This window comes from Medicago sativa, chromosome 5, assembly GCF_051527215.1.
Source record: "Medicago sativa cultivar Bolivia chromosome 5, Bolivia_mono, whole genome shotgun sequence".
In the NCBI taxonomy this organism is placed as follows: domain Eukaryota; kingdom Viridiplantae; phylum Streptophyta; class Magnoliopsida; order Fabales; family Fabaceae; genus Medicago; species Medicago sativa.
The window spans coordinates 51257699-51384645 of NC_140753.1; the positions used below are offsets into that span (position 1 = coordinate 51257699).

At 32.6% G+C, this 126947-nt stretch overlaps 7 protein-coding genes and 3 long non-coding RNA genes across 14 annotated transcripts; 1 reads left to right on the forward strand and 9 right to left on the reverse strand.

Annotated features, from left to right (window-relative positions):
- Positions 1–8746: 8746 nt before the first annotated feature.
- LOC146922801 (transcription factor bHLH143-like) lies at positions 8747–12402 on the reverse strand. Its single transcript, XM_085715596.1, has 4 exons — positions 12288–12402; positions 11105–11710; positions 10842–11005; positions 8747–10734 (listed from the first exon to the last, which is right to left on the reverse strand). Exon 4 carries the CDS (start codon positions 10715–10717, stop codon positions 9578–9580), a length of 1140 nt encoding a protein of 379 aa, XP_085571722.1. The 5' UTR covers positions 10718–10734; positions 10842–11005; positions 11105–11710; positions 12288–12402; the 3' UTR covers positions 8747–9577.
- Positions 12403–14255: 1853 nt separating this feature from the next.
- Positions 14256–15034, reverse strand: LOC146922802 (uncharacterized). The gene is made up of 2 exons (XR_015012587.1): positions 14526–15034; positions 14256–14444 (listed from the first exon to the last, which is right to left on the reverse strand). It is a non-coding gene; the product is annotated as an uncharacterized LOC146922802 (long non-coding RNA).
- Positions 15035–47032: 31998 nt separating this feature from the next.
- Positions 47033–48679, reverse strand: LOC146922803 (cell number regulator 6-like). The gene is made up of 4 exons (XM_085711613.1): positions 48651–48679; positions 47806–47918; positions 47477–47589; positions 47033–47230 (listed from the first exon to the last, which is right to left on the reverse strand). Exons 1-4 carry the CDS (start codon positions 48677–48679, stop codon positions 47033–47035), a joined length of 453 nt encoding a protein of 150 aa, XP_085567739.1.
- Positions 48680–51348: 2669 nt separating this feature from the next.
- Positions 51349–54588, reverse strand: LOC146922804 (cyclin-D4-1-like). The gene is made up of 6 exons (XM_085710858.1): positions 54138–54588; positions 53545–53631; positions 53351–53449; positions 52242–52443; positions 52033–52163; positions 51349–51907 (listed from the first exon to the last, which is right to left on the reverse strand). The coding sequence occupies exons 1-6, from the start codon at positions 54426–54428 to the stop codon at positions 51659–51661; spliced, it is 1059 nt and encodes a 352-aa protein (XP_085566984.1). The 5' UTR covers positions 54429–54588; the 3' UTR covers positions 51349–51658.
- An 11285-nt stretch (positions 54589–65873) lies between these two features.
- LOC146922805 (uncharacterized) lies at positions 65874–68081 on the reverse strand. Of its 2 annotated transcripts, none has more exons than XR_015012589.1 (7): positions 67944–68081; positions 67751–67840; positions 67321–67377; positions 67045–67080; positions 66723–66930; positions 66527–66626; positions 65874–66357 (listed from the first exon to the last, which is right to left on the reverse strand). It is a non-coding gene; the product is annotated as an uncharacterized LOC146922805 (long non-coding RNA). The 2 variants fall into 2 exon arrangements; XR_015012590.1 differs by having other exon boundaries at positions 67915–68053.
- Positions 65996–66893, reverse strand: LOC146922806 (65-kDa microtubule-associated protein 1-like). The gene is made up of 4 exons (XM_085711614.1): positions 66796–66893; positions 66527–66689; positions 66202–66357; positions 65996–66118 (listed from the first exon to the last, which is right to left on the reverse strand). The coding sequence occupies exons 1-4, from the start codon at positions 66891–66893 to the stop codon at positions 65996–65998; spliced, it is 540 nt and encodes a 179-aa protein (XP_085567740.1).
- A 168-nt stretch (positions 68082–68249) lies between the features above and the next one.
- Positions 68250–70948, reverse strand: LOC146922807 (putative metal-nicotianamine transporter YSL4). 3 transcript variants are annotated; one of them, XR_015012588.1, is made up of 7 exons: positions 70781–70802; positions 70582–70603; positions 70370–70465; positions 70225–70277; positions 69451–69489; positions 69225–69255; positions 68279–68385 (listed from the first exon to the last, which is right to left on the reverse strand). XR_015012588.1 is itself a non-coding variant. In XM_085715598.1 (6 exons), the coding sequence occupies exons 1-6, from the start codon at positions 70804–70806 to the stop codon at positions 68360–68362; spliced, it is 324 nt and encodes a 107-aa protein (XP_085571724.1). In that variant the 5' UTR covers positions 70807–70948; the 3' UTR covers positions 68250–68359. The 3 variants fall into 3 exon arrangements, 2 of the variants coding, with proteins under 2 accessions (XP_085571724.1, XP_085571723.1); XM_085715598.1 differs by lacking the exon at positions 70225–70277 and having other exon boundaries at positions 68250–68385; positions 69225–69339; positions 70781–70948; XM_085715597.1 differs by lacking the exon at positions 70225–70277 and having other exon boundaries at positions 68250–68385; positions 69225–69339; positions 70582–70654; positions 70781–70948.
- Positions 70949–81894: 10946 nt separating this feature from the next.
- Positions 81895–82560, reverse strand: LOC146922808 (uncharacterized). The gene is made up of 2 exons (XR_015010873.1): positions 82436–82560; positions 81895–82329 (listed from the first exon to the last, which is right to left on the reverse strand). It is a non-coding gene; the product is annotated as an uncharacterized LOC146922808 (long non-coding RNA).
- Positions 82561–87200: 4640 nt separating this feature from the next.
- Positions 87201–103865, reverse strand: LOC146922809 (Chaperone DnaJ-domain superfamily protein). The gene is made up of 5 exons (XM_085715600.1): positions 103694–103865; positions 103530–103607; positions 103359–103434; positions 88021–88094; positions 87201–87566 (listed from the first exon to the last, which is right to left on the reverse strand). The coding sequence occupies exons 1-5, from the start codon at positions 103823–103825 to the stop codon at positions 87495–87497; spliced, it is 432 nt and encodes a 143-aa protein (XP_085571726.1). The 5' UTR covers positions 103826–103865; the 3' UTR covers positions 87201–87494.
- Positions 103866–110872: 7007 nt separating this feature from the next.
- Positions 110873–120876, forward strand: PGI1 (phosphoglucose isomerase 1). 2 transcript variants are annotated; one of them, XM_085715602.1, is made up of 14 exons: positions 110873–111609; positions 112686–112808; positions 113845–113943; positions 114304–114387; positions 114773–114916; positions 114993–115058; positions 116835–116903; positions 117013–117120; positions 117513–117565; positions 117655–117793; positions 117930–118086; positions 118291–118369; positions 120151–120217; positions 120312–120876. In XM_085715602.1, exons 1-14 carry the CDS (start codon positions 111079–111081, stop codon positions 120369–120371), a joined length of 1779 nt encoding a protein of 592 aa, XP_085571728.1. In that variant the 5' UTR covers positions 110873–111078; the 3' UTR covers positions 120372–120876. The 2 variants fall into 2 exon arrangements, with proteins under 2 accessions (XP_085571728.1, XP_085571727.1); XM_085715601.1 differs by having other exon boundaries at positions 120367–120876.
- Positions 120877–126947: the final 6071 nt, after the last annotated feature.

Genomic DNA, 126947 nt, shown 5'->3' on the forward strand with positions numbered 1-126947 from the left:
TTGAGTGGTCATAGTACCATATTGATAGTTTGGAGAACTTAAAGGTTAGAATGGTGGAAACACCATATTTGAGTGGTCTTAGCACCATAATAGAATGGTAATAATACCATATTAAAGTGGTTTCAGTATTAAAGAGTGATCTTAGTACCATATTTAAAGGTGTAATTCTCGAACGGTTTTCTACAGTGCAGTAGTTAACCGCACAGTTGTAGCTGGGATTGTTTTATCCTGGAGGCGGCGTGGTTGATAGTCTACCTTGCACAATTTTGGATAGTGCCACGAAACGTCTTAAAGAGAGCGACCTGGTCGTGACTCAACCTAGTAACAACTTCGGTAGATAATAGAATTTGGAAATCCAAATACAACAGTTTGGAAATCCAAAAAACAACAACAACAACAACAACAACACAACCGATCCAAAGAAGAAAGAAGTTTCTAAAAAAATTTGAAATATAAAACCCAGAAACTTTGTTTATAAATCAAATAAAATACAACCCATTTCCACTAAACCGAAACTGTAATGATTATATAATCCGAAAAGTGTCTTTTTTACTCAAAAATTTGTCATTTCTGAAGTGTTTGACACTTTTCGGGTTATATAATCCGAAGTGTCTCAGTATAGAGACTGAAAGTTTTTTTTTTTACTGAGAAATATATATGGTATGAATTTGATATAAACATGCATGTGTGATCGTATAAAATAAATATTTTAATAAAGATGATAAGAAACAACACAAGTTTCAAACATTAAATTTAAAGCAAAAATTATCCAAAGGTTACAAACCAAATGTTCCAACATAAAATTGTAGAAATGGGGGAAGTTACTGTTTTCATTTTATATATATAGAAAGGTTTCGTATTTTAGAATACAAAGTCGTTTCGGATTCTAAAATTCGAAGGACATTTTTTGAAAGAAAAAAAATAGGATGCACGAAAACCTCGTAGGGTGAACAAAGTAATAGTCGACCGCAAGTGAATCACCCCCTGTCTCTTGTACGATTTAGATCATGCACAATGTCCAAACTAACTGTTTGGTGTCAAGAAGCCATCTTCATTTCATTCTTCACTATGCATCTTTTTTTTTTAATCAAAAGGGCAGCAGATGGTGAACCAACTGCAACACCCTATATATATATATATATATATATATATATATATATATATATATATATATTGAAAATAAACAAGAACAAAAGGAGAGGGAGGACAAGGACCAAGACCCTATTCATTGATAAAAGCTAACCAAAACAAGAGAGGAAAATGCCAAACCAAAAATGAGAATAAAAAGAAGAAAATAAAAAGCAAAGAACCCAAAGGTAAAACAAAAGAAAACAAGAACCCAAAGGTAAAACAAAAGAAAATAAAAAACAAAAGAGTCTTCGAGTTAATCAGGCAACCTAGCCCTAGATCGGGTATTGGGAACATAAAAACCCTTCTTTAAATTCTTTTTTGTTGCCTTTGAAACCACTTCAATAAAGGGCTCCTATGTAGCAGCAGAACGATTCCTCAAATAACTGATAACAACCGCTCTCTCTTCCTCATCAGTATAAACCCGTTGAGGCCCATTGTTTATATCACCTTCAAAAATACTAACATAAAATCTCCATGTCGTGGGCGACATTGAGATTTAAATTATCATCAGTGACAATATCATTCGATTTTGTTGCTGCATCACTCGTAGCTGAATCGGATGAGCTGGATCCAAAGACCTCGTGAATAGCCTTTTTAGAGCATTCTTCGGTAGAAACACTCAAATTCTTGTTACCTTAGGCACCCATGTCATCTGGATGTAAGGTATCAATACTTACAACTTTTCCATCAACAATGGTTTTCAGTTCAGTATTATCTACGAATCCCAAAAGAGGATTATTATCAACACATGTTTCAGTATGTTTCCGTAGTATTATAAACTGGTTCCTTTGCCAAATCTTACTTTTGAACATGACTAGATTTATTACCCAAATGTTTATGCTTCTCATTAGTGTCCAATTTCTCTTGATCCACTTTAACAAGTTTGCAAGACGAAAAGCTATGACCAATGGTACAACAATGCGAACAAAAAAGAGGTAGGTTGTCATAAACAACTTGAACAAGAAAAGCACAACCTTCTCTTTCAACCCATAATTTATGTCTGATTTTCGCAGAAAAATCAATGTCAATTAGAACTCTTGCAAAATGTCCAAAAGATCTATCTAGAGGACACTTACTTGTCACATCATCCAAAGTTATTGGTGATCCGAGACAGCTCGCAATTGCAAAGATAATATTAGGAATCCAATATTCCTGAGGTAATTCTAGTAAACGAACCCAACATTGCACTGTTGTTTGCTTGTGATTGTTCGGATTAAAATCAGGAAACTAAGCAAATAGTTTGAAAAAGTTAGGCTTTAGGCTCCAGGAAAGCACAACACGAACATGTTGGACATCCTCAATAGAAGAGAAAACAAATTCATAAAAACCTCTTCCTAAAGAAACAATACTCCATTTACTTAAAGGCTTCCGGAGAGTATTCAATTTAGCACCCAAGTCTTCAAGTTTTATGGGAGAGTCTCCTTTAGAGAGAATCACTATGCATCTCTACAATCTAAATTCTTGCAAAGTCATTCCTTTTGATCACAATTGTGCATCTTTTATTTTCAAAGCAGGGCCTAAATTCATGCATGATAAGCACCACGTTCCTTAACCAATCCTTAACATAACCAGCATGTATACCATGTTCCATGATCCGAATCTTCCAACACAAAATCCCAAGCAAAAATCACTTATAGCCAACAGGAAGCCAGTCCCCCAATTGAACAACTATATACTCTCGCACGAAGACGTATTGTTCTGACCCCATAGTCAGCTAAGTATACCATTTTAGCATATCCCAACAACACAAGAAACCTTTGCCCTACCTTACCACACCAAACTCAAAAATTTCTCAAGTCAAGGCATGCCATAGGATTCTTACACCATTGAGTAATTTGATAGTTAAATATTTTGACTTTGTTTCGAACAATTTCTATGATGTTGTTTTTATTTCCTCCACCACGTTATGCAACTGTAATTTAATTGCACTATTAAAGATGGTGTTACCATAAAAACAGGCAAATGCATTTTTATTATAAAGTTACGGTAATAGAATTAACTAATACTTGTCCATAAGATACCCTAAAGCTATGGTTTCAATTTAAACATCTAAATGAACCATGTATCAACTTCAACACTAATATTAATTTATCAAACAAATCATCTATTAATTAAGTTGAAGTGTAACATTTTTTATCAAACCATAGTATGTATGCACTTGAAAAATACCTGAAGCCTGGAAGGAGCATTTGATACATTAGAGATTGTTCCTTCATGTTGAACGAACATATGTGTTCCTACTTCCTTGCAGATTACAAGTCAAGCTTTGGGAAGATTGAGTCAGGGCAGCCACGTGGTACAGTGAAGGACAGACGTGTTCAATACAAGTGACCTTGGTTGAATACGTGTGACTTTCCATGTGTTACATACCAAATTGGATTCTATGCTGTAATTTATTTTCCGCATTCACATAGTCATAACTTTAATAGCCGTCTGATCTTGATCACATTATTTAGAAAACACATACTGTATTTTATTTTTATTATATAATTTCTAAAATACCAAACTTAAAGATGGATCCTCCGATCATTATCAAATGGTCATCGATGTGCGACTGTGTGACCTCACCAATTGAAACAAATCATGGTTCGTTACATACTTGCAAAAGTTGAGTGTTTCTTTTCCCGTCTGAAATGTTGTAGGGTGTTTTTAATGTGTTTTCTCAACTTTTGAATTATATAATCTAAAATGTTTTAGTGAGCGCGAGAATCTAGTAGAATGAGACAAGACGATGTTTTTTTTCCCAAACTACCATCAATGAAAATTTTGATTCAACTTGAAAAAAAATACATTTTGCTTCTACCCTCTCAATTATATAAAAAATACATTTGTTATACTTACAGGTATTTTTGGAAGTTCATAGTATTTGTGGGAGTAGAGGTATAAGTGTAGGGTATGGAGTAGACTTTTCATATTTTTTTGTCGAAAAGTAAAAAAATATCTTTCAATGTTAGTCTTGGCGTGGTGATTAAAAACTGGGGTCTAATACAAGTGACTTTGTGTGTGAGTGTTGTACAATGTTTAAATTTTGAAACAATATTCTTCTTCTGTTGTCTTCTTAATAATAGAGAAAGAGGAAGAGAGAGAACTTCACAGTTGTTTATCCTCTTTAATATGTGACTATGGATAGAATTTATATGGCATGTGTTTTCTATATATTGTTGTGCTAACTATTGCAGACTATGATACAACTGGTGGGATGAAAACTTGCAATGGATGTCTGCATTGCAGCTAAAAAATGCATATTTTACAGAGGCAAATGCTAACATACAACTTATATGAAGTGTTGACCCTTAGAAGTTCTGAACAAATATATTATACTTTTTGGTGAATAAAAGCATCAAATTTAAATTGATCACAGGTACGAAACATATACAAAAGCATATAAGCAAGATTTAAGGTAATATAACTGAAACTTCAAAAAAAAAAAATCTTGAACATAATAAATATAAAAAAAAACTCATAAACTCATCATACTTAAAATGTCATTAGCACTAGCAGGCTTAGATTTTTTCTGGAGGTTGTTAATCTGCATATACTTTTTCACTTACATTTACTTTAGCCAGTTGGAGGCAAACTTATACTTTTTCCATATAAAGACACATTGTATCAACATTCATTGAAGTGATTCAACCTACAGAAATAGCAAAATGACAACAAGCAAATACCACTCACTTTCTTTCATTCTTTAACAATTTCTTCAATAAAATATATCTAAGAGAAAACAAATGGCAACCGAAATTATTTAATTGTCCTTGTCCCCAAATTTGTAGCCAACATTTCCCCAAATTGGTTCTATTTTGTTGTAGTGTGGATACAAAACAAAGAGAACCAAAAACCTTCGAATCTTGAAGGTTATACACAATTTGATACAATAACTTATAAGGAGTTAGGTTATTAATAGAAGATGACGAAAGAGACGGATCCACCGTATGGATGAGTGTGGCTATAAATCAGAATATTAACCAATAATTTTTTTAATATACTAAACTCAAACAATTAAAAATATTTACGTTTCCATGCATGGCCTAACAGCGGGTGTTACTTTCCCTAAAGCATGTGTCCTGGGTTCAACTTCGCTTCAGTTCATAACAATTTCTTTTTTAAATATTAAGATAAAAAAAATTAAATCATTCATAAAAGTGGGTGGGTTATAAGGAATTGAACTTGATACACAAGGGTTCAATGGACACGCCAAAGCTATTTGGATGTAGTGTTTAACATGTCAAAATTTTACTTCATTAATATATAGTTTCTTTGAAACTTTAGCCACGCCAAAATCAAAAGTTTAGGTCCGTCCCTGGATGAAGTTAACCTATTTATTATATGACTTGCATGTTGGACATCACACACGACCAATATATTTTTGGAAGATTATTGTGAAATAATAAGGACAAGAAGTTTTCCTTTCCACAACAGAGTTTTGGTGTGGTGTTTCAGCACGAGAAGTTTGATGGATTATATGAAATTTCGCATATATATATATATATATATATATATATATATATATATATATATATATATATATATATATATATATTCACTTCCATTGTCAGACCTAACATTTTAAATATTCGTGTTAAATAGAGATTTAGCAAAAATAATAAAATAATGCATCAATTTTCTGTTTTCAGACTTGGTTTTCATAAGATAAAGCATGTATGTTTGGTATAATCATCAACAATTGTTAAAATATATCTATGACCATGAACAGAAGTTATGGACAAGGTTCCCCATATATCAATTTGAATTAAATCAAAAACAAGATTAAAAAGAGGTAAGCTGATAGAGAATGATGAAGAATAATATGGAAGACTCTAGAATACTAGAGAATAATGTGGAAGTCTCTAGAACACTAAAGAATAATATATAAGTCTCTAGAATACTAGGGAATAATAAGGAAGCTACTAGACACTACTAAATAAGCACTAGGGAAGTCTTCACTTTTCTAGATTTTTCTGGTCTTATGTACTAGAGTATCCATATCTCTAGACTTTTCTTTGTTTCTAGATATTTCTAGTTTGTAATGGAGAGCCTTTCTAGAGTAGTATAAATAGGCTCACCACCAAGTGTTTAGGCATATTCAAGATACTCAAGCATTAAGCATTCAAATAATAATATCTTTCTTTGAGAATATTAGAGAGTTTCTCTATTTTCTCTACCTTCCCTTTTGACCCTAAGCCATAAGCAGTCTATATTGTTTAGCAATATAACAAAAATAACAAAACTTTATTAGAACTATAATTCACATATGGGAAATTTTTACAAATATGACCAAGGACATTGTTTGAGGGATGCCCTAGTCTAAGATGCCAAAGATCAAAGAGTAAATGGCAGTTTCACTATTGTGAACATTTAGTTTTGGTTCTTGGAGATGATATAAGCACCCAAAACTTTTTTAACAGAAATGATGTTCAAGGTAAACTCAGGAATATATAAAAGATTGAAAAGCTGAAAAACTTTGTTAAAAATAACAGTTCCTGAATATTAAGCTAAAACATCATTTCCATTGGGTAAAGTAACATGAAGAGGTATTATTTCATAAAAGGTTTCAAAATTATTAGCATTTCTAGTGACATGGTCTGTGGTCACTAGCACCAGTATCAAGAATTCAAAGAGTAGAATTACCTAAAACAGAATTTTGTTGACAAGGATGAAACCGTGTGAAATGATGTAGCAATACATCTTAGAAACATGGTCATTTAATTTATTAAAATGATGTTGCAACACATCATTAGAAACCTGTGTGAAATGTTGTTGTAATCCAAACAGTGTTTAGAAATTATTATTTTTTAAGAAGCTAAAATGGAATATATTATCCAGAAACTTGGTCCTTCAAGCACAAGACGTGTCAGGGAAGAGCTAAGTGAAGTATGTTACATCAGGTTACCAAAAAGAAATTAAGTGATATAGCCACATAGCACACGCTAAAAAACACAAAAGAGAGACTGAGTATAATTATGAACTCCCGAACATAAAAGGGGGTTAAGCTACCACATGTGCTAATTAAAAGCAAAATTAGGATTGTTTGGCTTCCACCGGAAGGATTGTAGCTTAGTTTTATCTACAAGCTAATTAATAGAACACCCCCTATGTTGGAAAACACTAGCATTCATGCGCCAAATAATCCAACCACAAGAAAACCATATCAAATAAAAAACATAACAAATGTTCTTAGAAGCCACTTAGTGATCGGAATTCAAGAATGTTATCCTTGACATGAGCCGACTTTACTGAAACCAGTTTGAGATTGTAAATTTCATATCAAATTTGACCAAAAAAGTCGCAAGTCAAAAACAAATGATTAAGATTCTCTTGTGAGCCGCATCCACCTGAGCACAAACATATTTGGTTGGAGTACCCTTTTCCTGATTAAGTTGCCGATTGTTGGAAGTCGATTGTGTAATAAGCGAAGTGTTTAGAAATCTTAAAAAATGTTATAAAAGAATAAATATATAATGTTAAATAATAAAAAAACATTTTATGCTATCTTCAAATTTTTAAGATTGGTATATACAGTAGATTAGTTTAAGTAGGAATTAGACTTTACAATTAAAATTGGAATTATTGTTAAAAGAGATATATATATATATATATATATATATATATATATATATATATATATATTTAAAGTCGTCTGATGCGCCTCTGATAAAATTATCTCTAGCGAAAAGAATCTATGACAAAATGTTAATTGTATCACTATGATTTAAAACCATGAAAATAATTTATTTATTTTTGAAGGAAAATAATTTTTTATCCATTATCCATGGTAATATGAAATTTACTCTAGCAAAGATATGTTTGGTTCGATACCATAACTAATTATAAATTTCAGACAAAGGTAATTGTTCATCCAACCTGTCAGATCCTACGGTAGATTAGGAAAAAAAAAATCAAAAAGTTACTTAAGAGAGTTACATAAACATTTACAATATTTTTATGCTAAAATTAACAATTATAATCTTTCTTAATTTAAGAATATTTGTTAACATTTTAAATAATTATTGTATTTTTCAGAGGAAGTAATTCTTGTTAGAAACTTGAAAATCAGCAGCCAAAAAAAGAACAAAAATTCTAAATAAAAAACTTCAAATATATTTTTTTAATATGTAATGCATATATGTCACTAAAGTTCAGTTGACTTGACCACATGTTAAGGAGGGGAAAAAATGAATGAATATCTCTCAAGTCCTCTTTCTGTAATTAACCCAAAAAAGTGAAGAAAGAAAACATTCAAACTAATACCAACAAACAATTGCATGCTTCCCATTCTCATGCACTGTAGAAAAAAATCACAATTGAGTTTGAATTCAATTAAACAAACTGTACAAGATTCTTTCTTCTATTTGATACCTACCGTGACTATTGACTACTCACCACAACCACGCCCCATGCCTTTCTCTCTCTTTGTGCTCACAAATGTCATACACAAATAATTCAACCATGTGGTCCCATTATGTCCTTATCTAGCACAAGATAGTACTTTCATACACACAAGTAAGAAAATTCATATTCATCTAAATAAAGAACTAGTAAATATTTAACCATACATCATTTTCTCATATAATAAATACGTGCATGCGATATAAATACATAAGCAAAAGGACAACAGTAACATCAACCACATTAAATTACATCCAACCAAGATATCATAAGTACCAGTAGTCCATACACCAAATTACAATACACACTAAACAAAAAACATACAACAAAAGAAAAAGAAAAAGAAAAACCAGTGTTTTTCCAAACATTACTGCACCAATAAATAAGCATCCATGAAGTGAATGAAAAGGGTCCCCTCAACATCAACATAAAGTTGTCTCAGTCTTCTTCTCACAAAAGGGAAATAAGGTGCAAGTGCTTAATAGCCTTAGGTAGTGATTGATAAATTGCACACATGAGGGAAAAAAGTAAACCCACAAAAGGATTGAACATGACAAGGATACAAAAAGAGGTAGTGAAGTTGGGTCCCATGACAGCCAAGAGATTAGGCGTGCACTCTTGTTTTTTGAGGGATACACTTTGGAACAACTATAGTCTTCTCATTCAAAACAGCTCATATCCCATGCTATTGCGTTAGTGCTACTTTCTCTAACCCCTAAGTTATGGACTTAATCATTCATTTTTTCCTTTTTTGTGCCATAATTTGGTGAGTAGGAGTGTGTGAGTATTTCCCTCTTTCTTCATACATACATAACACACAAGTTGCATAAAAAAACAGCTTAATTTTATGTTCCAAATTAACTGAAGAAGTTCTCATAAGGTTGTTTGTGGAATTTTCAGTGTTTGAGGCTCTCAAAAATGTTGATTTCAGAAACCACACTTCAGAACTTTTGCTGAAAACTTCTTCTGATAAAACATGAACATAACTTGTTTATTCTTGCTAAAACATGAACATATAAGTATTAAGTAATAATGTAGGTGGCCTGATATTCTCCATAATTTACAAGGCATTGAGTCCAAGAGCCCTAGCCTTGAGTTTCAAAGAATTCAAGCAATGTATGGCCTCATCCAGAAGCTGAATTGGTTCCTTGTCCTTACCATTTGGAACTATGCATTGCAGAATGCTTAGAACATTCTGAATCTTTTCCTTTCTCATCTTCTTATGGCCTGTTAAGGAACCCATTTCACGTGACCCTCTGCCGTAATTGCTGCCTGAGCACCTTGATTCTGCATCATCATCATCAACACCACGATTAAGGTCAAAGGGTCTGTTTTGTTTTAGAGAGCTTGCAGTGTCCATAAACTGCAGATCAACATCACTATAAGCCATATCGAATAGCTTACGTTTCTTTGTTTTGCCAGGGGAGGAGCTAGCAACTTCTTCTGCGGTTCCTCCAATTCTGAAAGGTTGCTGGTTAACATGAGTGGTCATTGTACTGGGTGAATGCCCTGTGCTGGTAACTTCATCATCCTCAGTAGAATAACCATCGCTGTCTGAGTAAAGCAATGCATTGATTTCCTCCGTATCTTCGTGCATCTCACTTTCAATCTCAGTTCCTTGATTATCATTTTCATCAACTTTATAATCAAAAGTTGGTCCAACTCCAATCACATGATTCACATCTCTCCTTAAGGAAGGTTCGTTATTACCATTCAAATTGCTACAACCATGCAATTTTGAATCCCACGAACCAAGACACTCAACAGGGCTCCCAAATTTTGAACTATAAATAACAGTTGTTTGATCACCCGTTTGATCAACGACCAAAAATTGTTTCTGAGGGAACCCCAATTCTCCATTGGGTGCAATTTCCTCCTTAAAACCCTTCAAATGACTAATGGGAGGGAGTTTCTCCTCCGAAGTGAAGTTTGGAGGACTCGTAAAACCCTGACGAAATCGAGGCAAACAATAAAACCAACCGTGAGGTTCATTAGAATTTCCTAACTGCACATGAGGTGATGCAGAGGATCCATAAGCTGGTGCTGCCTCATTCCTCGGTATCATATTCATATTGACACCCGGGTTCATAGCTGCAGAAGCAGGCTTCCTTATCTCAAAGGGAGCACAATAGGAACTAAAATTGGGTGATTGCAAATTAAATTGCACCTGAGGCGTCCAGGATCCACAATTTTCTCCCATTCAACCAAAACAATCACCTACACAATGTAAAAACATATACATTAACATAAAAAAACAAATGAAGGTAAAGTTATAAACACATTTCAATGAAAGAACAAGAAATTAACAAATGCAATATATATACCTTACGAAAAACTGATTCAAACACCAAGAGCTATCTCTTACTATTGGTTTCTCTTACACCAACAATGATTAAAACAAACTAAAACCACCGGATTAACCCAAAAAGAGCAAAGGAAAACTAAACAATTACGTTACAGGTTTAAGTAATTGACGGAAATATTCAGCCTGCAAAACATTCGAAATCAAAAATTTGATTAGAACATTTGAAACATTACAAAACCAAAAAATAAAAAACCAATTATACTCGATGATTGATTCACAAACCTGGCATTCTCTGAGAGGTTGAAAGCATGCTATAACTCTAACTATAATGGTTGCGCACCCTGCCGTTCCATTTTCGTGTTTCAAAGCCCGAAATTTGGTTTGACTAGCTGCTTGGCACACCATAACTACTTTCCAACCCTTCAAATATAGAACAGCCCAAATGTTCCAAACACAACAAATAGATTCACAGAAACCTCAAACTCTCCCAAACCAGTTGAAACAGATCTTGAAAAGAATTCAACAAAACACAAAAAACCGATACGAAAAGGGCGACTAAAAATGCTACGAAAATGAACAGAATAGGTTCAAACAAAGTGGTGTGGCTAAATTTTCAGCTGATTTGGCGAACATAACAAGGAACAACAACAAAAAAATTGGATCCCATTGAGGTAAATTATAAATATCAAAAGTGTGAGAAGATTTAATGGGTTAAAGGATTGAAATTTCTGTAAGCTACAGAATCACTTTGCAATAGAGATTCAAAGAAATAACTTTTCTGTATACATCAATAGATAAACTAAACCACCACCGCATGCTGTTTTATCCTTATCCTCAAAGATTAAGCCACAACCACTACTCCTTTCAGGTGAAACCCCTTTAATATTCCTGCAATCAAACTTTGATATTAGAGATCTAACTATTTTCACATATTAACAGCTTCAAATTCAGTCTAAAGCATACCAAAATGATGAAAAAAATTATCTTTCTGCTTTGATTCACTTGAAAAAATTACCTTTCTACTTTCATTGACTGAATCTATCTTTTGCAAAACAAACTCTTTCTAAACAAGGCAAAATCTAGGGTTCATTCTAAATCTAGGATATATATTTAGTGATAGTAGAAAAATCAGAGTAAAAACGTGAATTTTAAAAAGGAAAAACAAGTTGCAATGAAAAATGAATTTTTTTTTTCTTCAGAAATATCACATGAAAATTTAAGAGATAAATAACTCAGGAATTGATGAAAATATTGACATATAAAGTAAAAGAACATTGAAAGTTTCAAAGGAAACAAATTTGCACTCTAGATCTCAGGTAATAAACTAGATTCAGTTGAAAAAAAATATTTTTACCAAATTTAGAAAGAAAAAACAAGTACAAGACAAATAAAGAACACATGAATTGAAAACATGACATATATTGAACACAAAGAAGAGCATGAAGTTAAGGAAACAAGAACTTACAAGGTAAGTGTTTGAAGAGAGCGAGAAAGCTAGAGAGAGAAAGAGAGAGAGAGTAGTTGAGTTTGAGGGAGCAAGCGTGATTTGAGTACAGTCAAAGTGGAAAGTGTGTGTCTGTAACCAAGAAGAGAGTGGAAGAGTTGAATTATATAGAGAGAAGGAAATGCATTGACACATATACCCTCGATTGAAGTGGATCAAAATAATTATTACAGTATTTAATTGAAAGGGAAAAAGTGTGAAAAATTAATTGATGATTTGTATTATGAAAAAAAAAAAAATGATTTTGAGTCGATTGATTTTTAGATGAAATTGAGTTGGTGATATATGTAAGGTTTAACCCAATCGACAAAAGTTGATATTGTTAAGTTGGAACTTGGAAGTATTTACTCGGGTTTAAATTAAAAACTTTGTAGTTGTGTGTGAATTTCACATGATGATTTTTTGTGTATTAATACTATGATAAAAAGTCCTAATAATCAGAGGTTTGATCAAGAGATAAGTAAATTATATCAATATATATAGATGTTCAAATAGTGATTATTGCTTCTTCTACTAAATACTCTCTCTGTTTCAAAATGAGTGTCGCTTTAGCCAAAAAAATTTGTTTCAAAATGAATGTCGCTTTACATTTCCAATACAACTTTAATTTTTTTCTTCCGACTTTACCCTCAATAAATACTCCAACTTTTCTCTCACACAATTTCCAATGCAAATTTGTGTTTGTCTTTTTCTTATAAAGTAAAGGGCAGTTTAGTAAAAATGTTATATCCAATTATTATTTCATCAGATTTCTCACTACAAGAAACATTACATTTTGCCAGGGGCAAAATCCCTGGCAAAAGGACAGAATCCCTGGCAAACTGGACGTTTGTGAGGGAATTTCCCAGGGGCACAAGCACTCGCAAAAGCGCTCGTCGCTAACCCTTTGCCAGGGGTTACACCCCTGGGAAAAAAACGAGGGGCTCAACCCCTGGTATATGGCCTGGCTTTTTCCCTGTCATAACCCCTGGCAAACTCCCTCACTTTTTTCTGCAACTAACTAACGCATTGACTGACGCACTGACTGACTGATGGTAGGTCAAATCAAATCAGCAAAAAACCAGGGATTTGTGAGGGGTTTAACCCCTGGCAAAGTGTATATTATTTTTTTAAAAAAAATGTTTTATTTATAAAAACGAATATTTTATCAATTCATTAAATATTATAAAAATAATTTTAATTAATAAATTGTATTTAAATTAATTAAAAAATCGATTTTTTTTCAAATTTATTTTTGAAATACAATTAAATGTTTCAAAAATCATTTTAATTTATAAAATACATTTTAAACAAAATTTAAAATTAATTTTATAATACAATTAAATGCTTATAAATAAAACAATATCACACTTAATAATATTAAGTCTAATTAATAGGCATGAATAACGATAAAATAAAATTTTACGCACAAAAAATAAAATAAAATTTTACGTACAATGATTAGTTTTTAATTAATAATTAAGTATTTTTATTTTCCTTGGCTTTGATTAGTATTTAATTTATAAACTGGTTTTAAAACAGTATCGAAATTAATTTTTTGTCTTAACAGTACCGAAATGTTCTTAGAAAAATAAACAGGTTCTATTTTTCTTAAGAAAAAGTTGCTATTTTTCTTTAAAAAAATTACAGTTTATTATTAAACATCAAAACATATATAATTTCTACAAATAATTTAATCTAACAATATATTTCCAAAAAACAATAACATATACATATTTCCTTAAAAAAATAACATATACATATTATACCAATACATGCATTTAAAATTCAAAATCATAAATAAAAATTACAGAGATAATAATATGATATTTTTCTCTAATTGCAATATTTTTCACTAACATAAACTAATTTATTACCTAAAATCCAAAATATATTTGCAGGAAAAAAAAACAGATCTACCAAGCAAAAAATTATAACATCATATACATAAAAAATAAACAATATCATATATTTAATAACAATAACAAATCCAAAAAAATCATCTACAACAACCAGCATGTATAACAACATTATTTTGAAGTAAGAAACTACTAACTTGTTGGGACTTGACAAATAACAGATCCAGAGAACAAGCTGCTTATAGCAAGGATCTACACAGGAGGTGGTATAACTTTGACACTGATACAAATGAAATTAAAAATATTAGTGGAGTAGTAACAAAATATAGAAACATGAAAATATAAGTTAAAAGAGTTTTACCAAATTTAAGAGGTTTAGTGTTGCTGGAGAAGAGTAGTTTATATGAGATAATGAGATGAAATTTTTTCTAAGTGTTAACTGCAAATGAGCACCGGTGCATGCTTATATAGGGCAAAAAAAAAGCCAAGGGTAATACGACGGAGTGCCCCTCGCATTTTGCAGTTTGCATAGCTTTTTCAGTTTTCTGCAAGCACCGGTCAACTCATCTGCAAAAAGCAGAGATTCCATCCCATCCCAGGGCCTGGCCGTCGCATTTTCCCTGGCATATTGCATGCACTAGTCAAATCATCTGCATTTTGCAGAGATTCTTGTCTCCCAATTTGAATTCAATGTGGCGCCAAAAAAAAAACCAGGGATAGGCTGCATAAAGTGAGGGATTTGGCCCTGGTTTTCTTCATAGGGTCCCACGTCTTTTCCCAGCAGTTCTCCTTGGCATTTTCCCTGGCAAATTTGCCAGGGGTTTCAAACCCTTGTCAAAATCCCTGGCAAAATGTAATGTTTCTTGTAGTGGATCTTAATCTGTGTGCCAACACCTAAAACGACACTCATTTTGAAACGGAGGGAGTAAAAGACAATTGTTTTGATGGTAAAGTTGTATGTTAAAATATATTTACTCTATTTGTGTTTTAATTTTTTTTCATATATTTAAGTAAAATTAAGTTGAGTAATATTTTTTAGTGTAAATGTCATGTTCACAATTAAAGGTAAATTATAGCTTCGTGTTAGAATCGATCCTAAAGAAAAAAGACAATTCTTTTCAAACATATTTAGTGGTGGAGTCAGAAAAAAAAACTTGGGTGGGGGCATTAAAATAAATTATAATATATAAACACAAATTATAGCATGAAGATAAAATGATGGAGTTTGACTAAAAAACTAGGGTGGATACGTAGATAATTACATATTTTACAACTACTCTAAATTATGAAGAAAAAAAATTGTACAATACAACTGTTAACTGAGATAATTTTTAGTTGACAAGACAACATGTGGGAGATTTGAAACTCATCCAAATTTGAAGGTCAATAAACCTCTGCTAACATGTCAAGTATAAGCATCACATAAATCATCTATGCCACTTTTGAAACCCCCGAAAATTAAAATCGTTGAAAAATTGTTTAAAGTCTCGCAAAATAGATCTATAATTGTATTATTTAAATTTTTCAGGTGGACCATGACACCACTTTGTAGAAATTTGAATCAACCAAAATCTAAAACCGACACAAAATTGTATAAAATCTCATAAAATAAATCTATGATCGTTAATTTTTTATTTTTTCGAGTGGGTCATGGTCCACCCTAGCCCATGAAGGGCGCCTCTGAACACATCTAAACATAACAAAATTAATTTTACATATTTGAAATTATATTTTCACAACCAAACGTAAAAAACTTACATGTAGTCTCAATCTAGTGCTGACAAAAAAAATGAATTCATGTATGTTGGTCTCTTAGAAAAAAAAAACTAACGCTAATATTTTGACAACAAAAGGTTGCCCGTAGACAAATACTACTATCCATCTATGTTTTTATTTTTTAATATTTCTTTTCTTCATCTTGGTTGCATGTTGGACTGAAAATTGAGACGTTCTTATAAAAAGTTGATAGGTTGTCATAGCTGAGGCCACCAATCAATAGCGCTCAAACTAGTAAATGTATGATCCATATGGCTACTATCATCAAATCAATGAAATGCGAGTGATGTAGAAGAAACAAAGGTATGAGTTGTTTGTGTTGTGATTTAGGGAATTTTTTTTAGATCATTGATGTCATTAGCTTATTCACTTATGAGATACTAAATGCAATTGTCTTATTTTCTTGGGGATTTCTAGGGGACTAACATTTCCCTTCCCTTCAATTTACATATGACATACCAAATACGGTTAACGACATGTAATTCATTTAACAATCCATGTTATCACTTAACAGAGATCCATCGTAGATTTTGATTCAAGTAACAGTGAAATAACAAGTATTCTAGAATACTGGTTAAAGAAGTAAATATAATAAAATTATATAAAATTTTGTATAGTCAACATCTTAAAAGTATATAAAAAAAAAATCAATACAATTCTTTTTGTTTTCTTAACAAATGTTGAAGTATTAGTTAGCATTACATTTTTTGTAATAGTCTAAAAATTGCATCTTTTTTAAGGACTACATGTTCTATATTTTTGTGAGGACCGTATTGAGATTTAACTCAAAATAAATACAAGGACTAAATAATTAAATGAATTAGAAGTGTGTTATCCATATCATGATTTAAGATGAATAAGTAAGGTGTCTAAGGTTTGAACATTAGCTTCTAAATATATTATGAATGTCTCTACCAATTGAGTTACATTTATGGAAACATCTATACATTATTTTTATTACGTTACAAATTGTATTTATATTTAGAAATTTGACTTCGTTAAATCATAAGAGTCTTGCATGAATTTGGTAAAATCCATACGATGCACGTTTATTTGTGTGTTTGTTATTTCCTTATAATGTGTGATCATCTAGTAAATATTATCTAGTTATTGGCTTGAAATCTTGGAGCGCACACCTACTTAAATTATCATATTTGTTCTTCTCGATATCAATTTGGATGGACTAGATTAGTCTATTAAAAAAATATGTATTTCTTTCTCGTCACGTTTTCTCGATCATTTTGCATTCTCTTAATCCTTTTTTATTTTAAAATAAAAGAGTTGTGTTACTTAATAAAATCTATAGTAATTTAAATAGGTTTTAAAAATAAAATAAGTGAATAGAAGAAATTAAACTTACAGGAATCTATATTTAAAGACCACATTGTGATTAAATTAAATATTTGAGATAAAAAGGAGTAAATAAAAAGAGAATTGTGAGTGAGTGTTGTGGAAGGTTGATTCATGATTCATACGTGCCCGTGTGTGAGGGCAGGAGTGCACGCAAGCTATTAAGTGTACAATCATGAACCACACAGTAGCCAAAACTTAAGGTTAAGTTTAATGGAAAATAATAATAATTCTCTCTTTTTCTTTCTTTTTCTCTCTCACACACATACTAATAATAATAATATATTTCTTTTGTGTGGCCCCCGTGGGTGGTTGTATCATGATTCTTGTGAATGGTTTGTTTTTTGCTTTGGGGTCAATGAACACTCACTTGCACTATGTGCATTTTTTGACCTAACCATGTTCATTGGTTCAAACCAAACCCTAAGGTATGGTTTAAATTTGGTTTGCCTTGTCTCCGTTCCCCTGGACGAATCTACATCTTACCCAACCTGAAATGAAATCTCATCATCGTATGTATATAGCTGGTTGTAAGTTAAGCACAAGTACATGTTTTGAGAAATTCTTCTAATTGTGTCCCAGTGAATGTGGGTAGGTAAATTTTGTAAGATCTATATCTGACTTAGGTTAAAAATGTTAAGGTCTGAAATTTTATTTAAAATTTTACTTCACAACTTTTAACAAAAACATGCACCTTTACTTACTTTTTGTAAAAACTAATAAATAAGTCAATTAGATTAAGTTTTATTTTTGAGATTTACTATGCTATTTTAGAATTTTTGATTTTATATAACCTTCTATTTAAGTTATGTTTTTTTTTTATTTAAGTTATGTTTTATAATAAAAAAATTGAATTTATCAAACATTTATATCGGTCAATATTTTTAAATTATATAAAAGATCAATAACGATTTACTAAAAAAAATCAATAATAATAATTGAAAGTAAAATACAAAATTTAATATAATAATAGTAATGGTAAAAAAGATATTTTATTTACTCAAGTAGATGAATCTAGTAGACTTAAAAAAACTTGAATGTTGTTAAAAAAAAACTTTGAAATGTAAGAATCTTAAATTTTTTGAGGGAGAGGTATGTCATTCATTGCAGTCATATTCGAATCAATAAATTAGTTTATACAGTTACACACAAACGATATTTAGTTCACACTAAAAAATATATATTTGTCTAGATGTAAAAGACTTTTTTTTATAGTATGTACTATGTAGTGTGGTCTATTTTTTATTTTTTTTAAATGTTGATTTTCTCTATTTATAAAAAGGCATGGTCCAAACATGATATAGGCTATGTCATAGACCTATATCGGTATAGTTGAACTATCTCCGCAAGAAATATTTATTTGGTCACAAACTCAAATAAAATATGTCTGAGCACACTCACAAAGTAACACAATTTAAAGAGAAACTAATTAAATGGTGTTAAATGAAGTGATTAAATTACCTTTCTTTCAATTTTTTACTTTGTGTGTATGTGTCTAAATATTTTTTATTTGGTCACTTTTAAAGTTTAGAGACCATGAAATAAGTTCAGGCACTAAATAGACCAATTAATAGACTAAATTTAATAGACTAAATTGAACTTTTAATGGAAACTTGCAATATCATCTTTTTCAGTTTGGTGGGTTAGGAGGGTTCTCCAATAACTTTGGTTTGACCTTAAATATCATTTGGATTTTCTGTGCTTTGAGTCGTATGGAAGGAGGGAAGTGGGAGGATTTTTCAACACAAGGTTGATCTCCTTCAATCTTTAAGCGAAAAAATCAAGTTTCAGATTTATTGATCGTTAAAATCGTATTATGTTTTGTTCAATTTTAATTATCTTTTTTAAAGGCCGAATCTTTTGTCATGTTTAACGACAGTTTTTAAATTTTTCTCCTTTGTTTCTATTTTTGTAATGTGAATTTCATTGTTGTTAAGTTTCTTTTTGATAATTTCATAATTACTTCGATTTTCTTCACACTTGCCACTCTATAAATCAAATCAACATCAAGCCATGCAATATACACTTATCCATATATGGTATAGCAAAACCTTAATATAGTTTCAAAATAGATAGGTTATATAATTGTTGCCTTTTCTCTTTTTAATGCTTGACATATAAAGCTAACCTTTGTTTGCAAAATTGAGCCCTAAAAGCAACATACAATCGTTTTGAGGTGATTACTCAAAAGAAAAAAATCGTTTTGAGGTGTGAATTAAGTACAAGAATAGATAGATAGAAAGAAAAATTGCAAAAACACGAACATATATAGAAGTGGAGAAGGTGATGGGACTACAAGATGAAAAAAGAGTATCTAATGTTTCACATGAACATTAATAATTTGTAGCTTGACCATTCAACCCAGGAATTATATGGACTTAAATTAGGGACCCACCCAGCAGCAATTGTGAATCATATCCAAAGCTCACTCCACCTGATGGTCTATCTCTCCTTGTTAACCATTGATGGCCTAACTTTAGGTTATGGAACTTCGTGGTAAAAAGCTTTGTAGGAATTGGTCCCACCTCATAGTACCATTATACTTTCTAATTTCTACTCCCTCCGTCCCGGAATAACTGACCTATTTTCTAAAAAAAAGTGTCCCAAAATAACTGACTCATTTCAATTTTCAATACAACTTTCATCATTCCCAATACAATATAACACTAAATAATACTACTTTTATCATTTTCAATACAATATATTCCACTTTCCCCTTTATTTATACACTTTTCTTAATTTGTGTGAAAAATCAAAGTAGGTCAATTAAACCGGGACGGAGGGAGTATTGATTGTGATATATACTGATGCACCTAAAACATTATCAAAATAACTTCATATTCTAAAAAGAATAAACATTGTTTTAGAATTTGTTTTAGAAGTGCCTTTATTATTTTAGAATTTGTTTTAGAATATAACATTGTTTTAGGAGTAATGTGTTTCGGGCTCTGGCTACCGTACGAGACCTTTATAGGTCTCTCACGGGGCAAGACTTTGTTAATTTTTTTTTTGTTGCAAATTGATTTTGAACCATTGGATTTGCTTTTGTTAAGTAAATGGTAGGGATTGATCTAAAAGTTCCCAAAAGTTGGCCTGTTAAAATCTGTATTATTGTTAAACATTGTGTAATTTGTACTTCATTTAAAAAGGGTGATTTAGTCAATAAACCAAAAATACAGATGAAAAGCACAGTGGATTTGGATGTTGTGGAAAGCCATTGAAATGAAGGGATTTACACCATATGTACTGAAAAAATTAAGACCGTATTTTAAAAACGTTATTAATAATTTGTCCTTATATTTATTAAAAAAAATTATCCTTATGTTGTAATCTGCATTATTGAAACTAGAGAAAAGACAAATCTGCATTATTGAAACTAGAGAAAAGACACACACTTGAGTGTTCGTCTTTTCGTTTTTTATTACGCTAAATGCGTGTAAATTATGAACGGTATTTTATACTAAATATTTGTGACTTTCAAATTGTAACAAATACAAAAATGTAACAAACACAAAAAACCATGTTTATCTCTTTCAATAACAACAATAATCTACTAACAATATATGAAAGTTGAAATACAACAAAATTTCTTAATCGTCCTCTTTAAAATTCATTATCTCCTTAATTTTATGGGTATAATGGTCTTTTTGCAAAATTTAATTTATTTTTTTAAAAAATTATATTAATTATGGATAATCTATACTATATCTACTAACAATATATGAAAGTTGAAATACAACAAAATTTCTTAATCGTCCTCTTTAAAATTCATTATCTCCTTAATTTTATGGGTATAATGGTCTTTTTGCAAAATTTAATTTATTTTTTTAAAAAATTATATTAATTATGGATAATCTATACTATATATAAAGAAAACTATCCCTTTCAGCTCTTTTGGGTTGGATTTTTCTTTCCAAAATGCCCTTGATTTTTAATACAAATAACATATGTAACAAATAGATAAGAATAAATTTAAATATTAAAATAAAAGTGTAACAAACACAAATGTACAATTTTTCCTTTATCATTTAAAAAGTGTAACAAACTAGATGATTGTATCTATACTTATTTTTTCATTATCCCAATTATATTGTTAAACAATTTTTCCTATACTATACTAGCGAAAAGACGGGCACGTGCGCTAAAATTTGTAAATTATGAACTATGTTTTTTTTTATGAAATTTTGATTTTGATTAAAACAAAAAAAATATAAATGTTGCTTTCTAGTTATAAAAAACCAAATTAAACATGATTATCTATTTCAATAACACCAACAGCAATCTTTATTATAGAAAAAGTTGTTTAAGGATATAATTGGGATAATAAAAAATTAAGTATAAATATACTCATTTAGTTTGTTACACTTTTTTAAATGATAAAAAAAAAAGACAGATGTATATATTTATATCGTGTTTGTTACATTTTTTTATATTTAAATTTATTCTTGTTTATTTGGTACATGTGTTATTTGTATTGAAAATTGAAGGCATTTTTTGAAAGAAAAATCCAGCCAAAAGTGCTGAAAGATGTAATTTTCTTTATATATAGTATAGATATAAAGAAAACTATCTCTTTCAACTTTTTGGGTTGGTGCTCTCAAAAAAAAAAAAACTCTTTTGGGTAATCTTTTTCTTTCCAAAAATGATCTTGATTTTTAATACAAATAACACATGTAACAAATAGATAAGAATAAATTTAAATACACAAATGTCCAGTTTTTTCCTTTATCATTTAAAAAGTGTAACAAACTAGATGATTGTATCTATCCTTACTTTTTCATTATCTCAATTATACTCTTAAACAATTTTTTTTTTAGTTCCTGGTCCGTTCTGGTTCCTGGTTTCTCATATCGACTTAGTTCAATTATATCTAAGTTCACTGACAAATCAAACTCACTTGTTACCCTAACAATCATAAATCAAATTAAAATCAAACTTCCGTTCTTTGAGAATCTTACGAGAAATAACTTTCATTTTCTTAAAATCTTCTAAAGACTATATTTCATTCTTTGATAATCTTCTAAAGACTAACTTTCGTTCATTTAGAATCTTTTAAAGACTAACTTCCGTTCTTTGAGAATATTCCGAATACTAACTTCCGTTTGTTTAGAAACTTCAAAAGACTAACTTCCGTTGTTTCAGAATCTTCTAAAGACTAACTTCCGTTCCTTTAGAATCTTCTGAAGATTAACTTCAGTTCTTTGAAAATCTTCAAAAGACTTACTTCCGTTCTTTTAGAATATCCTGAATACTAACTTCCGTTCTTTAAGAATATTCTAAAAACTAAGTTCCATTCTTTAAGAATATCTTGAATACTAACTTCCGTTCTTTTAGAATCTTCTAAAGACTAACTTCCGTCCTTTGAGAATCTTCTAAAGAATATCTTTCTTTCTTTGTGAATCTTTTAAAGACTAACTTTCATTATTTGAGAATCTTCTAAAGAATAACTTCCGTTTCTCTGAGAATCTTCTAAAAACTATCTTTCATTATTTGAGAATTTTCTAAAGACTACTTCCATTTCTTTGAGAATATCCCGAATACATTTTTATTTTGTTTTACAATTATTGAAAAATATATGCACAATATTTAGATTATTGATAATTGTTTGTTATGGGAGAGAGATAAAGTGTGTTACAAATATAAGAATTTGTTTAAGAAGAAGAGAGTGACTAACAATTGTTTGTTATAAGGAAATATAACATATTAAATTTTTTGGACAGAGAAAATGTGTGAAAAAAATAAAAATTTATTGGTGGATTAATACGAGAGTATAATAGAAAGAAAACGTGGAAAAATACGTTTTCTTAATTTTGTGTTACTATTCCAAAATGACACTTAAAAAAAATGGAGGACTTAATATATAATAAACTAAGAGTTAATTTATTTTTATCCGAACTAGTTAATATATTAATATTATTAATAGTTGGAAATAATTAACATTTTGAACAAGCCAAGAAAAAGAGGAAAGGTGCTGAATAGGAATTACCTAAATTGACCTTTGCATTCAATCCGTGAATATAATTCTTACAATACTCATTACCACTAGAGCAGCTAATCTTAGTAAATTAACCTAGCAACGTAAAAAAAAAAAAAAAAAAAAGGGTCATAATGCATCATGTACCGTAGGAGACCCATTGATGTAGCGCACGGGAAACGGCGCCTGTGTTTCGAGGATACTCGTTAACATTACTTTTATTATCATTTATAATGCCAAGACACAAGAAAGTCGACAATAAATACATACATTGTTTTAGAATGGTTTTTGTCTATATCTTGGTTTTAGGAAGTCGACAATAAATTATTTGAAGGAAATAATTTTGTGTGCTGATTAGCTTGCTAAAACTAATTTTTATGGATCACAATTTGAAAATTGCTAAAATTGCTTCTTTTTAAGGCTTTATCCTTATTTTGTTTTCATTTTTTTCTTCTTGATAAAAAAATTCTTTGTTAGTTCGAAAAAAATATTTCAAGAATCTTGCATCTCATTCACTACCCAAAACCATTCTTGCTTTCAATTGTTTCTCCGGAGATATTTGGTTCTAAGTCTAGCATCTCTCTTGCCATGATTAAAGTATAACACACAAGGTCTTCATAGTCACACTCCTTTGGTGCAACAATATTTCCCATTTCTCTTTCGCTTACCAGATAGCCAGGAGTCACTATTGGTTATCTTCCTCTAATCTCATTGGTGGAAAACTCCACCTAGATTGAGTTTTCTCCACCATGGCTTCATCGTAGAAAGCCTTGGCAAGTCAACTTCAAAAATCGTACATCCATTATGCCTCTTAATACTTATTAACTTACAAAACTTGTGAAAATTCTCTAAAACAAACTCCATATTATTATCAGTCTTTAACGTTTTAGTTTAGTTCCATTACCTTGCAAAACTTGTTTAGTTAGTTCAATTAAACCCCTTTTACTAACATCCCCCGACCTCAAATCCCATAGCTTAGTTCTATCATGTGAATCATGACTAGCTACTAATGCAAAATCAATAATAGTATAACCATCTAATAATCCACACATTTGGCACATTTTTCCTATTATTTTTACATTATGCAAAATTTCGATTATCACATGCTTGATATATAGTGTCATAGCTTAATTCATAAAATATTCTTATTGATAATAAATTTTGTTTAAGTTCGGGAGCATATCCCACATCATGTAAAAGGAACTCATGCTCGTCAAACATTATAAGGCTAACTTCTTTCAAAAAAAAAAAAAACATTATAAGGCTAACTAAACACATACCTTAAAGTTTAAACCTTATAAGTTTTGTTGTTTCCGAGGTGAAAAAATATTATATATAATTATATTTTTTTGACAAAATTATATATAATTATATGTTTCCTCACTTATTTAATAAGAACATGAGAGAACATGGTTATATAATATGTCAAATTCTTAAGCGCTTAAGTGTTAAGTCGTTTTAAGAGGACTCGAGCTAATTATATAATTATATTTTATTATATAACAATACCTTCAAGTAGAGAATTGTTTGTCAAATTATAATTCATTCTCTACTTGAAGGTATTGTTATATTAATTATTTAATTAATTCAATTATAATTTGACATAAGTTTTTCATTTTGAAATTTATAAAAATATAGATTATGGTCAACTATTATTACCAAACACTAATTTTTTTTAGCAACATCAAACACTAATTATTAATGAATTGTTTGTTGGTCTTTGTTTTTTAATGAACCATGATGACACCGATGAGTCAGACAATTCTATTATACTTAATGAAAGATCATTCTCCTTAGTCGTTTAAGTACAATTGTCTTAATAGACGGTTAATCATAGCGTGAAAACCTAAATGACATAGAGCGTAGTCATCTTCTCATATCTGCACTCTCATTAGCCATATCTCCATACTCTTAAATGAAATAATAAATCGAACTTTTTATTTATTTATGTCTCCTTTGTTCTTTCACCACGGAACAATGTCAAAATGAAACCTTAACTAGGATTATAGTGAGAAAAAAAGAGCTTAACTAGGATGATGAATAAAATAATAAAAAAGAGAAAGCATATATATATATATATACTGTGAAGCGACAGGGTATGGTACCACTCGCACTAAGAAAATTACAAAGGTTGTGTAACCCATGATTTTATCACCTGAAAGAAATCTTTGATGAAAGTTTTAATGTTTAGCCAGATCACTAGATACAAATTATAGCATATCATCAATAACAAAGAAAGAACAAGAGATTGTGTACCTTTGAATTAGGTTGATGAGGATAACCGTAGACAACGCCGACAACTATGAGAGGGGTAACTACCCTCATTCCGTCTAGCTCTAGGTTTTCACCAATATTCAGAATAATTAACCATCTAATGGGATGACGTTTAAATAGCTAAACAGCTGAGGGCAGGGACCTCTCATTGGGCTTATCTAAATGGTCCAACCCATCACGGTCCATTTAGTTACAAAAGCCCAATCACTCAAATTCATCATATAATTAGTGCTTAACACAATAGACCATAATTTATATTATGACACCGACTTATAATAATTGATTATTGTCAATCCATAATTGATTAATTAAATAATTAATCCAACAATCTCCCACTTGGATGACAATACTCAATTACTGAAAGAATAAAAAATTCACTTGTCATAAAGAATTTAAAATTTAAAATTACATGTATGGTCAAAGCAATAATCATTCAAAAGAGAAGTAAGCTTTAATGCTGCAGAAATTGAATCCGATAGGGAAAACAAATCATACAGATCAAAGACTCACTTTTCTAACAAATGATGAATCTATGGTGACACGTTTGAATTAAAAAGAATATGTCACTAAATAGCCCAAGCATTTTAAAAAATGCTGTAACAAACTCCCACTAACCCAAAATAACATAGACTTAATCAAATCATTATGAGTTACAATACTCATATATATAAGTCTGTGGTTAGTGGTTCTGCCAATGAGTTTTCAATATTACAGAAGTCATATATCCACATAGGTACACGAATAGTAATTACTTATAGGGATAACCTATTAAGAGAGTGTAATTACATATAGTCAAAATCAATAAATGTTCTACGACATTCAATTAATCCAAGTTTTATAAAAAAACGTGACTATGAAAATCCATAAAAGCAAAATAGGAAATTCAATAATCCCCAAATTGGATTAACATAGACACTTAGTTTAAAGAAAAAAATGTGGATTAATGTGGCCACTAGAATGTCAATAACAAAAGAACATTTATGATTATCTCAAATTATAAGTACCACAAAAACACAATATCATACTCGATAGGAGTATTGATATTATACATTGTACTTACTATTTATGACCTCATAAAATGTGGAATGTTGGTAAAACAGAAGCACAATGTATATTTGCATGCCAAGAAATTATTGTGCATATTCCAACAAAATTGACTTAAGCATCCAATTATGATGCTCATTGAGATCGATAGAATTTTAACATATATCTCAATATAATAGAATGAGACTAAAGTTTAAAGTCTCTTAAGCTATGCCATATTTTATAGTGTGCACAAGAGTATATGGCAATAACAACAATAATATTGTGTACACATTTCTCTTGATCTCACATATATATATAAACAAGAGTGAGATTTCTCATTTGAGCTCATAATATATAATATTGTGTACACACTCCCACTGATCCCACATATATATAAACAAGAGTAAGTGGAATTCTCATTAGTGATCACTGATACAAAATATTATAATAATGTAATATTCAACAGTGGGATACTCAATTACTAGTGCAAGATCATCAACATAAGTGGTTATATAATTTTAGCCAATAGAGTTTCATGAACTCAACCACATATTTTGCACATGAGCATAGCAGAATTATTAACACAAGTGGTAACTCAAGGATAATATAAAACCCCTTAAATACATATTTTATCAATGGCAGATATCATCAAGAATTGGGTTTCATAGTTAACCACATATTCTGCATTTACAATTAAGGAGAACGTAAATTTTCATTTAAGAATTTTATAACACAAGATCTCCTTTTCACAATTAAAATTCCACAGAATTTTATAAACATAGTAACCGTTATATGACAGAGTATGATGATTATATAAAAATTTATCATCATATGAGTGAGATGAGTCTCTAAAAATAGGATATAAGACTCTGTTCACAATTTTAATAACTCACTCAAAACTCAAACGCTACAATTATACTTACACAAATTTGAGAGACAATTAGGTTACACGCAGCGGAAATACACGAGACTTATATGTTATTATCATTGAGGATATAAGAGAAAATATTCATAAGCTTCTATAAGTATTAAAGAATAGCAATAGCATAATTAATATCCTCAATATAAGTCTCTACAATAATTTCATATCTGAAAATATGAAACAAATAAATATATTTGTTTATGAGATATAGTTAGTTGACATGTAGAATTTTCCTCACTCGTTGAAGAATGATAGTGAAACTATCTTACCCACAAAAGGATGATTGTGTTAAGTAATGTCATACCGATAGGGTATGTCCATCACGTTACACAATACATAGCAATGATTCTCCCACTTGATAGAGAACTAATCATGATAGTTGAATTAAAAGTTTGAAAATATTTTAAATAAAATATTCAACTATTTCTCTATCACAAAATGATATGTTAAGTAACGTCACACCGATAGGGTATGTCCGTCACTCACATAACAAAGGGATAGTAGCAATCCAAAATATTTATATATATAAAAAAAAATCACATATAGTTATAAATTTAATTCAAAATATAATAATATTGGATTGCAAAATTTATACAATTTTCTACATGTCTTTTAACAAAATAACTTACTTATATTAATCTCATTCAAGGATCTTAACGATAATAAGTAAGAACTATATCATCATAATGTACCATTCTTATGTCTTGCAAAATTTTAAACATTGATAGAGTATTCTAATTATAATTGACATAAGTATAAACATTTTAGGTACATTGAATAATAACAATTATATTAATAACAACACACCGATAGGGTATGACTGTTACCAATATAATGCTAATCTATTTAACAAAATTTGCATAATTGTACCCACGATAGGTGAGATTACAATTATACAAATAAATAATGTTTATGCTTAAGAGAATATGATACAATAATATCATGCATAAACAATTATACTTAAATTTACTCAACTTCGGTCATATTCAAATGATAGAAAAATGTGCGTAACAATATTTTAAAATAGCACATCATGAATATGACTTTAGAATTTCTATTATATGAAGTAGTATAATAACAAAAGTTTTTATTTGAAATACAAGTGTGTCAAATAGTTTTCTAATATATCCAGAATAAAACTCTTAGAATAAAATTTTTCAATACTCCCACATAAATACAAAATTGAGTATTATAGTAAGAAAATAGTATATAACAAAAGAGTTCTGTTTAGAATATTCTGGAAAAAGGATTTAATTTCTATAGGATATCATAATTGCACAACAAAAGAGAAGAAGAACTAAATTTCTTCATATGTGCAATAATAAGCAATAAGTCACAAGAGGATAAAATAATTAAATAACAACTTACCTCGCAGAGTGTGACATTCATCCTTATACTTAGAGCCAATGCCTTTTGATGACTTAACGAGAATATCTTATAATATAGTCATCTCAAAATATTCATCAATGGAGAATAAGCAATTGTAAATAAACATATGTGAGACTCTAATTATAAATCAATATGATTTATATAAGAATTCAGATGTAAGGATGATAAATATTTTCAAAATTGCCTCAATTCTTAATAAGTTGTTCTGATAATAGTTAACAGATAAACAACAAAGAGGCTTACAAATTTTAATTCATCATTACAATTTTAGCATAAAAAAAATGCAACCACGCCTCATTCATAGTTCAACATAATTGTGATCCAAATATTTAATTGCGACAAGACACATAATTAGATAGTTAATGGCGTTTGTCACAAAATTTAGAGTAATAAATTAAGGGTCTGGATTAGAGAGTATAGCAGAAAACATAATGTATATTAAAGAGAAATATGTCAATTTTAGATTCAATTAATATAAATGACATATATAATATACAACTTACTATACTCTTTTGAAAACAAAATATTATTAAGACCCTTTAAATCAATTTGTGACAAGAATCAGGCACAAGTGTCTAAGTTCAAATATGTCGCCAAAAGAATGATCAATTAGTGAACTTTGGATTTTTATGCTAAGACAATATGAATTAAAGAATATATTAAATTCAATATATTTGGCATTAGAATTAATAAAATTGAACCTTCTAAAAATTCACAATAGTTTAAGCTCAAATATTGAGAATACATGATTTGAAATAAATTATTCTCAATTTAATTGATATCTAATCCTTACAAGATTTGACAAAATTTTGAAATTCATGCATCAAAAATACAATATCAACAATTCTCAAAATATATTAGTTTATACAAGATATTTGAGACAAGAATATAAGACTGAGTTTAAAGATTCTTCACAATACTAACACTTTAAAAGAATAATTTACATAAGTGTTATATTTTAGACTCAAATCTAAAGAATGCATGATTTAAAAGAACATATGATTCTCATATCAATTTACATAAAAAAAATTAGAGATTTCAAAAGTAATTTAAATCCCAAATTTTAAGGGTATAAAATAAATCAAATCTTCTGAATATTTTGGGCACAAGATAAATTATATTTATATCCCAAAATAATATAATATAATATTTACTAGTTAATTAGGGATGTAAAATTCCTTATTGACACATCAATCTCAAGTTTGAGGGGGTAAAATTTCGCATAAATGTCAATCAAGAGTAAGGAATATTCATGTAATTTTCACACAACAAAAAATGTGAGAATATAATTTACTTATCGCCAAATAATATCATATAAAATATCCACATGCATCAAACTATTCCAAATTTATACCAAAACAATCAAAAATTATAATAATAATTATTTGGCATAAAATATAAAATAAAAAATGGAATTTATAGAAAGCATACGCGCGTGCCAGACGCACACGTAATCTGTCGATTTTTTTTTTGTGCGCGCGTGCTATTCACGCGCAGGGCATCTTCTTTGCCCGTTAGGATGAAGCAGGGCGAGATTGACCCGCGATGGCAGACATCGACATACAACGATCGCACATGGGTTTGGTATCGATCTTAGAAGCCCTTGTTCAATTTCATAAAATACTTAAGCCAACAGTGAGAAACAAATCGAGGGTTTTTAAAAAAAAAAATTTATAAACATGAAGGTTAGATTTCTCATGAATCCGGCAACGTATTATTGGGATTCAAAGGTTTGATCGCCGAACAGATATAATATTGGCAACACGAAAATACAGTTGGCTTACGACAAGATGTTATTCATATACCAATTTTAGCATTCAGATTGAGAATTAAAGCTAACAAGGAAAACACACCCACAAAGGATCGGTTGAATTGTGTTTTTCTGGAAAGAGTCGCAACATGCTTTCTTTGAAAGGTTTTAAAACAATTAGAAGCACGTATCATTAAAAAAACATTTACTGTCATATACTCCAAACATTTATTCAAAGAATAGCTATAAAAGAATGATTATAATGAACCCCGAATCAGATACAGAAGTATAGGTTCATACGATTCAACCAAAATTACTTTCGTTGACAGATTGATAGCTACTCAATATTAAATCAAACAATAGCCATAAAATGTATCTATTGGCTCTGATACCAATTGATGAAAGTTTTAATGTTTAGCCAGATCACTAGATACAAATTATAGCATATCATCAATAACAAAGAAAGAACAAGAGATTGTGTACCTTTGAATTAGGTTGATGAGGATAACCGTAGACAACGCCGACAACTATGAGAGGGGTAACTACCCTCATTCCGTCTAGCTCTAGGTTTTCACCAATATTCAGAATAATTAACCATCTAATGGGATGACGTTTAAATAGCTAAACAGCTGAGGGCAGGGACCTCTCATTGGGCTTATCTAAATGGTCCAACCCATCACGGTCCATTTAGTTACAAAAGCCCAATCACTCAAATTCATCATATAATTAGTGCTTAACACAATAGACCATAATTTATATTATGACACCGACTTATAATAATTGATTATTGTCAATCCATAATTGATTAATTAAATAATTAATCCAACAATCTTATGCTCAGAGAAGAAAATCTCTAGGTACCCAATAAAAAAGGCACTCTAAGAGCATCTACAATGGTAGTTCCCTAACAAGGACTCCTTAAATGGACCCCACGTGACACATCATTTATTTATAATTTTTTAATAAAAGTACCTATTAAGGACTCAATGACTCCAATGACAATACATTAATAAGGACTCCAATGAAAAATATTTAAATATGTCCCACTATCTTTACATATTAAACAAAAATAATTTATCTATTACTCATTTTTACAAGTGGGACCAAGTAGTACACATTTTATTACTTCTTTATGCAAGTGGGACCAAGTAGTACACATTTTATTACTTCTTTATGTAAGTGGGACCAAACAGTACACATTTTATTACTTTTTTAAACGTGGGACCCGTTAGTTACTCAGGAGAGAGAGGGTCCTTATATAGTTACCCGTTCCTTAACGGGGACTCAATTTTTCTTCCTCCAATGGAGGGTCCTTAACGGGGAGTGGTCCTTGTTAAGTAAGGACCCCCCATTGGAGATGCTCTAACCTTATTAAATTGATAAGATTAATTAAGCATACCTCATGTCATGCCCTTTTGTTTGGAGTGAAGGGAACACTCAACGAGCCCAATCAAGTTCTTCCCTTTCATCTCTATCCTATTGGATTGGGTCTAACTTTTTGGTGGCACTAAACATTTGCACTAAACAACTTTGACATATTATTAAGTTAATCAATAAATAAAACATTTTCTTTTGCACGTCTATGTGTTATTTTATCATCATGGTCACTTTTTTCAATTTTTAATTAGGTGATTTGTTTGTTGTGGGATTAGTGGATAACCTAACTAATAACAAATCCCCGTGTTGTAGCTCAAAGCTAGCTTCATGGTCACAGTCCACTAACTAAGAGGAAGAAGAAAGGGACATCACTGCATGAATCATCAATATACATCACTTGCCTAAGTTAACATCTAGCGTGCGTGGACCCCTTCATTTTGTAGGATGTACGTAAGCGTTAAGCATATATAAATTCATTTTCTGTCTTCTTTACTCTTCATTTTTGTTTTCCTAAATCGTGTCAATGTGATGATATTCTACACATTAATACGTACATACTTTATACAGCGGCAAAGCTTGCGAAAAATTTATGCATGGGCCAACTATAAAGAAGAATTTTTTTGAAAACAGACATATTAAATTTAAGGATAAAATATATTTTTAGTCCCATAAATTATAATTTTTTAGGTTTACTCCTTAAAAAAATTATTCATTCTCAGTTTTTTAAAATTTTACAAAAAAAGTGTTTTTAGTCTTGAATTTAATTAACAAAAAATTAAGGACTAAAATTAACAAATCTTAGAAACTTAACATAAAAATCGCTATTTTAAAACCTTGGGCAAAATGCATTTGAAGAACTCAAGTTCATCAATAACTGCCTGTTTAATAATAGATTAATAATGTCTTTTCAAATATAAATAAGTTATTTGCAAGAAACTCATTGTCCATTTAATTTGTCTATGACTATTGTCATGATAATTTTTATTGTTGAAAAAGGTTTCTCTATTGTTGTTATTGAGACCGAAAGTATCAAACCAATACAAATAAATCTATCAATTTTGTAGTAGTTTTTTTACTTTATTATTTATGCTAACTTTTGCAACTAACTTGTTTGGGGTAGCTCAATATTTATTATTTGGGGTAGCCGAATATAAATACATACCGACTAATTCAATAATAATATTTTTTTGGCTACCCCGTATGAAGGGCTACGCCCCTGACTTTATACCAAAAAATCGCATTGATACATACTTGTTTTTGTACTCCATCTCTACTTAAATATAGAGAAATGATATTTGTACAACTACTTTTTGACAACTCTTTAAACAACCCTCTCTCTCATACTCACATGTGTTTTTTGTTCTCTCTCTTCTTCTTTCTCTCTCCATTGTTTTTGTCCAATCACAAGAGGAGAAAATTGGTTGTCATCAAAGTTGTCTAATTTGGGTTGTACAAATATCACTCCTCTAAATATATGAGTCTGAAAAATTCATATATTCGATTAATATATGTATCAGTTAAATACATTGGCCCACCTCTTAAAAACAATATATTTAAGTGTGATTAATATTTTCTCTCAAAAAAAAAAGTGTGATTAATATTTATCAAATGCATAACGCAATTATTTAGTATTTCCCCTCAATAATAAAATGAGTTAAAGAGGAAAAATAGATTAAAAAAAAGGTTTAACTCTATCATTGAGTGGTAAAGACAATAGAGTTTTTTTTTGAAGAAGCTAAGCAAAATTTTATTAAAGAAACAGACAGCTTCTCAAGCACAAGGTGTGCTAAAGAAACCGACCACAATAATTACAACAAAGTTAGGCCACGACAAGCCGAATCAGCGAAAAAGAAATTACACAATTGCTTGAATACAGCTTAATGGATTTAACCTCCAATAGGGATAATCAAAATCGAACAAAACATAGTGCGATTTCAACCACCAAAACGTTTGGAGCTTCTCTTTTTCTGCAAGAGCCGCAAGTTGATCGGACTTGTTGTTGTAAAGACAATAGAGTTAAATAAAGACTAATATTTGTTGTTGTAAAGACAATAGAGTTAAATAAAGACTAATATAACTTTTTTTTTTTTGAAGGAAAAGACTAATATAACTTGTTTTGTCTTTATTTGTTTTTTTTTCTCGCTGATCCAATTTTTTTATCTTTGATTTGAAAAGTTGCCGACTATGTAATTGGAATTGTGTTGGTCCTATAAAAAAATTATCCACAAGAGTTAATATAATTAATCAATAGAGTTCAATTTTAATACATTGTTTTAAACAAAAAATTGGATGGTGAAAAGTCGCACATCAAATATATAAGTCTACAATTTTTTAAGGATCAAATTCTAGTGTATTTTCTTATATATTTTTGTATGGTGGTTTATAGTTAAAAATACAATTTTGCGGCTATAACATATTTTGATAAAACTATGGATTTGAAGAAATCATGAGTAGTTTAATTACAATCATACAAAAAAATATAATAAAATTCATCTAAGTTTTTCTAATTGTGAAATGTGATATGTGAGGGTCTATACCGCGTTAAATTTGTGCCGTTTTTGGTGCCACAAAGTGTTTCTCAAATTAAAAATGCTCTTTATTTTCTCGTAGTTCAAATCGCATTAAGAATCCCAAATTTGTAAAAGAAATCAAAAATATCATTTAAAAATATAAATTATTTAAAAAACCATTTAAAAATAAATAAATAAATAAATAAAAGTAGTAGAAAAATAGTAGCAGAGAGAAGGATAAGAGAATGATAATAGAGACTCGAGAGAAATTAGATAAAATTATATATAAAAGAGAGAGAGAGGATAATAGTAATAAGAAGGGAGTTTTTAGAGAGAAGTGAAAGAAAAAGTTTAAAGAGGAGGATAAAAGTGAGAAATGAAGAAAAATGAGTATAATGAAGTGTGATATAAATAGGAAATGTGTACAACTCTTCATTTCCTCTCTCTAAACTCCGAACTCTCTGACCTCTCTCTAAGCTTTCGAGATCACTGCCTCGCCTCCCTTCCACTAAAAAATTTGCCTTTCAATGTTGATATGATACTCGTGGTGGTGGTGGTGCGATGAGGTCCTTCATTTGCACCATCTTTTTAGCGTTTAACCCGCTCTGGATCGGTTAACTCCCTCAAATATGTTTTGTATAATTTTTTTTCTTCTCAAATTTGCTCACGATTTTCTTTTCTATTTTCATGGTTCACAATTTTACAATTTGATCCGCATTTTTTGGGTTTTGGAGTTCGACTTAGTTTACAGGTTGGATTCACATGTAAGCGATCACAAAATCCACCATATAAAAATTTCATGTCAGAAAAAGCCTTCACAAAGTTTATGTGGTTTATTTAAACCGCAAATTAACAATAATTTTGAATTTTAGAATTTTTAAGGGCTTATTCGTCAGTAATTTGTAAGGGATTTTTTTACCAATAATTTGTGAGAACCTTATGCAGCCACAAATCCTTTTCAAGTTGGTCATTGTTTACACCTAAAAATAATTATCATATTAGTCGACATTGAAAGTTAGGGGGATTGAGCTTTAGGTGAGGAAACATCCCAACCAATGGAAGGTTAGGCGAATTCTTAGACATCCGAGCGAGAGAAGCTTATTCCTTCTCGAGTCCAATAACTAATTATGTGGGCCGTAAATACCTTAGAGGGATTATACAATGATGCACAAAATCTCTGTTCTATGTTTTTAGCACAACTAACCGCGAAGAGGGATGAGAGAAGAAGATCGTTCGTGGTTGGACAAGATCGTCGCAACGAGGGAAACTCATGCATTGCCTGTAAAACTAGCCTAGCAAAAGTTTTACATTGTAGGACACTATAGTTTATGTCATTTGGCTAGACATTGTCCAGTGTAATTAGACACATCAAATCTAACACAACCTATTTCACTGATTTTTTTTTCTTCATATCTTGATCAGTCTACCTTTATCCATTTTTTAATGCATATTTTAGTGTTGCTCAAAAACTAAAAAATAATCGTACCCAACATTTTTATTCGAGGAGTTTGGGAAATCATAATTGAGGGATAAAGTGCCTCTCTCAATGTTAATCACATGAAGACAAGTGTATCAAATTTAAGGATATCAGCCAAATCTCGATTAAATTCTTACTCCATCAACGGTCACAAATAAGTATATTTGTTGTAGTGTGTCATGCTTTAGTGTGTCTCTGCAAAGTTCGTTCAAAGGATTATATCTTGATGATTTAATTAGTTCTCTTTAAAGCAGTCCCATTCTCAAAATGAAGAACCGTCCTACCCCCCATATCCTTATGTTCATAACTTGCTCTTGCTCCATATATAGCTCTTAATCACAAGACACGATACGATAGATATTAATATGTGTATATGTTATTTTTAAATGAAAGATCCAAGGATAATATTACTCCACTACTCTTTTTTAATTGCACAGTTCTAACTGATCAAATACATGATGTTTCATGAAGAAGACTTAGGGTGTAATTTGCTCTCTTTTTTTTGGAAGGGTCATTACCTACTAAGATGTAGTTGAGTTTGGTGGGGGGGAGAGTGTGGGACATGTAACAATGGAGCCATTTGGTTGTGGATTCTCCAACAAACATATTCACGCTTGGAAAGCTCACTCCATCCACCATTCAGCACTATAAAGCTTCTTCATTTTTTTTTCCTTTTTGAAAATTCCACAAACCAATGCAAAGGTAGACCATAAGGAAAAGGGCAAACCATTCTTCCGTGTTTTCCTTCCTTTATTTTTATTTATTGATCATTCATAATATACTAAACACCACCCACTTTTATAAGTGCCCTTTGGGCCCGGAGGCATGCCCTGACCCTGGTGGTGACCGGAGCCGAACCCACCTAAACTTTTTGTAACCAAAAAAAAAAACACCACCCACTTTTTTAGACTTTTATATCCCACCCAAAAATCTTATTTTTATGATGCCCACAATCACATTTTCTTTCCCTTCAAAGAAAATGATTGATTATAACTTGCAACACTCTTGGTATAAAAAAAAAAGGACCAATTTCATCATTAAATTTCTCTTTAACGCATAACTAGTAGCCGGATGAAAGGGTAATTGAGTGATTATATGTTAGGTTTTGTTGTACTTTATTGGTTCTCTTTTTAGCACTCTCCATTTAATTTTCAATAATAGATATGCTAAATGGGAAATAAGGAAATCATCATCGATTAAAATGACATTAAAAACTATTTTATAGTCATCATAAAGTAAATATAAACTTCGTCTTTTAAAATTACCTGGTCAAACTCTTACCATTGAGTCGACATATCATAAACAAATTCATTAATTTTTCTCATTTAGATCATATGGTGTTTTCTATAACTCAATAAACTATGATAAAGCATTTTTTAACAATCATAATTAGAGTTTTTAACCTTAATTATACTCTAAGATACCTCTATGACTTTAACCTTATATACTTGTGAGTCTAATTCTCAATTCCAACTTAGTCACATTTATTATTTGTTCAAAGAATTTAATGACGAAAGTCACATAAAATAAGTATTAAGAAGTAGGAAATTATAAATTTGAACTTGCACCCTAACTTATCAAATGTCTCGTGCAACCGAACTTACATAGCAGTTTAGTCACATTTTATGATTCTCAATCTACTCAAAAAGCATATTTAATTTGTAGATAAATAAACAACCTTAGTTCCTCATCTATAAACTCAAGTGTGATAATTGAGTCAAAATCTCTTTTGAAAAACACATGTTTCCACGCCATTATACATTTACATATCCCGGTACCTTCTTATTTAAAGTAGTAAATGGCATTTGTCTTTCTTGATGCTTGAAATGCATCATATTGCGAAAAGTGCAAATGAACATAAACATTTGTGCGTACACACCTAGCTATGTCCCTTAAATAGTACTCCTTAAAACTTCCCATTTAGCATATCTATTATTGGAAATTAAATGGAGAGGTGCTTTGACAAGGTAATCTTAAAACTTCGATGTTATAAGGGCATGCAATTACTTAACATCTCTTCCACCATGAGTGAGTCTAATTAAGTGGTGGGAAATATTCATTTTTGAGAGGAATCATGTGCTTCTTGACGTATTGGAGTACAATGGTGGTTTTAATTATGCCAGCTCCAACTTCGTTACTTCGATAATGTAACACACACTATACATCAAGCATAATCTTGGCATGACAACCTTCAATAGTGATTCCAGACGTGTAACCGTAATGTGCAATTCTAAGCATTATGGACGCATGATTGAAGCACTGCCTTGTTTTTGTGTGTCTTTGTTTACCCTAATGAAATCATTTTTTAAAAAAATTAATTTTTTGGAGAAGCTAATCAAAATATTTTCTCATTTGTAGGGTTTTTTTAGATTATCATTTTTTTAAAAAATGTTACCATTGGATGAAATCTTCTAAAAGTAATTATTTTATTTAAAAATGTGATTTTTCACAACAAAAAAGAATTGTAGCAAACAACTTTTTTTCTCTCTAACCAATATTTTAAAGACACTTTTTAGGATTTTTCTTAAATTAAGATGAATTAGTGATATTCTAAAAGTTTATTCATTTTATAATAAATTTCAAAAAAGATAATTATAATTTTTTATTACACGTGCGATAAACTACTTTATGCAATGCGGTGGATGAATATAATGTACTGTGGAACTCATATAATAAGGGTGTTATTAATTATAGCAATGTGTTTGAATAAGTAGTGGAGAACACATTATGTCTCAGGTATTAATGACCAAAGACTTCACCGTGTGCCCATTTCTTTGCAATAATATGAGCATGCATTGTCAATTGACTTGATTCCATTAATAATTTCCTACGAAACCTGCTTCTACACTACTCTACCTTCCCTTTTACTTAGGGTTTTTCAAAGCTTAAACATGAATGGCATCATTAACCTTACCGTCTATTTCTACAAAAGCGATAGTTTAGTTCCCCATTACACGCTTAAAGTTAGGTTAACTTTTTTACTTTCACTTATACAACAAAGTCAAAATTATCCACCTGAGATAGTGTTGTGATTATAGTAGTAGCACACAAAAGTTACAATCAAAGAGTAAGTCCTAATATCAATAAAGTGTGGCACAGGGATCAATGATCTTGGTCTCTAAAGTATTACTCCCTCCGTTTCAAAATGAGTGTCGTTTTAGGTGTTTACACACATATTAAGAGATGCAATGATTAAAAGAAAGAGAATGATTATTTTACCAAATTATCCTTATTAACTATTGATTGGTTTTAAAAGTAATACTTTAGAAGTAGTGTGCAGAGTATTAATTGGAGGGTATAATTGAAAAGAAAAAGTTATTATTGCATTGGAAACTGAAAGCGACACTCATTTTGAAACAAATTTTTTTGGCTAAAGCGACACTCATTTTGAAACGGAGGGAGTACTACTACAAGAGTACTCCCTCCGTCCCTAAATAGATGACCTAGTTGACAATATACATTATTGACTTGACATACTTTGACCATATTTTTCTTAGTGGCTTTTGTCTAGTAACTTAGTGGCATTTGACCATATTTTTCTACTAATTCACAAAGATAAATAATATCATGTAAGATGTTGTTGGATTCGTCTCAATGAATACTCCCTCCGGTCCTAAATATAAGCAAATTTGACTTTTTAGATTCATTCAATTAATGATGTATGTAGTCCATAATATGAACCACATACATCATTAATTGAATGAACCTAAAAAGTTAAATTTGCTTATATTTAGGACCGGAGGGAGTATTTTTAAAATATTAAATTTTCATAATTTTTTTTAGTAGAGAATCGAAGATATCAAAGATAAAACATATGCATTGGTACGTGTGTCAGAGTCAACTATGTCATCTATTAAGGGACGGAAAAAGTATATTAGATAAGAGGACATGTTTAATGGATTTTATTTATCTCACAGGATTGGTCTTCAATAGTTGCACATGAAAATACATTGAGTTACCTAAACAAAGGAAAGCCCTAATACTGCCAGAGAGATTTCCGCGTGGGGTTATTTTTCACAAGTGTTTTGTGCTAATATAGGTACGTGTTCGTGTTCAATTCTAAACACTTCAATCAATAAAATAATATTGATGAGACATGTGTTTATTTAAGCAACTAAACATTTTGTTTTGTGATGCATGTTAGAGACTTTGTAGCGTGCTCCTTTTAAAATCTTAGTTTAAATCATCTCGGTGTTAATTTTTTGGGTTAGTCGATACAAAACATTATTCTGACTTTAATTGGGGTCTTTGCTAATGGATTGTGAAATTGGTCATCCGAATTAAACAATTCTTAAGAGGAACATCAAGTTTAAAAATAAAGAAAATAAAAAAATACAATCAAACGAAGGAAAAAGATACAAAGCAAGGACCCATCATTCTTGCATTCCGTTTGGAGCAACCTTCGAAGGATTTAGGATTATTCAAAAAGAAAATGCTTAAATTCTACCTTTGGTAGTTTCATCGTTAGGATTTAAAATTTATTTAATTTTCTCCTACAAACCAGCTCAAATGCAAACCCCTTAATTTTATAAATATTATTACTTGACGACGTATGTGATACACTTTCTGAAAGTTCCATCCAGCATGCAAGGTCACAGGAAAATATATTTTCGAGGTGAGTGAGTTTTCTACACGTAATTATTTTTATGTTTATACCTATAAGGAAACATTTTTTTACTCTATGAGTTAGCGTTAGTCCTATAAGATTGAAGTGTGGATGCATAAATCAAAGAACTAAAATCGTTTAAAGCATGTAAATGCGGTCATTTGCTATACGATATATGTCGTTTGTAACGATCTTACTATGACCCACCAACGATTACATCCATAGTTTTATAAATATGTTCTTTCACAATCTTCTATTTAAAACACGTCTTGTTATGAGATCAAGAACAAAGAGAAAAATGAATGTAACTGAATCTATTAAATGAATTGATATGAGTTCAAGTTACTTACAAGAATCATATATATAGAAACGGAAAGCTAACCGGTAAACTTGTCTAGCAAGTTATTGGTTGTAACTAACGAAAACTAACTATATTAATGTAGCGTGTTTGTGATCTTGAGATGGTGATCATTATCAATTGTCCATGTGACTTGCTAGCTATAACCGGTTGAATAGTAGAAGCACATGTATCTTGTATTATCCCCTCGCAAGCTGAAGCTTGTAAAGTAAAAACTTTGTGAAGAAATCATCTAGTTGTTCTTGAGAAGTAACGGAAAGAAGTATTAAGATGCCTGCTTGGACCTTGTCACGCACAAGGTGAAAATCAATTTCCAAATGCTTTGTACGTTCATGGAAAACGGGGTAAGCAACAATATGCAAGGCGCTCTGGCTATCACAATATATCACAAGAGTTTTAGAGGAAGTGATATAAAAGTCCCTTCAATAAGTAAAGTAGCCATTGAAGTTCACAAGTTGCGGCACCAAGAACATGACGTCACTCACTTGATGCTAGTAATTGAGCACCTAATGTTAGGGCAACCTGCCCAATCAACATCTGAAAACCCTTGAAGATGTAGAGAAGATGAGCTAGGGAAAGAAGATGCCACGTGCGAGAGCTTGTTTGAGATACATGAGGACTCTACAAGCAGCCTTGAAATGAACTTGTGCTGGAGAAGCAAGGAATTGGCTAAGTTGTTGAACAATGAAAGTGATATTTGGACGTGTTGTAGCAAGGTATAACAAGTGGCCAATAAGTCTTCTATGTGATGAAACATAAGTAAAAGCTAGCCCATTGTCCCGATGAAGTTTGATGGAAAGATCAATAGGTGTATTAACGGGTTTATAGGTCAAATGTTCACTATCCGATAATAAATGTTCACCCTTTTTTATTTATTTGATCGTCAAAGTGCTCGTATATACCTTCAACTTCAACCTTAATGGATCATTGTTTCACGACAACCATCATTCTTTAGGGAGTTTTTTTTTCTTCTGCCCTCCATGTGAAAATAATTGATAGGACTACCTCTTGTTGAAAAATAATGATGCAAGTGCCCTTGTTCTCCCTATCAATTGGCGAACATCACTTTCTTTTTCTTTTTTTTTTTTTAAAAAAAATTCTTCTGTTTGATGTTTGATTTGGCGAGCAGCCATTTTCTTGTTTACTTTTTTTTTATCATGTTTGTTGTTGGTTTTAACGAACAACCTTTTCATTGTTTTTTTTCGTTTTGTTTTATTGTTTTTTTAAAATAATTTCTTTTATTTTTTGATTGAATGACAAAAGTTATTAAAAATTCACACACAAGTTGTTGGCGTTTGAATCTCAGTCACAGCGTCCGATTTAGCAATTTTTTAATTATATGCAGGCTTTTGTTCAGTACAAATCAATATGATATTGTATTATATATGCAGCGGTCACGACGTCTCGGCATTTTTGTCTATCAACCAAAATATAAAATAAATTATAAAAAATATAAACAATGAAAAAAATCAAAAAATAAAAAGGAAAAAGGTTGTTAGCCAAGCAACAACAAACATAAAATAATAATAATAATAAATATAGTCCCATCAAGAGCATGTTCGCCAAACCAAACATCAAACATAAATTTTTTTTTTAAAAAAAGACAGTGTTCGCCAAATGATACCAAGAACAAGGGCAGAAGCATCATTATTTTCAACAAGGGGTAGTCCCATCAATTTTTTTCACATGGAGGGCAGAAGAAAAAAAATTTCTTAGGACACCGGTTAAAAAACAAGTATGGTAGTATTACATTTAAAGTTGTACAGTCAAATTCTCAAAATTTAAAAAAATGTCATTTTCAACTTAAAACTTTTTTATTTAACTTCCTTAGCCAATACTCGAACATTGGTTAATACGACCTTAGTATAATAATATAATTTTGTTGTAGTAATGTGTTTTTGCAAAGTTTTTTGTTGTTGTAAATTACTAATACCGATCGCATTCATATAAAATAATGTGATTATGACAAAATAACATGGTTCTACTCACCGGAAAATCTTAGAAATCCCGACCACAAAATCTCTGGCACAGTAAGTAACAGCAGACTTTAGTAGCAAAAAAGTCGCACACGCGGATTCAGCAAAACCTTTTTAATTAACAAAACACGCCGTCTTATGTACAATCTCTAGGTACAAACACTGTAATTTAACAATTGGTTGCATTAGTTTAATTTCATTTCACATGGGGTTTGATTTTCTTTGTATATTTTAAATAAAGTCAATAGATAATAAAGATGTATAAATGTTTGAATACAACAATGCAGAATTGATTAAACAAACTGAATGTTGCTTGGATATTTTTTATCAAAATTGTTTTTGAATATATAATTACTAAAATGGACATAGCTAAATTCAAGTAAATGTGCATAGTTGAATGTATATGTAGATCAATATTAAATGTAGATATATTATTTAATTTAAATAAATAAATTTTCTATATATTAATTTAAAACATAATAAATATGATCATTAAACTAATTTTTTTTACAAAATATTTGTTCAAATATCTTATAAATATATTTAAGTTAAATAATACTATAGCTAGTTGCCAAAAACGATAAAATATAGCGTAAAAGAAAGGTAAAAGAAAAAATACAGTAAATCTGAATGGAGACACCGTAAAAGAAAATCTAAAATTTGGTAACTCGTGATCATAAACATTTTTTTTTCGGGGGCTAATTTGGTTCGTTAAGTTATCTGATTAAATTTGGTTCATCAAATTAATTACAAAGCAAAAAGAAGGAGAATTGATAAAGGGCAATAAAGGAAAATAATAGGTTGTAATAATCAAAATATAAAATTTAATGTAGAATTGATTTTAGGAAAGCCAAAAGCTAGAAATTATAGTTTTAAGGAGAATTGCTTTTGGAGGATAGAAGTAATTCTGAAAAGTCAAACCAAACAACATTGAAAACTCAATTTCCACTTTTGAGGTTTGTAGAAGTGGTTCTTTTTGCCTCCTAAAAAAATCCTTTTTGCCTCCTAAAAAAATCATTTCTCTTATATTTAAGTCCATCAAATGCATGTACACTTTATTTATTTATAGTAAATTAGTGATACATGTTTTTTTTTCTTCATTTCCTATATAAAATCCTTTGACAATTGTATACGAGAATCGAGAAGAGAAGCCCATGAGTTTCTGTTGCGGCAATAAATACGATCGCAACGAGTCATAGCAAGAAAGGCACGCTTGTAAGATGTGATAAGCGTGAAAACTAAGAACTGAAAAAGTGTCCAAAAAAAGGATGTGAGAAGCATGTTATGGTTTCTTGTTCCCAAGTTCGTAGTTTCTGGTTATGTCTATCTACTACCAGTCTAGCAATGGAAGATCTGTGGCAATGCCAAGCATGTTGTAGATTTTATTTGCGCATGCACTTGTGCACGCTTTGGCTCGTGCATCCACAAAACCAAAGTCACCTTAATATTAATTTAATATTTGAGTCAAACTCAAACTATAGTTAAATGACGCAACTAGGCTTAGGATAACCTTGTGTTGTTTTTTTCATGCAAAACGCAACGTAAACGTGCCACCCGAAATGTTTCTGTCGTTTTTGTACAGTAACTGACCATGGTGCGCGTGTGTAAGGTTTTACCCAAAGCGATGGGAAATGCAATTGGAATTTGACACGTGGATATTTGTCTAACTACTACTATCACAGAGTTATAGCCGCCACGCCAGTGGCGTGCTTCCGCTGACTTCTTCCCCCCGTTTTTTTTGATATATGAATTTTTTACAATACATTTTTGTCGTGTGTTATATTCCACATTAGATACAAAAGTGAAGGTTGAACACTTTATAAGTGAGATGACTCGTAAATATACTGCTTTAAGGTTTTGGGTAAGAGTGTGATGTGTCTCTCACTAATGTGGTTGCACTAACCTCAATGTGGACGGTCCCCTGAACTTTCCTCATGACCGAACAATGGTATCAGAGCTCCGGTTCGACAAATGGTACGACCAAAACAGACGGTCCATTGCGGAGAAACCAGCAACGAAGGTATAAGTTCCTTGTGTCGGTCCGTTGCGGAGAAGTCAGCAACGACGATACAGGCAAGTAAGAGCTTCCGCTTGATGAGGGAGGAACATGATGAATAGATGGACTCGCACTTGAGGGGTTCTGTGCAAGTGTGAGTAATTATGTTCCACATCGAATATAAAAGTGAAGGTGGAACACTTTATAAGTGAGAGGATCCATAAACCTATTTCCTTAAGGTTTTGGGTAAGAGTGTGGTGTCTCTCTCGGTTGTTCTAACCTCGATGTGGACGGTCTCCCGAGCTCCCTCATGACTCAACAATTTTTGTATTCTTTTTTGTTTAAAAATTAATAATAAGAATACTTTTCTATCTCATTATGATTTTTGTTGAAAAAGATTAAAATGTAATATATGATCAAACAACCTTGCTTTTCCAACTGAAGACGTTAAAGAAAAGTTAAGGAAAATGTATCATATATAAGAGAGAGAGTAAAAATATAATGTAAGTATGAAATTTTTTTTCTTCATAAAATGGTTGTACAAATATCATTTCTTTATGCAAAAAAGCTTGAAAGTAACATTACAAAGCACATCATAAACACAATAGAGGATTGAGTCACCATATGTGATAGTGAAAAAACAAAGTGAGCGTGTTACGTCTTCAGCCACCAAAAATCGATCATGGGTTTGTCTTGTCAATCTGCATTTCAGCGTGATTTAAGTCACATTGTGTTTAACACCTACATGAGTTAAGTCACAGTGAGGATATTTTCTTCAGTTTGTATGAAAGTGATCAAATCTTGATGGGAGAAGAGCATTTTTTTGTTAATATCCCCTCCCTTTGTGGCATTTTCATTTGAGATATCAACAACTAACATGGTTCAAATGTAAACCAGAATACAGCATGCACTTAATTGTTGGACTTGAACCCAAATTTAGATGTTTTGGGCTTGGGGTCTGAATATATTCCTAACAATGAATAATCAATGAGGGATACTTTTTAGGCCCCCCTATATCTCTTTAGGCCCCTAAAAATTACAAAATTAGCCTTTGTTGTGTGTACTGTAGATAGATTCCAAACCATCCTGTAGCTACATACTGGAGGATCATTTTCATATAGAAAGATTAGTTTCTATGTGTATTAGAAAATATTTTATTTATGATAACAACAAAGCGTTATTCTACTAAGTGGAGTTTGATGGATAAATCAAATTACCCATGTGATATTCAATTAAAAGTTCTAATTAATGTAAATAATTCTTTGGTTATTCAATCAGGATTTTGAAGACTTTTAAAAAGTACAACAAAAATCGATGGATATTCATTCACAGTGTGTTTTTGTTCTTTGTTGTCCTCTCTCAACATGTTTTTACAATCGAGCATTTCAATTGTTTAAGCCTTTCTTACTTCAAAAAAAAATTTGTTTAAGCCTTTCTTTTCATCTTGACTGTATTACAACTCTCATCAAAATTATCTTTTTTATAATACATCAAATAACACATTCATTTATTCAAAAAAAAATAACACAAATTATTTTTTCATACCTCGCATTATCATTCAAAATCCAAATTATAAAATCGTGATATTAACCAGTCTTTAAAAAAGTCCCTTAAAAAAAACAAGGTCTTTAAAAAAAAAAATCTTAAAAGTCTATTCATTCCTAAAATGTCTTTTAAAATTCTCAAGATTTTATTACCAAAATACAAGTCTTTCAAAATCTCAATCCAATACACCATTCTAGTATCATAAAATTAAATTGTGTATTTTAAACGTTAACTATAATTCCGCCGTGCGCGTAATGAAATTTAACAATGTCATCAGCATTGTACTTGGACAACTCAATTATCACCAAACATGATCCTTTTTCAAAAATTAAGAACTTCAGACAATGTTATAGTTCTTAATCTCTAGTGGCTGAACATTATACATAGGGACATTATCATTTGATCCATTTGCAATAGTCAGACCCAATGTAGTCAACTTACAAAAGTGGCTACAAATAGTGGGAAAAGACTCATTTGGCAACACTAAAGATGAAATACTCATAAATGAAAGACTCATTTGTAATAAAAAAATTAGCCCATAAATTGCAACATAAGTGTGATCCTATCCCATAGCCTGCATCTCCAAAGTTACATGCTCATTGTTGTCAGTAGACTTCATCTCTTGATTGGAAGGAGGGTTTAGAATTGTCATTTCTGAACAAACATTTTCCGAAAGCCGTCCTTTTATCTCCCTGTGCTCTTGACACAAGGCACACCAGTGCAACCAGCAATGCACACAACATGCACAACAAGGTGAATTCTGCAATCATAAACAGAGGAAATAATTAACAAAATCATGTATAAATGTCGTTCTACATGGACAGAATTTAACCCTTCTGTGGCCTTGTGTACCTTTAAGTGATATTTCTTTTGTAAGGATTTTGCCGAATTTGACCAGTGTATTCGCTACACGCCAACCACGAGAAATATAAACCCTCACAAATGACACCTGACATCCATGGATTAATGCCAGGAATTAAGACAGCTGCAGCTACATTTGCTATACCCAAAGAAATGCAACCTTCGACAAAAATGGCATGACAAATGCATGGCCTAGTCCCCTCAAGCTTTGTACATTGCGTCCAAATAGTACACAAGGACAGAACAGTCCAGTCAAGCCTGCAGTGAAAAATGAAAGAATGTAAAAGGATGCAATATGCAAATCAAGTACAATTTGAGAGGTATTAACATACAATTTTTATCCAAATATTCTCAACAATTTGCTTCACTAGTTCACCTTATATTCCTTGGAATTTTTTGTATTATTGGCTAACATCATCAATGTAGGCTATTGGCTTTTGTGTTCTTTATTTGTTGTACTATCTTTTTGGGTACCTCGTACTCGTACGCAGTGACTATAATTGGGGCAGGGATCCTCTCCAGTGAGAAGTCCACTGCAGGCTGTCCAGTGCTGATCCACACCGTTCACCTTTTTTTGATAATTGGACCTGCATTTAATAAACATAACATGAGTGGAGGAGATTCCACTGGATGGAAATCTCACAGGAGACAATCTCCTCCCCCAAATTGACACCTAAAGTTGTCTTATTCACTAATTTGTATGCTTGCTACTCACTCATACAAATTGGAGTAGAAATGAAATTATTAGAAAAATAGAGAATCAACATTGTTTGAAAATATAGTTGCATATTTTTTTTGAAGTATGATGAGAAGTTGCTAGCCTCTATCGAAAGAAAATAAAAGAAATTAAATTAATTAATTGGTTGTTTTTAAAAAGAAAATTACTTTCTTATCCTTTAGTTTAAACTAGTTTGAAAAGAAAAACTTAGTTTTTAGTCAAAATTTAATGTTTTTGGATGTCTTAGACAACTAATCAAATGTTGGGTAAGAAAAGAAATTGATTAAAATGAGAAAATATTCACCTTTGTGTATAATTGGTTCTTTAGCTTTATTTTTTTACGGTTAACCATTGGAAAAGGGATTAATAATTCATACTTAAAGTATAGTCTCATATATAAATTAATCATGTGAACTCAATTGTTTGATTATAGATTCTCTAGTTTAGATTACATGCAGACTATCAAACCATTGTACATGATTCGTGTCTATTATATAACTAACAACAAAGGTACCAACTAAAAATAATTGGATATAAATTAACTAATCACTGTAGAATTTACTGACTTACAGACTTAAAAATGAAAACGTACAAAGTATACCAACTAGCAAGTAGTTGCATGCTTCCCATTCTCATGCATGCTCAGTAGGAAAAATCACAATTGAGTTTCCATTGTGTGCAAGAGCAAACACGCGAGTTTAGACATCATCGCATCTTCATCCAAAATCTAAATGCATTAAGTATATGAATCTTCTCATTTATATATGTCGTTCAACATATATTCTTATGTCTAAATCTAATGTAGAAACTCTAACTCAAACTTGACTTATTGACATTATCTTTCTCCAATGTGAAAGTCTTCATATCCTTGATTGAACATCAAAATTTTCGTCTTTAAAAGAATTTTTCATTATGAATGATTACCAACTTGTGATAGTCTTTTGTGTGCTAAGATTATTGAACAACACAACTTTGTGATAGATACATGTTTGTGCCTTCTAAGGATTTTCCTTCCAAGGAGTATAACAAAAATATTGTGTGCTTTTACAAAACTTAATTTTCAATGTACAAGAAAAAAAATGACTATTCAATTAAACGATAACTTTCTTTTTAAAAGAAATTGTCATGTTAACAAATGTTCTAAAGACACTTGTTAAGGCTTCAAAAATGAAAATAACTGATAAGTTTTATATATAAAAAAAAAAGTTAATTTTTTAAAGTTTCAATATGTTGAATATAATTAATATTCCCATAATAAAACTTACTCAGATTTCTAAACAAGTGCCTTTACGTGCACTTGCTAGTGTTTCTCTGGAGAAAAAAAAAATGATAAAATAGTTATAATTTTTTACGTGAACCTAAGATAAAGGTTTAAGAAGAATAATCTTTTCCATAATTGAATTCAATATTTATAGAATTAACCTAAAAACACAAATCAAGAAACCTAAAAAGAGGAGGAAGATAAGATCAAGTTAGTATCTAAGTTAGGTGGAAAGTGAGTAAGTATGAAGTGAATCGTACCTTTGGTTGACAATGGGTCATGCTCATATAGGCGAGTCATTGTAACTATCCTCGTTGTATCCGACGTGAGATGCAAAAGACGGTTGTATGATGATCTTCCAACGGTCCAGAGCAGATCAGGTGATGCACTCTTGTGTGGTGAAGCACATTGGACGTCTTCTGGTCTTGCAGGTTCAAGAAACCCTTGAGAAATGAAGCACAATTATAATTATTTTGAATTTAGAATTTTCTAAAGTAATAGGTCTAAGTTGCTCAATTCTTGAAGATTAGCATTGCCAAATTATAAAGTTAGGTGCCAACCAATCATGGTTGAAAAATTGAATGATAACAATATTGATAACATCAGGTTGTATGCTATTTCCTATTCTTTTGAAAGAACATGGCTTCATCAAAATCATCAAGGCAAAGAGCTCTATCAGAGTTCTTTGCAAAAATAATTGTCTTCATCTTCACTTGATTTATGCAAAGACTTTACTAACCTTCATGTGAACATCTCCAAAATGGAAAGCTCTCAATATATCAACTTCCACCAAAACTCTGGAAAAATGATCAACAAGGCAATCTTTGATTGCTTGATCAATGAAAATATGGTTTCCATCGATTATCGATAATTCGTAAAATCTCACCGAACATTTTGAGTGAGGGGTTTTCAAAATGCTTGGCGTAAATCAACCCAACAATTGAGATAGACATAGTATAACCAATTGTAAAAACCAGGTACCCCCATTCCAAACAATTCTTAAATCTTAAATCTTTCATTTAACTAAAACTGGATACATAATGACATTTTCCAAGATGTTTAAGATTTCACTCGCCAAGAGGCTTCCATAACTTGGTGAGCATTATACCTAGTGCATATATAGCCACAAACTTCATTCCTTTCAGTAATATCAGCCAACAATGAAGATTACTTTTGTAGTTTTTCAAAATATTGTTATAATCTCGTCAATGATCTTAACATAAACCTTGTTTCTTCCTTCAAAAATAAACCTTGTTTCTTTTTAAGCATGGTCTAATAGTTGGCTAACAAATATATCAATCATATTATTGAGTGCTTGTGCGAAATATTTTTTCATTGAGCAGGCACTAGTGATATATAAGAAGTACTTGAGAGGGGGGAAGAGTTAAAAGAAACTCAATGAATGGAAGACCATGTTTTCCATTACAATGAAGGAGACATACAGCCCTAAGAGGCTATATAGTGGAAACCCTAGCTGCATAACCCATCTCTAAATACATGTTTATTAGAGAATTTAATTATATGTTAATCATACCACATCTAGGTCAATAATATAATTTTGGTGACTTGAGTGAGGAGTGGAGTGATAAAAAGTCGAGGATTCAATCCCCAATACTAACATAATACCAACAATGTTAACATTGATCATTAAAATAAAAACGTGTTCAAAAAAACTTTCTTTAAAATAGAATAGTAGTATTACCCACCAATTTGGTGTATAGTTTTTGTAAACTATAATTTATATATGATACCTAGAAATCAAAAATTATAACCACACAATTTTCTAATTTTAATTCAAAATGTGCCCTATGATAAGATTTTGTAAGACAATACAATTTTACCATTATCATTTTGTAGGACATTTCTTTTTGGTGGTGGGTGTGAAAATGGCCTAAACTCTAAACACTTACTCGGTCAAAGTGTGCAATTTAATTGTTGACAAGCAAACTGTGGAGATAAAACAACATCTGCATAGCTTGACAGATCAATAACTGTGAAAAATTTTCAAAAACACAAATATTTTAATAACCATTTGTAAAATAGAACAAAGACAATGACATTCATATATAATAAAAGTTTCAAAATTTATGAATATCTAGTCCTATAATACCTTTGCCCCGATGCCCCTTTTAGTTTTATTGTCTATGATTTTATTTCACTCCCTCACTTAATAATAGAGCAAAAACTCTAGGTTACAACAACACTAATCCTTATTTCTCTCTTTGCTATAAAGAGATCAATAAAAGATTTGATAGCTATAGTGAGCTCAAATATGCAGCTTTTTTTCCCTATCTATTTTCTTGTATCCTTTATTGGTATTCCTTTGAGGGGGCATCATCCAAAAACTGTTACTCTTCAAAGCTGGTTATGGTTTTCTTGCGTTTAGCATCAGGGCTGTTATGAAGTGGAGAATCTGCAAGAGGTGCAGTAGTAGCATCTGAGTGATTGTCATCACTATTGTAGCTGAGGCATAAAGCATCCAACACTCCTATTGGAGTTTGAGGCACAAGAGGGACAAAAACATTAGCATCCTTTGCAGAAGAACCACTACCTGATGACAGCTGTTGAATCATTTCAATGCACTTCATTACTTTCTCCTGCAAAATGTAGATAAATATATCAATTAAACCATCCCATAAATTGGAAAATGATTAAGCAAATCAGTGTGCATCAATTAAAGACGTCTAACTTTTTTTTATTGGCATTGGACCATCATTAGTACCTTTTCAACATATTCAATGAGAAGAGAAACTGCTTTCTCAGTTTGAACAGTTAGGTTTTCCACCTCCACAGATACTAGCACTGCAATAGCTGCTGCAATTTCTGATGGTCTGAACTGAATGAAGTCAAGTCCTGCATTGGATTCCAAAACCGTTTCACATTATCATCTCATTCTTTGCAATCATAAATATTATTAGTACAAATAGTTACCTCTTACAGTACTCATTATGAGTTGGAAAGATTGCAAAATTGAATCTCCTATTGGAACTTGATCACCATTGACCTTGTTAAGGAAAAAGTCAATGTAGGAGAAAGGTGTAATTGCTTGCATTCTCCATTTCAATGTGCTTAGTATCATAAGCTCAGTCGTACGTAATGTTTTCTTATCAAATAAATACTTCTTTTCATCCATCTGCATGGAAAAAAGTTATCACCACCTCACATGTAAAATTAAAGACATTTTATCTAACATGTGTCAAACCCTAACACAAACATGTATAAAGAACAAGCATATCAACACTAAAATAATTTGAGAAAATAATATAATTGAATGTACAGGTGACAAACACATGTCAGATATGAGACATGCCTTCTATCATAAATGTTGGTGTTATAGAGCTTAATATATTCAAACGAAGTTTTTAAAAAATTATTATGGTCACATCAAAGGTTTTTTTTGTCTCTAGAGCTGCAATTGTTGCTGCATCAATTGCATTGACTTAAATTCTTTTAATATTAAAGATTGACACACAATCGTGACATTGGAAATCACAATCTATGAAACATATAAACAAACACAGACACTGAACATGACATTTACAAGTCAACGCCATATGTTAGTGTCCTGTTAGTATTGGACGCCAAACACACTACACTAACAAGGCAACACCCTATATGTCAATGTCATGTCAATATCAAACATTAAAGATGCCTTCAATATAAAATGTTGGTGTACATACATCACGATTAAAAATATTTTCAAACTAGCAAGTAAGCATCAAAGAAAAGAAAGCATCATTGACTTAAATTCTTTTAATATTAAAGATTGACACACAATGGTGACATTGAAAATCACAATCTATCAAGCACATAAACAAACACAGACACTCAACATGACATTTACAAGTCGACACCATATATCAGTGTCCTGTTAATGTTGGACACCAAACACAACACTACTAACAAGTCAACACCACATGTATCAATGTCATGCAGCATCAGATATCATACACGCCTTCAATATAAAATGTTGGTGTACATACATCTCGATTTAAAACATTTACAAACTATAAAGTAAGCATCAAAGAAAAATAATATACCTGCATATCAACAGATCGAGGAACAACAACCTCATCAATTTTGGCTGCCAGATATAAGCAACAAAAAGCCAAGAGTTGAATTGACCACTTTCTTTCCTTCTGAGACAAGAAATAATTCAGATCAAAACCAGTGCCAAACAACATAATGGAAACAACAAAAAACATCATTTTCTTCACTTCATCAATTGACTTACCAGCATATCAACTACAGAAAGGAAGCGATCCATGTAGCGTACAGCTAGATAAATACAGAGAGGTGCAAAATCAAAGTACAGTCCAGCCTATAAAAAAGATGCATTAGTTTCAATCATACAAAAATGAAATGGTTTAGAACATGTTATCAAAAATTACAATCAACTATAAACATGCATAAAATTTAAGAATTGAATCAATTATTTAATAATAAAAGGGCAATCCATAGATTATATCCAAGCAAATCAATTTCAACAATGGAATCATCATCAAATCAAATCTAGTTTTGTCAAAAAAAAAAAAAAAAAAATCAAATCAAATCTAGATTATTCACACAAAAAAATCACCTTTCAAATCTAAGATCATTAAAAGCAAACATTATAATTATAAAAAATTCACATGCCAAGATTAAAGAAAATTTATTGTCAAAAAAAAAAAGAGATTAAAGGAAAGCAATGCACATAACATTGGAACTAGCAAAAGAAAAATGAACTAACATGATAGTTAAAACAAAAAAATAGACTTTTTTTTTTTTGTGTGAATTAAATGAGAAATAAAGAGAAAACACAATGAAACAAATTAATGTGGGCCCCACCTTTTCCATCCAATCAATGGAGTCCATCCTGCCCTGCAAATCCAATTCTCCATTTTTCAGCCTATTGACATAATCACTAGCAGGCAAGTGATGACATTCTTTTTCAATCAAAACCTTCAAATTCTCCTCACTCAGCAATGGAGGTGGCAGCAATGGTGGTGGAACATACTCAACTGGCTCATCAAATTGCTCAGTTTCATCTTCCATTGAACCACCAAGATCATTCTCATCTAAGATGCTACTGTCTTCAGTGCAAAAAAGACATGAAAAATCAAAACTTGGTGGTGCCATTGCAAAAAACTTGTCACTGAAAAAAAATAAAAAATAAAAAGTTGATAACACATAAAGAATAAAAATTAATCTTTTAAATTACAGAAAATAAAGACCTCTTATGAAATGAATAGAAAGAAGAAAGAACCTTTGTGAAATAAGAACAAAATCACTCTATAGTTTCAAGCTGTTCATTGTTCTCTCTCTCTCTCTCTCTCTCTCTCTATCTCTATCTATCACTATATCTCATTGTAAACCTCTCTATATTTATAGATAAATTTTATGAGTGTGTGTCCCTTCCCTTGTTTTCTAAGACCTCTCTTAAGATTTTCTGTAGGAGAGGGTCTTATGGAGAAGAACCAAATGAATTTTTTTTATGTAGAGAGAGAGAGAGAGAGAGATAGAGATATAGAGAGAGAGAGAGAGTCTTCAGAAGGGAAATAGCGCCAAATTCATAGAAACTAAAGAAGAGACAATGGTCATGGTCTTTTTCCTTCTTTGCTTTATTATTATTTAATTTAATTGTTTTGACTCAATTTTATTATTATTCTATTGGTCAATGTAGTGTAATTTTAAATTATTTTATATAAATTAAGAAATATTGAAATATATGAAAGAATATCATAATTTTAAGAATTTTCTTAAAAAATAAAAAGTGATTTTAAGAAATTATGCTAATTAACAACTATTATTATAAATATATATTAAAGTATTAGTTTTGTAAGTACAATTTGATTGATATCTAAACATTAGACAACTTAACAAAATAATAATAATGAGTATTACGATAATGCGCAAATAAGATTAATTTTGAGATAGAACTACAATATGAAATAAGGATTTTGTTATAAAGTGACACTTTCAATAAATTATAATTGTTGGGTTGTGAAGATCATTTGACTTCAATAAAATATAACTTAAAAGTCGTAGACTTGTAATTTGTTTTTTGTTGAGAAATGTAGACTTGAAATTTGTTGGTAATTAATGTATAATGTTTTTACACTCGTGCATGCATGAAAGCTAATCTCATTCTTTAGATAAATTTTTATTTTTTTTATTTTTTTAGAGGAACAATTTTCTTTTTCTTTTATAAAAAATTTTCTTTTGTTAATGTGACACTCAATTTTCTTTTATTCAAACGTATAAGGAATTGGTTATACGGTATTTATGTCATACCAGATTGATATTTCCTTCTTTTTTAACTTCTTAATCGATAAAACTAAAAATGACTATTTTTTAATGATGTAAAGTAAACAAAAAAATGACTAATTTATTATGTGTTGAATTGTCATGCACTTATGATAATAAAATAATGATTTAATTTGCACACTCTGATAATATTTTTTTACACAGACATCAAATCAAAATATAACATAATGTCACCTTATTAGATTTTCCGTGTGAGTATTTACTTTCCGTGTGGACAAATGGAAGGATATGCAAAGAGAAACATTATTAAAGACTATTTTTTTGTTGTTGATATATTACTATTTAATTTTAGATGTTATCATGTGCATGAATTGAATGACTGGTGCATTTTTTTGCCCATGGATTGTTCAAAACAGTAATTAAGTATTCTTCTTACCCTTTATAACAAAATCCTCACTATAATTCAATTCAATATACCAAAACCCTCAATATGTGTAATTCATTTCCAGAAAACAAAATGTTCAATGTAATTTGTCAAAAAAAAAGGTTCAATGTAATTACGCACAATCAACATAAAAAATAAAATTTTTAAATTGGCTATACATTTTTTTTTGTCAAGATTTGCTTTTCAGTTTTACTAAAAATATGAAATTAGTTCCGAGTACTTATTTTATTTAAATAAAATTCTATAATAAAAATAAAATAAAATATACACAATGAGGTAAGATAATAACGCGGAGTCGGGCTCATTATTTCTGTCAGTATAACATATACAGACTTTCCGATTTTGTTTTGTGTTCATGGTTTTTTTTTCCATTGTTTAAATTATTATTTTTGATGAGTTTTTTGTGTTATATTTTCATGAAGGTTTATTGACTTTTGTGTTTTTATAGGTGAGAGAGTGATTTGCTACAACAATGGCAAACAAAAAATATACAGACTTTCCATTAAGTATACAATAACTTGCATTTCTAGAATTATTTATAATTATTTTTGTGTAAATGTGAATACAACAAAGCTCGTAAATTATATTCATTTTAGGTAATTATTATTTTTATTAAACTTTACTATGTAAAAAATAATTAGTCAGTTAGTCACTTTAGTCCGTATTTTATGAATTGGTCTACATGCAATCTCCCTCTTTGCACAAAATAGCAAAATATTAAATATGTAATTGCCGATATGAAAATGTTAGGAAAATAATCTATTTTTAATTATATAAACTAAAGTGACTTTCCTTGTTAAAAAAAATCTCAAATGGTTAATTAAACGAGATAGAATATAATATTTAATACTTAAGGAGTAATACTTGCTTGACACAACCTCAAATCATTTTTAATTTGAACACACACATAAATAAAAAATACATATTTTTAAAATAACAAATTGGCCCCTCTCTATTTTTTAAAGATGAGTTCCATCAAGAATCCTACATCAATGTAATGTTAGTTCATAAATTTTGTATTTTCATTTGTAAATTGGACAATTTTTGCACACAATTGTCGAGACTATTCATTCGAACATTGTGGATTTCAAATGAACGACAAACTATAACCATCTGAGTTTTAATGTTGTTACGTGCATGTCTAAGGTTAAATTTGAGGCTAGAGTTTTGGTTAAGTTAAAAACGACATGTGTCATCTTATTTAAATGTTCTTGGTATAAATTTTGTATATTTAATTTTAATCTTTAAGATACTAAAAAAATAATCATAATTTTTTTTATTAACCTTTAGATTCTTAAGAAATATACCATAGTAAACTAGAACTCGATTGAGATCTAAGTAAAATCTGATCAATAATTCTATCATATATTGAATTTGGGTTCTCAATTATAATAATATTTTCAAGTTTGATATACGATTTTTAAATTGAATAAATATAATATTAAATTTGTTTATTAATTTTTTAGAAGAGATAATTTCCCAAATAACTAAAAATGTTTGTATGTAATAAAAAAACATAAAAGTGACTGTGGGAGAGAGAGAGAGAGAGAGAGAGAGAGAGAGAGAGAGAGAGAGAGAGAGAGAGAGAGAGAGAGAGAGAGAGAGAGAGAGAGAGAGAGAGAGAGAGAGAGAGAAGGAACGGCCAATAGTTGTCTGGATATGTGTCTGGCATGGTGGGATTTAGTATGGGAAATGCTAGTTTTTTCCCACCATGGGAAAGTAAGTTTTAACCATTAGATCTCATGAAGAATACACCCTTATTATACTCCCTCAACACTCAATTTTTCTCCCTCTCTCTTCAACCACACAAACATCAACGATTTCTCACTTTCTCTCTCTATGATTATCAAGTTACAATCAATGCTCGGTTCTTCTTCTCTTCATCTTTCTTGTTGTTCTTCTTCTCTATTTCCTCCACCATATTTTATACAAGTTCAACGACGGCAAAATCTTTGTCTTGCTCCGTGTTCAGTTGTCTGTCACGTGAATCCAACTAGCAAAAACAACTCTTATTGGCGGTTCCACATGTGGCCGTCGGCCGCCACAAGATGCAAACCCAGTGGTGGCCTATAACTGATCAGAGTTCGGATCTGGTGGTCGTAGTTTGTGGCAAGTAAAATAAAAATTGGGATTCTGATTTTTTGGACACAAATTGATTTTGATAAAATAAATAAGAATGATGAGAAACGAGACATTAATGTGTTAATTTATTTAAAGTGAATTCAAAATAAATGATAAAATCGTTAAACAAAATACAAAGTGTAGCTGTTAATTCTTTCCAAAAAAAAAGGTGTTGCTGTTAATTATTTTTTTATTTTTTGATTGGGTTGTTGATGAAAATGAATAGTAGAGAAAAATAAAGTGAGAGATGTAATTTTTACAGGTGAAGATAACAAACTGTGTTGTTAAAGGTTAGAGATGATGTGAAAAATATATAGTGTGGTTAGACTATAATAACAATGGTGGTACTACTCAATCTAATGGTTAAAATAAAACTTTCCCATGGTGGGAAAAAACTAGCCTTTCCCATACTAAATCCCACCGTCTGGCATGCATGAATCAATGTTTGTGAATGTTGATTTCATATGACGTCATCACTTTTCTCTCTATTTTTTTGGGGTTTCTTTCTAGTTTCTACAATCTAGTAGCGGTTATTTTCCCTCCATATTTACCCGCCAGATATAAATATAAAAATGAAAAAAGAGCTCAAAAATAAAGTTTTTTAGTAAAGAAATAGAAAATCATTTCTGAAAACTTAGCAAGATTCATGAATCCACGTTAATTAATTGGATCGGATAATGTGAATATGGTCAAGTTGAATGACAAAAAACAAATAGAATACATTTCCTAAAAAAATATAATATATAAAATTATTTTACAGAAAAATACAGTTTTTAGAAGCTGTTTTTTAGAATGCATAAAATATAGAAAAATGTTTCTGAAAATTAAAATGCGTAAATATAGATCAATGTTTCTGAAAACTTTAGTCAGGTTGATAAATCCACGGTATGAAAAAAGAAAAGAAAAGAAAAAAAAAGATGGTCAAGTCGTATGAAAAGAAAGAAAATGAATAATTAAATGGAATTATAATATTGATAATTTTAAATGGAATTACTATAATTTTGGTCAGCGTGGTCAAGTTGACTTTCTTACTTAATTATCAAAATTCATATTTCAAAATAATCAACATCGTAACATTGTAATTATTAAAAAATAATAAATTGAGTTTGCGAGCATAATCTGATCGGTAAGAACGTTGCATCATATTTGTAGGGGTCATAGTTCGAACCCTGAATTTCTCACTTATTCATCTTAAGATGAAATTCTAGTCACTAGACTACCTAATAAAAAAAATTAAATGGTAATAAAATATATTTTCTATTAAAAAAATATTTAAAAATAAGTGATTAAAATACACATCTGAGGTGCTAGCTAGAGCGCTGTAAAAATTGGTCGGCCCATTAGGCCAAATTTTGGGATGACTTAGGTTTAAACAAAGCTAGCCCAAATACAGTTGATCTTAGTTGGCCCAGTATATTTGGCCCATATAAAAACAGTATGGGTCGGGTCGAGCATTCTCTGTATTTCCATTTCTTGAACAAATAATACACTTTTTTTTATAAAAAAATTTAATAAAAAGATATTTAAATATGTAAACTTAATAAAAATGAATAAATTTAGCTGAAATAAAATATTAATTTGATTCAATTAAGGGAATGAATCTAAAACTTAATTAATATTCAACGTTAATGTAAAAATTATTTACATTTCTATGTCCTTCCACACAACTAATAGAAAATTGTGATAAACTAATACATCAAAGTGATATAAAAAAATAGTAAATATATATATATATATATATATATATATATATATATATATATATATATATATATATATATATATAATGGGCTAGGTTGACCCATGGATAGGGTCTGACTCATTTGGCAGCTCTATTGTTAGCTTCGCAATAAAAGTTTAGTCTTAAAATCCCGAGGTGTTGAGTTGGAGGTAAGTATTAACATCTCTACCCATCCAACCTTGAATAGTGGAGAAAACTCAAATCCACCTCAGATTAAAGTAGATTTTCTCCGTTCAAACTAGAGTTGGTTTAGATCCAATTGCTAATCCTACTTGTTAAAAAAAATTAATTAGAGTATTAGGACTGTGTTGCACTCTTTAACACGTATATTTATTTTCACATTATTCATTGTTGGTTGAAATGTAAGTGATCCACTAGATTATAAGGATTCAACATAAAATTAACCACTTAATTTCAAAAAATTTAAGCAAATGATGTGCATATGGATTTGCGAAACCTTAAGTAGATTAAAAATAAACAGAAAGATTACAAAAAGTTGAGAGGAAATAAAACCTGACCAGTATAAACAAAACAAAAAACAAGCTAAGTGAGTGAAACAAAACAACCCTATAAGGTATACAAAATCCACCAATTCAATCATTCAAACATAAGTAGCACAATCTAGCACCCCATGTATGAATGTGAAACCAAATTGTAAAAAACCAAACTGTAAAAAATAGAGGCGTGTAACTTGATGATGATTGGATCCAAATTTTGAGTATGGCTAATGAATCTGATTGTCAACATGGTAACATATAGAGCTGTCAAAACGGGCTACCCGGCCCGTGACGGGCCGGCCCATGACGGGCTCGGGCTTTTGCGGGCCGGGCCAAAAAGGCCCGGAAGATAAACGGGCTTAATAATATATGTCCAAGCCCGGCCCTTTGCGGGCTACGGGCTTTCGGGCCAGCCCGGTTATTTAAAGCTTTTAATTTGAAAATAAAAAATTACATTAAAAAATATCTACCGACAATTCAATTAGCAATTTACCATTGGTTTTTTTTATAAAGTATCTCACTTCTTAAAATTGTCGCTCAAATTTGTATTCATTTGAAGCTAAAGTATATGTTCACTTCTTGGTCATGTCTCAAATTGTGGTAATTGGTATGTTTAATTAGATTATCTGTCTAGTGCAGTAAGTGGTTAATAGTTGTTGCAGGTGTACATTTCTTGGTTAGAATTGTTAAGAGCATTATTGAGAATAGGCACAAGTTTAAGGGGCTATGGCTTTGTCATTTGAAGTCTGTTATTCATGTACTGCTATTGGCTTCTGCACAGCATTTCTTGTGCTTTTAGGTGCATTTTTATTGTATAGTTATTTCTATGCTTCTAAAAAAAAATTGAATCATGATTACATCTTCATGGTGGGTTGTAGAAAATTATAATGTCAAAAAATAATTAAAAATTAAACGGGCTACCCGCGGCCCGGTCGGGCTAGCCCGTGACGGGCTCGGGCCTTAACGGGCTCGGGCTAAAAGGCCCGGATTTAAACAGGCCCAAATTTTTGTGTCCAAGCCCTACATTTTTTCGAGCTTTCGCGGGCCGGCCCGGTAGACCCGGCCCGTTTTGACAGCTCTAGTAACATACATTTTCACACAACCAAAGTTCATTGAGACAAACAATAACAAACACATAGCTATTTTTAGCCTAACAGACGGACAAGCTTTAGATTGTTTGATAAATCTATATCGTGAGATGAATCCAAAATGACAAACTAACTAGAGCTCAAAAACGAATCGGAATCTCACTAGACGAAGCCAATTACATCGTATAAGGAACCGACAACATTTCGTTTCGGGTTTCAAAACAACAGAACCAACTCGAACAGTCACACAAAACCCAGATTATGGGACGAGTTCAACCATATACCTTCGTGCCACAACGAACAACGCATAGGAACTCATATCGAGGGATGAGTCCTACGTGATGATATTAAGAAACAAAAACAATCGAATAGAGAAACATAACCAAACCAAACCAGTGAACCCACGGACAAACACGTCTTAAAACGAGCAAATCTGCGAGTCAATTCAAGAAGCCGAAAGAGACAACCAGCAACAAGGAACCCAGAACGAGTTTGCATCTCCAGAGAGAGAGAGAGAATAGTATGGCTTTAACAACCACAAAATAGTCCACAATGGCAGAACAATCCATCTTGTCATCGACTACTTCCACAACCCTAGAAAAGGGGGTGGTGATGGCGTCGTGATGGATCACGAACACACCACCTATGTGAAAGGTTACATCTTGGCTTTGATGTTTTGATGAAGAGGGAGAAGAAAAGGAGGTGGACGGCAGTGTGGTTGGGCAGAGGAGAAATGGGAGAGAAGTGAGAGCTTCTCTCTCCTATTTTCGCCACGCGTGTTTTTTCAATTAGTAGTTACCTAATTTCAACTACTTTGTTTCGGATGCAAATATATTATTAATTAATTATTATACATGATAAGTAGGGGTGAGAATATATATGCTAGACCAAGCTAGGCTTTACGATGCCTATGTCTGACCAGTCAAAAAATTTAAGGCATAAGTTTTGCATGCAACCTATCATATGCTTATTTTTTTTAGGCCTAAGTCGGGTTTTTAAAACTTATATGACTTGCTAGCATATTTAAAAGTCTATTTCGTATGAACATATGAATAAGTAATATGATCTAAGTTTAAATAGACTAGCGAACAAATAGATCAATGACATTAAATTCTCTTTTGATATTTAACATGAATTTTTAGAGAATTGGCTAGACATTATATCATATTTTAATTCTAGTTTATAATAATACATTTAAATATGCAAAAAAAATTATGTATACTAATAGCCTTTAATTACTGAAAAAGTTAATAAATTTATAATTTAATTCAAAATACAAAATATAATTATATCTCTAATAAATAATAATGCTCGTATTTACGTAAATAAGTCGGTCTAATAGACTTAAGTTGCATTTTAATAGTTTGTGGCTCTAAGTTTTTAACTAATAGGCCTTTTTTACTTTAATTGGTTAAATGAATCCAACTTGTAACTATGATTAGTAAAACTTTTCTTTGTTTACTAAAATTTTTGTCAAGTAAACTAGCGGTTGGAGCTCAATCATTTTAAATGTGCAGAAGTGAGGTGTTCAGGGTTTAAACAACGGCCTCTGCACTGCATATAATATACAATATCTCTGTCAGCTAAGCTAAACTCACAATGGTCGTTTTCTAAAATGTTTTTTACCTTTAATAATAAAAATATTTTTAACTTGGCCAAAAAGAATTAACTTTTTCTCTGTGGTTTTCGCGAAAATACATTAAAATTCTTGGATTCCTCCGTGGATAAAAATTGACAACAATTTTTTTCATAGTCGTCCGTTTTATGGACCAAATTAGATTAGCAAACGGAAAAGCAAATGAAGAGTTTTGTTACTTTCCTATCAAACAACAGTGAAAAAAAAGGCTTAAAAAACAGTAAAAAAAGGAGGTGGACTCTCAAATCTTCTTCAACTGGTTTTTAAAATAAGGTCATTATAGCTGTAGTACACAAGAAAAGTAAATATTGTACCATGCACAAGGTCATTATAGCTTTTAGATTAATAAAATATGAAGAGATTTCTTGACCAAAAAAAAAATGAAGAGATTTATTAATCCAATGGTTGAAAATAAACTTGTACATGATGCAAGATCAAATTATTTGTGTATATTAGACAAAAGTAAAACCTTCTAAGTAAAACCTTCTATCAATATTTTTCATTTGCAAATCCTACGCGTACACTTATATACCCTCATTACTAGAAAAACAACTTTTAGGGCAAACATTTGTTTTTTTATAAAATACAAAATTTTATTAATAAAATCTTTGGCGCACCATCAACGTGGACGAAATTTATCCACCTTCTATAAAAGATTGCAAAGTACCTACACTGTCATGTGTTAGACGACGAAATAATCAAGCGAAATACAAATACAAAGGATTTAAGGTGTCAAATTTCACGCAACATACAACCTGTTAAATAAAATTCTTCCTAAGAACCACGCATACCAACACAACTGTTAAAAATCTTAAACTAGCTAGTGTGATAAAATTTGCTAGCACACTACATACAAGAATACACGCCTAAGAACCTCACTTATGCTACAACCTTAGTAAAATGCACGCACAAATAAACTAAAATACCAACTTTAATTTCTTCAACAACTCTAGCACATAAGTACTCATGACTTCGTATCCTATTATTCGTTGAATTAATCCAAACAGTAGTCAAAATGCCATACTGAAGTCCACTTAACCAATCAATATCCCAGCAAGGTTCCAAAGTGCACACATAAAACAACATGTATGGTTTTACACAACATAACTAGACTAGATACACCTCAACTTATAGCGAGTAATTTTCAAAAGCACCACCAAATACTTCTAGGAAAAAATCATAGTGTAGCTCCTAGCTAGTCCTGCCCTCACATTATTTGGTGCATGCCTTGAAGATCTGGTGTAGTTTGTTATATTGGAGGAAAAGGAAGTAAATTATGTTGCAGATGAGCTCCTAAGGCAGCAGAACCCAAATCATTTCGGTCAAGAATCACAAAATTCAGCTTCATAATTAATCCAAATTCTCTTCTAGCACTTGATAAAGTCCACCCTAGCATCATAGTGAGTCAGACTGTACCCATCTTCTATGAATGGTTGCAGAGGACCGACACAACACAATCATCTTCCAGCAAAATGGATAAACACCTAACAAATTTCTAAAAACAACTAGTTACAAACCCGTGCTTCGCACGGGGGTTAGCTACTTTTTTGACAAAATATTATATCGAACAGATAGATTGCGAAATGACAGATAATTATAAACCATAACACAATATTTAGAGTACTCCTGCATCTGGGGTTAGAAAATGAAATGTTCAAAACGGCTTATCACGAGTAACAAATGAAAACGTCAAGGACTTTTTTGTAGAGAGATACAAAGCAAGTTGCAGCGAAGACAACAATTGAGAAGGCTAAACGTGCATTGAAAAAGTAGTGGCTTTCAACAACTCAATAACTGTAAAGTTAATTTAGTAGAATAATTGTGAACTGTGTACTTGATCTGATCCACCACCCCTGCACTATGCAGAGTCAATCTAACCTCGTGGGTACCCACTATACGGGTACTCGTGGGTATTCAGGTATCCATGGGTACCCATGGAGTTTTGAATTTGTTTATTTTTTGGTACAAATAAAAACTTTTTTTAATTACCAAAAAACCTCAACTTTTAAACATCCATATATAATCCGTTCAAAATTTCATAAATCATACATAATCCATAGGAAATTCATGATTCTTAGATAATTTATATGTTTTATGATGTGAATGAAGTGGAAACGGTCAACCTAATAAGATGAATTAAAAAAATTTAAAATAAAAATAAGTTATTATTGAGGATTTTTAGATGGGCGGTAAAATTTCCTTCAATAAGGTAACAACTTTTAGTACAAAGGAATAATCCACTTAGCCAATGAAGGAAACAATTTACACCCAAATCATGGATTAACATGAAAAGATTCATAAGAATGTCACTTAATGATAGACGGCACAAAACACAAGATGATTACAAACATAAGAGCCTTAGGTCCTTGTCTTGAAAGGAATGGCTCAAATGACAGCAAGCTATTATGTGTCTTTTTTTTGTATACTCAAATGATTATCCCTCCTATCCATAATTTTATCAGTAATGTAGAGAAATGACGAAATGATGATTTTACATGAAGCAACTGATTAGATTAGTTTATTTAGACTCCAATAATTTCACAACAAAAAGAATGTTAAAACTTATTTTTAGACGTATTGAAGATTCATTTTGGACAATGATTCTTTAATTATTGAATTAAAAGAGACTTGAGTGAGAGAAAGAGTTCTCGTGGATTCTACATGGAAATGAAGAAGAAAAAATATTTGTTGGACAATGTCACTGTCGATAACTTGTTAACATTCATACCTTTTTTTAGACAAATTTAACACGTACATTTGTTGTAAAATAAAATAAAAATAAAACAGAATAAAAGAAAGAACAAAATATTAAATGGAATAATTCAACAGATCTAAATACTATCTATTAATGTTGCTCTAAAAAAAAGGACTATCTATTAATGTTGATTTACAAATATATCATCATGTCTAATTAAGAACTTAAGTCTATGGCACATAAAGTGAAGAAATCTCTTTTTATATCTAGCTTTTGGAAAGTGATTTCCTTCACCCTGCTTACTTTAAGCTGGTCAAGTATCTCGACCTCCTCTTCAGTCTTCAAAACATTATAATAAAAAATAATCACCTCGCGTACCTTTTGGAACCCAAACCTTTAAAGCTCAGAAGCTCTTTCAGTACCTGCATAATCAGAGCATGAGCAAGGTCGCCAGGAGTAGTGACTTCATCGACATAAGCTGAGATATTGCAGGTAACATTGTTAAACAGATTCCTTTCCAAGGGAGGAGTATCCATTAGATTCCACATATCAATTAACTTAGAAGCTAATTCTTTGAGCTGCACATGTTGAAGAAAAAATATTATACCATTAGACTAAAAGCCAATCAGAAATGAATTCAAAATATTTGAGGTAAATTCACTTCCTAGTGTTATAAACATGAATATGTTGAGACAAAACCACAGAATGCAAAAAATTAGAAATAATTGAAAGCTTGCAGTTAACAACCTTGTGAAGTCTCTGCTTTTTAATGTCTTTCAGCATCAAGACTGTGTTAGCAAGCCTAGCAGTAGAACCATTCCAGCGTGGATGAATCTCAGCTATAGTACTGGAGGAGTCCATACCAAGAACAACACATATATCACGCACAACGTCCAACATATCTTCTCGGCTATGACACAAATGCAGTTTAATAGCAACTTACAAATTTGAGGTAAGTAACCATTGTTGCTAGTACTTCTTGCATAAGATGCAACAGTTCTAATTAAAGCTTGTACTTGACCTTCCATCCCCTATTCATGTGAATTGGATGCAACAATACCTCTCCTAAATAAGATGCAACAGTTCTAATTAAAGCTTGTACTTGACCTTCCATCCCCTATTCATGTGAATTGGATGCAACAATACCTCTCCTAAACAACATTCAACACATACAAATCAGGACATATGAGGTTTAGATAAATTAACTCATCAAAATTTAACAGACTCAAATCAATTCAAGTTAATATCCTTCAAAAACAACTTACCAAATGAGTACCAATCTGAATTTCTCCATAAAAAACCTGCAGAATCGTAAAAAAAAAAAAGATATATATACAATGTGATAAAAAAAATCAGCCATCAACAGACTTATATAGGAAAGACAAAAACACAACAAATAAATGGAAGAAAAGCACCAAGACTGATTCAATTTCTCAAAGTGGACAACAATCATTCATTATAAGAACCAAAATCAGTACTCAAAGTGGACTAAATACTCCTAATCAGCATCAATAATTATCATATTACAGAAGAGAACTCACCCGTTGCAAATTTCTTGACCATGCACAATGATGAAGTTTATTTCTTTTACTCCTTTGCTTCAATTGATATCACCCAAAGGTTATGTAACAATGAAATGAGATATAGTTAGGCGCATTTTGAGGAAGCAAAATCGCTACTGCAGCAAGTTGTTAAAAAAAATGTCAAACTTTGAAGATTGATTACGTGCAAATATCGCTTAGTGTAGGTATTACTTGTCAATCACGGAATGAAGTTAAGATTAAAAAACATAAAAAACAATCACATTATTCTGGTTAAAAATCATAAGGTTGTCACATTATAAGGCCTCACTACACTATTTACTTGGAAAAAAAAATTCGACAACTTTGTAATATGACCTCACTACACTATTTAATTTGCTAAACATTGTTAAGAACAAAACAGAAAATTCAAAATGATATGCCAAATTACTTCTTTGATTTGAGGTGCTCTAGGTGGATGAATGTGAATATTGAACTTCTTTAGAATAGCAAAATCAGTCATGGAGGAGTTTGAAGTAGCCTGAGAAGTGTTACCAGAAAGTGCTACATTAGATGAGATTAGGGAAATGGCAGTTTTTCAATGGATGTATGTACCTTTGAATCTTGCAGAATTCCTAGCATACCAAATTGTAGCCAAAATATTGACAATGGCTGCTTTGATAGCAATCTTGCATTGAGGACTTCATCTCGTGTCACAAATCTGCAAAACGTCCTTTATGCTATTGAAATGCAGGTTGAGATTGAGAGTAGCAAAAAGCCAGTTCCATATTCTGATAACATAAGTACAGTCAAAGAACAAATGAAAGGTTGTTTCAGTATGCTTCAAATAAAGATTACAGATGGAAGGAATATTACAACCTCTCTCCATTAGTTTCTCATTTGTAGGCATTTTATCATGCATCACTCTCCAAGCAATCAGAAATCTAGATGGAGGTATATCAATAATCCATATGGTCTTAGCCCAATGCAATTTCTGAGAATGATTATCTTTGAAAAGATAGGCATCTTTGAGGGAAAGGTCACCAGATGGAGTATTCATCTAAATGAGCTTATCTGGACTGGTTTCTGCAGGAATAACCATTGAATTTACCAGTTGAGATAGATTAGGAATGTTAAGCGAATAAATTAGAAGCATATGACATAACTGTATAATAAGATGCAACGTATGGATAAAAATAGCATGGCATATAATAGTTGTATTTTCAATATTAATTATCTCACTCTTCATCTCAAATAGAGACCGAAATAACAATATTTATCTCAAATAGAGACAGAAAATCTGCACAAAGAAGACTACATAGCTTCAAATCAATTGATGCACAACTTAATCACAACCTTTCATCAATTTATAAAGAAAAAATAGAAACTAAAATCAGGAATTTTCAAAGTCACAACCTGTCAGGCCTGAAATTATCTTAAAATATGTAAGAACATGTTGAGTTAAAAGGATAATAGAAGCTAGCTTAGCAACACTGAAATTGATCACCACTATTGGTGACAAAGGATGTCCAAGAGAGAACAATCACATTCAAAACAACATTTCATATTCCCTCCAAACAAAGGTTAGTTTCAAGGCGGCTGCCTAGCACTTCCACCATATTTCATCTTCAATTGATCCACCAAGGTTGAAAACACTCATATTTAAGTATGATTTCTGCAAAATAGTCCAGAAAATTTTTCCATGCTAGAGGAGACAAAATGTGAGAGTTTAGGATCTTAAAATTATAAGTTATCTAGCATCATGGCCTACGGTTTTGTTAACTAATCATCCATATACTTGTATAATGACCTAAACCACTTGTCACCTTTAAAGTGACTCATTTTTTAGACTTATTATCAGAGCATAAATAGCTTTGTTAATATGCTTTTTTACTGCAAAAAGTGATAAAAGGTCATTTATTTACCTGCATTGTGATCCCTCTTTTTCATGCTGGCCTGAAAATTTAAGGCACTAAAATATATAATTTTGATAAAGTTGTATAGTCCATCACCAAGGATTAATGCAAAGGAAATAAAAACCTGCATCATGAAAATAAAGAAAAGTTAAGACTTAAAATGGAAGAGAAAAAACACAACTCAAATCAAAGAAGTTCTAATAGAGTGTTCTTAAGTTTTTGTTTATTCAAAGACCTTATAACCATTAAGACTCTTCATGATGTTTCTTTGTCTCTGCAACATAACATACACATTGATGAGAAGATAGACATAAACTTGGAAAAACAGCTTCTTAAGCCTATTCATATAACTCAAGTTTTGGATTACCTAAAGTCAACCATGTACCTTAAAATTTTGTGACAGAACAGCTGTGTTTAAATAGCAACTGGGACATATAGGCAAATTATAAAATTATGAAATTAAACATGAAGAAACTACTGTATGTCCTCTTTCAAACGCAACTTGTCCCACTCGAAAAGGAGTTTCCAAGCTTAAGATATTAACTTTCTAAGCTGACTGAAGCAACATAACTTGTAAAATCGAACAGCTCAATTCATAAAATCACTATAAATCACATAACCAATATAAAAATATAAGACTTGACAGTATTAAAGTAGTAAAAGTAAGCTTTCCAATCTAATTGGTTTCGCAACCACCAGATTCATATTTATACAGGCATATATCAACTGTGTGTACAATTATAGGACATAACAAATTTTAGAGAATAGAGATACATTTGAACTTATACTCTTTGAAAAATGAAAGCATGAATTATATCACAGGTATGTTACAATCATAATTTGCACTTTTATATTATATAGTACTAATCATAATTAAGCATGCTCAACTGTTTTGCATACAAACAAAACATCATCAATTTTATCACAATCATAATTAAGCATGCTCAATAATCAAACCCTTTAAGAAAAAACAAATGCCAAATGTGTAAATGTGTAAATAATAGTAAACCTCATGTGTAAATGTTCTGACAGGTATGCCAAATGCCCTAGCCAATCCAAAATCTGCAAGCCTTACTGAATTAGTGCGGCGAACTATCAACAAATTTTGTGGTTTCAAACCTACTCAAAATCAAAGATGCCAAACAGGGACATACCTGCATTAATTGGCCATTTTTACCACCAATGGTTGTGACAATTATATGTCTGATTTCGGTACCATTTCCATCTACAATGCTAGCGGCTTTCATTTCCTGCATATAGATTTAGATCAGCAATTTTGACATAAATAGACTGCAAATTTATTCAACCAAAATGCTTATTCAAGATCAAAAACAAAAATTGCAGAAACAGTTTTATTGCAAAATACCTCAAACGCTTCAGTTTTTGACCTGCAAGCAAATGAAACCCATTTTTCAATTACTATATGAAACCCAGAAAACCTAAATTTGTGCATATAAACTAACCTTTCAATTTTGGAGTCTCAATTAGATCTAATAGCTATGTAATCACTTAATTAGGGTTATAGAAATGGGGAATTAGGGATTGAAAGAGAAGAAGAATGATACCTGGTCGGAGGGAAAGACTTATACATGCATGGATTTAGATTGGAGACAATCGTCTCTCTCTTACTCTTCCTCACCGGCGCCGTCGTTTTTCGCCGCAGCTGTGACGGAGGAGAATGGATTCTCCTCCCTTTCCCGTTCCAATCCCGTTCCCCCTTCTTTCTCTTCTCCCGTTCCTGTTACCGTCTCTCTCTGACTCTTCCTCACCGGCGCCACAGTTGTGACGGAGGAGAATCGATTCTCCTCCCTTTCCCTTTCCTGTTCCCGTTCCCCCTTCTTTCTCTTCTCCCGTTCTGTTTCCCTCTCCCCCCCCCTTTTTTTTTTTTTCTTCTCACATATATATAAGTAAGGGGAGTTCAATTTACCGATTTACCAAAATGCCCCTCAGAAGGGCAAAATGGTAAAACGCACGGACTACTATTTTCATATTTAGTTTAGTAGATCTCGATCTCATATGCATATATATGCATAGCATAGCCACACATCCAGTAATCAAGTATATACACCCCTTAAAACAAAACGCCAATCCTACTACAAACACAACTACACTAATATAGGTCAATCTTTTCTGGCGATTGATGTTTATTGGTATATTTATACCATGTAACGCACAGACAAGGTGTTGGGAGAGTTGGAGATATGCATTTCCCTCTGAAAAAGAATTTGGGTTCGATATTTAAAGTCATCCATTTGAGAGATAGTCCAATCCTGATAAAAAAAAAAAAATCAAATGTTCTATTGTTGACTCAATGATTAGCCTCATAATGGGTCTAAAAGATTTAAGTTGCATAGATACATTGGCCACATATTATGGTCGATTAGAAAAAGAAAAAAAAAACTATAAAAACACAAAATACTAATTTAATGGGTCTATGAAAATGTTAAGAACGGAGATCTATATATAAAAAAAAAATTGTTATTCACTTTGTCCTTACTTTGGTAAATTTTGTTCCTCAAACAACTAAACAAAGCATATAGATATTGATGATAGCTCATTTAATTGCCTAATTCTATTTTTCATTTTAGCTCAAAATATGTTTCTCTCCATAGAGATTATATAACTAAAATCACTATCACTGTATATAATAAAATGTTTGAAAATGTTAGTTATATTATAATGTTTAATAAACTATCACTATTTTCACTTTTTGTAAGATCTTACAACAACTTCTATATTTTAATTTTGTAGGGAAATTTATGGAGCATTAAAGAAGAGATTATTTGAATCTAACTTATTAGATAAATATTTGTATATACTTGGAAGAATTGATAAAAGTAGCGTATGATATGTATTCGAAATATAAAGTTAGTTAAAATTTAGCTAGTTAGTTAGAGTTTGTTATTATGTAGTATTGATGGAAGCTGAAGTTTGTTGAGGTTGGCTGAGTTTTTTCAACCGTGAAACGATTAACGTTGAGATGAATTTGTCCCTTAATTGTGAGTTCCCTAATTTTTTTAGTATAGCGTTATATACAGTTGTTTTTAGGTTTAAGGTACACTAAGAAATGCATAGATGATAGTATCAATGTAAATGGATAAAAATTACGAAAATATGCTTGTTTGATTGATTGGACTTGACACGTTCGACTTCAGTCTCATCTCTTTGACATGATCCGTTGACAAGGTCCTTTTGTGAATCAACTCCATTTGAGATTGAGTCTCCTCCCTCATTTCTCAAAGAAGTTGATGGCGTTTAGAGTCGGGATCGTTGGTTTGTCGCGTCATTGTCCGAGCGCACTATGCTCTCACTCAGTTCTGATACTTTAACGACACGCATTATGAGCGGTATACTTTAACGACACACATTATGAGTTAGTGGCTTTGAGAAAGAATTTTCTCCCTCACTCGGCTACTCTATCATCTCCCATCCTCCACTTGGTTGAGGGCCTCCTCACCTAATTGTTTAATCGTCTATTTGCCGAGTTTGGTTAATAGGATAACTGTTTTTAGGTGTAAACAAGTATTTAGTTTATTAATTGCTCATAAGTTCTATATATAGAGAGCATCTAATACATTCATCTACCATCTTTTAATCAACCATTCAATATGAATTCTAATAATTTTACCTTTCTATCATGTTTCATGCTTATTTATCCTATGAGACGGACCTTCATCTCTATGATACTGTAATTTGACGTATTAGAGTTAAACCGTTGCGCCACAATTTACAACGATTTCAGCGATATGAATTTGCATTCGACGCAGAAGATTTTTACAGCCAAAAGGAACATGTTTCTTAATATATTCAAGAACCACATGCCTATGTTCTTGATTGCAATATTGTTTTAGGAAGCTTTGGCAGTTATTTTTTTCAACGGCTTTTGTCCATGAAGAAGGAGCAATGAAATTGCAAGAAATTAATTTCTCAGTTCCTAGAGTTGATTCAAGCATTAATGAGACGTTATGCATAATCAAAGAAGATGGATGAAGGCACATATGTGAACTTTGTAATCAGAGGGTTGTGGCTGCACACAACCTTGGTCTAATAATTGATATGCTTGATAATTTTAGACAGATTATAAATAAAAGACAGAGACTAATATATTTTTTTTGAATTATTCTTATTAAACAATGGGGTGTTTATCATTACCAACATATTGAATTTCGAGTGGTTTATGTAGGGGTAGCACTTTGGTGCCATTAATGGCACCGTGCCATTAAATCTGGGTCATACAAGCACATTGTCATTGCATCTGGGCCACACAACACATCTATCTTGGTGCCATTAATGGCCCAGATTTAATGGCACGGTGCCATTAATGGCACCAAAGTGCTGCCCTTTATGTAGTGTTGATTGGATGATGCAGTTGAAAAAAAAAAATTGATATCGCATTGAAGGTTGAAATTAGACTAAAGGTGCAAAAAACATGATAAGTAGTAAAAGATTCAATTAGACTAAAGATGTTCAACGGGTGAAGAAATCCTAATTTTGGGTGTAAGGTACGTGTCTTAACCGACAATAAATCAAGTATTTACTAACATATTTTTGTTATAGTTGAGCTTTATATTATTAGAACTCGTCTGTTAATAACCATTAACAAATAGAATGTTTAATGTGAGGTCTTGACAAGTTAAAAAAAAAAAATTAGATGTGTTCGATTTAAGAACAAGTAATTATAGGTGTTGTCTCCTTGCTTGTATATATCATTGAAATTAACAGTGTCAAGACATTGTATATGAATGCATGAACAAGAGATTTTAGTGTGGTTTTTTCGGTGTAAAAAAGCAACTTCTAAAGAAAAAAGTTTTTGCGGTACAATGAATTTGAAGTTCAAAATTTTGAAAAAGTTGTAACATACAAAAAAAAATGTAAAATGTAGAAAGTAAATGTGCAAAAATTTAAAGTGTACGAAAAGACAAATGACATACTTAATTATGTATAGATGATCGACGATCATTTAATGTTTTAGAGATGGTTTTTAAAAGGCTAATGTTAACTTGTGCCCTCAAGGCACAAGTTAAGAAGTAAAAGTAAAAATATTTTGTTGTAATTAATGCATTTAAATTTAACTTTTTGACTTTTAATTAATTAAATGCACAAAATTTAAGAAATAATTTTTACATTTGGGTTGCTTAACATGTACCCCAAAGGCACAAGTTAACATGACCCTTTTTAAAATACACTAAACAATCCTTACCACATTTCCTAAGATCCTTATTTATAGAAAAGTATGGCAATTGCCCTTGACATGCATGTTTGCCACATGTCGTAGGCTAGGTTGGCTTTGGTCGACACACGTATGTCTTAAGTTGTAATTGCTCTTCTTGTCGACAAGCTTACTGTTAAGTAAGGCTTGTTACGTTTGTTAATGCACCAAGTCCACAAGTCTTCTCATGCACCTTACATGCACTTGATTGTTTCTTTGTATTTTTATTTATTTATAAAAGGGTCAAATAATTTTTTGGTACCTATACAATTTTCAAATTTCTCTTTTAGTGGCTATAAAGTTTTTGTACAATTTTTGGTCCTCCAAATATTTTCTGTCGCCACTTTTTATTCCTGCTTTTAAGTCAAGTCATGTGTACCCTTCCGATTTTTAAATGAGTTTTTTCATAAATGTTTAGATATGAAAAGATTCTCTCCCAAAAATATTTGGAATATTTTTTAACAAAATATGAATTAAATATGAATTTTTAAGCGCTAAAAACATAAAAATTCATATTTAATTCATCCTTTGTCAAAAAGTTCTAAACTTTTTTTGCATGAGAGAATTATATAATGTACCAAACAATATTGAAAAATTTCGAAATTTCGAACAATACACATGGGTTTACTTAAAAGTATGGATCAAAAATTGAAGAAATATTTTAGAGGGACGAAAAGCAAATTTGAAAATTTAATAGGGAGCAAAAACTTATTTAATCATTTATAAAAACATTAATAAATATGTGCCGGCATTTTGATAATTCAGGATAGGCAAAATGCTTCTTTTGATCCTTTAAGTTTGACAAAAATACCGACATAGTCTTTTAAGTTTGTTAAGTTTCATATAAATCCTTTAAGTTTTTTTAAGTTTCCAATAGATCTTTTAAGTTTTTTTAGATTCAAATAGGTCATTTAAGTTGTTAATTTAATGCACTTATTTGAAGGTTTTTAAGTTTAGGTATCAAATAGATCCTTAAAAGGTTAACAAGGACCTATTTAAAACCTAAAAAACTTACTAACCTGATATTTTTATTAAACTTAAAGGACCAAAAGAGAGGTATTTGACCTTTAGGATATTAAACGTTGAAAGAACATGACATCTTGAAAATTAGAAGAATAAATGTGCAATTGGTAAAGAAAATAAAAGAAATGGCTTGTACATCATGGATGGTTCAACTCCTTTGGGAAGAATGTTGTAGCATATTTAATTTAGTGTGATAAAAAACTATATTTTAGCATGAGGCTTGAACATGTTAATGAGAAAGCATTAATTTAATTACGAAATCAAATGTGCAAAATGGTGCAAAATCAACAAGTTAGAGTTTGAAACCACGATGGCTATTTTGTTAAAGATCAACTAATATATGGTAATCAAGGTGCAGTTACCCTCATATTAGGAAGTTAAACAAACACATTGATCAAACATAAAATATTTACAATGAAGAGGAACCAATGGAAAATGATTATAACTTGGTGAAGAACTGTTGGTGAAGAATTGCAGGAAATGATCCTAATAGTTTTAAGGAAGCATTGTAAAGCAAAAAGCAAGTCAATACCACATAGAAGCAATGTTATAAGATTAAGAGCTGTATTCTCTTGAAGAAAAAACAAGACTTATCACCTGATTGACAAACTAAATGTCCTAAATTCCAAATAAGGCTTGTGACTAAGGGTTTTTCCACATCTATAAGGAATTGCTTTTAGTGAAGTATTTTCACCATTAGTGAAAAATTACTCTCTTAAGAATCTTACTATTTATTGTCACTCAATTTGATTTAGAGTTGGAACAATTTGATGTCAAGACTGCTTTTCTACATGATGAGGCATGAGTTCCATACATGCAAGTATGATAGTTATGTTTACATTCAGAAGAAGAATGACAAAGTTCTCATTTATCTACTATTGTATATGGATTACATACTTTTAGCAAGCTTAAGTAATGATTAATGAAGAGATTCAAAGGATGGCTAAGTGAGAATGAAGGTCATAATCTGAAATATATCAAGTACAACATGACATATCAAAGTACGTTTATGTGAAATATATTTTGTTAGAGACATAATATTGATTCCAAAAAAGCTTTAGTGGAGAATGTAGTAAAAATTAAGACAATTCGATAGAGGCATTTACCAAGATGGATTGTTTTAACATTTCATTTAAGCTGAAATCAACAATGAATATTTTTCTTGACTGTTATAAAAGTTCGTTATCAAACTGAAATGAACAGCAACCTTTTTTTATAGCAAACCAAATTGTATGTTTCTTTTTGCGAACCAAACAATTTTTTGTTGTTATGCAGCATGATGGGTGACAACGATTTTTCTCACTTGGTCAAAAACAAAACAATAGTGGTGGCAGGTGGTTGCGACGCTGCAGCGGAGGCATATGGAGGGATTATCCTTATTTGAAGTGGTTGAAGGCTGGATAGTGGCTATAAATGGCACATTAGATGCAATCATAGGTTCTAAGATGAGGTCTTTCATTCTAAGTCTTCAAATCTTTCACAAACATGATGCATCCATGAATATGGGACTAAAGTTGATAAAAGGTTAAATTGAAGTGCAAAGTTTTCCATTAAAGTGGTTTTAGAATTTCATTTTTATGTGATTAAGTGATTTGCTACATTTTTTTTACATTAATTCAATTTTATATGTGAGTGTGAATTCATGTTAAGCCTCCTAGGTGCACTAATCATAAAAACAGTTATGCCTTGTGAATAAATTATATGTTACTGGGGTTTCAAATCAGGACAACTTAGGATTTCTTATATAACGTTTGTATCAATTGACGGATTCTTCTTAGACATGAAACATTTTGTTTGAAAGCCATGTTCAAACACACAATGTTGACAGTCCATACAATCATTGTGCAATGCAACAATTGATTATTCTATCAAAGAGTGAGAGAGATGGATGAATAAAAAATGCAGGAAGAAATTATGTTAAGGGATATGAGAGGAATAGAAAGAAAACTTAGAAAAGGGTAATAATTGAAAAATAGAAAAGGAATTGAGGGTGTTTTTATCAATTTAGGGTGTAAGTGAAAGTTTATAGGGTGTAATTAGAACAAATTTTAACCGTTGTTCGTCTCCTACGGTAGTTAACTGCCTTGGACTTATTTTGATATTTTCGGTGTGTTAAAAAGCAATTTTTGAAGTGAAATGAGTAAAATTCCAGTGTTTATCAAAAAGCTCATAAGCCCAAAGATTCTAAATAGAATCCCTCTAAGAAAGTTGCTTTTCTGACATAGAATACTTTCTATTGACACATGAAAATGACCAAATTACCCTCAGCAGTAGTTAACTACCGTTGGTTAAAGCGCCAGTAGTTAACTGCCGCTGACACTTAGCGGTAGTTAACTACTGCTGGAATTGCTTTTGTTTAGTCCCACTGCCACTTTTCCACTTTTGAGTTTTTTCAATTAAAAAAAATACACTTTGCTGACCCATAATCTTCATCCATAATCACCTTCACTTTCACTTTCCACTACCTTCCTTTCTTCCCCCTTTTTTTTACGCAAAATTTTCATGTTCTATTCATCTTCATACAAAAAAAAAATCCAAATTTAAAAGGACTCCAAAAAAAATCTCAGTTCAACAAGTCCAACAATCCTGACTTATTTATCATGTTCCTCTTTGTGTTGTTATTATATTCATGGTGTTCCATATTTTTTTTGAAGAATTAACTCATCTCATATATCTCATACCTCCCATGGCCTCTCTCCTCTTTATTTTCTAATTTTTCCAGAACTGCAAATTTACTCCTTGCATAAGAAAAGCAAAGAAATTGATAATGGATGAATTTGAGAATGGATGAATAAAAGAGGGGTTAGTAGTTGTTGTTTTGACATCACCATTTTCAGTTGTTGTTGCTGGTATAGATACCCCTTCCAATTCTTCTCTAGTTGACAGTGGGGATGCAATTGATTGTGCTGCAGGTTTCCTCTTCTCAAGAAATGTATCAATAGCTTTGGCTGTATCGGGTTTTTTTTTTTTTTTGTTTCTGGAAAATTATGTGATTGGGTATTGAAATAAATTGTATGTTTTATTTATTTTTTGTTTCTGAAAAATTTTCTGGGTTGTTCTTAATTGTGATGATGAAGGAGATGTTGAATTATGAAGAAGAGGAATGAAGAAGATGAAGTAAAGGAAATAAAATTTCTGAAACAGCTTATGTTAATTCCTCCTTTTCTCTACCCAAAACATGTTGGTTATATATCAAAAGGAATGACTGAAGTTGAACAGAGGTTTCCAGCAGTAGTTAACTACCGCTGAGTGTTCAGCGGCAGTTAACTACCAGATGTTTGCAGAGCGGTTGTTAACTACCGCAGGGGCATTAAGGTCATTTCCATGTGTCAATTGGAAGTATTCTATGTCAAAAAAGCAATTTTCTCCCTCTAATGGGTTTCAAACAGTTGTTACTTGTTTCGACAGCTTTCATGTTTGACACCTTCTTTTCTCATCCTATGAGTTTCTCGTGCGCCTTATACAGTTTGGATTATAGAATCTGAACGATATAAACACCCCATAAAAATCTCCAAAACACATTAAAATATATCGAATTTTAGAATCCAAATTAGGGTGTTCGAGAAACTCATAGGGTAAGAAAAGTAATATTCTTTATGTTTTTCGAAGCTAATTTCAGTTTGAAAAATGCTAAATGTAGCGAAAAAAGTCTAACGAAAGATTCACGATTACATATAATTGGCTACTTAACACCACTGCTGGGTGATTTCTACAGATTCAGGGATTAAGTCAATAATGAGTTCGCTTATAACTCAAAAATACACACGCTCATGAAATTTTCCGAAAGTAATTCGGCACATATAGCATTGTTGTTTCAGTTTTTATAGTTTTATGAATGTAAACACGGATTATTTCAACATTCAGAAGGACAATAGGTATTATATCTTGCACATATTTTATCAATCATTGGATCAAGGAAACAGCATATGGTATAGCAAAAATTAAGGGTGAAAATATTAAATATCTATTGTCCTTAAGGGTGAAAATATCCAATGACTGATAAAATATGTGCTGGTTGAAATAAGTGTGTAGAGTATACCATTAGCCTGTGTTTGGTTGAGGTGAAAAAGAGAAGAGAGAAGTTGGTGAGAGAGAAATTGAAGAGAGAAGGCCAACTTCTCTTGTTTGGTTTGAGAAGAAGTTGCAGAGAGAGATCATAAAAACGCAGGCTCCACAGCTTTTTTGTTTCCTCCCTAATATGCGAAGAAAGAGCCGAGAAACCCAATATGGTTATGTGTTTCCTATATTACCCTTGTTTTTGTCCTATTTAAAATTTCCTACTTAGTTCTTATTCAGTTTAAAGCCATGAACCTTTCTCCAACAAAATATTTGCTTTCAGGCGTTGAGAATTGTTTTTCTTGGTGTGGTGTGTATATTAATTTGATAACATTAATTTTGAATGTTATTTTTGCTGGTTCTGTTTATTAATTTGGACTTTGAAATTCAGTTTAAAGCCAAAATTTAATTCGTTAATGCTATTGGGGTGGGGGAACGACCATATACACCATGTGGGGGAGAGGAGAGATTAAGATGGATGGGTTGGTTAGCAATGGTTATCGGAGGAGATAAAGAAAGGGAAAGATGAGTTGTTCTAAAATAAAATTAAAATATTAAATTAGTCAAATTAATTAATATAATAATTAGTAAAATTAGTTTAATTATTTTGTTCCAAAAAAATCTTAATCTAACTAATTATTTAAACTACTCAAAGTTAAATCTTGTAATTGAATTAATTAAATCATTTTTATGTGAGATTTTTTTATCTCAAGGGTATTGTTGTACTTTTACATGCAATCAACACTTCTCTCTTCTCTATTTCTTTTTTCTTTCTCTTATACCAAACAATCCATCAAATCTACTATATTTCTCACATCTTTCTCTCTTTTCAAACTCTCTCTTACCAACTTCTCTCTTCACAATTTCTCTTCTAAACCAAACACACCCTTAAGGAGCGCTGGTTGAAATATTAAGGGTGAAAATATCAACATGCATGTGAGTTCACTTAGCTCGTCATGCCAAGTTTTCAATTGTTGAATTTGTTTAATATCATCGAGCCTTTTTAAGTCAATGGAGTTAGAAATTTTTCTTTTCAAGATTCAAACGAAGGAAAAACTCAATTTGATTTCTATTGAAGAGCTTGTTGATGATGGATTGTTGAAAAAAACACAAACTCCCTCTCTTTCTCTTGCACATTATCCTCTATTTCACTACCATTTTCACTGTGAAGCAGTGTTGTTTGTGGGCAACAACAATGTTTTAGGATTTGGACATGAAGTTGTGTGTGTATGAAGACGATGAAAATAATTATGAGGAAACGGATAGCAAATCTGACGAGGGAGGAGTAGCCGAGAGAAAAATCCGTGTGACGCGCACACAAACTAACTTGTGTATGGTAGCACCGTCACACGTTTTTTTTTTTTTTTTGAAGGAACACATGTAGTTTTATAATGTAAAATAGTCATTGGTAAAATTTGTATATATATAAGTTGAGAACATATCCTGACATGATATTTTTGTTCTTACACTATGTAGCATATGCTCTCTCGAGATGCATGGCTCCTACCATATTAATACATGTATTTTAATGCTTTCGCTTGACAAAAGTTACTGTATTCTATCAATGGAACTCATCTCATGTTATCTCTAAATCTCTTCATTCTTCTTTTTTGATTGTTTGGTCTATTTTTACTTTGTTATTCTTTTTCACTCACTTTCTGCATAAACTTTTTTCATCTTGTTACCTATTTTTGAACACACTCAACTCAACACATACTTTGTGGTCTATTTTACACTGTACATATATATATTGAAAATAAATCCATATGCAATAAATCCATCAATTTGATCACTCCCTTCGAGCACTGGATTTAAGAAGTGAAAGAACCATGGCTAACTTGAATGAGTAACAAGGTTATAATTCGAGTTCTCTTAATGGTAATGATTCTAGGAGAAAGCAAGAATGATGGAATGGAAATAACAAGGCTAGCAATTATGTCAATAATATAAACCCTACTTCCAATGTTCCTAGTCGTAAGGTAGTAACCGCGCTATAAATTAAACAATATTGCCAACTTTGGGCATTGTTGATTGTTGAAGGAACTTTGGGACTACTATAGACCCAAAAGTGACTATATCTTAACCCATAGGATAGGAGGATTACATGCCGTGATTCTAACCCTATATATAGTATCAACCCTTTCTCCTAGAGAACAAGTTATAAGTTTTGTTTGAAATGTTATTGATCGTACTCAATTGATTGGAGAGAGTAATTTGGGTTTTTTTTTTTTTTTAAGGGAATAAATTCATTTCATTTCATTAGATACCAAATCATGGATACAAGATGGAATTTCAATAAACTAGACCATTGACCCGTGCTCCGCACGGGTCCTACCGACTAAAATATGTACGAATAAGTTATATCATAATAATAAATAAAAAAATAAAATATTCAAATGATAAAAATGTGTTACATTAATCATATCATCTTGACATTAATATAGTTTGAAAACCGTACATTTTACATTATTTATCATACATTACGAAATACTATAAAAACGACATTTGAAGTGACATTAGTATTTTCACATTCATCATTGGTTATCATCAACCCTTTTTTTTTTTTTTTTACATTCAACCCATCTCTTAAAGTAACTCTTGTTAATAGTCATTACAAATAAAACAAACAAAAATTGACTCCTTTGAAACTTGATCCAAGCCTTACACCAATTCCATATTAAGTTTGTGCTTGTGTGGCAAGAGTTTGTGATTCCCCTCATTAAATCCTACCATGACATTATCTAGCTTATATGTTCCTCCTTCTTCAATCATTCCATGAATCGTTGGCACCAGGAACTTATGAACAGTGGCATAGATCCGTCCTCGCTAAACAAAAAATAACATGTCATTAACATAAACCATAATATATGTTATAGTAGTGGCAACTTGAAAAAAGGATCATTTATTTATACAATCGATTTATATAATATACCCTCTCATCAACCAATATCATGTTCATGAAGATGATATCGTCTGGATTTTCCTTATCACGGATCAGCCATATATGGGCCACACGGACAATCAACTTCAAATCCTTCTTTCCACCTGTCACAGCTGAAATGGGGGTGAAAATGTTTGCCATATTAGCAAGTGCAAGAAAGATTTATATTTGCTTAAATTTGCTTAAAGTCGAGAATGGTTGTATTAGCACAACTAAGTGGTATTTAAATAGGCAATTGACAATTCTCTGCATTAGTTTCAAATGTGATTAATCATAGTCTTCTAATGGTAATAATTACTATTCAAAAGTTTTTAATTGCCATTAACTATGTTCTTGATTGTCATTAACACTACATCATAATTACTATTCAAAATCGAATCAATCTTAATACGTGTTATTTTTTGAAATAAGTACGTCATAATTGCTTTTAATAGGTAGTAATTGGTAGAGTGGTTAGTGCATAATGCATAAAAACAATCAAAAGTAATTCATATACGAAAATATGCGACTTTCAAGTTTTTAATTGTCATTAACGACGTTTTCAAGCCATTAACAACGTTCTTAATTGTCTTTAACAGTACGTAATAATTACTATTCAAAATCGAATCAACCTTGATACATGTTAATTTTTGAAATAAGTAAGTAGTTAATTGATTTTAATAGGTAGTCATTGGTAGAGTGATTGGTGCATAATGCATAAAAGCAATTAAAAGTAATTCCTATACAAAAATATGCGACTTAAAAAAATTTAATTGCCATTAACGACGTTTTCAAACCATTAACTACGTTCTTAATTGCCATTAACATTACATAATAATTAATATTCAAAATCGAATCAACCTTGATACGTGTTAATATTTGAAAAAGTAGTCATAATTGCTTTTAATAGGTAGTAATTGGTAGAGTGATTAGTGCATACTTTAGTCGTAAAATTCGAGGGAAATTTCACCTTGAAACGCATATCTTCCTATCACTCTATACCGGATAGCACATTATAGTGTAAAAAATGCATGCGTGAAACATTGAAATGTCAGTAGAATAATGTGATAGGAATTAATGTATGCGTGAAACAATAAAAAATGTATGCGTGAAACATTTTCAATTGCCACTTTCTAAGGGATGTTTACGTTATTTCTGATTAGCAATTAGTGTAGTGGAATTAGTTATTTCTGATTAGCAATTAGTGTAGGGGAATGTTGACCGACTTGATTAGGCTTTAATACGTATTCAATTGCATTAACGGAGTGAGAGAACTTTTTTCAAGTTTGAATAAACGGATGTGATCAAGTGCTTGAACGGATGAGATTACTCAAGCAATTAGTACATGTTTAGGAGGAAAAAAAGCTAGGGAATTAGGGAAAATTAAGGAGGATTAGGGCAAACATGATAGCCAAGCAAGTCTAGCTTTTATAATAAATGATTACTATTCAAAAGTTTTTAATTGCCATTAACTACGTTCTTGATTGCCATTAACACTACGTCATAGTTACTATTCAAAATCGAATCAATCTTGATACGTGTTATTTGTTGAAATAAGTACGTCATAATTGCCTTTAATAGGTAGTAATTAGTAGAGTGGTTAGTGCATAATGCATAAAAGCAATCAAAAGTAATTCATATACGAAAATATGCGACTTTCAAGTTTTTAATTGTCATTAACGACGTTTTCAAGCCGTTAACTACGTTCTTAATTGTCTTTAACAGTACGTAATAATTACTATTCAAAATCGAATCAACCTTGATACGTGTTAATGTTTTAAATAAGTACGTAGTTAATTGCTTTTAATAGGTAGCCATCGGTAGAGTGATTGGTGCATAATGCATAAAAGCAATTAGAAGTAATTCCTATACAAAAATATGCGACTTAAAATTTTTAATTGCCATTAACGACGTTTTCAAGCCATTAACTACGTTCTTAATTGCCATTAACAGTACGTAATAATTAATATTCAAAATCGAATCAACATTGATACGTGTTAATATTTGAAATAAGCAGGTCATAATTGCTTTTAATAGGTAGTAATTGGTAGAGTGATTAGTGCATACTTTAGTGGTAAAATTCGAAGGAAATTTCACCTTGAAACGCATATCTTCCTATTACTCTATACCGGATAACACATTATAGTGTAAAAAATGCATGCGTGAAACATTGAAATGTCAGTAGAATAATGTGATAGGAATTAGTGTATGCGTGAAACAGTATAAAATGTATGCGTGAAACATTTTCAATTGCCACTTTATAAGGGATGTTTATGTTATTTCTGATTTGCAATTAGTGTAGGGGAATTAGTTATTTCTGATTAGCAATTAGTGTAGGGGAATGTTGACCGACTTGATTAGGCTTTAATACGTATTCAATTGCATTAACGAAGTGAGAGAACTTTTTTCAAGTTTGAATAAACGGATGTGATTAAGTGCTTGAACGGATGAGATTACTCGAGCAATTAGTACATGTTTAGGAGGGAAAAAAGCTAGGGAATTAGGGCAAATTAAGGAGGATTAGGGCAAACATGATAGCCAAGCAAGTCTAGCTTTTATAATAAAGGATGTTTGGGAGCTAGCGTCTTAACAGGGCTGCCTTTGTCAATTCATGAGCCACCCCGTTTGCTTGCCTCCGGCTAAACTCTACCTTGGAGTTGTTAAGATTAATGTTGAGCAGTCTTCTACAATGACTAATAATAGACCCAAAATCAGATGCACTGCTGTCATTACTGTTGACAGCATCAACAACAATCTTCGAGTCCAGCGAAAAATCCATGTTATGCAGGCCTAACGCCATCACCCATTGCAGCGCCTCACACAAGCCCAGTGCTTCTCCAATCTCTACCGCACACAGGTGTAAATCTGGTTGTACGCGCGAGCACATAGTCCCCTGCAGCATCACGAATACACATCCCGATGCCAACTATGTTAAGCTCAGTCGAGAATGAGGCATCAACATTACACTTGAATCGACCTGGGGCATGTTTCGTCCACCGTTCCTGAATCATGGATCTCTGCCGTGAGTCTATATATGTCTCATGACCAGCCGTGTTTGTGCGTGACTCCTGAGCAAGTTTCCAGTCATCTATCATATGTGTGGCACGCTCATATACTTGCACTGCTGTTTCTGTCACTTGCTGTCATAATCTTAACTTGCGGCACTTCCAAATACTCCAAAGAATGGATGCAAATAAAGAACTTTGATTCGGAGTAAGGCGTTCCAGAACATAAAAGATAGTTTCTGCTGCGGTATCACATTCAGTCACAGCCCGCGACACCGCGTTTTTGATACTAGATGTCTGCCAAACCTGTACTGCTGTAGAACATGTAAACAAAACATGAAATGAGTCTTCAGGGGCCACGCCACATATAACATAGTCAGCTGGACATGTAATTCCTCTCCCATTCAGACGCACTCTCGTCGGAAAACAGTTGCGGCACACTCTCCATACTAGATTCTTCACTTTCGGTGGTGCCTTGATTTTCCAGATGGACTGCCATTTTCCGGGCCGTCGCAGATGCGGTGTATCTCGAAATATTCGGAATAAATTCTATATGCACTCCGACTGTGTGCCTCCCATTCCTCTCCCCCCTGCCAAGCCAACCGGTCCCCAGCAACTTGGGGAAAAAGTGGCGTGTTGAGAATTTGAGATACAGTAGAGTGGTCGAACAAATAATGCAACTTGGTATTTATTCATAAAATATTCTGTTGAAAATATAATTTAATATATGTAAAAAAATTGCTTGACATTTAGAATCTTCCTAATACGTCCAAAATGCCAAAAAATAAAAAAGACAGACAGAAAACATATGCTAGGAATTGGATGCCCCCTTTGAAAAGGGACATTGATATTCCACTCCATAACCATTACATTCCATAACCATTACATTACAATCAAAAAAAATCACAGATAGTTTATACCAACCTCATTTAAATGACACAAACACTCCGTCTAATTTTATAGTAGACACTAACCTCCTCTAAAATTTTAGTATAGTCATACTTGCTTTCCTATGGACGAAAACAATCATCATTCAGTGCACCATTGAAGATTCCAGCTTTCGAATTTTTTTACATATGATTCTTTTATTTTTGTTTTTCTTTTCCTCAAAACACTACTACGAAATTTTCATATTATAAAATAAAGCCCCAAAAAGCAAAAACATATGAACTCAAATAAAATGAATCGGCAACATCATATCCCTAAAACATGTAAAACTGTCAATGAGCAGTCTCACTCTCGCGAGTGATTTGCCCATTTCGGTATGATGGAAATAACCCAACGAACAAAAACAAACAAGACCAAAACCAACGCAAGAAAACAACGAGAACGAAGGAAAATTTAGGGCCCTTGGTTGCTTGGAGGAAATGAAAACCCAATGTAAAATTATGATCAATGCAGCATGAGTTTTCTATTGTTTTGAAGTTTCATATATAATTTGACAGAAGTTAGACGGTGAGAAACGGCAAAGGGAGTTTAGCGCTAAGTAAAAAATAGAAGGGGTGTTGGTTACTTTTACGATTAACTCCGTAACTCGAGCGTGGTGAGTGTAATTTCCCCTTATTTATTTAATTTTTCAATAGTAAATCAACTGTCCCTAAAAAATGATAATTAGTGTACTCTATTTAATGTGAAAATCATTGGAGTTCAAAAACATAACCAAATTAAGAATATCAATATCATTGCATCATGGATTACCAAACACTTGAAAACTAAATGAGAACATCTTTCTCACCATCCGCATTTGTTCTTTTCAAGTTGCAATATCAGAATTTCAGGCAACATAAGAATCGTGAACCAAGTTTTCATTTACAGATAAACAGAAAGTTGAGCCATATATAAACACATCTGAAAGAAAACAGAGAGTACGAGATAATAGTCATCGTTTACAAGACGTAGAAATCTCATTTTGTCTATGTTTTCAATTATACATAAAAGTCTGAAGCTATTCCTCTAGGACCTCATAAGCATCTGTTTTTACTACTGATAATGGCATGCAGTGCCAGGTACTTCAAAAAATTGTCCAAGAGGCACTGGATGTGGATGTCCGAGATGCTGGTTTTCTTTTACCAAATTGAATGCTTAATGCCAAGGCCATTGCAAGTCAATATGAGACCCTTGTAACGGTTAAGATAATCCTGCGACAAACAAAATGAAAACATCAAATAAACATAACGAGTCATTCATGTAAATAAATCAAAGTATCCAGCTTGATCTTTGAAATTGTTAGACTCTATCAACCTAGTCCTTCGTATTATCAATATTTCAAAATGATCCCTCGAATTGCAAAATGTTAATCAAGCCTGCCCCTCTATTTGGATCTGCTGTCAAATGCATCTTTGTCATTATTCACTTAGTTTCAAATTCATCTCTGATATTACAAACTTAATGGTCATTCTAGTCCCTAAGCATACCTATGGAGGGACGAATTTGATTAAAATTTTGTAAATTCAGGGATAATTTTGGAATATTGTAAACGTGAGGGACTAGATTTGCTACAGTTCTACAATTTCAACGACCAATTTGGGTGTTTACTCATGCAACATTCTTTTGAAACACACTTATTGCCAGATGAAGACAAATATTCCTTACAATGATATTGTAATCATATACGTAACGCATCCCATTTATGTCATACTCTCTCCTTTTGTCTGGATCACTCAAAACTGCTCAATACAGCCAAAGACATGTTAGATTATACTTTGTAGCCAAATAATAAAGAATATAAAGTCAGCATGACATCCAGATATCACTAAATTAAAATTTCCAACAGGCAACAGCACACGTCAGGAGGATTCTAGACTATAACTTGTAATATTATATTTATTGAACCGCTAATCTAACCCCTTTCATAACTGCTGTCTTGACTCTAGTCTTGACACAACCCATCCTCTCAGAACCTTGAAAGGACAACCTTCACTATTTGTCAAATGCTTTAAAAATGAAAAATAAAATAATTAAATCCACCAACTATGTTATTAATTCTTAATTTCTTATTACATCTTACATTCATCCCACATAAAAAAAAATTAGTTTACAAGTCAAAGAACATCGCTCTTATTGTATCAATATTAACTACACTAAATCTGGATATGGTAGCAGTCAGCTGGCAGAGTGTATTATAAAACCACATATATAAACTTAAAACCTCAATGCAGTATTTTTTCCAGTTTTCCACAACAAGCCAGTAGGAGAACGAGTAATCTTGGGAGAGAAAAGAAAGAATAGGGGTTAAAGCTCAGGAAGTTTTCCTCTTTTCTTTCCCTTCCTTAATCTTTTGCAGGGAGGAGACCAGGGAGGGATGATACACTCTTTTTCTAATAACATGCACTGAGAACACAGTACAATGTGACATCAAAATTGTAAGGAAAAAATTATAAATCTCTTAGAAGGCTATAAATCATATCACACGCGACCAGCCGATCTCTAATAAGGATGAGTGTTAACCAAAGCATGTAAAATAAAAGGAGGAGAAAAAGCTGCAACAATAATGCACTCCATCGTGGATTGAGGTATTTGCAAGTCAAGTTAGAGCTTCACGTGCTCAATTTGAGGCTAGGCATGTACAACCTTGGTTACTTCAACTCAATAATGTTGTCGTAGCTAAAGCGATTGAGCTAGGGCATCAGAAAGAGTTTGAAAAGGATGTTCAATGTTCAAACTCTGGCTACTAATCTAGCATACTAACAACTAACATTTATCTATTTAAAAAGGTAAAAACCATCTTAAGCCATTAAGATTAAGGCCTTCTTACTATGGCCTACCTTTTTATTCTCGTCACAAGGCCATATATGTTATTTATTCACCCAAAAAAAAAAGGCCACCTATGTTATGCAACATTTTTATCATATTTTCCTCAGTAAATGCTACTCAAACTTTTTCTCTAAATCTTATCCTTTCTTTTATTCTATGTATGTATCCCTAGTACTCATCCACTACAACTTTTTTATCTACTTAGGTTTTGTTCTTCTAGCGACTTTACCACCCAACATTTGGTACCTATGTAGCACCAACGCTTCTGATCAAAAACATATTAGGTGTCCTGCATGGGTCAATGTCCGACACCGAAACATGTGATTACGTTCAATTTCGCCTTTTTCTTAAATTACTACTGGTGTCGACTGTCATACCCCAAATTTTGACCACTTTGCTCTGTTTTTACCTATTTTTGTCCGTATTTTAAAACGGCTCAATTTCTCTTCTTTTCGCCTTAACCGGTTAAAATTTCTTCAGTCGTTGTTTAATAATTTAAAGTCTTTTCTCTTGCAAGTAAAATTTTGTTCACACTTTATCTAGTTGAAATCGCTTTATTTGTTTTTTTTGACATTTTAAATTTTTACGCGTGCTTTTAAAGTTTTTTATTCATTTCTTCGATAAATAAACCTTTTTAGGTAAATTCCTTTTGTTCGTATGACTAAACTGTTTAAAAAGTTTTGTTCGTGTTTTAAAAACACCGCGAGTTTTAGTCGTCTCAGTCAAAGTTTCGACAGCTTTAAATTTTATTACTCTTTTATCACTTTTATTTTATTTTACAATTCTATTCTATTTTATTTTCATTTTTACTATTTATTCTTTTTGCTTTTAATGTCATTTTTATTTTGTTTTTATCAACAATTTGTTTTGTCTTAAGTCCACTTGTTACATTGTTATTGGTCCAAAGAGCATCCAAAGCATTTTCTTTCTCTCCAAGTTTCATTAAGGGCAGTCTTGTCTTTTGTCCATTCATTCCATTTAACCTAGTTGGTCCCTATATATAGACCCCCAATCATTGGTGAAAGAGGGCTGGCACTGAAAACCTACACAAACATTGGGAATTTGCGGCAGCCACCAAAAATGAATCAAACCATCTTTTCTTTTCAAATTTTCCTCAAGAACAATCCTCCATAGAAAATTTCCAGCAATCCATTTTTTTTTTCTTCACAAACTTTCCCAACGCATTCATCAAGCCAAACACAAATTCACAGTCATCATAAACCCAGTCATATTAATCAATGCAATGTAACCAAAAATCATCATCATCAATCCATACTCTTCTCATAAACACCTCTCAAATAATCAAATCAACTCTCTCTCAAGGTTACCAAATTAAACCGACTCCAAATTGTGTTCATACACAGAGACAACAACAAATTCGAACTTAACAACATTTTTACTCTTCTTCATCAACAAAAGCACTACGGTGCAGCCATAGCAACAGATCCATACACACAATCTTATTCAAATCATCTATCACTTTTCATTTTCACAAACATTAAACTCTTAATCCTTTCACATTATCATCATACCCATCCCAAATCCCTCACAATACATAACATCACAAATCCAGCAAGCTCTCACACTCAAGTCTCTAAGCTCAAATCTCAATCACTAACCATAATTCAAACCTTCACCAACAAACCTGTTCGCAAGTTCATTCATAGCATACCAGCAGTTTCATCACTCCAAATCGGACAAAAACAGAGGGATTTGGAGTAGTGCTCGTCGGAATCGTGAAAGAAGAAGAACAGCTTCGGATCCAACACACAACCGGTACCCAAGAACGAATTAGTTTACTCCAGATTCGAGGTCAAGAACAGAACCAAATCGGAGTTGAAGAAGTTTGATGAGGGGAAGAGCAGACCGATTTGAAACAAGCTCCATTCAGGCGAGACACTAACGTACCGAATCGAAAAGAATCATCCAGATCAGAGAAGGTAACGTCTGTCCTCTATATGTCGTCGTTTGATTTTGCTTATTCATTAGTGTGTGTTAGTTGGGGAAGATTTTTTTTCATGTGTGAAGTTATTTTGAAAAGAAAACATGAAGGAAGAAGTAGAGAGTGCTGCTAGTTTTAAGAAGCTTCACCAAGCTGCTGGTTTTGTATCGTTTTTTGCTGGACCGGTTCGGTTGAACCGACCCGTTCCTGAACCGGTCCAGCTGTTTTGATCCAGCCCTTTAATCCAGCCCACTGTTGCTTCTCCTTCAGCCCATTTTTGATTCCTTCTGGCTTACTGCTTGCTGTTTGTCACCCCTGATTTTGGTGTTGTACCCCCTCTGCTGTTATTTATTTTCTTCCTTTTCATTATTTTCGCATGCATTTTTTTATCATATAGGTCATGTAGTGTCCAATTAACACCAGATGCATTTTAGGCTTTAAACAAAATCATATCATGCATTTGTTTACTTCGTTTAGTATCATGCATTTTTAATTCAAATCTTTTTTCATATCATGTATTATTTTACTATGAAGTTTGTTTTATTTTAATTACGCTTTCATGCCCTACGGTTCGAATAATTTTTTTTTTTTTTCATGTCATGCGTTGTTTCATCACGTAATTTGATTAATTTTAGTAACGCTTCTATGTTTTTTTTTTTAAATTCAAACTATTTCCCATAGCATACATTTGTTTTATTACATGTTTTGTTTATCAACATAATTCTCATCATATGCATTGTAGCCTATGTGGGCTTTTAACCAAAAATCATATCATGCATTTTTATCATGTTTGTTTCGTTTAACTTTAGTTACATCCCCTTGCATTTTGGTTCAAAATTATTTTCCACGTTAAGCATGCTTTTGTCTAGTTCACTCAGTGCCTTAATCCATATTTCATGCATCTTAAATTTTTCAAAATTCATCATGCGCATATTTGCCTCCTTTATCTTACTTTGTTTAGTATAAGTGCCTATTCCACATGTTTATTTTTTTTGCATTGCTTTATTATTTTAGATTTCTCAATATTAGTGTGTATTTTAGGCATTGATGTAATTTATTTTTGAGCTTTTTATTTCTTGCTTTAGAATGCCCCTAGGATGGTATGTAATAGCTTAGTAATTACACACACCGACACTTGCACCGACACCATATCACTTTATTTATTTTATTGCTTTACTCTCGCTTTATTTTTTCACGTCGTACGCTAGCTTTCCGTTAGTTTAGAAAAAAATCTTTTTATCTCAAAAATCAAATGAGCAAAAGTCAAATCATTTTCTTAATAAACCTTGGATCCAAATCCAAGTGGTTTTCCCTTTATTTTCTTAATCAAATTCCTAAATGAATCTTAATTAAACTTAAACTAAATTTCATAAATAAAATGAAACAACCTCACTCCTATTTTATTCTTCTATACCTTGAGGTCTCGCAACCCTTCTCAAAATCATTTTCAAAATCAAATTAAAATCAACTTAACCCACAAAAAATATTTTAAGAGTGAACTACGGTGGTTTTGATCCCTTTTAAGGGTACGTAGGCAGAGGCTTTATTCCTTTCAAATCAATCAAATAAAAATAACCAAAACTCCTACTCCTTCTCCCTCCATTCTTTCACTCATACTTTAATCAATAATTTTTCAAATAAAATAAAGTTAGAAAGAGGTTCTCACGGAGTACCGTGAACGACGCGGGTGCCTAACACCTTCCCGAATCGTAACCAACCCCCGGATCCAAAAAGGGTTTTTCAATCTCTTTTTCCCTTCCCAAGAATAAAATCGAGCAAGTCCGGTAGATTGAAGGTTCAAGTCCAATCAATGGCTTGACACCCGAAAATCTTGGTCTACAAAAATGGCGACTTCACTGGGGATCCTACGCGGGTTAAGCCCACCTTTCTTCCTTTATTTATGCTTTATCTTTGTATATATTTTTACTTTGTACGTGAGGGGTGAGAAAAGAAGTCCTACTCCCGGACTTGAGTGAAACCTAAGATAGGACGGAGTACGATCATAGTGCCATACCAGGAGTAGTCCTGCCTATGTGTGCATGTGATATAACTCCACTCAACGTGGGTTCAAGAGTACATATACGTCACCATGAGTAGTCGTGATTGGCGTTATTATTTTTGAAATCCATCAAACGTTGAGGACCTTTAGATCACCCTTAACCCATCTTGGCCTTTTATTAGGACGTAGTGCGGAGACTAAACCAGGAGTAGTCCTGACTTTGGTCGTCACGCGATACTACACTCAAACTAGACTTCCTTACGAATTATTGGTCTAGGAGTTAATCCTACGCACCGAGATATTCATGAGGGTAGTTGTAAGTTGGGAACTTGGTAGAACCCTTGTTACTTGTGCAAATAGAAACCATAGTCCTTACCAAATGGCGTTATTGTCCTTAAGCTCCAACATTGTATATCTTAAACCTCATCATGTATTCCTTGCATAATCATGCATACATGCATTCATCCATAAACTTTTTTTTCATCCAAAAAAATATTGAAGGATTTAGCCAAGCTTTTTGTAAACATCAAAGGAATGGGCCATGTAAGAATGAACATCAAAGGATTCAGCCAAGCAATACAATTTCAAAAAATCTCAACTAAGCTTTTGCTTTTGTTAAGAACTTCTTCCTTAGGTTCGTTCTTACCTTTTGAAAAGGAAACCTATTGCAATATCTTTACAAATCTTCAAATGCAACCATGTTCATATGCCATGTTTACAATTTACCTTGATAAATCCTTCGATAACAAAAATATTGTACATTTTTGCATGAACATATCATGCATCATTTTTGCATTCATAGATTCTAGTCTGTGTCTTATCATGTGTCTTTCTCTACAAAAGGTCAATCCATCAGTAAAGTGGTCTGATGTCTTCATCCAAGTTCGGCTCGCACATGCAAACACTCATGCAAACATAAAAGATTGATCAGATTGAGCAAGAGGTCCATGAGCTTCGTGGAGAGATAACAACACTTCGGGCTGAGGTAGAGAGGTTAACTAGCCTAGTATCTTCATTGATGGCTGCAAAGTATTCACCGCTTGTTCGGCAAAAGTCTCAGCCATTATGTTAGCCAATGTGCATGAAACGACCTCGACAACAGGTTCCTCAACAGCCTCAGCCATTTACTTCCCAGAATCAGGCTCCTCAGCAGCTTATCCCTCAAAGTCAGGCTCCTCAGCAGCTTATTCTTCAAAATCAGGCTCGGAAAGCATCGCAGTTTGACCCAATTCCTATCAAATACGCAACTCTGCTTCCTATCTTGCTTAAGAAGAGACTTGTTCAAACCAGGCCACCTCATCGGGTGCCGAATCCGCTGCCATCTTGGTATCGCCCTGACCTCAAATGTGATTTCCATCAAGGGGCACCAGGCCATGACGCCGAGCAATGTTACGCTTTGAAGGAAGAAGTTCAAAAGTTGATTGGAAATAACACTGAGTTCTTCGAAGACCCAGATATAAAGGTGCTACTTCAGCAACAACATCTGGCTTCTCACTCTGTTGCCGCTATCAAGCCCATAAATACTGTTCAAAATCCGGGTTATCAGCCCCAATTTCAACCAAGTCAACAACATCTGGCTCATCGCCCTGTTGCCGCTGTTATGTCTGTCACAAATGCTCTGCAAAGTTCGGGTTATCAACCCCAGTTTCAGCAATATCAACAACAGCCTCGACAACGGATTTCAAGGAAACGGATTGACCCTATTCCCATGACGTATGCAGAGTTGTTTCCAAAGTTGCTTGAAAGGAATTTGGTTTATCCCAAGGCACCTCTGCCAATGCCAGCAAAGTTGTCAGCCCAGCATAGGCCCGGCCTCTTTTGTGCTTTCCATCAAGGGGCACCAGGTCATGATATTGAGCACTGTTGTGCATTGCAGAAGATAGTTCAGAAGTTGATCCAGAAAAATCTCATACCTTTTGAAGAGCTTTGAATTTGAAGGTGCAAGTTAATCTGTTATCGGATCGTGGAACCTGATGTTGGTACATTGAATGTTTAGCTGCATTTGGGTCTTTGTTGATGTTTATCTCTACTACTCATCTGTTTAGTTAATATGTTTGTTTGTTGCTTTATGTTTTTCAAAAAAAAAAAAAAAAAATCCTTTCGTCCCACCCGAGACGGAAGTGAACTTATTTAGGGCTTTTTGCTTTATGTAGTTTCATCATTAATTAAAAGGTCGCTTTGATCCCGACTTTGTTTTTATTTTGTGCTTTTTCTGGAAAGATGGTAATACAAAAAACCAAAAATTCTTTACTTTAAATCTTTTCCACATATTTGCATAATCATAAGGTTTATATCAATAATCAAATCATGCATTAATAAACCCGTTGAACACTTAAACCATGTACTCTCTCTCAACTTTGGGTTCCTTGTATCCGAGGCTGACAAGGAGGATGATGAAGAAGTTTCCAATAAGATTTATTGCCTACTGGGGCATCTTGGCCATCGAAGCTGTGAATATCAAGAAAGATTGTCCAGAAGAGGACTTTCATGTACAAAGACTGGCACGAGATGCTACCATCTGCCTTGCAGGGATGTTATACTTCAAGTGCACACTTCAACAGGGGCAACCCCCCCCACCATCCCTCAGTATACAATATAAAGGCAATGCTTCACATGGAGGTCAAAGTCCCGGCAACGGAAGTTCCAATGAAAACCAAGCTTGATTGAATTTAAAAGTGTTACTGCCGTGTGCCATGGACAGTTATATCAAAAGGATAAAGCAAGTATTCGACAAAGAAGGCTCGTCCCCAAGAATGTCAAGAAAGTGGCTTTGTGCTCAAAAATATGTTGTCTGATTCCAGGGGCAAAGGAATGCCTAATTACAAAAGCATGGTGACAAACTTGTATGTCCTGTGGATGACAATGCAGTCAAGAAATACTTTGTTAAAATGAAAAGCTCGATAAGTCGCAAACCTAAAAAGCGGCTTAGACAAAAAAGAGCGTCTCGATGGATTGAAAACCCGAAAGGGCGGTCCATGCAAAAGTTAGAGACATGCAAAAAAAAATGGTAAAAAAAAAAATGAAAAATATGTTTATCCTGATAGGTTGAAACCCGCAAGGGCGACCTATGCAAAAGTTAAGGATCATGACAAAGTAACTGCATCTGGTCGGACATGACTCACTTGGGGCATTTCAGCCGTCAAAAGATCTCCGACTTATGACAAGGTCTTTTCATCAAGTCAGGTATGATTCATCTGGGGCATCTTAACTGTCAAAGGACTTCCAATATGAAGCATCTGCAGATCAAAGACTCGGAACAGTGGAATTCAAAGTTGTTAGAGAGCATAGCGGTTATTGTGTTCAATGTACCTTTTCCAATATAATTACCATTTTCCAAACTTTTAAAATCTGTGGAGCCATGCCTTTGGCAGGTCATCACTCTTTTACGTCTAATTTGAGCTTGTGCCCATTTATTTGAAATTCTCAGTTATTCTGTTTGCATAATTTTCTTCTATTTTTGATGTGAATACTCAAAGCAAAAATTTAAAACTTTTTTTAATTGTCTTTTGAAAAGCATAAACAACAGGCACATCTTCTTTGAATTTATGAGTAGTAGAAACATACATCAACATTCGTCTCAAGGACAGTTAAACTCTGCAAGGTAAGCATGACCAAAAGCTGAGATGACCTCTGTCAAAAAAAAAGGGAAAAAGAGAACAAAAAAAAAAAAAAAGAAAAGCTCGCTAAGTCGAAAACCTGAAAAGGCGGCGTAGGCAAAAATGAGCGTCCCGGTGGATTGAAAACCCGAAAGGGCGATCCAGGCAAAAATTAGGGGCAAACAGAAAAGAAGTATATTCCCGGTGGATTGAAAACCCGAAAGGGCGGTCCAGGCAAAAATTAGGGATTCAAAAAAAAACAATACAAAAAATGAACAAAAAAAAAAAACACACAAAGACAGAGGCATCACAATTTCAAGGGGGTTAAATGGAAGAATGCACTTTGTGCTAGCTTACAAATGGCGACTTCTGCCAGACTTTGATTGATGAGTTTTTACCCCAAGGAATGATTACTTCACCATCAACTGAGACGTCATATTGGGTCATATTCCCATCAGCAGTTTTGTTTGTTGGGTTGTATCCCATCAGTGGTATAATTAATGTGTCATTCTCCCCTCAGCAGTATGATTAATGGGTCGTTACCCGTGCAGCGGTACGATCAATGTGTCATTCTCTCTTCAAGTGATTTGATCATGGGGCATTCCCCCCTCAGCAGTATGATCAATGGGTTGTTATGGGGCATTCTCTTTTCAGTAATTGGTTATTGGACCCTTCCCCCTTTCAGTAGTTGATTATGGGTCTTGACCCCATCAGTTGGTTTGAATATGAGCTTTACCCCATCAACTTGGTTTGAATTTGGGTTTTTACCCCATCAATGGTTAAGAATGCGGGCTTTACCCCATCAGTGGTTTGAAGGGCTTTACCCCGTCAGTGGTTTGAAGGACTTTACCCCGTCAGTGTTTAGTTCATCCCCAGTGATGTTATTCCCAATGAAGGGTGTCGGATGCTTGCAACATGATGTCGGGCCACTTTCTTCGGACCTGCCCAATCTTGTCTCAACAGTCTCACCATTATACTGTCAAATAAGTCTCATGTGCATTCATTCATCCATGCATACATAGCACGCATACAAATATCATTCATGCATAGTTGCATTATTTTCCTGTGTCTTACTCCAATACACAAGATGTCAATCTCAAAGTGTCTAATCCATAAATGTCACCAATCAGTATGTGTTCAAGTGGCAGCTCCCATCAAGTAATCACTTTAACGATACCAATCAGTATATTCGTCTTTACCACGGCAGTTGGTAATAGACAAGCTTTATCTTCCGTTCTTTCGTCTTTACCACGAGCAGTTGGTAATAGACAAGCTTTATCTTCTGTATTTTCGTCGTTACCACGAGTAGTTGGTAATAGACAAGCTTTATCTTCTGCATTTTCGTCGTTACCACGGGCAGTTGGTAATAGACAAGCTTTAATCAGTATTTTCGTCTTTACCACGGGCAGTTGGTAATAGACAAGCTTTATCTTTTGTTTAATCGTCGTTACCACGAGCAGTTGGTAATAGACAAGCTTTATCTTCTGTATTTTCGTCGTTACCACGAGCAGTTGGTAATAGACAAGCTTTATCTTCTGCATTTTCGTCGTTACCACGGGCAGTTGGTAATAGACAAGCTTTAATCAGTATTTCGTCTTTACCACGGCGGTTGGTAGTATACAAGCTTTATCTTCCGCATTTTCATCATTTACCACGGGATGTCGGTAATTGATAAGCTTTACTTTCCACCTCAAGCTTTATTTTTGTCTCAAGCTTTATGTTCAGTCTCAAGCTTTATCTCCCGTCTGAGCTTTATCTTCAGTTCAAGCTTTATCTTCCGCATTGTCATCGTTTACCACGGGTTGTTGGTAATTGATAAGCTTTACTTTCCATCTCAAGCTTTACTCTCCGTCATAAGCTTTATTTTCCGTCTTAAGCTTTATTTTCCGTCTCAAGCTTTACTTCCCGTCTTAAGCTTTATTTGCTGTCTGAGCTTTATATTCCAAGCTTTACCGTCTGTTCAAGCTTTATATTCCGACAAGCTTTATCATCTGTATTTTCGTCTTTACCGCGGCTGTTGGTAATAGACAAGCTTTATCTTCTGTATCTCCGTCTTTACTACGGGCTGTTGGTAATAGACAAGCTTTACTTCCCGTCTCAAGCTTTACTTTCCGTCTTAAGCTTTATTGCCCGTTCCAAGCTTTATCTTCTGTATTTTTGTCTTTACCACAACAGTTGGTAAAATTCAAACTTTATCTTCCGTATGTTCGTCTTTATCACGGCAGTTGGTAATAGGCAGGCTTTATCTCCCCAGTGATACCTATCAGTTTGTTCCCCAGTCAGTTTATTTCCGTCGTCTTTGCATTCATACTCGCATCGCATGCATTCATATTATTGTATTCATCGCATTCTCAGCTTTTCACTTGGTCAAAATTCGGTGTACTTAGTATTTAAGTCTCTTCGACCCATCGATTTAAAAGTTTTCTTTCAATTCTTCGTGACGAAGAAACTTAAATAGGGGCATCTGTCATACCCCAAATTTTGACCACTTTGCTCTGTTTTTACCTATTTTTGTCCGTATTTTAAAACGGCTCAATTTCTCTTCTTTTCGCCTTAACCGGTTAAAATTTCTTCAGTCGTTGTTTAATAATTTAAAGTCTTTTCTCTTGCAAGTAAAATTTTGTTCACACTTTATCTAGTTGAAATCGCTTTATTTGTTTTTTTTGACATTTTAAATTTTTACGCGTGCTTTTAAAGTTTTTTATTCATTTCTTCGATAAATAAACCTTTTTAGGTAAATTCCTTTTGTTCGTATGACTAAACTGTTTAAAAAGTTTTGTTCGTGTTTTAAAAACACCGCGAGTTTTAGTCGTCTCAGTCAAAGTTTCGACAGCTTTAAATTTTATTACTCTTTTATCACTTTTATTTTATTTTACAATTCTATTCTATTTTATTTTCATTTTTACTATTTATTCTTTTTGCTTTTAATGTCATTTTTATTTTGTTTTTATCAACAATTTGTTTTGTCTTAAGTCCACTTGTTACATTGTTATTGGTCCAAAGAGCATCCAAAGCATTTTCTTTCTCTCCAAGTTTCATTAAGGGCAGTCTTGTCTTTTGTCCATTCATTCCATTTAACCTAGTTGGTCCCTATATATAGACCCCCAATCATTGGTGAAAGAGGGCTGGCACTGAAAACCTACACAAACATTGGGAATTTGCGGCAGCCACCAAAAATGAATCAAACCATCTTTTCTTTTCAAATTTTCCTCAAGAACAATCCTCCATAGAAAATTTCCAGCAATCCATTTTTTTTTTCTTCACAAACTTTCCCAACGCATTCATCAAGCCAAACACAAATTCACAGTCATCATAAACCCAGTCATATTAATCAATGCAATGTAACCAAAAATCATCATCATCAATCCATACTCTTCTCATAAACACCTCTCAAATAATCAAATCAACTCTCTCTCAAGGTTACCAAATTAAACCGACTCCAAATTGTGTTCATACACAGAGACAACAACAAATTCGAACTTAACAACATTTTTACTCTTCTTCATCAACAAAAGCACTACGGTGCAGCCATAGCAACAGATCCATACACACAATCTTATTCAAATCATCTATCACTTTTCATTTTCACAAACATTAAACTCTTAATCCTTTCACATTATCATCATACCCATCCCAAATCCCTCACAATACATAACATCACAAATCCAGCAAGCTCTCACACTCAAGTCTCTAAGCTCAAATCTCAATCACTAACCATAATTCAAACCTTCACCAACAAACCTGTTCGCAAGTTCATTCATAGCATACCAGCAGTTTCATCACTCCAAATCGGACAAAAACAGAGGGATTTGGAGTAGTGCTCGTCGGAATCGTGAAAGAAGAAGAACAGCTTCGGATCCAACACACAACCGGTACCCAAGAACGAATTAGTTTACTCCAGATTCGAGGTCAAGAACAGAACCAAATCGGAGTTGAAGAAGTTTGATGAGGGGAAGAGCAGACCGATTTGAAACAAGCTCCATTCAGGCGAGACACTAACGTACCGAATCGAAAAGAATCATCCAGATCAGAGAAGGTAACGTCTGTCCTCTATATGTCGTCGTTTGATTTTGCTTATTCATTAGTGTGTGTTAGTTGGGGAAGATTTTTTTTCATGTGTGAAGTTATTTTGAAAAGAAAACATGAAGGAAGAAGTAGAGAGTGCTGCTAGTTTTAAGAAGCTTCACCAAGCTGCTGGTTTTGTATCGTTTTTTGCTGGACCGGTTCGGTTGAACCGACCCGTTCCTGAACCGGTCCAGCTGTTTTGATCCAGCCCTTTAATCCAGCCCACTGTTGCTTCTCCTTCAGCCCATTTTTGATTCCTTCTGGCTTACTGCTTGCTGTTTGTCACCCCTGATTTTGGTGTTGTACCCCCTCTGCTGTTATTTATTTTCTTCCTTTTCATTATTTTCGCATGCATTTTTTTATCATATAGGTCATGTAGTGTCCAATTAACACCAGATGCATTTTAGGCTTTAAACAAAATCATATCATGCATTTGTTTACTTCGTTTAGTATCATGCATTTTTAATTCAAATCTTTTTTCATATCATGTATTATTTTACTATGAAGTTTGTTTTATTTTAATTACGCTTTCATGCCCTACGGTTCGAATAATTTTTTTTTTTTTCATGTCATGCGTTGTTTCATCACGTAATTTGATTAATTTTAGTAACGCTTCTATGTTTTTTTTTTTAAATTCAAACTATTTCCCATAGCATACATTTGTTTTATTACATGTTTTGTTTATCAACATAATTCTCATCATATGCATTGTAGCCTATGTGGGCTTTTAACCAAAAATCATATCATGCATTTTTATCATGTTTGTTTCGTTTAACTTTAGTTACATCCCCTTGCATTTTGGTTCAAAATTATTTTCCACGTTAAGCATGCTTTTGTCTAGTTCACTCAGTGCCTTAATCCATATTTCATGCATCTTAAATTTTTCAAAATTCATCATGCGCATATTTGCCTCCTTTATCTTACTTTGTTTAGTATAAGTGCCTATTCCACATGTTTATTTTTTTTGCATTGCTTTATTATTTTAGATTTCTCAATATTAGTGTGTATTTTAGGCATTGATGTAATTTATTTTTGAGCTTTTTATTTCTTGCTTTAGAATGCCCCTAGGATGGTATGTAATAGCTTAGTAATTACACACACCGACACTTGCACCGACACCATATCACTTTATTTATTTTATTGCTTTACTCTCGCTTTATTTTTTCACGTCGTACGCTAGCTTTCCGTTAGTTTAGAAAAAAATCTTTTTATCTCAAAAATCAAATGAGCAAAAGTCAAATCATTTTCTTAATAAACCTTGGATCCAAATCCAAGTGGTTTTCCCTTTATTTTCTTAATCAAATTCCTAAATGAATCTTAATTAAACTTAAACTAAATTTCATAAATAAAATGAAACAACCTCACTCCTATTTTATTCTTCTATACCTTGAGGTCTCGCAACCCTTCTCAAAATCATTTTCAAAATCAAATTAAAATCAACTTAACCCACAAAAAATATTTTAAGAGTGAACTACGGTGGTTTTGATCCCTTTTAAGGGTACGTAGGCAGAGGCTTTATTCCTTTCAAATCAATCAAATAAAAATAACCAAAACTCCTACTCCTTCTCCCTCCATTCTTTCACTCATACTTTAATCAATAATTTTTCAAATAAAATAAAGTTAGAAAGAGGTTCTCACGGAGTACCGTGAACGACGCGGGTGCCTAACACCTTCCCGAATCGTAACCAACCCCCGGATCCAAAAAGGGTTTTTCAATCTCTTTTTCCCTTCCCAAGAATAAAATCGAGCAAGTCCGGTAGATTGAAGGTTCAAGTCCAATCAATGGCTTGACACCCGAAAATCTTGGTCTACATCGACGTTTCGTGTTTCATAGTTGATACCAAAGCATCACAACCTTTATGGCTGTTTGAATTTTTAACTCCATGCAATTGTTATCCAAATTCGCTGCATTTTGGAAAATACTAAAGTTCCTGCATTTGTGCACCTCGGGCAGTCCGGCTGTCCTATCGTCTGACGGCCCACATTTCATGTTGGCAAAAAATAGTGAGTTGAAATCTGAGCATTGGATGACCAAGATGCACAACTACAGGAAATCCATGATTTTCGAAATGCAGGAAATCCAAATCCAGAAACACATAAGTCAACATAAAGACTGTTATACTCAAGGATTATAGAAAACAACAAACTACTATAGTTTTCCATCTAAACAATAGTTCCAGCAACGATGATTTTTACCATAATGCAAAAGAGAATTCTAAAAGTAACTATAGTTAGACCTTCTCTATATAAATTTCTCCTTAACAACACAATATGAATATTGAAACTAAAATTTAGATAAATCCAGATCACATAGATATTATAAAACTGAAACAAACAAATTAAATTAAAATAAAATAAACCATCAACTTAGTCCCTAAATTATGACTCTCTCCAAATTAGTCCCTTGACAGATTGTTATGTACTTTAAGTAATACTACTTATTATATTTACATAGTTTTTAGACACTAAATTTAACTTATAGTGATAGTTTAGCGACTAGATTAATTAATAAGTATAAATTAATAAAAGACTATAAAATAATCCATGAAACAGAGCACAATATATAAATAAATACCCTGGTAGGCCTCATTTATATCTTGAAACCGTGACGTGGCCGAATCCTGGTCTTTCTGTTTATCCGGGTGCCATTTCTGTGTATTCAGATTAATAGCAAAGGAGATTATTAAGCATCCCAAAACGAAATTAGAAAGGAAAAAAGCAATAAAAAAGAACACATAAAACGCACCAAAGCAAGACGAATGTAATTAGAACGAATAGTATCCTCAGTTGCATCGTAATCCACTTCCAATATCTTGTAATAATCCTGAAAAACCAAAACAAATCATAAACTAATTAACTATTCGTAAAAAAATAAAAATTAAGATGAAGGAGGGTGAGGGTTTTGGGAACCTTGGGTTTAGAGAGAGCAGAGAAGAAATCGAAGTTGAGATAGGAATGTGGGTCGGGAATTTGGTCGGGTTTTGGGGAGGTGTTGTCGTGAAATTGTTGTTGTTCTTCTTCTTCTTCCCATTCCCACATCATGGTTGAGGAGAGTGAACGAGAATATGAGTGGTCGGTTAATGAAGATTGTTTTTGTTTACGAAATGATTAAGTTTGCGGTGAGTGGTCCTTTCTTGCGTTTCGATAAGTGACACGTATGTTCGATAGATAAAGATAAAGATAAAAAAACTACTAGTACACTTTTTTTTTTTTTTTTTTTACGGTGAGCAATAATTTTTGGATTCACTTTCCTTAAAAAAAAAAAATTGGATTTACATTTAAAAAAGAAAGTTTAATTGGTTGTTGCGCAAAGTTGTTTTGGATGTCAATTCACTACCATTAAACTCTTACAAAAGAAGTTTTGATAGGTATCATAAGTTTGTTTGAGAGCAGGGGAGAGATTTTTTTGGTCAAGCAGCCTAATAGATAGAGAAATTCACCTTAAAAATAAATAAGTGGGTGTACGGGATTCGAACCCCGACCCCAGCACATATTGTGCATTATCCCTTACCAAATTAGCTAAGCTCATGGGGATAGCAGAGGAGAGATTTGAAAGTGGAGGGATGGGGCTTGTTCATGCTAAAGGAAAAATTTAAAATGAAATCCTTACCTTGAAATGGAAGGGTAGAAGGTTGAAAGGAGTTGATGAAATAAAAAAGGTCATTGTCGATCGCTTTCAAAGGAAGTTTTCGACACGTGGTACAAGAATTAATAGTGTTGATAAGGATGAATTGGTCTGGGATTTCTTAGAAAAAGAAGTTTGTAAGACGGCGTGGGAGTATGAAAGTTCAAAACAAGGTCTAGACGAGGTGAACTTTGGTTTTGTGAAAGAATTTTGAGAGGATATAAAAATTGACTTCATTGGAGTTTTGTCTGAATTTCATGCAAATGGGCGTATGGTAAAAGGGACGAACTCTTCTTTCATCGTTCTAATCCCAAAGAAGACAAGTCGAGTAAGATTGCCAGACTTCAGGCCTATTTCCTTGATTAGGTGCATATACAAGGTGATATCAAAAGTCTTGGCAAATAGATTGAAAAAGGTAATTGGTACAGATATATCAGAGACCTAATCGACTTTCATCTCAGACAAACAATATTAGATGGGATCCTAATAGCTAATGAAATTGTGGATGATGCCAAAACGAAGAAAAAAAATACTCCTATTTAAAGTGGATTTTGAAAAGGCATATGACTTGGTTGATTGAAATTTTCTTGATTTCGTCATGTTAAAAATGGGGTTCCATGTAAAAATGGAGGATATGGATTTTAGAATGCTCGAACGCAGCTTCAATTTCTGCGTTGGCGAACAGCAGCCCTACAAAGGAATTTGAAGTGGATTGTGGTTTGAGACAAGACAATCCTTTGTCACAATTTCTCTTTCTTATAGCAGCTGAAGGATTTAATATGTTGATGAGGAGATCTGTGGAGTTAGGTTTATTTACAGGTTTCAAATTTAATAGAGGCGAAGAATGCTTTTCTCACCTCTAATATGATGACGACACCATAATCATTGGAGACAATGGGTGGGGGAACATCCGGATCATAAAGGCAAATCAGTTGTTATTCATCAAGGTTGGCTTCAAGAGGCTGCTGATATTCTTAATTACAAAATAGGATCTACGTCTTTTAAATACCTTGGGTTACCAATTGGTGCAAACTCGAGACGATATTCTACTTGGCAACCGGTGATTGATGTGGTTCGGTCTAGATTGTCAAAATGGAAGCATAAATAGTTGCCCATCGATGGTCGTGTGGTTATTATAAAATCAGTCTTGTCAGCTATCCCAGTCTACTTCCTCTCTTTTTTTTTCTTCAAATTTAATGGCATAAAGTTTGTATGCCATTAGAAGAGGGGAGTTTGGGTATAAAAAATCTGAGGGCTTTCAACAATGCATTCCTAGGCAAATGGGAGTGGAAAATTAAGAATGAGAGATTAGGTCTTTGATATAGAGCTTTAGCAAATAGATATGACATGAGAGATGGGGTGATTAGCGAAGGTGGTAGAGGTAGTTCTACATGATGGAACGATATGTGTAGTATAGACGTAGGCGTTTGAGAAACGTCAAATATTTATTCAGTAAAAGAGGTGTATAAGAATCTGATGACAAGATTGATAACCTCGCCCAATCCATCATTGGCAAGGGCTTGCCATTAATCTATTCCTTCAAAAGTGTGCTTAGCTTGACGACTATTTTGGAATAGAATTTTTGCAAAATATAACCTTTTTAAGAGAGGTATCATTGATCATGGTTCCCTTCCGTGTGTGAGAGATTGCTGATGAAAGTTTTAGAGTTTAGCCATGGATCACTAGATACAAATTATAGCATATCATTAATAACAAAGAAAGAACAAGAAATTGTGTACCTTTAAATTAGGTTGATGAATGATAACCGTAGACAACGCCGACAATTATGAGAGGGGTAACTACCCTCATTCCGTCTAGCTCTAGGTTTTCACAATGCTTGTTCAGAATAATTAACCGTCTAATGGGATGACGTTTAAATAGCTAAACGGCTGAGGGCAGGGACCTCTCATTGGGCTTATCTAAATGGTCCAACCCATCACGGTCCATTTAGTTACAAAAGCCCAATCACTCAAATTCATCATATAATTAGTGCTTAACACAATAGACCATAATTTATATTATGACACCGACTTATAATAATTGATTATTGTCAATCCATAATTGATTAATTAAATAATTAATCCAACAATCTCCCACTTGGATGACAATACTCAATTACTGAAAGAATAAAAAAATTCACTTGTCATAAAGAATTTAAAATTTAAAATTACATGTATGGTCAAAGCACTAATCATTCAAAAGAGAAGTAAGCTTTAATGCTGCAGAAATTGATTCCGATAGGGAAAACAAATCATACAGATCAAAGACTCACTTTCTAACAAATGATGAATCTATAGTGACACGTTTGAATTAAAAAGAATATGTCACTAAATAGCCCAAGCATTTTAAAAAATGCTGTAACAAACTCCCACTAACCCAAAATAACATAGACTTAATCATATCATTATGAGTTACAATACTCATATATATAAGTCTGTGGTTAGTGGTTCTGCCAATGAGTTTTCAATATTACAGAAGTCATATATCCACATAGGTACACGAATAGTAATTACTTATAGGGATAGCCTATTAAGAGAGTGTAATTACATATAGTCAAAATCAATAAATGTTCTACGACATTCAATTAATCCAAGTTTTATAAAAAAACGTGACTATGAAAATCCATAAAAGCAAAATAGGAAATTCAATAATCCCCAAATTGGATTAACATAGACACTTAGTTTAAAGAAAAAAAAATGTGGATTAATGTGGCCACTAGGATGTCAATAACAAAAGAACATTTATGATTATTTCAAATTATAAGTACCACAAGAACACAATATCATACTCGATAGGAGTATTGATATTATATATTGTACTTACTATTTATGACCTCATAAAATGTGGAATGTTGGTAAAACAGAAGCACAATATATATTTGCATGCTACGAGGTTATTGTGCATATTCCAACAAAATTGACTTAAGCATCCAATTATGATGCTCATTGAGATCAATATAATTTTAACATATATCCCAATATAATAGAATGAGACTAAAGTTTAAAGTCTCTTAAGCTATGCCATATTTTATAGTGTGCACAAGAGTATATGGCGATAACGATAATAATATTGTGTACACATTTCTCTTGATCTCACATATATATATAAACAAGAGTGAGATTTCTCATTTGAGCTCATAATATATAATATTGTGTACACGCTCCCACTGATCCCACATATATATAAACAAGAGTAAGTGGGATTCTCATTAGTGATCACTGATACAAAATATTATAATAATGTAATATTCAACAGTGGGATACTCAATTACTAGTGCAAGATTATCAACATAAGTGGTTATATAATTTTAGCCAATAGAGTTTCATGAACTCAACCACATATTTTGCACATGAGCATAGCAGAATTATTAACACAAGTGGTAACTCAAGAATAATATGAAACCCCATAAATACATATTTTATCAATGACAGATATTATCAAGAATTGGGTTTCGTAGTTAACCACATATTCTGCATTTAGAATTAAGGAGAACGTAAATTTTCATTTAAGAATTTTATAACACAAGATCTCCTTTTCACAATTAAAATTCCACAGAATTTTATAAACATAGTAACCGTTATATGACAGAGTATGATGATTATATAAAAAATTTATCATCATATGAGTGAGATGAGTCTCTAAAAATAGGATATAAGACTCTGTTCACAATTTTAATAACTCACTCAAAACTCAAATGCTACAATTTATACTTACACAAATTTGAGAAACAATTAGGTTACAAGCAGCGGAAATACACAAGACTTATATTTTATTATTATTGAGGATATAAGAGAAAATAGTCATAAGCTTCCATAAGTATTAAAGAATAGCAATAGCATAACTAATATCCTCAATATAAGTCTCTACAAAAATTTCAAATCTAAAATATGAAAACAAATAAATATATTTGTTTATGAGATATAGTTAGTTGACATGTAGAATTTTTCTCACTTGTTGAAGAATGATATTTTCTCCACTTGGTGGAGAATGATAGTTAAACTATCTTACCCACAAAAGGATGATTATGTTAAGTAATGTCATACCGATAGGGTATGTCCATCACGTTACACAATACATAGCAATGATTCTCCCACTTGATAGAGAATAGACAATGATAGTTGAATTAAAAAGTCTGAAAGATATTTTAAATAAAATATTCAACTATTTCTCTATCACAAAATGATATGTTAAGTAACGTCACACCGATAGGGTATGTCCGTCACTCACATAACAAAGGGATAGTAGCAATCCAAAATATTTATATATATAAAAAATCACATTTAGGTAGAAATTTAATTCAAAATGTAATAATAATAATTATTTGGCATAAAATAAAATAAAACTTTGGAATTATATAATATTATACGCGCTACACGCGCGCGTGGGTCCCAAGCCAGTTTTCTCTCGCGTACGCGTGTAAGTCACGCGCCAATTGCTTCTTCTTCGCCCGGTTTCAGGGAAAACGGGTCGTTATTAACCCGCGGCGCAACCCGATTATTCATGGCGTATTACGCAGTGAAACGCGATGATTTTAGTACGGATCTTATCGATATTGAGAGAATAAAATAATGCATATATTAATTTTTAGGATTATCGATCCAAACAGAAATTGAAAAATTAGGGTTCTTGTCAAAATCTGACATAAGACGGTTGATTTCTCACAGAATACCCATTTTTGATCCGTATCAAAATTGTTCATTCATTTCTAAGATTGTACAAATCGAATAAATTAAATTTTGGAACTTCTGGAATTTCCAAGTAGATCTGTTTTATTTTTGGAGCTTCAGGGAAATGTTACTGTCCTTTTGGATCGTGTCCATATAACATAAACAATTAGAATTCTCTTTAATAAATTTCATAAGCTTTGTGGAGTATGGTTTTGATTTCACGATCAAAGCTATAATTAACCGTATGAATGAGAAAAAAGAATTCCATCAAAGACACTCAGGGTAATATTTTACAATATATTAGACGGACAAAACAGGACAAACACAAACCCCTAATTTAATATCAAAATAATTCAATCGATTTACACACAAATTATGATCCAACAAAATTAGGGTTCATACGTGATAGCGATAACATGTATCTAATTGGCTCTGATACCAATTGATGAAAGTTTTAGAGTTTAGCCATGGATCACTAGATACAAATTATAGCATATCATTAATAACAAAGAAAGAACAAGAAATTGTGTACCTTTAAATTAGGTTGATGAATGATAACCGTAGACAACGCCGACAATTATGAGAGGGGTAACTACCATCATTCCGTCTAGCTCTAGGTTTTCACAATGCTTGTTCAGAATAATTAACCGTCTAATGGGATGACGTTTAAATAGCTAAACGGCTGAGGGCAGGGACCTCTCATTGGGCTTATCTAAATGGTCCAACCCATCACGGTCCATTTAGTTACAAAAGCCCAATCACTCAAATTCATCATATAATTAGTGCTTAACACAATAGACCATAATTTATATTATGACACCGACTTATAATAATTGATTATTGTCAATCCATAATTGATTAATTAAATAATTAATCCAACAATTGCGGTATAGAAGAAACAGTTTCTCATCTTTTTTTTTTCGAGTGTCCAGTTTTTGCAGGTATTTGGTATGTTGTCTGTAAGTGGTTAGGGGTTTCCACGGCGTTTCAAAAGGAAAGCTTACTGCATTTAGATCAATTTGAAGGTCTGGCCGACAGTGGTACTGGTAGAGTTTTGTATAATAGAGACATTGTGATTTGATTCACATGCATTTGGAGTATTTGGAAGTCGATGAATGAAAATTTGTTCCGAAACAAAGATATTTGCTTGAATAACATGGTTGAGCTTGTGAAAAGGAACTCTTGGAATTGGCTGAAGTTGATATCCGACAACATAGATTATAATATTGTTCAATGGTAGTTGAATCCAAGAACTTGTATTGAATAACATTTTGCAGAAAATCACAAGTCTTTGTAGCTTTGATGGTGGATTTTGTGTTATGCGGATTTTCAATTGTCATGCGGTATATAAATGCATCCAATCACAATAAAAGTGTGCTTCATGAGTGGTTTATTTATGAGTGTCCTTTTTTGCTCAGGATTGATTTTGGTGTTTGTCTAGGTAGCAAAATATTACTTGTATTTCTTTTTTTAAAATTTTGTTTATCAGCAGCTATTGTAAGGAGCTTGTTTACTACATGCTATGTGGAGATGTGATGTACTAGTGTTGCAACATTCATGACTTTATTTTGCTTGGAATCTCTTGCACCGTCAAATTACTTCTTGTTCTCTGTGGTGTATATTCAAAAAAAAAAATGAGGAATATTCGAGGGCAAGTAAGCAAAACTATAAAGAATCCAACCCTATTTTGGTAAAGTCAAACATAACATACACATTTGTTTTTTTCAAAGTTTCCACCAACCAATCAGAAAGCAATGTAGTTTCTTTAATATCATCGCCACTACCAACAATAAAACTAAGTCACACACCTTCACAAAACAACATAAAACCCACTCCTATTCTGTTCTCCTCCACCCATCAACCAACCCAACACAACAAATTGTATAATAAACAATACACACCAAACACATTCAACTCAACTCAAAACAAATGGTCAAATCATAGCCTTATTCTCACTCATTTCCCTTTCAATTTCAATTTCGTTTCAATTTTCCAATCCCATCATGGCTTCAATCTCAAGCATTTATTCATCTTCACCAACACTCAACAATCAAAAAAACCAAAACGCATCCTCTTTTCCAATACGGCGTCGTTCACAACATCTCCCTATATACCAAACCCGACCCAAACTCCTCCCTCCAACCCGCTCCGTCGCACGCGAAATTCCAACCGGAACGGATCTCTCCGCCGTGCAATCCACAAATCACCACCGTCTTGAGAAGGATCCACGTGCTCTATGGCGGCGTTACGTGGACTGGCTATACCAGCACAAGGAGATTGGTTTGTATCTGGATGTGAGCCGGGTCGGGTTTACAGATGAGTTTGTGAAGGAAATGGAGCCGAGGTTTCAGGCGGCGTTGAAAGCTATGGAGGAGCTTGAAAAAGGAGCGATTGCGAATCCTGATGAAGGGCGTATGGTTGGGCATTACTGGCTTAGGGATTCCAATCGTGCTCCGAATATATTTCTTAAGACGCAGATTGATAAGACCCTTGATGCTATTTGTGCTTTTGCTGATGATATCGTCTCTGGTAAGGTTAGTCAACTGATCGTTGTCTCCATGAAATGTCACATTTAAGACCGAGCCGAGTTGATTTTAGTAGTAAAATTAGTATCATTTACTAAAACATTCAATGAAATAGTTAAGTGGATTGAACTTCAATAAATAATAATAGTATATGTCCGCGTGAGCATAGCAGTTGGCAGGGACATGCATAGCAGTTGGTAAGGTGAATTCTAGCCACTAGGCTACCAGACAAAAAAATAAAATAAATAAGAGTATATTAGTAGCGCGTCTAATAAATGTTGCAAAATTGTTTAGTGAATAAGCAAAGTTGTTACTCAGAAGTCAAAATTGTAAGCATTGTAAAATGTTAGTTACAACAGTTCCTAATTAACTTTTACTGGTTAGGACTATGACGTGGCACATTAAATGTTAATCTCAAATCAATGTTAATAAATGTTAAAGGTCTAGTGATCGAATTCTGGCAAGGGAGAAAATACCAACATAACAGTTAACATACTAACATTTGTTATTAAAAAAATGTTAATAAATGTTTATCTCACATCAATGTTATTCAGCGTTGTTAAATAGCGTCACCATAGAATAGCAGAATTTGAACAAATCACTATTGTTCCGAAATCCACTATTTAGAACAAAATATTGTCAAATAGCGGCACTATAACATTGTTCCGTAGAAGAATTTGAACAAACTGCTATTTTTTGCAATCTGCAATTGACAACACTGATGTTATTTCTTAAATAATCTCTAATAACAAAAGTTAAGGTAGAGATTTTTATATGGTGTATCCATCACAACCGTTGTATAACAAAAACAGTTTGACTTTTATCATAATCACTTTTAAAGTCACACATATGGATGGTTGTGATTTGTTGGCAGTGTAAGAAAATTAAATTCTTTTTATTAAGGTTTTTAAAGTTTCTTGCATGTATTTGTCAATTCGCCAAAATGAGAGACTATTTTAACATGCTTACGATTTTGAGAATCAGTTTATCTATTCACTCTGTTTCGTTTTATTAATTGTATTTGTTGTTTATGTGGGTGTTGTGGATTTGTTGATGTGGTTGTGGTTGTGGTTTTGGTTTGGTAGATTAAGCCTCCTTCATCTCCCGAGGGAAGGTTTACTCAGATACTTTCTGTTGGGATTGGAGGTTCTGCACTTGGACCACAGTTTGTTGCAGAGGCACTTGCTCCTGACAATCCTCCACTCAAGGTAATGGATGCTATTCAATTGTGTTGTTTTTGTGAATGGAAATGTTGAATCGTCTATTGGTAATGTCTAGTAAATTTGACTCATCTGACCGATGATGAGTATGTTTAAATGATACATACACACCCGTCGGTTTTGTTTAAAACATTGACTTTCCCTTAACTGCACACATTTTACTTTCTCTGTATTATTAAAAATAGAGCGAATGGGTATCATTTAAACACGAACTAGTGGGAGGTTTGTGAGTGTTTATTTTGAAAGTAGAAGAGTTGTGTACACACCATTTAAGCATTCTTCAGAGAGCTAATGCAATTCCTGTACGATTGTTTTGTCAGTGAGGATGACGTATGTTATGTTAGTTAACTGAGGGCATGTTTGTTTAAGTTTTGAAAATATGATTATTATTAGATTGAGTAGAAACATTATTTATCTATTGGATTCTTTTTAGCTATAGTCATTTAGAGCACTTCACAAAAAAAAAAAAAAAATTAGTCAATAGTTAAAATAGTTTCTCAAAATAATTATAAATATGATTTATTTCCATATTATAGTTATTTTTTCAAAAGTTTAAACACATTGTAAATACTCTTAAAACTCTTGTAAAAAAAAAATTACTCTTAGAGCTAATATCTTTTCATGAAAAAGCTCTGGTGTGACATTTTGTTTAGTGCTTGCAATAATTAGGGGTAATCTTGTTTGGACTGAAGAAACGAGAGTTAGGGTCCAAACTGAGGATTGCTAGAAACACTCTCTTTTCAACCCTCACTCTTTTATTGGGTGAAACAATGTGGGTCCTACACTTTGGAAATGGGTCCCACACAAAGTGGTTAGACCCACGTTGATGTCACCTAATAAGAGAGTGAGTTTTGAAAAGAGAGTGTTCCTAGCACTTCTCTTGTGCTATCAGTTAACTTGCTTGCTATTATAGTACTTTGGTTCTTTACAAAATATATGAGCAAGAGCAACCTGTGCTGTTGAATATTGGATATGGAAATAAGTTTTTGTTGGGACCTCACATCATGCTTTGGAATTTTGTCAGATAAGATTTATTGACAACACCGATCCTGCTGGCATTGATCATCAGATTGCACAACTCGGCCCTGAGCTAGCTTCGACACTTGTAATCGTGATTTCAAAGGTCTGCATTGAAATTATACTTTTTTTTATTACTCCTACCATTCCTTTTTGTCTATCCATTTGAGAAGCAAAGGATTTTGTTCCTATTTCTATAACCTTTTAGAAGGTCAAGATTAACATTAATTCCAATTTTATCTATTATACACCCTTTTGTTGACATAATAGTTCTCAAGTAATAAGTTATTTCACCGTTGAAAAGTCCAAAAGTTAAAGGTATAGTTGGATTTCCAAATATGATCTTATGAAAAACAAGAACATGAATTGCATTTCTCAATCCATGTGCTACTAATTTTAATGGACTTATAAAGGCATGCTGTTAGTTGAACGTGTTATTGATTCGAAAGTTTTGATCTATCTTCAGAGTGGAGGCACCCCTGAGACTAGAAATGGCTTGTTAGAAGTACAAAAGGCCTTTCGTGAAGCAGGATTGAATTTCCCAAAACAGGTTTAATCTCAGGTTTCAATTTTCTTGAGAATTTCCTTTTAGCAATTACTGAATGATAATATGTTTAAATCTTATGTTTGTTCGATAACTACTATGACTCCCATTTTCAAATATTTTCATAATTTGTCTATAAACAATTGAACTTCTTGAGTTATTTAAAGTTTTACTTTTAACTATTCAGGTGAAGAGTGTGGTTATGCCTTTGAATTGTGAACAACTACTTCCATATTAGTTTAATATAAACTCAGTTCTGAGTATTCATCTATAATGGTTTTGCTGCTGTTACTTATTAGTGATCTTTTATTTTCATATGCACTGTCATGAATTTCACAACGATATGGGCCCTATATGACTAGCACATCTGTGATCATTTCTGTTAATGCAGGGTGTTGCTATAACACAAGAAAACTCTTTGTTGGATAATACTGCCAGAATTGAGGGATGGTTAGCTAGATTTCCCATGTTTGACTGGGTAGGAGGTAGAACGTCGGAGATGTCTGCAGTCGGCCTGCTTCCAGCAGCTCTGCAGGTAATTGGTCGTAAAAGTAAATTAAGTTATTACTACTTTGGTTATCTGTGTTCAATTCTAATGTTTCTTGATTCAGACCATTGACATTAGAGAAATGCTTCTTGGTGCATCGCTGATGGATGAGGCAAATAGGACTACCTTGGTATGCATTTTTTTCCTAATATTCCAGCCAATGTTTTAATGTTTGAAGATTACCATGACTGCTGTTCCTATTTAATGACTGTTTTTGTATGTATGACTTATGCAAGTACGCAAAGAGTTCTACTAAAAGGAACAATTTTTACTTGTGTTTTTCCTTGTCCACGTTTAAGTGTTGTTGATGCTCCATGTGTGAAATAGTGAAATACGTGACTGAGGCGTATTATGTAGTATAGACCAAATCATGTTACATATGGCAAGGTCAATATGTCATTTTTTTCTAGCCCCATTTGTTTCCATCTTTCCCTTTTCGTGACTGTAAACTTCTTAAATATATTTTCTACTGGTCTCACTTCAGTTTGAATACAAGCAAGACAGGTGCTAAGAATTCAATAGTGTTTTATTAGTCAAATTTAGGATAGAATAATTGGATAAGGGTTTATGGTAGGTGGGTTACTGATAGGCATTTGCAAGCAATGCAGGTGCTCAAGATTTGATAGGGTTTAATTATTGGTCAAAGTAAGGAGAGGAATGGTTGGTAATGGTGGGTTGGTTACTGATAAGAATTTGAATAATAATGTGGCTGAAGGGTTCAATTGGTGGCTATGTGGTGCTGCACATTATTACCTCTGTGATTGGTTTCTTGGATTTCATGGGATGAATTATTAATGAGTCTACTAAGGAAATGCAATAAATTATAGAAAAGAAAGTAAGATAGTAAAAACACGAAAAGAAACCTACGCATCACACATTGGTTTTGAAACATCACAATCAAGGTCTCATACTGGAATCTTATAAATTTTATTGATCATGAGACCAAAAAAAAAAGCTTTACAACCATTTAAATAAGCCTATCTAATAAGTTAAGCTACAGCATACAAGAGCTAGGAATAAAATATCTCAGAATTTGGGCGCAAGGCCACATCCTTGTAAAATCAGCTTGAAAGGTGAGTACTGTCCAAGCCCTAAAAAATAAGCACTACTTAGGTCATATATCTAGTCTAGTCGGTGTGGGATTAAAGTACCGTCTCACATCCAACACAATGAAGGTATTGAAGGCTACAGTGAAGACAGTCCAAAATTGCCAAAATTAAGGTGGCTAGAGGTGGGTATCACAATTAAGGAAACTTGCCAACATATTCACACCTAGGCTATGGGCCTGGAGCATGGACAATGCAGGTGGGCCAACAATGGGTCTAGGATAGATTCTAATATCGTCTTCAACTTTGGGATAGGGCCTAACATAAGCAGGACTCCAAGCCTTATAAGCACTATTGGGGTGATATCTCTTGGAATTATGGGACTTAGCACACCCCTTCACATCTAGCACAATGAAGATGCTGTAGGTTGCAATGAAGGCAGCCCAAAGTTGTCACTCCAAAGGTGGCTAAGGGTGGACTGCGATAAAGGTAGCTCTCCAAAAATATAAAAATAATCCAATCCCATAAGGTTTAGAATCAGGAGGTATACTTGATTGAACATTAAAACAAAGCCTGATAGTAACTTTGTTGCGTATCCAAGCCCTGATAAAATCCACAACCAGAAATTACTAAATTACTGAATGCACCTAGGCTCTGATAATAATAACAAAATTAAAATATCAACTCACCAAAGTTACTATTCTCAATAGTAGTCATCTATCAGGATACAATCAGTTGTATGATACTATTCTGTTTTCAGCTTTTGATTTTACTCAACAAATTTGTCTTTTTAATTTTGACTCTTCTTGATCACGAACAAAAAAACCTAAGGCTCTCCTGTCAATAACAATTTTATGCAGATAAAGAATAATCCTGCAGCTTTACTGGCTTTATCTTGGTATTGGGCTACAGATGGTGTAGGGTCCAAGGTATGAATTATATAGTTTATGGATGATTAGCAACGGCTTCATTTTCATGTCATTGTCTTCTGTTTTGTCACTTTCTCATTGTGTTCTTTTCCTTCTTTCTATTCCTAAGGATATGGTTATCCTTCCGTATAAGGACAGCCTGTTATTATTTAGTAGATACTTGCAGCAATTGGTCATGGAATCTCTAGGCAAAGAATATGACTTGGATGGTAATCGGGTATGTGTGGCACATTTAGCTAATCTTTCCCTCATGATTTTTATACTTTGCACTTCATTTTGGAGAATTGCTAGATTTTCTTTTAATCGGTTTACAGTTGCCTTGTATCAAGAAACAGTTGAATGGAGCTTTATGAACTATAGTTTCTAATTGATTGTTACTGTCTTGATATAGACACATTTCAAGCTCACCTTCTTGCATTCTACCTGGGATGTCATTAACTTCTGATTGAAATGTTGATAATGGGTCCTAGTTTGTATCAACGTCATAGGGTGGCAGATGTTTCATGCTACATGTTATCTTGCAATTTATACTTTTTAATTTTTTTAAAACATTTCAAACTGTCATGAATTATTAATGTTATATCCAAATTTGCCTTTTTGATTTCACAGGTTAATCAAGGAATTAGTGTCTATGGAAATAAAGGAAGCACAGATCAGCATGCGTGAGTTTTCATTCCATTTTTTTTTTTAAGTTTGGTTGATATAATTTTATGTTTTAATAAATTTGTTAAAACTTTTGATGCAAGAACAGATACATTCAGCAACTGAGGGAAGGTGTGCACAATTTCTTTGCGACATTCATTGAGGTGCTACGTGATAGACCACCGGGTCATGATTGGGAGCTTGAACCAGGTGTTACATGTGGTGACTACCTGTTTGGTATGCTACAGGTCTGACATATTAATCGAACATATTTTCTCAGTACATTTGATTATTCATTACTCTATTAAATTTTTTAAAAGAATGGCTGTGGTTAGTTGGTAACTTGGTATGTTTGTATAGTGCTAAAAAACAATGTTTCCACAGGGAACAAGGTCAGCTTTGTATTCTAATGACCGGGAGTCCATCACAGTCACCGTGCAAGAAGTAACACCTCGATCAGTTGGAGCCCTTGTTGCACTGTATGAACGAGCAGTTGGGATATATGCCTCACTTGTCAACATAAATGCTTATCACCAGCCTGGTAAGCATATTTTCTCTTTAGTTCATCTTAGGATTCTATGGATCTTGGAGAAACAACTTGCTTTTTAACTTGTCTTGGATTATTGTTAGATCTTTCTGTTGGTTTGGAAGCTTGCGTGGTGCAAATTGAATTATATAACCACCTACTTTATTAGTTTTGTTGCTATCATGTTACTAACTACCACTGAATCTGATAATCAATTAGGTGTGGAAGCTGGTAAGAAAGCGGCAGGAGAAGTATTAGCACTTCAAAAGCGGGTGCTGGCAGTGCTAAACGAGGCAAGGTATGGTGTAATATGTTTCAAAATATCATGCTTTTTTGTGTCTTAGCTAGAAATATATTTGGAAATATGAGACGTGTCTTAGATTTGTGGATCTGGTTTGGTTGTATGGGTTTTGATAAGGAGGGGGACTAAATTTTAAGCATCAAGTGGGAGGCTTTGCAAAAAAAAAAGGGAAGGAGAGTTAGTTAGAGGAAAAAGAGAGAGAACCAATTTGTTACAGTATGGTTTCAATGTTGTCAATCGTGGATCGCGAAAAATAGTGGTTTGTTTGAATTCCACTATGCTACAGTACTACAACACTGCTATTTGACAAAACTTCGTACTAAATAGCATATCACGGAACAATAGCGGTTTGTTTAAATTGTGTTATGTTATAGTGCCACAATAACCGCTATTTGTTACTACTGAGTAGTTTAAAAGAAGTCAAACGGGTCATGTGTGTTTCTATTTTTGTTTTGGCTTCTAGTTTGGGCCACATGAGTTTACTATTGATAGGACCATTTGCTTGTACTTTTGTATTTTCTTCTATTTATCAATAAAATCTTCCTTTTGTTTATTATCTTAAAAAAAACTCACCTTTTTAGATAGGAGTTTTGCCTATCAGTTTGTGTTTTCATTGGCGAGAGGGGGATTCTGTTGTTTGTAAACCTAGATGGCGTCACAACGAGTTAATGCTCTAAATATTATCTTCTTCAAGGACAATCTAGGATGCCTATGAGGATTTCTAATCCTACCCCTCGTTGATAGTTGAGAGCCGCAACCAATCATAACTTTATTACTGCCAAACTAGTGACTTTTTTAGGATAACACATCACTAGAACAAGGAGTTTGAGGTTGGTTTAGGGAATGCCAGTGTCTTTCGCAAGGAAGATGTAATAGTTTGGTGATCCAAGCGGGCCGAACAAATCTGTTGTAGATGCTTGTGTTCTGGAATTATGGGGGCTTCAACCTTATCTTGGGAATGGGTAGTAGTTGAAGACTTTGAGAGAAACCAAAACACATTGGACCAAGGTAATCACGAGCTTCAGTCATGACGGTGATATTGTTATGTTACTCTCAAGGGGTCTGCATGGGTGATCAGATCAATACCACACTGCTTCCAAAGCAACAAGTTTTACAATAAATGGCAAGGCAGGTAAATCCAGTTACTGAGAGTACCAGATCCGTTGACAAAAGAAAAAAGTATTTTAGAGGGCCAGCAGTCAACAAATAAATCTATTACTGACTGGGCCATCATTTGGAGGTCAAATTACACCCAGGAAGTAACGAGGGAGATGAAGACAGCTGTTTTAAATATTTTCTCCTTTCTGCCTTGAGGACAAGGCAGTTTAGGTAGTTTTTTAGGTGGATGGTCCGGTTGGTTATAAGAAGGGGACAGATCAGTGGAGGAACCTACTTGTAAATAACAAATAAAAAAAAGGGCAGCTCGGTGCACTAAAGCTCCTGCATACGCAAGGTTCGGGAAGGGGTCCCACCATTTTAGTGTATTGTACGCAGCCTTACCCTGTTTTTTACACAAGAGGCTATTTCCAGGCTACTTGCAAATAACAAATGGGAGGGAAATATGGGGTAGTTCAGTGTGAGAGAGTCAAGTTATTATGTTTCCTTTTCATTTTCGGCTTATAGCTTGGCACCACATCACTTTCCAGTCTTTCCTACGAACAGCATGGTCAATATTTATCTTCTATTCATACTTGCCTTTTGTATTTAGCGTCCTTATTCTCTACAGAAACATTGTCCCGTTAGGTCCATCCTTAACTGCAATTTTTTTTTATTTTCAGCTGCAAGGAACCTGTTGAACCATTGACAATTGAAGAAGTAGCTGAGCGTTGCCACGCTCCAGAAGATGTAAAACATTCGCCTCACTGCTCCCCTATATTAATTTTTTCAATTAAGTTTATTATTATTTGATTAAGAATCGTTAACATATATACTTCTTCAGATTGAAGTAATTTACAAGATTATTGCTCAAATCGTTAACATATATACTTCTGCAGATTGAAGTAATTTACAAGATTATTGCTCATATGGCTGCCAACGACAGAGCACTAATTGCTGAAGGTAACTGTGGTTCTCCAAGGAGCGTCAAAGTTTTTCTCGGAGAGTGTAATGTTGATGAACTGTATGCATGACTTAGACAGTGAAATCCACATTTCAGAATGTTATAGATGTGTTCAGATACCCATCAAAAGGAAGAAAGCAGCTTGGAATAAACTATTTTGGTTCTTGGATCTCTTCATCTTCAATGAAAATGATTTGTTTTTTTTAGACAAACTTTTGAAATAGTAGTTGGTTGGGTTTGGTTATCTGAAAAGGAATCATATTAATAAATTTGAATACGATATAAACCAAATGGAAAATATGAGAGGTCACGTAATGGAATAAGCTGACCAACTTGTGGATTGTTTGATCATTCTCAAAAGCAACTTTAGATTATGTAAAATTGTTTGTGTATAAAATTGTTTGATTGTTATTTGCCCAAATTAAAAAAGTACCCTGTTAAAAAATTAGTTATGCTTGAGCAATTTATCACAAAAATCACTATCGATATGACAATAATGATAAACTACCTACGTTTAAGTTTTAACAAGGGCTTTCTGATAGCTTGTGTGTCTAATATGTATGGACCAATTTAAATATTTCTTTTCATATGGGTATATCTATAGATGTCAATTTTATTCTTATTATTTGAATTTAGATTTCCCATTCTTTTCATAATCCCGATAAATAAAACAAAAAAAAATAATCTTTTTATTTTTAGTATTCCAAAAAAAAATGAATTGATTAAATTGATTAAATAATTGACAACTGATCAGGGGATTAGATGAAAAAGTTTTTCATATTTAGAAAAGATTGGTGGTAACCAGTTCATCGAAATATAAATCTTAAAAAGAATTAAGTTTGGAGTAGTAATCCGTTTCCGATTATCTGTATTCCGGGACAATAAGATGGGAACAATTCAAATATTTGTTTGATTATAACAATCTCTTCATTTCCTCTTAACTGGTATTCGTTCGATTTTGTTGTTAAATATCTTCACAACTCAAAATTAGATGATAACATTGGTGAATGGTGATTGATTCGTGTAGTGTAGTTATGCTTTGCTGACTTAGTCACTGTTGTTCGTTTATTTAGTGCAAAGCTAGACAGAATTCCAAGAGCTGTTGAGAAAGCATTGTTTTCAAAATGGGTGAGAAACAAGGCATTATTGCTGGTGATCCACCATTGGACACATTTTCTTACTAACCAATGACAATTTTTTTTTTGTCAAGACTAACCAATGACATTTTTAAGCAATCAAAAGATGCATGGTTGCATAACTTCTATTAAATGACACTTACTACTATTCCACGTCATTTTTAAGGAACAATTTGTAATGGTTCTACTCCATTGGAATTGAAATGCAAACAATATTGTATTAATTCACCAAAGAAGCATTGCAACTTTGTAATTACAATCTTAGAGAGCAATAGGTGAATAAGAAAATGCAGAAACAATAAGAAGAAAAAGAAGAATAGAATAGAGGGTACAAAGAATAAGAGAGGGACTAGAGAAGCAGGGAGAGATCATCATACATATTTCATGTCTTATTTCCTTGGCTTTCTCCTATTTATATGAGTTCGCATTCCTATTTCTTATATTACTCATGTCAGCTCTTTGACTCATTACACAATTCATTTTATAATATTTTACATTTGTATTTAATTTTATTTTAAATAACAATATTAATCATTATTTTCATTATACGTAAAATGTATAGAATATTAAAGAAATATCCATATGTATCATTTCACCCATTAATTTCCTCACTTTTTTATACGATTCTTTCTAGTTGAGATTGAAGGTGAAAAAGACTTTCTCAGATGATCACAGTAGTCACAATTGTCACGTTTGATAGTTCCACACTGACAAAGAAATATAAGTACACTAACTAAAAATAGACAATGTGGTAAGGAACTAGCTTGGAATTGAAAATGCTCTTATTTTGCAATATTTGTATAATAAATCCAAGGACCTTTTCTCTTTTGTTTTTATTGGTGCTATCTTTTTCTACTAATTGTCTACATATTATTTTTTCTTAAATAACTTAGTGGCTAGACATTCACCACTTTAAGATAAATAAATGAAGAATCCAAAGTTTGGATATTGTTCTTACATATTACAATGTCTTTATTAATTATGTTGATTGGGGGGACATTGAAGTTGCGCATATTGTATTTATGAAGGCAAAATTATTTTTTTGAAGTTCATAACATGTGCTCTTAGAATATCTTAAGACATAAGTTAACAAAACTTTTTATGCTTTAAGGTGATATTAATAAAACAAGTAAGAATTTGTTAACAAGAGACCTCAACAATAATGCACAATTGTATATAAGTTACATAAGTTTGACGTAATGTTCCTCTCAAAAGAATATAGTTTTGTTTTTTCAGAGGTTAAAAAATGTTGTTGGAGATGCTCTAAAAAGGTCGATGTAATTTTCCTTTTAGTTTTTTTAAACATAATCAGTTTTTTTTTTCCTTTACAAAATAGACATAATTCGTTAAATACAAATAACCTTATATGGTAGCCATTATAGGAAACCATTCAATGTTATATGTTTCTATCGTGAAAAAACAAAAATAATTATGTCGATTCAGTCGTTTTCAATCAACTTTTCTACTAGTTGTTTTGTCTGGATTGTTTATCCTAGTTGTTTTGTCTTTTATGATCACATGAAGCATGCTGTCAATTGAATTCGAAAATTGTTGCCCGGTTGTCACGTAGCTTAGAATTAGATATTCAAAAGTTTTTCAAAAACACAATACTCACCTCACATCCAAACCAATCCAACACCAAACTTCTCTCTTTCACCTTAATTTATGCTCAATGAGTGTTCAGGTGTAACATACCCCACACCAGGGTGTGGTTATGGTGCATAAGGAAATCCTTATGCACCGTGCATAAATCCCAGCTCATTAACCGGTAGTCCAATATAATTGTTTTTTACACCCCAAGTGAAAGCTTAATTCTAATAACAATTAATATCTCCTTACCATTTATTTTGTTTTTATGGAATTTAATTTGTTTTCATAATGTCCTAATTAATATTTGTCTATTTTCTCACATTAGTAGTGATCATTGGTCTGAATAGTAGCCTGAAGCATTTACGTGAATCACAGTTTAATTAATTTTTATTTTTTTTTACAATCGAAATTTCAATTTAATTGTTCACATAAATGCTTAAAATCATTTTAATAAAACAAAGAAAAATGCTCCAGTTCAGAAATTTTTTACACTAACATGTAAAAAACTCAACATGTCTTAGATAAAATGAAAACATGTAATAAAAAATGAAAACATGAAATTATGCCAAAACCATTTTGCTATGGAAATGATTTCTGTGATTTGTACTCCAAAACCATTGGATGTACTTAATGGTTTCCAGCAGGTGAAAAAAAACTAAGGACCTAGAGTCATTGTCATCATTCAGTTTTGGACCGACACAATTGGAGGAGGGGGAAAGAAATGGTTTCTGTGAGTTGTACTCCAAAGCCATTTTGCCGTGGAAATGGTTTATGTGAGTTGTACTTCAAAACCATTTTGCTGTGGAAATGGTTTCTGTGAGTTGTACTCCAAAACCATTTTGTTGTGGGAATGGTTTCCAGCAAGAACAACATGAACAATATTTTCCAGCAATTCATTTTTTGAGCTTTCACTACAAATCCATCAAACACTTTTCCAGCAAACAATCATCAGATAAAAATTTCCAGCAACAATCTTTTTCTTTTGATTTCAAGAACAACACTATCTCCATCAATATTTTTTCCTATCTCACAAATAACAACAACCTTTTCAAATCATCATCATCTAGAATAACACAACAAATTCGAACTCAAGCAATCACAACACAATCCGAACCAGATCTGTACAAAACAAAGCCGCTTCTAGATCTAGAAGAAGAAGAAAGGAAAGGTAAAACCGTGATCTATTTTTCTAGATCTAGAACAAACCGTTGAGTTTTCGAAAAATCTAAGGCCATATTCATAACCAGCGCGAAAAAGGATGTCGGAAAGTGTCTTCAGTTTTCAAAAAAAAAGGAAGTTGAAATTTCCGGCGCAGTGGCGCCGCCCTGTTGGGCCGGCCACCACCGCGCCGGCGTTTTAATGTTGATCGGAGAAGATAACCTTTGTTGCAAAGCTTCTCTCTCTAAAATAATTTAGAGAGAGAAGCATTTTAACTTATGTTTCACTTATACCTCTTTCTTTATTCCTTGATTTGGTGTAGTTTGAGAGGAGAAACTTAGGATTATTACACATGTACACTAGATCTGATGGTTGTGAATGATTTATGCACGGTGCATAAGGACATAACTTTTGCCCCCACACCATGTCCATAACTTTGACCCATCATCACTCATGCCTAATTTACCTAATTTTCTGGTACTTCACTTTTCCATTTATATTTTCTTTCTTAACATGAGGGAGCCAATAGGTCCCTCATCTAGTGAGGGAGCAAAGATGCTTTTTTTTAACCTTAGGATTAAATAAATGGATTAGATCTTCTCCACATCAGCAAGAGAAAACCTACATCTCTCCACACTCTATCACTTGCTTATCTTCTCTTCTATTTCTCTCTCTTAAGTTTCTTTCCCATTCGCGTAAGAGTTTCCGCCGTCCAAAAATGAATCTCAACAACCTCTTTCTTTGGAATTTTCTCTTGCATTCAGACTAGTTGCCATATTATTTTCTAATTTAGAACGAAAATCTTGTATAGTTTAATACTTTAATTGGATGGTTTTGGGCTACTAATTTATTTTGTCACTTGCTGGAGATGGATTCTAAACTACCAATTGACATTTTGGAAAATGTTATGCAATTGGCCACGGAAGGCTGCAAAGCAATTGCAAACTACATGCGAGAAGTAAGAACCTGTCTTATTTATTTGATACAGGAGTAAAAACTATAGATATGAATCTCTTGCTTCCCATTCCCATATGTTACGGTTATAAAATCATAAAATTCAACAATTTGAGTAGTAAAAAAAAATGGTAACTTGTACCAAAAAAAAAATGGTAACAAGTGAAACCCCAGTAAGTGAATCGAGACCCAGAAAGTAAAACTGGAAATTTCTGGTGAAAATAACTAGTTCTCAAATTGATATGGGTTTCATGGATGCTGAATCGAAACTGTCCGATGTTACAACGTAAAGTTGTCAATTCGGTGATAATGAAAGATTCAACGTTTTTTTTAAAGAACCCTAAAAAATAAAATCTATGATTAGCTTGTGGATTTGAAAAACAAGCTTGTGCTTTCTTCATGCTATTCAATTACGATTAAAACTGCGAAAAAATCGTTGAATTTCATTGCGTACCAAGGGAGATCCGGCCGGGTCGATTAGTGGGTCAAAAAACCCGTTTTCGTGTCTACGGGCGTAGAAGATGAGATTAAAAAAAACATAAAAAAATAAAAAAATAGCCTGTGAGGGAAGCGAACAGGCACCATATGACACATAAATCAATAACAACAACAACTACACTGCGCTTACATTTGGTAACTTGTTAGGTTTTTATTTTATTTATTTACTAAAACCAGTTTTGAATTGTGAGCAAAAATCATAGATTTAAGTCATTTAATTTTGGGTTTATATATAAAGCAAATCTTACATAGATATAAGTCTAAATAAAATTTAGGGTTAATTAAGTTTTTAATCCCTATAAATATTCACAGTTTCTGCTTTTAGTCCCTACAAAATAAAATCACACTTTTTAGTCCCTATAAATTTTTCCATCAGCACTTTTAGTCCCTGTCAACGAAATGTGCCTAACCTTGGGATCGACCAAACATGCTTCGGTTCCAATGTTAGACATGTTTCCGTCACCAGGGAGTTGTCCTTCCTAATTGACTAGGCTTCTGAAGGGATAGTTTATCCGGTAGACACGTGTCCAGGATTCCGATCTGAGAAATTCCAGTTTCTGCTTCCTTTTAACTCTGTGAGGGCCATATTCAACGGTGGGATCGACCAAACATGCTTCGGTTCCAATGTTAGACACGTTTCCGTCACCGGGGAGTTGTCCTTCCAAGTTGAATAGGCTTCTGAAGGGATAGTTTGTCCGGTAGACACGTGTCTGGGATTCTGATCTGAGATATTCCAGTTTCTGCTTCCTTCTAACTCTGTGAGGGATATATTCAACGGTGGGATCGACCAAACATGCTTCGGTTCCAATGTTAGACACGTTTCCGTCACCAGGGAGTTGTCCTTCCTAATTGACTAGGCTTCTGAAGGGATAGTTTGTCCGGTAGACACGTGTCCAGGATTCCGATCTGAGAAATTCCAGTTTCTGCTTCCTTCTAACTCTGTGAGGGCCATATTCAACGGTGGGATCGACCAAACATGTTTCGGTTCCAATGTTAAACACGTTTCCGTCACCGGGGAGTTTTTCTTCCTAGTTGAATAGGCTTCTGAAGGGATAGTTTATCCGGTAGACACGTGTCCGGGATTTCGATCTGAGAAATTCCAGTTTCTGCTTCCTTCTAACTCTGTGAGGGCCATATTCAACGGTGGGATCGACCAAACATGCTTCGGTTCCAATGTTAG

Coding starts and splice junctions, on each gene's coding strand:
- LOC146922801 (XM_085715596.1), bottom strand. CDS start 10,717: ATGGGAGAAAATTGTGGATCCTGGACGCCTCAGGTGCAATTTAATTTG.
- LOC146922803 (XM_085711613.1), bottom strand. CDS start 48,679: ATGGGAAGCATGCAACTACTTGCTAGTTG. Junction 47,590..47,805: donor TCACTGCGTACGAGTACGAG/GTACCCAAAAAG, acceptor TTTTCACTGCAG/GCTTGACTGGACTGTTCTGT. Junction 47,231..47,476: donor CGAAGGTTGCATTTCTTTGG/GTATAGCAAATG, acceptor TTATGATTGCAG/AATTCACCTTGTTGTGCATG.
- LOC146922804 (XM_085710858.1), bottom strand. CDS start 54,428: ATGGCACCACCAAGTTTTGATTTTTCATGTCTTTTTTGCACTGAAGAC. Junction 53,450..53,544: donor TTTCTGTAGTTGATATGCTG/GTAAGTCAATTG, acceptor TTCTTGTCTCAG/AAGGAAAGAAAGTGGTCAAT. Junction 52,444..53,350: donor CTCGATCTGTTGATATGCAG/GTATATTATTTT, acceptor TTTTCCATGCAG/ATGGATGAAAAGAAGTATTT.
- LOC146922806 (XM_085711614.1), bottom strand. CDS start 66,893: ATGGAAGGTCAAGTACAAGCTTTAATTAGAACTGTTGCATCTTATTTA. Junction 66,690..66,795: donor AATAGGGGATGGAAGGTCAA/GTACAAGCTTTA, acceptor TTTGTGTCATAG/CCGAGAAGATATGTTGGACG. Junction 66,358..66,526: donor AAAAGCAGAGACTTCACAAG/GTTGTTAACTGC, acceptor CAACATGTGCAG/CTCAAAGAATTAGCTTCTAA.
- LOC146922807 (XM_085715597.1), bottom strand. CDS start 70,806: ATGTATAAGTCTTTCCCTCCGACCAG. Junction 69,340..69,450: donor AGAGTCTTAATGGTTATAAG/GTCTTTGAATAA, acceptor TTCATGATGCAG/GTTTTTATTTCCTTTGCATT. Junction 68,386..69,224: donor AAAGAGGGATCACAATGCAG/GTAAATAAATGA, acceptor TTATTCCTGCAG/AAACCAGTCCAGATAAGCTC.
- LOC146922809 (XM_085715600.1), bottom strand. CDS start 103,825: ATGATGTGGGAATGGGAAGAAGAAGAAGAACAACAACAATTTCACGAC. Junction 88,095..103,358: donor TATAAATGAGGCCTACCAGG/GTATTTATTTAT, acceptor TGTATTGAGCAG/TTTTGAGTGATCCAGACAAA. Junction 87,567..88,020: donor TATATGATTACAATATCATT/GTAAGGAATATT, acceptor TGTTTGTCGCAG/GATTATCTTAACCGTTACAA.
- PGI1 (XM_085715601.1), top strand. CDS start 111,079: ATGGCTTCAATCTCAAGCATTTATTCATCTTCACCAACACTCAACAAT. Junction 115,059..116,834: donor AGGCAAATAGGACTACCTTG/GTATGCATTTTT, acceptor AATTTTATGCAG/ATAAAGAATAATCCTGCAGC. Junction 116,904..117,012: donor CAGATGGTGTAGGGTCCAAG/GTATGAATTATA, acceptor TCTATTCCTAAG/GATATGGTTATCCTTCCGTA.